Source organism: Lactuca serriola, chromosome 4, assembly GCF_051521515.1.
Source record: "Lactuca serriola cultivar US96UC23 chromosome 4, Lser_US96UC23_V15, whole genome shotgun sequence".
NCBI classification, from domain to species: Eukaryota; Viridiplantae; Streptophyta; class Magnoliopsida; order Asterales; family Asteraceae; genus Lactuca; species Lactuca serriola.
In genome coordinates, this window is record NC_136411.1 from 376,305,284 (window position 1) to 376,449,462 (window position 144,179).

General features: G+C 36.0%; 3 protein-coding genes and 2 long non-coding RNA genes across 12 annotated transcripts; all 5 read right to left on the reverse strand.

Annotated features, from left to right (window-relative positions):
• Positions 1–10,978: 10,978 nt before the first annotated feature.
• Positions 10,979–11,939, reverse strand: LOC145097741 (zinc finger protein CONSTANS-LIKE 2-like). The gene has a single exon (XM_079035384.1). It carries the CDS (start codon positions 11,888–11,890, stop codon positions 11,069–11,071), a length of 822 nt encoding a protein of 273 aa, XP_078891510.1. The 5' UTR covers positions 11,891–11,939; the 3' UTR covers positions 10,979–11,068.
• Positions 11,940–30,551: 18,612 nt separating this feature from the next.
• On the reverse strand, positions 30,552–31,007 carry LOC145099792 (uncharacterized). Its single transcript, XM_079037298.1, has one exon. The coding sequence runs from the start codon at positions 31,005–31,007 to the stop codon at positions 30,552–30,554; it is 456 nt and encodes a 151-aa protein (XP_078893424.1).
• Positions 31,008–36,326: 5,319 nt separating this feature from the next.
• On the reverse strand, positions 36,327–45,440 carry LOC145097742 (uncharacterized). Of its 6 annotated transcripts, XR_013704481.1 has the most exons (6): positions 45,273–45,440; positions 44,573–44,735; positions 41,438–41,611; positions 41,172–41,289; positions 36,713–36,805; positions 36,327–36,512 (listed from the first exon to the last, which is right to left on the reverse strand). It is a non-coding gene; the product is annotated as an uncharacterized LOC145097742 (long non-coding RNA). The 6 variants fall into 6 exon arrangements; XR_013704478.1 differs by lacking the exons at positions 36,327–36,512; positions 36,713–36,805 and adding an exon at positions 39,225–39,358; XR_013704479.1 differs by lacking the exons at positions 36,327–36,512; positions 36,713–36,805 and adding an exon at positions 39,365–40,286.
• A 4,974-nt stretch (positions 45,441–50,414) lies between these two features.
• LOC145097744 (uncharacterized) lies at positions 50,415–55,586 on the reverse strand. Of its 3 annotated transcripts, none has more exons than XR_013704485.1 (6): positions 55,191–55,586; positions 53,543–53,766; positions 51,770–51,807; positions 51,209–51,362; positions 50,884–51,111; positions 50,415–50,740 (listed from the first exon to the last, which is right to left on the reverse strand). It is a non-coding gene; the product is annotated as an uncharacterized LOC145097744 (long non-coding RNA). The 3 variants fall into 3 exon arrangements; XR_013704484.1 differs by adding an exon at positions 54,237–54,336 and having other exon boundaries at positions 50,415–51,111; XR_013704483.1 differs by having other exon boundaries at positions 50,415–51,111.
• A 31,018-nt stretch (positions 55,587–86,604) lies between these two features.
• Positions 86,605–91,993, reverse strand: LOC145097745 (protein CLAVATA3 INSENSITIVE RECEPTOR KINASE 5-like). The gene is made up of 11 exons (XM_079035385.1): positions 91,631–91,993; positions 91,394–91,526; positions 91,193–91,264; positions 90,956–91,099; positions 90,799–90,870; positions 90,580–90,639; positions 90,373–90,470; positions 90,120–90,266; positions 88,942–89,283; positions 87,979–88,358; positions 86,605–87,077 (listed from the first exon to the last, which is right to left on the reverse strand). Exons 1-11 carry the CDS (start codon positions 91,731–91,733, stop codon positions 86,754–86,756), a joined length of 1,875 nt encoding a protein of 624 aa, XP_078891511.1. The 5' UTR covers positions 91,734–91,993; the 3' UTR covers positions 86,605–86,753.
• Between the last annotated feature and the right edge of the window lie 52,186 nt (positions 91,994–144,179).

Consider the following 144,179-nt stretch of genomic DNA (forward strand, 5'->3'; position numbering starts at 1 on the left):
GGGCGGCACCCCAGAACGGCCGTACCGGGTAGTCAGGCACCCCAGAATAGCCTGGCAGTAAGTATGTTATGTGTTTGTATGGTATGTGGTACGATGGGGGAACTCACTAAGCTTTGTGCTTACAGTTTTCAGTTTTGGTTTCAGGTACCTCCTCAGCTAGGGGAAAGGAGCCGGCGCGGTAGCAGCATGTCACACACACACACTCCGGTTTCCGTATTTACGAGATTTCCTGGGATTTATACTCTGATATTATGATGATTGTATGATTTGATTCTTATACATGGCTTACGTTCTGTTATGGTTTGACCAATCAATGTTTTTAACAATTAATGTTTCTCTAAAGTAATGTTTTTAAAATGAAATTTTTGGACGTGAAATTTGGGTCGTTACAAGTTGGTATCAGAGCCCTGGTTTGAGGGATTCGGACATGTCTTCGGGAGTGTCTGAACTCAAATCGAGGGATTAAAAGATTTTCTAAAAGAAGATGTTTTCTAAAATTTAGAAAAGAGTTTTGAGAAAGAACGAAGTGTGTGATGTGCGCGACCGGCCGAGCTCAAGTAAGTATTCCCCAAAGTACCCATACGAGTTTATGTTATGTTTATCAGCTTTTGTAGAACAACATGCTAGAATAGGACTAAGGATCTAGGAGTGATGCCTTATGTGCCTACTTTATGTGTTCTAGTTGTATGAGAACTTGCATGCTAGTTGTTGAGTAAACAGTAAGTAGGATAGCCTGCTTAGGTTATGCCTGGTAGTATGAGCTTAGCACTTTATGCTAGCTCAATTCCTGAGAGTAGATAGAGTTAATTGAGATTGTTACCCTTATCTGAATGCTGCTTGCTTCGTGCTACGTGGGACTCTGAATAATGGGAGTTAGCCATTAGGCGAATGCGTCACATCACATATGATCAGGGTTGAATAATCTTAGAGTGTCGGATTTGATCCTACTGCGCAGCTCTTGTTTGAGTCCACCGTTGTAGGGACGAGTCGGGTACTCGAAGGATTATCTGAGTCTCGTCACATGTGATGGTATTCGGGTAATGGCTAATTGGCATTACAAGGAGGCCTGCAGCAGCTGAGGACTGGTTAGAGTGGAATTAAAGATTTCCCTAGGGCAAGCCTAGGATGAGTATAGCAGTGATCAGCAGTAGTGAAAGGGATCTGGTGGAGTCGAGGCATTCCTTGAAGAAGGTACGGATAGATGTGGAAGGTAGTATGGGCCCGTACTACTGAAAGCAGAGGATCCGTACCCAAACCAAGGAAGGCCAAGATAAGACCAGGGAACTTGTAAGTAGTTGTGATCCCTCAGGGAGTATCAGTATCACTAATGATGGTTGTGATGTATTGCAGAATGGTGGTACTTCGATCGAGGCCGGTAGATGGCGGTTCAGGAGAGGGGTCAGGTTCAGGATCAGGTTCCGAGCCGATTGATGAGGGACTGTGCGAGTTCATCACGTCATAGATTACCAGAGGCATCCTTGAGTCGACCCCCATTATCTTTGGGTCGATCAAGGAAGGGATCATGGAGTTGATGGAGGATCGCCTTCGGGTATTCAGGAGTGATATGACATCTAGCCAGCCAGGATCTCGCACACTGTCCTTCAAGGACTTCAGGGGCAGTGGTGCGCCGGACTTCCATGGGGTGAAAGACCCCATTGCTGCCAGGCGATGGATTGCAGACATCGAGTCTGCCCAGTTGACTAGCTTCTGCCCCGAGGGGTCGAAGGTGAGGTACGCAGCAGGATGTTTATGGGACTGAGCCCGGGATTGGTGGGAGTCAGTGGGTGATTCGTTGGGAGCCTCAGCTATCGAGGCAATGACCTGGTCAGACTTTGTGACCAGGTTCAGGGCAGAGTTTGCGCCGGCTGTCGAGCTTCAGCAGCTGGCCAGGGAGTTTCTTGACATGAGACAGACGACGGAGACTGTGGCGGAAATCACCGCCAAGTTTCGGGAGAGGGCTTTGTTGGTGCCCCAGTATGCCGGTGACGAGGACATGAGGAGGACTCGTTACCATGATATGCTACGAGCTGACATCCGGGAGCATGTTATCTTTTCGGCTTGCCCTACCTTGGACTCTATGATTGCCAGGGCGAGGGAGAGGGAGATAGATTTGGAGCACATCCGGAAACGGAAATTGGAGGAGGGACAGGTAGGAGGGGCTTCGAGGAAAAAGCCCAAGGGAACAGATGGTAGGCCGAAAGGCCAGTTAGGACCGAGCCGCTGCAGGAAACGCGGTAGGCCGCACGAGGGGGCGTGCAGGATAGGATCATCAGGCTGCTACAAGTGCGGCAAGTCTGGGCACATCAGCAGGGATTGCACTGCTCTGGCAGCAGTTATTTAGACATCAGAGTTGCTGTGTTTTCACTGCAACCAGAGGGGCCACAAGAAGGCCAATTGCCCCCAGTTGATAGTTTCAGCGTCGGTGAAGGCGCCAGCTCCAGCGACCCTGCAGATCACGGATGGCCGGCAGGGCAAGTCAGAGGCTCCAGTGGTGAGGAGCCGAGCATTTCAGATGACTACCGACGAGGCACGTGCCGTACCCGATGTGGTGACGGGATCGTTCCATGTGAACGGCCTCCCACTTCAGGTGTTATTGGATTCGGGTGCATCCCGATCATTCGTTTCCCTTGCGCTTAGCAAGGAGTTTCATGAGCCATCAGGCGAGTTAGGTTGCTCTTTGGAGGTGGAGATTGCTGATTATCGATCGGTGCGGGCATCGATGGTATTTCGAGACTGCGTGCTGCGTTTGTTCGAGGAGCGCTACTTGGTAGATTTGGTTCCCATACCGTTGCATGGGAACAAGGTGATTATAGGCATGGATTGGCTGAGCCCTAATGGGGCTGTGATAGATTGCGTGCAGCAGCTAGTACGTGTCAGGACCCCAAGTGGGGGAGAGTTAGTGATTCATGGTGAGAGGCCCCAGTATGGACCCGCTGTATGTTCAGCAGCGAGGGCTAGGCGCTACCTTCAGCAGGGATGCGCAGGATATGTCGCGTATGTGATGGATACCCGGGAGGCGGGTAAGGCGACAGTGAGCAAGGTTCCGGTGGTCCGAGACTTTGCAGATGTTTTCCCAGAGGAGCTTCCTGGGATACCTCCGCAGCGATAGGTGGAGTTCAGGATTCACCTTGTTCCTGGTGCGGCTCCGATAGCCAAGGCACCGTATCGGTTGGCTCCTCCCGAGATGCAGGAGTTGTCTACGCAGCTGTAGGAGCTGCTAGACAAGGGATTTATTCGTCCGAGCAGTTCGCCCTGGGGAGCCCTGATTCTGTTTGTGAAGAAGAAGGACGGGTCGCATCGAATGTGTATAGATTATCGGGAGCTGAACAAGGTAACGGTGAAGAACCGTTACCCGCTTCCGAGGATTGATGACCTCTTTGACCAGCTTCAGGGAGCATCTTGGTTCTCCAAGATTGATTTGCGTTCGGGTTATCATCAGATGAGGGTCAGGGAGGAGGATATGCAGAAGACCGCGTTTCGGACACGCTATGGCCATTATGAGTTCGTGGTGATGCCGTTTGGGCTCACCAATGCTCCTGCCGCGTTCATGGACCTCATGAACCGCGTATGCAGACCGATGCTGGATCGGTCTGTGATAGTCTTTATCGATGATATCTTGGTTTATTCCAAGACTCGGGAGGAACAAGAGGAGCATCTGAGAGAGGTGTTGGAGACCCTGAGGAGGGAGAGCTTGTATGCCAAGTTCTCCAAGTGTGAGTTTTGGTTGCGTGAGGTGCAATTTCTTGGACACCTCGTCAACCAGAACGGGATTTTGGTCGATCCGGCCAAGGTCGAGGCCGTAATGAGATGGGAGGCCCCGAAGTCTCCATCTGAGATTCGGAGTTTCCTAGGATTGGCAAGCTACTATCGGAGATTTATCCAGGATTTCTCCAAGATAGCCGTACCCCTGACGCGGCTGACAAAGAAAGTCGTGGTCTTTCGGTGGGGACCCGAGCAGCAGGCTGCATTTGAGACGCTGAGACAGAGATTGTGTGAGGCGCCGATCTTAGCCCTGCCTGAGGGCGTAGAGGATTTTGTGGTTTATTGTGATGCGTCCATTTCTAGGTTGGGCGCAGTACTGATGCAGAGGGGGCATGTCATTGCCTACGCTTCGAGGCAGCTCAAGTCTCATGAGGCGAACTACCCGACGCACGATTTGGAGTTGGGGGCGGTGGTCTTTGCCCTCAAGATTTGGCGGCATTACCTCTACGGGGTTCGATGTACCATCTACACGGACCACAAGAGTTTGAGATACCTCATGGATCAGCCGAATCTGAACATGAGGCAGCGTCGATGGTTGGACGTGGTGAAGGACTATGATTGTGAGATCCTTTACCACCCGGGGAAGGCCAATGTGGTGGCCGATGCGCTTAGCCGCAAGGCAGCGCCGATCAGGGACGTTTGCATGAGGATGACCGTGGTGACTCCCCTGTTGGAGCAGATTCGGGAGGCTCAACAAGAGGCTATCAAGGAGGAGCATCGGAAGAGCGAGCGTGTGGTAGGTCAGGTTTCCTCCTTTGACTATGATAGCCGAGGATTATTGACTTTGCACCGTAGGGTATGGGTGCCGTATCACGGGGGTGTGCGCCAGACCTTGATGGAGGAGGCGCACAAGTCCCGATTCTCTATTCATCCCGAGGCGACGAAGATGTATAGGGATCTTCGTCTGGATTACCGGTGGCCCTGCATGAAGCGGGATGTGGCATGGTATGTCGAGCGGTGTTTGACCTGCAGGAAGGTCAAGGCCGAACATCAGAGGCCGCATGGCAAGATGCAGCCGTTGGATATTCCATTGTGGAAATGGGAAGATATCACGATGGATTTTATCACGAAGCTTCCCAGGACCACACGTGGAGTGGATTCGATTTGGGTCATCGTGGATAGATTGACCAAGAGTGCTCACTTCATTCCGATTCAGGAGAGCATATCGGCCGAGAAATTGGCCGACATCTAATTGTGGCACGGCATGGGGTGCCAGTATCGGTGATCTCGGACAGGGATGTGCGTTTTACTTCCAGGTTTTTGAAGAGATTCCATGACGAGTTGGGCACTCGTCTGCATTTTAGCACTGCCTTTCACCCGCAGACGGATGGTCAGAGCGAGCGGACCATCCAGACTCTGGAAGATATGCTGTGGGCGTGCGTGCTAGACTTCGGTGGTAGCTGGGATACCTACCTTCCCCTGGTCGAGTTCTCCTACAACAACAGCTATCACGCGAGTATCGACCGCCCTCCCTTCGAGATGGTGTACGGACGGAGGTGCAGGACCCCTATATGCTGGGGTGAAGTTGGCCAGAGGGTCATGGGGAGCACCGAAGTGGTGCTCAAGACGACCGAGAGGATCCAACAGGTCCGGAGCAGGCTTCAGACTGCTCAGAGTCGGCAGAAAAGTTACGCCGACAAGCGTCGATCCGACTTGGAGTTTCGAGTCGGGGATATGGTTCTCTTGAAGGTGTCGCCTTGGAAAGGCGTCATCCGATTCAGGAAGCGGGGCAAGTTGGGCCCGAGGTTCATCGGACCGTTCAGGGTTGTAGCCCGGGTGGGCAAGGTGGCGTATAGGTTGGATCTGCCAGCCGAGCTCAGCCAGATCCACAGCACTTTCCATGTCTCTCAGCTGCGAAAGTGCTTAGTGGACGATTCAGCGGTAGTGCCGTTGGAGGATATTCAGGTTGATGACAGCCTGAATTACATCGAGCGCCCAGTCGCAATCCTCGACAGGAAGTCGAAGGATTTAAGGAACAAGAGGGTGGAGCTAGTGAAGGTGCAATGGCAGCACCGCAAGGGTTCGGAGTGGACTTGGGAGCTGGTGGACGAGATGATGGAGCACTATCCCGAGCTGTTTCAGGATCGAGCAGCGGACTTCGAGGACGAAGTCTAAAATAAGTGGGGGAGATTTGTAGCACCTTATTCCTGGTATGTATTCGTGGTTATTAAATCTCTTTATTTTGCATATTTAGCCTGGGACTCGGCGAGTTGAGGGACCGACTCGCCGAGTAGAAGCGGGACTAGACGTGGGATTTACTCGATCTACTCGGCGAGTAGGTCCGATGGACTCGGCGAGTAGACCCTCTTTGGACTTAAACCCTAACCCGGGTGTTTGCACCCTATTTAATCGATCTAACCCAGCCTCCACTTCCCTTAGCACTCCCAAAGACCTGTAGAACGAAACCCTAGCCTCCTTTGTGTCCTTGTGGGTGATTGTAAGCATTTGAAGGTGTGTTGGGGCTTGGGAGAAGAAGTAGAAGATTGAAGAGTGCAAGAAGCGAAGGAGATCCGGAATCTACTCTGTGAAAGGCCTCCATTCAGGTAGGAAAGACCCTAACTTGATCTTTAGCTCGTAGTCCCCTTTTTCTCCCTAAGAAAAGAGGTTTTAAGCCCTAAAAACCTAAATCTCTATGTGTTTATGGCTAATGTTCTGCAAGAATTTCGGATGTGGACCTTTTGGACTTCATAGTAGTATAAAGTCTCTGTGGTTGAGGTAGTGGAAGTCCCCAATGAGCATAGGACCTCTTGTATAGCTTGGAAGTGCATGTTTGAGCTCATAGGGCCATGCATGCACGTAAAGTTTACAACTTTACGTGGTAAATGAACCCTAGGACCATGGATCTGGGGTCTGGAAGTGTTGCATGTTCTAGATCTGGCCTATTCAGGAAGTGGGTCGAAGGACTCGACGAGTCCCAAGGTGGAACTCGACGAGTTCTATGAAGATGGTCGTCGACTCGGCGAGTCCTATGAAGATTGCCTGGAACTCGCCGAGTAGTTCTTCAAACTCGACGAGTAATATGAACATCCACAGAACACGAGGGGTTTAAGCGTCAAAGGCTCAACCCTTCGTACCAGTGCACGGAATTAACCGTATAACGTAGTCCCGAAACCCCCAAACCCTCGAATGGGGTGTTTTGGTGTGGATTGGAAGCAAGCAGAGGACCTGCTCGAGGAACTCAGCGAGTTGCTCGCAGGACTCGGCGAGTTGGTACTCGAGTCGGCCCCAAAGTCCCGGATAGCGAGTCAGGGGTGACTCAGTGAGTGAAAGAGGGGCCTGGTGAGTAGGACCGAATCAGTGAGAGATGGACTCGGCGAGTTGCTCTATGGACTCAGCGAGTCCAGTCAACTGGAAGTTGACTTTGACCTGGTCTTTGACTTGGTGAGGGGTAAAAGGGTCATTTTACTCTAAGAACATCTAGTGTGTTTGACTGGTCGTTTTGTGGGAATTACAGTCGAGGGACGTTAGCAGCAGCCGCACTAGACAGCCAGTTCCCACACAGACCAGCAGCCTATTCGAGGTGAGTTACCTTCCAGTAGCGGTGGGTCTACAGCCACAATGCCGGCCCACCAGTAGGAGTTGTATGATAGATGATTGTCTTTGTGATATCATCTAGGTTTGCTACTACCTGATATGTTGTATGCTGGCATGATATGTATATGTGATAGTTGTATAGTTCGGTTGTTAGGACCGAAGAGTAGGTCGGACACCCCAGATACGTCTGACAGTATGTGATGATACGTTTGCATGCTAGCTTGTTATGTTATATGAGATAAAGGTAGTAAGAGGGGACTAGTCCCCGAGGATCGGTTGTTAGGACCGATGGGTAGTCAGCACCCCAGAATGGCTTGACATGGGTAGTCAGTACCCCAGAATGGCTTGACACGGGTAGTCAGCACCCCAGAATGGCTTGACACGGGTAGGGCGGCACCCCAGAACGGCCGTACCGGGTAGTCAGGCACCCCAGAATAGCCTGGCAGTAAGTATGTTATGTGTTTGTATGGTATGTGGTACGATGGGGGAACTCACTAAGCTTTGTGCTTACAGTTTTCAGTTTTGGTTTCAGGTACCTCCTCAGCTAGGGGAAAGGAGCCGGCGCGGTAGCAGCATGTCACACACACACTCTCCGGTTTCCGCATTTACGAGATTTCCTGGGATTTATACTCTGATATTATGATGATTGTATGATTTGATTCTTAGACATGGCTTACGTTTTGTTATGGTTTGACCAATCAATGTTTTTAACAATTAATGTTTCTCTAAAGTAATGTTTTTAAAATGAAATTTTTGGACGTGAAATTTGGGTCGTTACAATTGAACTCCCCATTCTATTAAATCCTAATCATTTTTCCACAATGGAGATTTTGAGTTTAATGAGATTAAACTCTCCATTAAATTCTCATTGGAGATAGCCTAGTATCGTTCATAAAGTCGTGTGCACATATGGAATCCATTACTCGTTTAATGGTTTAACACTATAATGCTTATTAATATATTTACATACAAATATTCACAAACACGTATACGTACACATATACCACAACTCATTCATGTATATAAGTATACATATACAAATATAAACTCATCACAAGTTGGTGAAAAGTATAAACATTACAATGTTAAACCATAAAACGAGTACTTGATCACGAAGGTGCACACGACTTTATGAAGGATATTAATAGCTATAAGTTGGTGAAAATATAGATAATCATGTATAATAGAGGTGTGAGTAAAACGAAGTGAAAAAAAACGACGCTTGGTGCCCGAAAAATCGAAAATAAGAAAAATCCGTAGTTAATTAGCTATAGTTTTTTTTTTTTTTTTTTTTTAATTTTTCAAGCGCTAAACGTCGTTTTTTTTTTTTTTTTTTGCTTCTCTTTTTTCACACTTTTATTGTACATGATTATATATATATTCACCAACTTATAGTTATTAATATCGTTCATAAAGTCATGTGCACCTTCAGGATCGCTTACACATTTAATGTTTTAATATTGTAATACTTATTAATATTTGCGATTTTTGATACGCGTACATGTAGACACATACACATATGTACTTACATACACAATCAAATACATACACATGTATACACATACACATACACATTCAAATACACACATATACATACATATACATACACACATACACATATACACATACATTTAGAGACGCACCTACATACACGTACATACACATACATACATAGATACATAAATACATACATACACATACAAATATACATATTTCCCTTTGTTATAATCATTTTTCATTATTTATAAATTAAACATAGATTATTTCACCTTATTGATGTGTTAAGCGTAGTTTTTTTTCGTTTTATCGTTTGTTTGTGTGTTAAACACATTTGTTACAATTATTATAGATTATTATGATGGTTATAAATATTATTATTAATAGTAGTATTAGTATGACTTTTAATTGTTCGTGTCTTAAATATATAAGAAAAATAATCCAAAAAAAATATTTTATAAGAGTCAAATCAATGGCGAAATCAGAAACTTTTGTAAGGGGTAGCACAAAAATAATCCTCGATAAAAGATAAAAAGATATATTTTTTTTAAATTATAATTTCTTTAATAACAAACTACGACAAAAGTCTTATCTTTCAAAATTGTGTTTCCTGTATTAAATGAAGATTACCAATATCAAAACTTGGTTGGATAGGTTATGGTTGATGTCTTTTTACTTCACTACTTTCAATCACTACTACCAACATCCAATGGTATTTAAAAAAAAATCCAATTAAACCCTACAAGCATTATTAAAGACTTAAAATCCACAATTAAAAATTTAAACCTAATATCACTAACAACATAACAACTAATTGGCTAATTAGGTTTTCAATTTAAACAACTAAAATGAATTAAAACATAAAGAATTAAAAATGAAAAATTAGATAATACTTGTTTCATGACGAGTCCGTAAATGAGCAAGCAGCCAAATGGGAGAAGAATCTTTATTGCCAACAAAAAGTTATCGTCAAGAGGCCGCATGTAGGAGACGATCAAACGAAACAGAAGAAATATCGTCAATTCTTTTCCTCTTGTATTTGCATTTAATGGGCTACGTTACCAACGGGCTTGAATGTAATACTTAACTTTTGAATGTAATTCACGAAGGAAGAAAGCTGCGGCCTTTCTTTTAATAATTGCATATTTGCATTTATGTATAAACAAATTTTCTTTAACATTTCTATGGATTAACTGAGGGGTAGCACGTGCTACCCCTACCAACTAGGTGATTCCGCCGGTGAGTCAAATAATGAAAAATAATAATAATGGGAGTAATAATAATAATAATGGTAATTATAAATCCGCTGGTATTTCGTAGCCATTTTCGTCCGTCGCTAGTTAGCTACAGAGCATTTGTAGCTATTCCATTACTATAATAGGGCGTCTCATTCTACAGCTAATCTGTAGCGATTCCGTAGGTAATTAGTTACGAAAATTTTTCGTTGCTATTTTCTATAGGAAAACCCCCTATTTTCTAGTACTGCACTACAAGATGTAGTTTAAAAGAATCGAACTCCTAACCTCACGCTCCACATGAGTATAAAACTCAGTGCATCAATCCAGCTAGGCTAGATATCACATGCTAGTATCCATTAGTTACTTCTCGCGTTTTACGTTTTAATTTTGACGTTTCGATTTTCACTGCCCCTTGATATACTTGTCATCGGGGACAATAGTTGTATAGTATGATTTGATTATATACAAGAAGCAAAAAAGCCAACTTCAAAGTTAAGATCATCTTAATTTAAATATTAATTTGGTAATTAAACTAATTTAATTACGAGTAATTCTTTAAATATTTCGTTAACATTTTTGGTTTTAAATGGGTAACCCGGATTCAATCTATCAATTTAATAGTTTGGGTTGGGAAAAACATAAATAGGTCATCCTCATAGCAACCATTAACCTAATATGTTGAGATGGTTAGAAATTTTGACCAATTTAATTAAATAGGTTGGGTTTGATTGAAAAGTCATGATGCTCTATAAAGGCTTAATTAAGAAATGCTAGGTTATTAATTGAGTAAAATGTGGATGATCTTGAATTGTGTTGATTTTTGCTCAAGATCTACCATAAGGCAGATTGCAAAGGCTAGAGTTTGATCTGTTTAAATGTCATCTCTCAAGTTCACCCTTACTTCATCCAAAAATAGTTATCTACAAGCTTGATACATAATAACCATATACCAAAATCAAAATTGGAAATAGCATGTTTCTATATAAATAAATAACCTTTATTTAGGATGCCATACAATATTTACATATAACCATTTTTCACATTGTAAATGACGGGACAATGCAGTGTCCACCTTCTGTCGCTAGATTCGTGGAGAAAATTTGCTCCACCTTAACACCGACATTAGTTCTTTTAGCAAAACGACCTTTGATCCTAGGCCTTATTTCAGCATATGCTTTCCTAGACTCGTACCTTATTCTTTTCTCAAATTTTCTTCTCTTTTTCTTCTCCATGTACCTGAGGACTCTCGCCTTTCTGTCTATGGGTGCCGGAATTTGGACACAAGTGTAGCCATAGCCACCGTTTGAGGCCTCGTATTCCATTGCTAATTCCAGCTTCGGATGCTGGAAACCGTGGAGGTGCTTCTTTGTCTCTCCAGACTGAACCGGCACTATACTATCACCATCACCACCTCCGTAGGTATACTGCCGGATATTATGATCATCACTGAATAGAGAGTCTTGACAAGAATTATACTCAACAAGCTCCAAGTAATCGTCTCCATTAAATAAACACCCGTTCATTTCACCGTTTTGGTTTTCATTTCCGAACTGCAGCCACGATGCTGCTTCGTTTTCTTCATCTTCATTATCTATGGCGTCCTTTGATTCTTGTGACAAAAACCCGCCATGATCAGCTCCTACGCCAGTTATAGACCTTGCGTCAGAAGTTTGATGCTCATCGATCAACCCTGAAATGGGTATAACCGGGACACGGTGGTGGCGTCCGGCAAGAGGATTTGCGGAATGAATAACTGCATCACATGTTGCACAGAGGTAAGCCAAATCCGCCCTGCAGAAAATTGTGGTAGGGCTGAAACGACATATGTCGCATAAAGTACTCGTGTCGTTCTTTAGCATATTTGTTGATTTTCTCTTGTGTTTGCTATGTTTTCAGTTTGGTGTTTGAGTTCCCTTTTGTTAGAACAGTAGCGCGCCACGAGGTGGGGTGAAGAATTCATGAGCTGACACGTGGAGATGAAGTTGTGGATGGCAGATTAGGTGTTGTGGTTGTGGGGTTCTAGGCCGTGGGTCAAGCTGTCTGCTGACTCAAATTGTTATACCATATATGACTGTAAGTGAGTTTGCAGCCATGTATCCCATATTAGATGGCCTGGTGTGGCACGTGATGAGTACATGGGATTTGAAAAGCTTGATAGTGTCATGTCATCCTTTGCACTAGTAGTTTTCGGTCCCCGGTTTACAACCACTCATTCGATGTATTGATCTATGAGTGGTTAGCCGTCTACTACCACAGAGAAAATAAATAAATAAAAAGTAGTATATTTAATACGGCAAATAACTTAAAATCACTTTTAAGTTTGGCCCAAAACCGTTTTAAGCATCCTATTTTTTTTTCTCTAAACAAGCCCATGCTTTCAAAAAAACTGTTGTCATTGATTTATTCAGTTACCATTGGTTACGATACTATTGAAAGATGATATTTGCAACACACATCTATCTCTCTCTCTCTCTCTCTCTCTCTCTCTCTCTCTCTCTCTCTCTCTCTCTCTCTCTCTCTCTCTCTCTCTCTCTCTCTCTCTCTCTATATATATATATATATATATATATATATATATATATATATATATATATATATATATAAATATATATGGTTTACAAGATGGTGAAGAAAATGAGGTAAGTTACGACTTATTGTCTAAAGTTTCTATATTTTTACGATATGGAAAAAACAAATTCAACGGTTACTATCACCTATTTTGTTGTATAATATAATTTTATTTGTTATGATTCTTATTGTTAGTTTTCGATTTTTATAATTAGGACGTTTGTCTTGTTACTAAAGTTCATTTTTCTGAAAAATCATTTATCGGATCGTCAATAAGACCAATAGAATATCGACTTCCACAATTATGTGAGGAGTCTTCGGAACATGATATCGTTAGTTGACTTCAAATTAGTTTAAAGTGGTTTCTGACATTATTTTGTAGTTTGCATTTTTTTTCCGGTTTTCAAATTTCATATCATACTCCTATGTTGTTTTTATATGTTATTTGAAAGTATAAACCGGATTAAGCATTTTATAAGAGTTTTTAGACATATTTATGGTTCAAGTATATTAAATTTATGAAATCACATAGTACATTTATGTTTTTTGTCCTTACAGGGAAACACATTATTGTTCGGGTACCATAAACCAAAGGGTCTTACTAAGTTTGTCTATATGAGTGGTTTTATGAACCAATAAGTTGACAATATTGAGTTTCAACTCTACATTGAATAATATTTGAGTTTTTGAGTTTTAAATTGATTGTGTTCTTTATTTTATGTTATGTATGCAACACAATTATAGATATTATTTTAGGACATGAAAGATAATTGGGTAGATTTATCATGTACATTGCTAATATAGGATCAAATGAAAGAAATGTGTTATAAAACAAAGTAAAATCAATGTATTGTTTATACATTTGTCAATCTGTCCACCGAACATGTTTGACACTAATTATTATATGTTCGTACCGGTTAATAGGGTGTTCATCAACTATAACTTTCGGGTTTCAAATAGTTCAGGTTAGGTAGTTTGGATTTTTTCAAAAAATTATTAACCGATAACCAAATTGTATTCAAATCGGGTATTCGGGTTTGGATAATTTGGGTACTAGGTGGGGTACGGGTTAGTTGGGTATTGCCCGAAAAAATTACTAACCATTTTTAGTAAAAAATATTCAGCATATTAGGGATCAATTATGTAACTATACTTTAATTGATTAACAAAAAAATGAGTAGTAATGCATTGAACAATTTAAAAACATGTTCCGCCAGGTCTAATATTTTAAATGAATACAAGTTTTTTTTAGCACCAAATTGATTGTAAAATGAATTACAAATACTTCAACTTTCTCTACTCTATCCTCGTTTGCGCAGACAATTTATCTTGCTTATGTAGAATTAGAAGTCCTCCTTCATGTTATTACGGTAGAAATAAAGAGCTATTGGGAAGAAGATATTTCATTCCTCTAAGGATCCGACTCCGTGTATACATACATAAAAATATAAGGAGAGCTAAATAAAGAATCAATCTTCTATTTACAGACAAGATAAATATAATAAAGAAGTTGTTACATCCCAAAAATCATAGAAATTTAATTTTTTCAAAAACAACTCATTAACAATAAAGTGTTTACAAAACCATTGTTTCTAAGTATAATCATAATCATAGTATCCCAAGATCAAATATCATAAAAATAAGAAGATGTACACGATCATGCATTCGCCTTGCCACGGTCATCTGAAGTACCTGATAACAATAAACTAAAATCGTAAGTCAAAACTTAGTGAGTTCCCCCAAAGTACCACCACACAACAAAACAATCAACAGCATGCAAATATAAGCCTTCAACTGAACTGGACCGCCTCACAGGGCCTACAACCTATCTAGACCGCTCTCTGGACCTTTGGCCTGACTGGACTGCCTCGCAGGGCCTACAACCTATCCGGACCGCCTTTCGTATCTTGGCCTTCGGTACAAAGCAGGACTGCCTCAACTTTTCCACATTATGTCGACATATACAACAAATAAACATAAACACATATCTAGCAAATACATGTAATCATACATATCTACAAATATGTCATATAACTAGCATAACATCATCCTATATACCATGATATATAACCTAGTAGGCCAACATTGGTACCTTCGACCCACAAGTATAGTGAGGAAAACTCACCTCTTACTGAAAAATATCTATGAACAGGACACAGCTCTGAATGTCAACTCAAACGATTACATATTCATCAAATAATAACCAATCTCAGTTATCACTCAAAATACCCAAATTACCCTTAGGCCAGAGTGAGAGGACGATCCAGACTCTCGAAGATATGTTGCGCGCTTGTGTATTGGATTTTGGCGGTAGTTGAGATATGTATCTTCCGTTGGTGGAACTTTCGTATAACAACAGTTATCACGCCAGTGTAGATTGACCTCCCTTTGAGATGCTCTACGGGAGGAAGTGTAGGACCCCAATCTGTTGGGGCGAGGTCAGTCAAAGAGTCATGAGGAGTACTGAGGTAGTTCTCAAGAAAACTGAGAGGATTCAGCAGGTCCGGAGCAGGCTCCAGACTGCTCAGAGTCAGCAGAAAAGCTCTTCCGACAAGCACTATTCAGACTTGGAGTTTCAGGTGGGCGACATGGCCCCAGGTACATCGGTCCATTCAGGGTTTTGGCTCGAGTGGGCCAGGTTGTTTATCATTTGGATCTTCCAGTAGAGCTCAGCCAGATCCACAACATTTTTCATGTCTCCCAGCTGCGGAAGTGCTTAGTGGATGACTCTGCAGTTGTTCCTTATGAGGATATATAGGTGGACGACTGCCTGAACTACATCGAGAGGCTGGTAGCCATTCTCGACATGAAGAAGAAAGAGCAGAGGAACAAGAGGGTAATTGTGACAACCGTCAAATTCAAGTCAAAGTCAAATTCAACAAGTCAAATTCAAACCGGTCAATCTTGTATAATACTTTTATGATTAAAAGTTATTCTATAAAAACATACATTTGTATGTCAAGAATTCGAGTGTCGGTAAATCTATGTGTTTATCAATGTGAAACCCTAAGAAGGGAGTAAAACGCATCAAAACATGACTATGAACCCTTTTGGGGACTTAAAATAATCATAAACAAAGTATAACGGGGTCTACGGACCTTGCATTGCAAGATTATTCAATGAAAATGGCTAAAAGTGAATCTCTCTCAAATCTCTCCCAATCTCTCCCAAATCTCTCTCAAAACCTCTCTCAACTTTTTATAGTCATCCGGGTCATCCCAACCCTTAACTTGGCCAAAAATCACTCAAAACGAGAAGTTATATTGAAAAATAGCCATTTAGGGCTGAAACCCTCTAAAGAACCGAACCCTCTTAGAGGGAACCTCCCATAGGAAGCGAAACTGTCAGAAGCGAAGCCCCCTGCGAACCGAACCTGACCTTCGGGCCCGAGCCTCCACCTTTGGTCCCTTCACCTGCCTTCGGTCCCTACTCCTCCCTTCTCTCGGTTCTCATCTCCTAAGGGTCGAACTTCACAGGTTCGCTTCCTTCTCCCGGTTTTCAACTGCTTTCGCCTCCTAAGCCCGTTTTTGACAGGATTTTTTCAACAAATTCATATTTTTACCAATTTAAACTCCCAGAACTCATATTTTATTTATTTCTCAAGTATTTATTAATTTAAAATCATTATTTTATATTAAGAGGATAATTACCCCACAAGTGGGTCAAGTGTGCCCACTTGCCTTCCATGTGTCACCCTCTCACTTGCCACCTTATCCACATCACACACATCACTTCAAACTCACAACTTGCTCCAGAAACTCCCCTATATAAAGGAATCCCTGCATATTTTCTTGATTCACTTGATCATTCCCATACTTTTACACCTTTCTTACCACACAAAGAAACTTATTTTCTCTCAAACTTCCAGCCACTTTTGGAAGTGTTCTTGGGCTATTACTTCACTTTTTGGTAAGTATTTCCTATAAACTCAAGTGTTATTCCATGTTTTCATAACATCCTTGAATCATCTACACACATTCTAACGGCAAAGAATCGTTCTTAGGATCATCCAAGCTTTTACATGTTCATCAAGTGTTCTTGACTTGATACTCCTCGTCTTGACCTTCCACTCTTCCAAGAATCACTAAAGGTGAGTTCATACCCCTACATTTTCAAGATTTCTTTAGTTTTCAGGGGGGGAATACAAGTTAAAACACCAAAACATATTTGAAACTTAACTTAACAGCTTACAACAGAAAAGTTGTGACCCGTTCACGAACTGTTTTACCCAACTTAAACTTAATATTTTTCAAAACTGTTTAATATGAAAATAGTTCAGGTTTATAACTTTAAAATTACAACTTGCACATCTCCTTACGATTTTCCAACAATTTTTGGTGATTTTTACAAAACTGCCTATCACTGGAGCACCGAAACCGAACCAGGTTGTAAAAATGAACATTTTCACACAGGTTTGAGACCACCAAAAATTATAAGAAAATTTGTGAACATAGTAGACTCTATTTCCAAACTCTCTGAGTTTACTGATTTATTTTTCGACGTACGATGATTTTTCGATAAATAATCTAAAACAGCGACAGTTAGGAGTTAAAATGTTAAAACAAGTTTAAGGGTTATTCACACCTTGTAACATGTTGAGCAAGGTGTGTAAGGTTTTATACTTAGCATTTTCAATGTAATTTTATTGAAATACAAAGTCATGCATAGCAAGGTTCCATTTAGTACATAAAACATTTTGATAAAACTATAATAGGTATAGTTTGGTCACCTTAAACGGTAATACTATCGATTTATAAAGCGAGTATTTTATTACAAACTACGTGAACATGTTAAGGGCTAAATTTGTGAGACATTCATCTTCGGGGTACTCTTTATTACTACATAAAAGTCCTGCAGTTATAGCCAGATTCTCTTATAGGGAGAGCTTGATAGCTGTATATAGATCTATATTGGGTTTGACAACCCGCACCTGAGCTGCTTGCAACAGCTAGACCGGCAAGTCTGGGGTGACAAGTGTCATAACATTACGACGCCTGAAGAGCGTCGAGTACGAGGTCTTAGAGTCATAGTATGGTTATAACAACTTACATGGGAAATTAACAAACACACCGTTCACGGGAATTTAATGATTTCACGAAAAGGATTTTTATTTTATTTAAATATAAAACCACATATAAGTATGATGATTTATTTACATATACTAAGTCTTGGTTCAGTTAAGACTACACTAAACCTTTTAGAAAATATTGGATTTTCTGGAAACAAACTTTAAGGAACAACATGCATTTTTCATTCATAAATTGCTTATGAACTCACCAGCTTTAATGTTGATACTCTTTCAAAAACAACTTGTATTCTCAGGAAATCAGTAATACAGGTAACCACAAGACTTTTGAAGGCAAGACGCTAATGCGTAGATTTCTTTTGAACTATTTTGACATCATATGTAATTTATTTGGAAACATGTATTTTGCAACGATGTAACCTTTTAAATTATATTTATGATGGTTATGTTTACTTTCTTCACTATGGTTATGATACTGAACATGACGTCCTCCGCCCCCGAACGTTTCCGCCATTCCGGTTTGGGGATATGACATATTGGTATCAGAGCTTTGTTTATAGTAAACTAAGTATATCGAACCACATAATATATAGAAACTATAAATACAACGGGACAAAATTCTCTGACGTAGCCTTTCAAAAATACTTTTAAAAGTAAAAAATCGTATTTTTATAAAAGTATTCGTACCATCACACTCACTAGTTCAATATCACAATAGCAATAACATAAAAGTGTAGAGACAAGTTGGACACCATGATCCAGCTTCGGAGTATGTAGTCAAATCTTGAATGAATATAGCCTGATCAACTATATTTAGCCAAGGTATGACCAACGTATGCCGAAGGAGGATCATGATGAGCAACAAGTCTTCAACTTACCAAAAATCTTGAGAATCAAACGTAAAAATACTATAGGAGTATTTTAACACAAATAATCACATCATAAAATTTCAATAACTAGTTTCTTATACTAAAATTTCTCGCCATATCCTTCTTATCCTTATTCTCGTACAGACGCGATGGCAGGATTTCACTTGCCGGGTGACCCCTACTTCCCCAATCAAGGGAATGTTGGTTGGATTGTGGAAGACCCGGAGGAAGATTCTGATGAGGAACCCATGGAGGATGAAGAACCCATGGAAGAGGAAGAATCAGTAGACGGTGAAGAAAAAGAAGAAGACTCAGATGGGACCGATTCGGAACCCGAAGTTTACAATCCACACCCTGCCCCTAATCCTCCACAACACTACTAGGGCCCGACGCCCCAATGGGTCGAAACTATACATCGATGGAGCCGAGAGCAAGGTCAATGATCTCCCTATGGCATGCAACGGGGTTTCTACGATCTCAGCAGAGGAGGGTCAGCCGACTGAGCCCTCGCTGTCATAGTTCACCATGTCACACGCCACGAAGAGCAAACAAGAGTTAACACACGACATCTCATGGAAGTTGGTGCCACCAGTCATGTAAACTCCGTTCGTATTCGCCTGTTGGATGATGACCACGATCGAACTCGAGACCGCACCGAGCTTCTTCGACGGGAGATGGCCGCAACCCGAGTTGAAGTACAAGAACTCCGAGAACACCGAGCTGCTTTAGAAGGACGTCTAACAGACATAGAATGCCACGCGGCTGAATCTAGAGCCGAAATGAGGAACTTCGTGTCTTCATTTCGTGATCAGCAGAGCTTCAACCACCGCAAGTAGTACTTGCACTACTCGCTTCAGCTTAATCTAGTTTTGCGGATAAATATTACTATTATTTTCTAGTATGTTATGTCCGATCCCGCGATTTAAGTGTTTACACTTCTGGGATCTGTTAGGCGGTCAATTTTTTTCGTACACTGATGTAACATAGACCCTTATAGGGTCAAATTTTCCCAATATTGTATACTAAGTTATATCAATGAAATTGACACGCTATTTTCTTTATCATATCAAGTTCATGATAAGGATTGTTTTCAGACTAAATTTACTGGTGTCCGATTTATGATTGTTTGATTTATAAGTCAAATTATATATAATTAAGACCATGTCGACCTAGAAATGGTGGTTCCACCTTGGATCCTGTTCCTTGTTTGCTTGTGGACCCAGGGCAGACCCATTAGATTCGAAAGTTTATTTAATCTTAATTATATGTAGATATTATACATCAAACGATTTATGGGTGGGCTCGGTATGGATTCTATCTCAGACATTTCATGTAAATCAAATCTATCAGCATTCATAAAGTCTATATTTTATTATCTATAGACCTCTAGTATGAATGGATTCATACAATAACTTTACAAGTCGAAATCATTATGTACATAAAGAACTAATAATGTTAGTTTAACTCTCGACTTTTGGGGCGCTATCAAAGACTTATTGTCTTTTCATTCTTGTTATGGCAGAAAATGCCACCTCATAGAAATCCTAGACGTGGTGGCGCCGCAGGAGCTCCACCACTGCCACCACCCCCTCAGTTCGACCCAGTAATGTTCCAGGCTACCGTAACAGCCACAGTAGCAGCCGCAATGTCCCAAATCAGCACCAATAATGCGGGTGGTGCGAGTAATGGTCCCACAAATTCTAACAACGGGGACAGTCACGGACGCTCGAGAGAGTGTACCTACAAAGACTTTACTAATGCCAAACCTAAAACTTTCAATGGGAGCAGAGGTGTCATAGCATTGCTTCAATGGTTCGAGAAGAACAAATCAGTCTTTGAAATATGTGCATGCCCTGAAGCAAACAAGGTCAAGTTTGCAGCATGCACATTCTCTGAAAGGGCACTCACCTGGTGGAATGGCCACGTCAAGACATTGACACTTCCAGTGGCTAACTCGATAACATAGGAAGACCTGAAAACCATGTTGATGAAGGAGTACTACCCAAGAGGCGAGATACAAAAGTTGGAAGAGGAACTTTGGGGTCTCAAGATGACAGGCTCTGACATCCTGTCTTATACCTCAAGATTTAATGATCTAGCCATACTGTGTCCAGGAATGGTTCCGTCAGAAAGCAAGAAGTTCGAAAGATACATTTGCTAACTATCTTCCCAACTTCAAGGAAGCGTATTGGCCTCAAAGGCAACTACCTTTGATAGTTCCAAGAACTAGCACATCAACTCATCGACCATAAAGCCAGTCATGGCACCGTGACAACCACCTCCGAGCAAGCTAAAGGAGGAAACAACAAAAGGAAGTTCTGGAACAAGAAGAGGGGTCAACCTGCTCAAGACCCTGCCAAGAAACAACAAGTGGTTGCTGTAAACGCCACCACAACTACTGCCAACCCAACTCCGATAAGGCAATACGCCGGGAACCTACCAAAGTGCAACAAATGCAACTTTCACCATAATGGCGCTTGCCGTGAATTGCATTGCACCAACTGTAACAAAAAGGGGCACACCGCTCGATTTTGTAAAGCTCCAGTCCAACAAAACGCATAGGCTGCCAATGCAGGAGCAAGTCAAACCTGTTATGGTTGTGGAGAGGCAGGACACTTCAAGCGGAACTGCCCAAAGGCAAGAAACCCCAACACTGGTGGAGTGGGCAGAGTTCTGGCAATAGGTCATGAAGAAGCAGTGGCAGACCCAGCTGTGGTCACCGGTACGTTTCCCCTCAACAATACATACGCATGCATTCTTTTCGATAGTGGCGCGGAGAAAAGCTTCATGAGCCATCAATTTAAATGCTTGCTTAAACAAAAACCACAAATACTAAAAGACACATTCACCGTAGAAATGGCTAATGGAAAAACAGAGAACACTAACGACATTTACATTGGGTGTACCCTCACCCTAAACAATCACTCTTTCCAAATCGACCTTATGTCGGTCACCATAAAAAGTTTTGATGTCATTATTGGCATGGATTGGTTATGCCCTCACCATGCCGAAATCATATGTCACGAAAAGGTCGTTCGCCTTAATCTGCCAAGTGTTGAAACTCTCGTCGTCTATGGCGACAAACCCAGTTCAAACTTTCAGATCATTTCGTGTGAAGGCCCAAAATTACCTCCACAAGGAGTACCATGCCTTCCTAGCCAACGTCGTGGATAGGAATCAAGAAGCTAAAAACATAAAGGACATTTCAGAGGTCTGCAATTTTCCTGACGTATTCCTGGAAGACCTTCTAGGAGTGCCCCCTGCTAGACAAGTCGAATTCCGAATCGACCTAATTCCTGGTACTACTCCTGTAGCCAAATCGCCATACCGTCTAGCCCCATCCGAGATGCAGGAACTGTCCAGCCAACTAAACGAACTACTGAGCAAAGGCTTCATTAGACCAAGCTTCTCGCCTTAGGGAGCACCGGTATTGTTCATTAAGAAGAAGGACGGATTGTTCCGTATATGCATTGACTACCGCGAATTAAACAAACTCACCATCAAAAACCGGTACCCTTTACCTCGAATCGATGACCTCTTTGACCAGCTACAAGGAGCGAGTTTCTTCTCGAAGATTGACCTTAGATCTGGATACCATCAACTACGAGTTCAAGAAGAGGATATTCCCAAGACAGCCTTCAGAACGCGCTATGGTCACTACGAGTTTGTAGTGATGCCCCTCGGCTTAACAAATGCACTCGCGATGTTTATGGACCTGATGAATAGGGTGTGTCAACCTTACTTAAACAAGTTCGTGATTGTTTTTATCGACGATATACTAGTCTACTCCCGAAGTGAGGAAGAACACAGCCAACATTTACGTCAAGTCCTGGAAACACTGAGGGCGGAGAAATTGTATGCAAAATTCTTGAAGTGCGAGTTCTGGATTCGAGAAGTGGATTTCCTCGGACATGTAGTCAGCAAGGAAGAAATACATGTGGACCCTTCAAAGATCAAGGCAATCGAAAGCTGGGCAGCACCAAGAACACCCATAGAAATCCGTCAATTTTTAGGACTCGCCGGTTACTATCGAAGGTTCATCCAAAACTTCTCCAAAATCGCAAAACCACTTACCACCTTGACTCAAAAAGGAGTCACCTTCGCCTGGGGGGATAAGCAAGAGGTTTCGTTCCAAACGCTGAAACGAGCCCTGTGTAGTGCTCCGATCTTGTCCCTACCGGAGGGAACAGAGGACTTTGTGGTTTATTGCGATGCATCAAACCAAGGTCTTGGATGTGTGTTGATGCAACGAGGAAAGCTCATTGCCTATGCCTCAAGACAGCTGAAGACGCATGAGGTAAACTATACGACGCATGATCTTGAACTAGGAGCGGTAGTTTTCGCCCTAAAAATCAGGAGGCATTACCTCTACGGCACCAAATGCACTATCTTCACCGATCATAAAAGTGTTCAACATATCCTCAACCAAAAAGAACTCAACATGAGACAAAGACGATGGGTAGAATTGCTAAACGATTACGAATGCGAGATTCGTTACCACCCAGGAAAAGCCAACATGGTGGCAGACACTTCAAGCAGAAAGGAATACTCTGGCCGCCGAGTAAAGGCATTAACCATGACCATCCATTCACACATATCCACATAAATCAAGGAGGCACAATAAGAAGCCTTGAAACAATAGAACGTGGCGAGCGAGGCATTGAGAGGAATGGACAAAAATCTTGAAATCAGGGATGACGGAGTTCGTTATCTCATGAAGCGGATCTGGACACCAAAATTTGGTGGATTCAGGGACGTTGTCATGAACGAAGCTCACAAAAATCGTTACCCAGTGCATCCCGGATCCGACAAGAAGTATTTAGACCTCAAGAAGTTATATTGGTGGCCGAACATGAAAGTCGAAATAGCTACTTTCGTGGGCAAGTGTCTGACTTGCGCAAAAGTTAAGGTAGATTGTCATAAGCCCTCGGGACTACTTCAACAGCCAGTGATACCCGAATGGAAATGGGAGCGCATTGCAATGGAATTCATTACCAAGTTACCTAAGAGAACTGGTGGACTTGACACCATTTGGGTAATCGTCGACAGATTAACCAAATCCGCTCACTTCCTGCCGATAAAGGAAACCAACAAAATGGAGAAACTTACGAGGATCTACATTAAAGAAGTTGTGCGACTTCACGGAGTACCGATATCCATTATCTCCGATAGAGATAGTCAGTTCACGTCATAATTCTGGCAGTCACTGCAGAAAGCTATGGGAACTAGGTTGGACATGAGTACCGCTTACCACCCACAGACCGGCGGGCAGAGTGAAAGGACCATTCAAACGTTAGAGGACATGCTAAGAGCTTGTGTGATGGACTTTGGTAAAGCATGGGATGCTCACCTACCCCTTATCGAATTGTCATACAATAATACTTATCACACTAGCATCAAAGTTGCTCCATTCGAAGCCCTCTATGGCCATAAGTGCAGATCACCCCTGTGCTGGGCTGAGGTGGGCGATACGCAACTAGCAAAAGGGCAAGTTCCTAATAGCACACTCACTGTCCCGGAGATCATAAGGGAAACAACAGAAAAGATCGTCCAAATTCGAGAACGGATGAAGGCTTCACAAGACCGAAAAAAAAGCTACGCCGATAGAAGACGGAAGCCTTTGGAGTTCCAAGTTGGAGATCGAGTACTACTGAAAGTCTCACCTTGGAAGGGATTAATATGTTTTGGAAAACGTGGGAAGTTAAATCCAAGGTCTATCGGGCCATTCGAAATCCTCGCCAGGATTGGCCCGGTGGCATACAAGCTTCGATTACCACAGGAACTCAGCAATGTGCACCCTACCTTTCATGTGTTGAACTTAAAGAAATGTTTTTCTGATGAGACCCTCGTCATTCCTTTGGAAGAAATTGAGATCAATGAGAACCTCCACTTCATAGAGGAACCTGTTGAAATCATGGATCGAGAGGTCAAATCAACAAAACAAAGCCACATCCCCATTGTAAGAGTTTGTTGGAACGCCAAGCGAGGACTCGAATTTACACGGGAACGTGAGGATCAAATGAAGCAAAAGTATCCACATCTATTCCCCAACCCTTAAGGTCCCTCTCAAAAATGCAAATTTCGGGACGAAATTCCTTCTAACGGGGGGATAATGTGACAACCATCAAATTCAAGTCAAAGTCAAAGTCAACAAGTCAAAGTCAGGTCGACAAGTCAAACCGGTCAATCTTGTATAATACTTTTATGATTAAAAGTTATTCTATAAAAACATACATTTGTATGTCAAGAATTCGAGTGTCTTGTTAAATCTATGTGTTTATCAATGTAAAACCCTAAGAAGGGAGTAAAACGCATCAAAACATGACTATGAACCCTTTTGGGGACTTAAAATAATCATAAACAAAGTATAACGGGGTCCACGGACCTTGCATTGCAATATTATTCAATGAAAATGGCTAAAAGTGAATCTCTCTCAAATCGCTCTCATATCTCTCCCAAATCTCTCTCAAAACCTCCCTCAACTTTTTATAGTCATCTGGGTCATCCCGACCCTTAACTTGGCCAAAAATCACTCAAAACGAGAAGTTATATTGAAAAATAGCCATTTAGGGCCGAAACCCTCTTAGAGGGAACCTCTCATAGGAAGCGAAACTGTCAGAAGCGAAGCATTCAGAAGCGAAGCCCCCTGCGAACCGAACCTGACCTTCGGGCCCGAGCCTCCACCTTCGGTCCCTTCACCTGCCTTCGGTCCCTACTCCTCCCTTCTCTCGATTCTCATCTCCTAAGGGCCGAAGCTCGCAGGTTCGCTTCCTTCTCCCAGTTTTCGACTACTTTCACCTCCTAAGCCCGTTTTTAATGTTTTTGATGGGATTTTTTCACCAAATTCATATTTTTACCATTTTAAACTCCCAGAACTTATATGTTATTTATTTCTCAAGGATTTATTAATTTAAAATCATTATTTTATATTAAGAGGATAATTACCCCATAAGTGGGTCAAGTGTGCCCACTTGCCTTCCATGTGTCACCCTCTCACTTGCCACCTTATCCACATCACACAAACCAATGCACACATCACTTCAAACTCACAATTTTCTCCAGCAACTCCCCTATATAAAGAAATCCCTGGAGGATTTCTTGATTCACTTGATCATTCCCACACTTTTACACCTTTCTTACCACACAAAGAAGCTTATTTTCTCTCAAACTTCCAGCCACTTTTAGAAGTGTTCTTGGGCTATTACTTCACTTTTTGGTAAGTATTTCGTTTAAACCCAATTGTTATTCCATGTTTTCATAACATCCTTGAATCATCTACACACATTCTAACGCCAAAGAATCATTCTTAGGATCATCCAAGATTTTACGTGTTCATCAAGTGCTCTTGACTTGATACTCCTCATCTTGACCTTCCACTCTTCCAAGAATCACTAAAGTTGAGTTCATACCCCTACATTTTCAATATTTCTTTAGTTTTCAGGGGGGGGGAATACAAGTTAAAACACCAAAACATATTTGAAACTTAACTTGGCAGCTTACAACAGAAAAGTTGTGACCTGTTCACGAACTATTTTACCCAACTTAAACTTAGTATTTTTCAAAACTGTCTAATATTCAAATAGTTCAGGTTTATAACTTTAAAATTACTACTTTCACATCTCCATACTATTTTCCTACAATTTTTGGTGATTTTTACAAAACTGTCTATCACTGCAGCAACGAAATCGGACCAGGTTGTGAAAATGAACATTTTCACACTGGTTTGAGACCACCAAAAATTATAAGAAAATTTGTGAACATAGTAGACTCTATTTCCAAACTCTCTGAGTTTACTGATTTAGTTTTCAACGTACGATGATTTTTCGATAAATAATATAAAACAGCGACAGTTAGGAGTTAAAATGTTAAAACAAGTTTAAGGGTTATTCACACCTTGTAACATGTTGAGCAAGGTGTGTAAGGTTTTATACTTAGCATTTTCAATGTAATTTTATTGAAATACAAAGTCATGCATAGCAAGGTTCCATTTAGTACATAAAACATTTTGATAAAACATTTCGCTTTATAAAGCGAGTATTTTATTACAAACTACGTGAACATGTTAAGGGCTAAATTTGTGAGACATTCATCTTCGGGGTACTCTTTATTACTACATAAAAGTCCTGCAGTTATAGCCAGATTCTCTTATAGGGAGAGCTTGATAGCTGTATATAGATCTATATTGGGTTTGACAACCCGCACCTGAGCTGCTTGCAACAGCTAGACCGGCAAGTCTGGGGTGACAAGTGTCATAACATTACGACGCCTGAAGAGCGTCGAGTACGAGGTCTTAGAGTCATAGTATGGTTATAACAACTTACATGGGAAATTAACAAACACACCGTTCACGGGAATTTAATGATTTCACGAAAAGGATTTTTATTTAAATATAAAACCACATATAAGTATGATGATTTATTTACATATACTAAGTCTTGGTTCATTTAAGACTACACTAAACCTTTTAGAAAATATTGGATTTTCTGGAAGCAAACTTATAACAAACTTTAAGGAACAACATGCATTTTTCATTCATAAATTGCTTATGAAATCACCAGCTTTAATGTTGATACTCTTTCTATAACAACTTGTATTCTCAGGAAATCAGTAATACAGGTAACCACAAGACTTTTGAAGGCAAGACGCTAAGGTGTAGATTTCTTTTGAACTATTTTGACTTCATATGTAATTTATTTGGAAACATGTATTTTGCAACTATGTAACCTTTTAAATTATATATATGATGGTTGTGTTTACTTTCTTCATTATGGTCATGATACTGAACACGATGTCCTCCGCCCCCGAATGTTTCCGTCGTTCCGGTTTGGGGGTGTGACAATAATCATCATCAACAAAATCATAGTCTCCCCTTGTGATCTCAGCTTTATTTTCTTTATCTTATTTATTTTGACTCCAATCCTAAACCTTATGTTCTTCAAACACCACATCTTTGCTTACAACTACTTTCAATGTTTGTAGGTTAATCAATCAATACACCTTCGATTCTTCGCTTATACCTGTCAAAATACAAGACTTTTGTCATCAAGTTTGATTCATTTTTCCTTAAGCACGTGAAAGTGGGCTATACATCCTGTAACACCCAAATTTTCGAATAATTTTTCACATTTATAAAACACCTTTTCATTCATAATTGTCATAAAACATCATTGTATCACATAATCAATTCATAACATCACATCCCAAGATCAAAATATGTAAAAAGCCCCTCGAGTGTGCACTGATCAAATCGGCGCCTTCCCGCGATCCTCACTGGTACCTGGAACACATAACACAACATTGTAAGCATAATTGCTTAGTGAGTTCCCCAAAATACCACACACAATACATATTAGCCACTCGAGGCTATAACTCTGTTTGACCCTCTGGCTAATGTGTCTCAATAGGCCCCCTAGTCCCATAACTTTGTGGGCCCTCTGGCCCTAACTTTGTGGACCTTCCGGTCCTAACTCTGAAAACTCTAGCACATACATTGCATAAATCACATAGAATCACATCATGCAAAAGCATACAAAATACTCTGTCACATAACTCTGATTACCACTCTAGGTAAAGTATAGTGAGAAGACTCACCTCGGGTAACTCGGTAAAATCTCAACTCTGAAAAAATCCGATCTAGCCTCCGCCTAATCATATGAAATAAACACTCTAAATCAATATATCCCTTAAGGCTAGGCTATTCCCTCTCTTAGTACTCTCAGAAGGGTAAAAGACCATTTTACCCCTCCCATGGCTCAAAGACTCTAAAGTTGACCAAACCCTAAAAGTCAACAAAAGTCAACCCTCCGGGTTATGCTGTGCGTACCAAACATGTACGTTGGGCGTACCCGGCGTCCTCACAGAAACGGGGTGCGCGACCCCTTACGTCGCGCGTATTGGGATTACGCCCCGCGTAAACCCCAGTTCCAGACTCTAAGCTCTTGAGGTCTTAAACAGTTAATACCCACATCCAACTTTTAGATCTGACCATTTCTAAGCCTCTTAATCCATAAAGTTGGTGACTTTAAGCCTTTGCATGGCTGGACAAGTCACTAACACCCATAACATTCCGTTTCCCAACTCTAGAAAGTTCATACTCAAGCATAACCTCATGACAAAGACCAAGATGGCAACTTTATGGATCTATAACACAAATATCACTGAAATGGGACAGATCTAGGTCCATGGAGTACATTACACTCATAAAGTCTCCACCTTTGGGACTTTTAACCCTAGAAATGGTCCATGAAATCATTTAACCAAATAAGGAGGAAAGTTTTGAACTTTATACCTCCAAATGCAGCTCCTTCCTCTGTAGATCTCAGATCCAAACATGCACTTCAAGCCTTATCCTCCACAAGCTCTTCTCCTTCTTCTTCACTAACACACCCAGACACTTTTAGCTCCAAAACACACACACACTCAAGCTAAGAACGATGGAAGGCTCTCTCTTAGGGTTTCACTCACTGATATGGAGGCTAGGAAATGAGCCTTAGCATCCTTTAAATAGTGCACAAACCAAACATTTAGGGTTTGCATCTGGACCCTTTACGCCCAGCGTAACCCTGGGTACGCCCAGCGTACCCAGGTGAGTCCGCATCCAAATTAAGTGCATGCGTACGCGCAGTGTACCCCGGTACGCCGAGCGTACTCATGTGCTACAAGAACTCACTCAAGGACTAGTCTTGACCATTTGATAAAAAGGAAGGGCTAAATGGCCTTACCTGAATTTCGGGATGTTACACATCCCTAAATACGAAGATGATGAATTGGTGTTTTGATTCTGCTCCAAGCTTCTTAAGGCGTTATGTCTTCGAGAGCCTTTGTAGGGCATCTATTCAAGACATAAAATCTTCACATCATTACTTCTCCATAGAATTTCTTTGGCATATACTTTGAGGATCTCATTGACACCACCATGTTGATAACAATTTGATTTTTCCACTCAACGACTCTGTTTTGTTGAGGAGAGAAGCTAGTTGTGATTTGTCTTCTAATCCCATGCTTCACACAAAACTTCTTGAAGTCATTAGACAAATATTCACCACCACGATCTGTGCGGAGAGCCTTAACTTTCTTTCCTGTCTTAGTTTCTACCTTATTTTTGTATTTTTTAAAGCTATCAAGGGCTTGATATTTCTATGATAACATATATACCTAACTTTTTCGGCTATAATAATCAATAAAGCTCAAAATAATACTTGTTACTGGTTTGTGATGCTGGTGTTATTGGCCCACAAATGTCAGAATGAACCAGCTCCAAAATCTGCTTTGCTCACCAATTGCTAGTCTTTGGAATGGCTGGTTTAGTCTTTTTTCCTATTATACAGTTTTCACACACAAATTTGTTGATAGAAAAACGGTGTAAATGACTCACCATAACCTTCTTTTAGAGTGTCTCCATACATGTACTGCTAAGATGACCCATTCGTTCTTGCCATAATTTAGCATTGTCCTCGTCACTAATATACATGCATCTATCTATTTTTTGATTTGTGACAACTTCTGTTCTTCACAAATTGGAAACATTCGATTTGTGCTCATCCAGCTTTGAAATATTATATGTTTCTCTTGGTGAAATACCTTGCACACATCCACCTAGAATAAAAAGGACAAACCCTTTGGTTGAAGTTGTCCTATGCTAAGAAGATTGTTCTTAAGGTCCAGAACATGATACGCATCATTGATAACGTAGGTTGCTCCATTTAGAAATAGTTTCACATTGCCTTTTTCAACCACCTTCATTCGAGAATTGTTTCCTGATTTGACAGAGCTTGTGAATTCTAGATCAAGGTTAATGAACCTGTCTCTATTGCCACACATGTGGTTAGAACAACCAGAATCTAGGAACCACATCATACCTTTGCTCTCTTCAGGTGTATATGCCATGAAAGTAGTATCCTCCATGTTTGTCTCAGACATAAGCATAACCTCCTCATTCTCTTCAAAGCCAACATAGTTTTCTTCCTTTGAGAGAGGACATTCATAAGGGTAATGTCCCAGTTTGTGGCCATTGTAGCCTTGTATCGTTTCCTTGTTGAAGGATAGTCTTCCCGTACCTCATCCTCTATCTCTGTTGTTACTACGCCCTCTTCCTCTTCCATGACTATTTGGATTGAAGCTAGATTCCACTCTTAATGCTTGATCTTCATCTTTCTCCACTTTCTTGAACTTTTGTTCATGAACCACCAATGTACTCTGCAGTTCTTCTATAGATATCTCCTCCACGTTCCTTGATTCTTCAATCAAGACCACCACATACATGAATTTGTTTGTTAGAGTTCTGAGAATTTTTTTAACAATTTTAACATTGCCTATTTGCTCTCCATTACTCCTTATCTGATTTGAAATTGTCAGCACTCTTCCAAAATATTCAAGAATCATTTCATTTTTCTTCATCTCCAGACCTTCAAAGTCCCTTCGAAGCTTTCGCAACATAGATCTCTTTACCTTTCCGTTGCCTGCGAACCTTTGTTTCATGGAATCCCGGACCGCCTTGGTCGTTTTTCTGTCCATAATTTGTTCAAACATTACTCGATCAATAGCTTGATATAAGTAATGTTTGACTTGTAAGTATGGTAATTCAATTGAATCGTATATTGATTTGTGATGAGTACATTGATTTAAATACAGGAAGATAGTAAACTGAAAAGAGATAAGATCTCCTATTCCTACTCTACGGGAGTTGCCTAATAGACTAAATCAAATACAACAATTTACACGTATGAAAATATACTTTGGCTATTATCCCCCGGCAAGCTCAAGAGTCGGATGAACTTGTAGCTTGGAACGAAGAAACACAATTCTGTCCTTGGCTAACGGTTTGGTAAACTAATCAGCAAGTTGATCTTTAGAGGAGACATGACAGATTTTTAGTTGTCCAGCTTCAACTTGTTCTCGTATAAAATGAAAATCCAATGCAATGTGTTTGGAGCGTGTGCTAATTATCGGGTTCTTGGTCATGAAGATTGCTCCTGCATTATCACAAAGAAGTAACGGAGGACCTGTAATTGGCACTTGAAGATCAGAGATTAGTTGTTTAAGCCACAACAGTTCAGCAGTTGTGTATGCTAACGATCTATATTCTGCCTCCGTGCTTGAGCGAGCAACAACTCGTTGTTTGCGCGAAGTCCAACTGATTAAGTTTGAACCATGAAAAATGACGAAACCATATTGAGATCGACTGTCATCGTGATCGGAATTCCAGCCGGAATCGGAGAAGGCATGTAGAGCTTTGGCATTTGTAGGTTTGAAATGTAAAAAGTGTGTAATTGTACCATTTAAATAGCATAGAATTCTTTTTACAGCTTGCCAATGACGTATTGTTGGATGATGCATGAATTGGCATACACGGTTAACCGAGTATGCGATGTCTGGTCTGGTTATAGTTGCATATTGAAGCGATCCAACAATTTGACGGTAGAGTTTTGGGTCATCGAATGGATCTCCTAATTTTGTGAGATGACTGTAAGGATCGGCTGGAGTGGTCATTGGTGAGGAGAGTGACATGTTGCTTTTAGTAATAATGTCTGAGATGTAGGACTGTTGTGATAGAGTGATACCCGTCTTTGACTTTTGAATTTTCAAGCCAAGAAAGAAATGTAAGTCGCCAAGATCTTTGAGCGAGAAAGCTTGATTTAAGTTTGACACAAACATCTGAAGTTCTTGATCATTTGTTCCTGTAATTATCAAGTCATCAACATATACTAGGACATATAGTTTTGACTTTGGTGTGATTTTGACAAATAGGGACGTATCAGATTGGCATGCACGAAAACCTGTTAATACGAGATAGGTTTTAAGTTTCGTAAACCAGGCTCTAGGTGCCTGCTTAAGACCATACAAAGCTTTATGTAAATGACAGACATGTGTAGGTCGTTGTGGGTCTTCAAATCCCTTAGGTTGTTTCATGTAAACTTCTTCGGACAAATCACCATTTAGGAACGCATTGTTGATGTCCAATTGTCGAATCTTCCATCCATGAGAAAGAGCAATAGACAAAACAAGACGAATAGTTGTCGGTTTAATTACTGGGTTGAAGGTATCGAAATAATCAACACCTGCTTCCTGACTGAATCCCTGAGCCACTAGTCGTTCCTTGTGTCTCTCAATGGTACCATCTGATCGCTTCTTGACCCTGTAAACCCACTTACAACCAATAATGTTAGAGTTAGTGGGACAATTAACAAGTAACCAAGTGTTATTTCTCATGAGCGCATCATACTCTACTTTCATCGCATCTTGCCAACATTTGTGCTTGACAGCTTGAGAAAAAAGACGAGGTTCAACAGTGGGTGAAGAGAGTTGAGTGTGAAACGATTTTGGTTTAAAGGAGTTTGTGCGAGCTCGAGTGACCATGGTATGTTGACTGATTTCAGATTGTCGAAATATGGTAGTTGGAGCTCGTGAGGAGACAGTGGGATTTTGAGATGGGGGAGATGGCGTAGGGTTAGATATTGGGGTGTTATTTATTTGAGAGTTAGATGGACTTTGAGAAGTGGGCGGCAGCAGATGGGTAGGTGGTGAGTTGTGTTGGACGGATGGTTTAGATGTAGTTGGGCTGAAGTTATTTGGGCTTGGTGGAGGCGTGATACGTGAGCTATTGATAGGGGATATTTTAGTAGCATTTTTGGATGGGGCTGATGGAATAATGGGAGGTGAGTATATGGTAGCGATGACATTGGGTGAGTTTGTAGGTGGAATGGATTGACTTTTATTGGTCTCGGTTTGTAAGGAGTGAAAAGGAAATATATCTTCATCAAAAACAACGTGACAAGATATATAAATTTTTGAAGTGGGTGGATGATAACAAATATAGCCTTTGTGAGAAGCACTATAAGCAAGAAAGACACATGACTTTGATCTAAAATCAATTATGTGTTGATTGTATGGACGTAAATAGGGGTAACAAAGACAACCGAAAGTTTTTAAAAACTCATAATCGGGAATGTTTTGATACAACTTTTGATATGGAGACTCATACAAAAGAACCGGGGTAATGGTACGATTGTGTAAGTAAGTTGCGGTTTTAAAGGCATGTTCCTAAAAAAATTTTGAGGAAGTGATGATTGCGCTAAAAGAGTGAGACCTTTTTCAACAATAATACGATTTCGTCTTTCGATGGCTCCATTTTGTTCTTGGGTGTAGGGACATGACACACGATGTTCAATACCATGAGTATTAAGAAATTTGGACACATTTCGGTATTCCCCTCCCCAATCACTTTGTACACTTTTTATGTCACACGAGAATTGAGTTTTGATCATTGTTTTAAACGTAAGAAATGTGGAATAAACGTGTGATTTGTGTGACAAAAAATAAATCCAAACAAACTTGGTGCAATCATCCAAAAATAACACAAAATATCTATGCCCATTCAATGAAAAAACTAGAGAAGGTCCCCAAACATCAGAATAAATTAATTCAAAAGGTTTGGAAGATGCAACATGAGAGGTTGGAAGATGCAACCTGTGACTCTTTCCTAATTGACAGGAATCACAAACATTAGGAAATTTATTTGTTGAACCAGGAAGATGAAATGTTGAAACTAATCTACGCAGAATGGACTCGTGAGGATGGGCAAGTCTCCTATGCCATCCATGCAAAGAAATACGACTTGAATGAAACGCTTTTGGCGAATGAACATTGTGATGTGGAACTCGATATAGACCTCCCTTTTTATCCCCGCGGAGTAGAGTTTGTCCCTGAAATGACTTAACATAACAATGTTTAGGCCAAAACTCCATAAAGACATCATTGTCTTCTGTTAATTTTGACACACTGAGAAGATTTTTAGTAAGTTCAGGCACAATAAGCACATTTGGTAATTTGAGATTAGGTAAAGTAGATGAACCAGTATGAGAAATAGACAGATGGTTACCGTTGCCCACTTGCAGCTTGTTAACATTGTCACCTACTATAGCATGTGACAATGGTAATATATGAATACATTTAATAAGTTAAATGGTCAAATGTATACAAAAAAGAAAGTTGTTTATATGTGAATAGTTTTTTTTTTTAATTTATACATTTTTATGATATTTTTTTTCTACGAATTTTCTAATACAATGTTTTAAATCTTTGTTTAAAACTTTTTTTTTACTTCTTTGTTTTTTCATATAATTTTTAATACACATTTCTTTAAACCAAATATTCTATAAATGTTTTAAAATTTTCTTACAAGTATTTAACTTTTTTTTTTTTTACATTTTCATACAATTGTTTTTATAACTTTCATACATATATTTTTAAACTTTCTTTTACAATATTTTTAAAGTGTTTCATAGATTTTGTATGATAGTTTAATATTTTTATAACATTTTAAAATATTTTTATTAAATACTAGTTTAGAACGTTGTATTAAAAAAAAATTATAATGACTTATCAGGATAATAACTTTTTGTTTGAAAAGAATTGATCAATATTTAAAAGTTTATAATGACTTATCAAGGTATTTATTAATTAAAAATTAAAGTTTAAAATTGATCAATATTTAATTAATATTTAGGAAATTATGAATATTTTAAAAATAACGTTTGAAAAAAAATAATAAAAACAAATATGAAAAATAAAATCGCTATTAAAAGTGAGGAAAATCATTTATCAGGGTAATTAACTTTTCGTTTTGTTCACATTTATGCAACTTTCTTTTTTTCGTACACATTTAACCATTTAACTTGTTATTTTGTTCACGTGTTAGCATTGTCACCTGCTATAGCCGGTGACATTGGCAATATGTGAACATATATAACAAGTTAAATGGTCAAATGTATACAAAAACAAAAAAAAATTACCTAAATTTGAACAAAACGATAAAGATGATTACTCTCGTAAGTCATTTTCCCAATTAAAAACTAGAAAAATTACCATCCAAAGAAATTATGTTAAAATGGTCTTGAAATGTAATAAAAAGATACTAAATAAAGGTGTCTAGAATCTTTCCAATCACTTTTATTAACTTATAAATACCTCCAACACAGATAAGGGCAGACAATCATTGCATACTCTATAAGGGACTAATATGAAACTTGCAAATTTTCTATTTTGTAATGCCTTGTAAAACATTATTACTTATTTCCTATAGAATTTGTTAGCATGGTTCATAAAATAAAATAAAATAAAAAAATAAAAAATAAAAAATAAAAAATAAAAAACCCTAAAATGTAAAGATCGGTGAGAAAACCACAACTAAAAAAACCGAAATGGAAAATAATAAAATATATTTTGTTTGAAATTTACATGTAAAGCAACTTATGATATAGGTTCATTTTATGCCTATGAATGGGTTGTCACTTATTCTAGACCATATTCATATATTTGTAACTCAACATATAAAAAAAGATTAGGATCCATTAATGTAATCTAATGAATGATTCAGTTGATAGACCCATTTAGGAATGGCTAGTTGTTTATGAATACTTAATTAAAACTTCATTTACTAAGAATAAAACAAAAGTACAATGCTATAACCAGATAGGCTTTTAAAGCTACGGTGACTTGATAAGAAAAAATAAAGTACATGGCCGTAATAGAAAGTACAAAATTCTAGAGAAGATGATGAAAATTTGTTAATTTTTCTTTACTTTCTCTTGAACTCAAGAACCCAAATAAGATAATAACTTTCTTTCTTACTTTTCTATCCTTTTGACTCAAGTGAACACAGTGTACTTCTTAATCACCCACAAATCCCTCTCATACCCAATTAATTGAATCCTTCAAAAAACTGCCTGCAATTCATCTCAAAATTTAAATACAAAAGTTGGAAACTAAAGTATGAAGCCACATCAAGTTAAGAATTGATCAATGTAGAATACCAATACTCAAACAAGTGCTAAAATAGGTGTTAACCCTTTATTCTGTTGAAGGTGGTCCGATAGATATAAATTAGAATTTTTTTTTTCGTAATTTTTGGGCCAGAAAATAAAATGGAAGTGGTGATTAAATCTTTGTTTAATAAACAAACCTGTAGAAAAATGATGTCCTAAGGAACAAGTAACCGAAGCAAGTTCCAACAGCAGAAACCTTAAGAGAAAAAAACAATTTTATTCATGAGATAAAATGATGTGTCCAAATTACACATGTAAATGGTGGGAAATGAAATTTGTGTCAAAGATGGTAATATACCAATTTACTTTCCTCACCACTAATAACATGTCATGTTTGATATAAACATATTTTGTTTGTTACACAGTTTCATATGATCATCATCTAAAATATGTTACCTTTCTTTTATTGAGAGCAAGATTCAAGGTGTCCTCAAGTTCTAGTTTTTTTGTTCACGTTGTGCTCTCTAGCTTTGTCGAAGCACTATCCACCTGTGTAATAGTTAAACAGGTAATTATGCATAAACCTCGACTACTACTTGTAACTTGCAAATTGCAAGCATATCATCTATTCTTCTTCATATCCATCATCTCTGTTGCGATTTCCATTTCCATTTTTCTCTTTTATCAAATGAAAGAAAGCTCATATTCTACTTTTAGGCAGGTATAACTGCAAATGCATATTGTTTAAAACCGTTGACATGTCAAGATCCTAATCAAATGTTTATAACTAAAATTAAGTTTAATTAATTTTAACAGACACCATCTTAAACTTACTTTTAGTGTTGCGTCATCTAGTGAGACTCTTCTTTCCAAATGTTAGTCAACAAAACATTCAATATGTTGTTTTAGAAATAACACTATGTCACTATGAAACCAAAATAACCCAAGAATATAATCGGGGTTCCTAAATAAAATTGAAGTAGCACTTCAACAATAAAATGTGATAAGTAGTGGAACGTAGATTACCAAAAGGTGGAGCGAAAGCGTTGCAGATCCATGAATTGAAACTAATAAAATTCGAGGGGGTTGTCAGTAAATACATGGACAAAGTAGATAGCTAGATGTACTTTAACATGCCGAGAAGTTGTGTGAGTTCAGCCCTGCCTTAATCTTGGTACAGGTCCATTTCAAATTAAGCGAGCCCTCACACTCGGAACCAACAAATCATGGCATGGATTATTCTACATCTCAGTCTGGTACATGAGTAGAGAGAGAAACACATGTGGTTAGGCAATCGTCTACAAGACTACAAAGAGAAAAATAAGAAGAGTGTTAGTGATTAGGGTTTAGGCCCAAGTCTTTAGAGTTTAGATTAAGTCTCTTATGTAACCATATTTATATGAGGTTTAACCTTAGTATTTATCAATAAAAACAATCTATTATCTTATATCGTATCAGAGTCTAGGTTAAAACTTTACTTCTGACCACAACATGTAGCCGCCACCCTCCACCTCTGACGACCTTCTCTAATAGTCGTCGGAGGTGCCGTTATTATGTTCCTTATTTTTCCGTTTATTCTCTTCGCCGCCTAAATAATAAAACAGTCGGATGGCACTAAACTAGAGCCCATTCACCAGCTTCTTCCACTATCTCGTCTACTTATGCCTCCTCACCTTCCGCCTCCTCCTCAGCTGGCCACTTCTTCAGATCTCTTTTCCGATTCAGCCCCTTTTGATGTTATGCATGCCTCTCTCCAATGGCACATTATTGGTGTTATAAAACGTATTGTTGTGTGTGATTTGACGAGTAAATTGAGCAAGAATATGAGTCGAATTTTATCCGTTCCTTTTACCCTAAGAGGGATAAAAGCGATATTTGTGGGTCCCTCGATAATTTAGTGATGACCACTGAAACGCTTGGTCAAGCCTGGACTAAATTGATGTGTTCAATTTAGTAGACTTATCCAAATAGGAGACTGTTGGGTTAGGTGTCTAAACCGATAACTATAATTGGTATGTACTTGACCCGATAATAGCATGATCCTTTTGGGTTACCTTCATCATAACAATTTGATATGATGAATAATAGAGAAAGAGGTTAATTATGATTTATTAATATATTATAAGAATAATATATTAATTGAGAAATCATATTATTTAATTAGTATTGATCAAGAATTAATTTGAAATTAATTTAGTGATCAAAAGAGAGATTAAATTAATGGGGACTGATTATGTAAATCAGTAATAGTTGTAGTTTGGGCTAATGAATCCTATTGGTATAGGATAGACGAAAATCTATGGTGAGTCTGTAGAATTTTCGTCCAAGGCTTCCATATAGGGATCCATATGTTGCTTACGGCCTAAGCAAGGGAATTAGGGTTTCCAATTTGATAACCCTAGGAGCCTCAACTATAAAAGGAACCGTCTTGCTCCCAAATTCGAGTCCTATGCTTTCTTAGAGAACCCTAGCCGAAATTTGGAGCCTCTTATCTCTCTCCCATATTCCTCAATTGCTACCTTAATTGCTACCTGGTGTTTGTGACTCATTAGAGGTGCAACAATTAAAACACTAAGCTCTTGAAGGTCAAGATATACTAGCTACAAGGAAAAGGTATTCTTCTAATCTTTATTATGTTTGAGAATTTCAATTATAACATGCTAGTTTTAGGGTTTATGCTTTGGATTAATTATTTGCAGGTATAATTTGAGAAAAACCTAGATCCAAATCATTAGGGTTGCATGTACACCATAGGAATGTTCTAATGGTCATCTTCAGAAGATTCTTAATGGTCATCTTCCACATCTTTTCCTTGATGAGTTTTGAGCATAATGATGTGGAAGATAACCATTAAGAATCTTCTGAGGAAGGTTGTCACACCCCCGAACCAGACAGCGAAACATCCGAGGGAGGGTGACTTCATTTTGTAATATCATAACAAGTGTATATAAATGAAACACAGACATCATCATCACCATACATAAAATATAACAACCAACATAGTTTACATCATTGTGTTTGTGCAAAAATATCAAGTATGGTGAGAACAAAAATACAGCAAATATCCACATTCCTTAGCTGCCAACCTGTTTTAACGAGCTCCTGAGATTACAAGTTATTTTGGAAAGCGTTAACATATAAAATGTTGGTGAGTTCATAAGCAAGTTTATATAAAAAGCTTTTTATTAGTTTGTAACTCCAGAAAATCCGATATTTTCTGTAAAAATAATTTACGAGTTTTGTTTCAAATCTCGTATTAAAGCATGTGTGTTCTTGTTGATAGTGTATAAAGAGAGATTCCCAGAAAATCATGTATTTTCTGTTAAATGAAAAAGTGTGGTCTTAACCTTAAGACCTGAGTGGTGAAAATTAATCGTAAAATAGTGATTGTATAGTTCGTACTTCGTATCATGAGTAGAGTATGTGTGTTTTGTAAATTTATTGTGTTGGTGTTCTCTATGTAAGTCGTTATAACCATACTAATATGACGAGAACGTCCGTCTTGACGTTCGTCAGACGTCGGTTTCTGAGAAGAAGACATTTGTCACCCTAGACTTGCAAGGTTTCAGCAAATTATCGTGAATTTTGTCTTTGCAAAAATTGGTTCATTCACAACCAATATTGATATTCTTTCAAAATTCAGTTTTGTATATCACTCCCTCTGTCCCAAAATTATAGTCCATCTTTCCTTTTTGGTTTGTCTTAAAATAATAGTCTAATTCTAAAAATAAATAGCATTTTTACCAAAATACTCCATTATTACTTGACCAACTAAGCATTTAATAAAACATTAAATGCAAAGTAAAGACAAAATTGTCATTTTATTATATAAAATTAATGGTAATTAATGTTTTCTTAATATGTGTTTTTTATCTGTGGACAATAATTTTGGGACGGATGGAGTATTAAACATGTAATGTTTAACAAAATATATTAATTTTGTTTAGAAAATACCGATGTATTACACGGTTTCACACTTAGTTATTAACAAAAGAAAGAGCTGGTGATGAAGAATGTCACCAGATACCGCCTGCATCCAAGCAAATTGTTAAATACATATTCAATTAATCTCTGTAATCAATCGTTAAGAAACTTTACTTAATAACTTTTAAGACAATCTTTTTTACATGATCGGATGATTAAACCAATCAAAACTAACTGAGCTAGAGCATGTTTATCTTAGCTCCCAAAATAACTACCATCCACTAATTGAATATTATGTGTTGATTTTATATTTTCATCAGCTTCAACCTTGTTTGTTTTTGTTTTAGTGATATAGGGAATGCACACAAATAGTTTAATAGATCCCTAAAGAGAAAATAGAGAAACGAAGTTAATTCAACACAGCATTTTTTTTCATACACACAAAAATGATATGCTTTTTTAGCATATCACTTAAATGTTAGTTATGCTAGGCAACTCGTATAAAGTTTAACCATAGCCTAGAATCTAGGAAAAGGCTGCAATATACAAACTTATTTATGAAAAAGAACCCATCGTTAGATTTTGCAAATCCAGCTTTGCAACAACAATGAATGGATAAACTACAATTATAAGAATCCTGATTTTAAATACAATAAAAGGCAGACTTCCATACGATATGATAGATAAATGTATTATCCCTCAGAATGCCTATTATCAGCCTGACATGTAGTTGTGAAATTGTGATTCCTCTACCTTATGCTTATAAGAGCACCACATTTGCAATAACATGTACATATTCAGATTACTAAATATTTCATCATGGGGATATGGAAATAATTATCATAATTAGGACAACAAAATTAAAACAGACATAAGAAATAAATATGTAGGGAAGTATTCATATGCTCTTAATATGCTAAACCGAAGCATATAAATTGCAGCAAAAAGATGCCAATAAAAGAAAACAAAGCACCTTGTCAACAAAAAATACCTTAACAACATCATCATTTGGATGTGTTTTTTGCCACATCAAATAACTGCCCACCAATGTAAGAGGCTGAATATTAAAAATGTGTAGTTTCATATTCCCCCAGAACCCATCACATAACCTGTAAATGTAAACAACACAAAAGAGAAAGCATATATAAATCCACAAGCAAATAAAATAAAGCTAACTGGAGAAGAAATGGCAGATTTAAGATAAAATTTAAAAAATAAAAAAAAACAAAAGCAAAATGGTCCAAAACATGACCCTACCTGACCATTTATTTGGATAGTTCCTCTCATCATATAATCTCCAGATGAATGTAATTGCATATACATGACATGGGTAAATGCAAAAGGTCGTTTTTAGTAAAATGTAACAATAAGATTATATATGAGAAGAATTGTACATTCATACCTCATAAAAAAACAATCAAGGAGAAGACCCTACCAATAAAATTGTTATTTATTACCTTTAGCCAAATCTTAAGCTATATGCAATAAATAACAACATACTTCCATTTTTATGGTTTATAAGTATATTATACTTAAAAATATAAAAAAGAGTAAATAATGTTTAATATAAAGACAGCATAAATAACAACAAAAACATATCATATTGTTTTTTTTCTTTCATTTTAAATGGTCCAAATTAAGGAAAACAAAAAAAGATACGGATGACTAAAACAATACAAAAAAGGTCAAAATGATCAAATTGACCACGATAGTCATTTTCATTAAAATCTTCTACTTTGTGTCTTCAATTTTCGTATCACTGTCCAAAATAACAACTTCAAGCTCAATTTCGATTCCAAGTTGTCTCAACTGCAAAATTTATCTTAATTGCTGAACGGACAGCGTTAGCATCCACTTCACATTGAAAAAACTTATTAATAACATTTTATATAAAAAAACTATACCTACAAAAATACATTTAAAAAACATATTGGCCAAAAGCAATGCCCTTTGTTTTATCTTTGATGGATTTTATCAAGGTTCTAAATAACATAAGGCGTGACTTGGCGGCAATGTCAAGCCTCAAGCTTTTCCGAGCCTTGGCGAGTCACGACGTTTGTAAGGCATGACTTAACGCGGCAATTTTCTATATAATTAATATTTTTATATGTATTTTCAACTATTATTCATTTTTATACACATATATTAGTTAAGGCGGCGTTTTGGCTAAGCTCGGCGGCATGTACAAGCCTTGGAGTCGTGGCGCGCCATGGCGGAGCCATGGCGAGCTTTTTAGAACCTTGGATTTTATGTTGTCTCATGACCCGTTATGAAAATGAGATCATTTGCAACTAAAAAAAATTATGATATAAACAAAACTTTTACATATTATTTATTAACAAAAATACTTACTTCCCCAGGTTGACAATAGCACCAGCAACAACTTTGTTATTATAATTGCATTTTCCGTCTTCTGACAGTGTAGGTCACCCCTACACTAGTAAGAGTTGAAGTTGTGTCCAAAATCTCATTTCTAAATAAATTAAACATTAGACAAATTTAAATACAAAAATATCAAAAAAATTAAAAAACAAATAAAAAACAGAATTTACTTTAGGCGATCCTAAATAGTTCAAAACTGTCTCTATCAAATAGCTTCGTAGAGATTTTTTTGCTGCAAACAAAAAGAATGTATACAGCTAGACGGTTAGACAACTTAGGAGGAAACTATAAGAAAGGTACAAGATGAACAATGAATCAACAAGCAACAACAGCACAGGAAAAGATGAGGGTCATGCAAAGAGATGCTAGAGACGAAAACAAAGATGCTAGAGATGTTGAATGAACTAACTCTGTATTGAATCTCATCTAGGGTTAGCAACATGGATGAAAGTTAGTCGATAAGATTCAATTTCAATACAGAGTTGGTCCAACTTCTTCAACATCTCTAGCATCTTTGTTTTCATCTCTAGCATCTTTTTGCATGACCCTCATCTCTTCCTATGCCCTTGCTACTTGTTGATTCCTTGTTCATCTTGCACTTTTCTCATAGCTTCATCCTAATTTGTCTAACCGTCTTGCTGTCATTTCTCATACATTCTTTTTATTTGTAGCAAAAAAAAATCACTGCAAAGCTATTTTATAGAGACAGTTTTGAACTATTTAGGATCATGCAAGTAATTCCATTTTTTTTTATTTTTTTTATTTATTTGATATTTTTGTATTTAAATTTGTCTAATATTTAATTTATGTAGAAATGAGATTTCAGACACAACTTCAACTCTTAGTGGTGACCTACACTATCAGAAAACGGAAAATACAATTATAATAAAAAAAGTTGGTGCTCGGGCTATTGTCAATGACGGGAAGTAAGTATTTTTGTTAATAAATAATATGTAAAGGTTTTGTTTATAATATATCATAATTTTTTTAGTTGCAAAGGATCTAATTTTCATAACGAGTCAAGGGACAGTAGAAAACCCATCAAAGATAAAACAAAGGATATTGATTTTGGCCAATATGTTTTTTAACGTTCTTTTATAGGTATATTTTTTTTTCTTTTATACAAAATGTTATTAATATATTTTTTCAACGCGATCTTATGGGTGGAAAAACTTGCAGATACCAGGGATTTAGGGATTTTGACTGTAAAGAGAATGTTAACCCTGACCGTTTAGCAATTAAGATAAATTCTACAGTTAACACAACTTGGAATCGACATTGAGCTTGAAATTGTGATTTTGGACGGTGATACGAAAACTGAAAACACAAAGTAGAATATTTTAGTGAAAATGACTATTTTCAATTTGATCATTTTGACCATTTTTGCATTGGTTTGATCAATTTGGTCATCAGTACCTTTTTTTTTTCTTTTTCTTAATTAGAACATTTAAAATGAAAAAAAAAAACAATATAATATATTTTGTTGTTATCTACGTTGTCTTTATATTAAACATTGTTTACAATTTTTAATATTTTTAATTATAATATGGTTACAAACCATAAAAATGAATTTATTTATAGCTCAAGATTTGGCTAAATGCAATAAATAACAATTTACTTTTATTTTTATTATGTGCAACTTGTTTTTCATCAACCAATACTTAACTAAATTTAATAGTAACTGACAGAAATATTCTTTGAAAGATGTAAATACGAAGCAAGAGATTAAAATACCAAAAAAACCACCCGAAATCCAAACTTGAGATGAAATAAAACTCATTTGCTTGCTAAAATGGTGATGTGCGTTTCATCTCTTTGTATTTTACCTTTTTTTTTTGGAAATCTATAAACTGGAAAACTCATCATTTTTAACAATATTAGAAACCTTGAGGTCTCTATAATTCTACAAGAACATGAGAACTATGACTGCAAAAGAGAATTTTACCATAAAGAGATAATAATAAAGTAATCAAGTAAATCCATGAATGCTTACTTAAGACAAAGGGTTACCAGATTTGAAGGTCAAATTCTTGGAGTTGTTTTATATCATTTGCAGTCACTTTAATGGACACTAATCTCAGAGATTTTAACTTCTTGAATGGCTTTAGATGCTGCAATCCTTCACTTGTTACTTGAGAAGTTGATCGTTTTAAAGACACCGATTGTGTTAGACCTGCAACAAAAACACAACAATTACACATCTACCCTTATCGATCTTAACATATTTTATAAATCCTCTTTTCATCTAATCTTGTCTGTTTTTTAAAACATAAATCGGTGAGCTGTTTGCGATTAAGATTCTCTTGTACTGCAGTTGATCCTGTAGACGAACTAATACCTAAAACAGAATACTTTGTTCCTTCCAACTTGAGAGAGAACAAGGTTAAACAAGATTATTACAACCATCTTTTGCTTTCTGTATCTCTATTTCTCTCTCAGTTGGGGAATGAAATCACACAAAATTAACAAAAATAATGTTGCAAAATAGAGATGGAACTGGAACCAGAAATATTCACAATGTTACAGCTCCACACGACCAATTACAAAATTCGGGACAAATTACTCTCATAACAGATAATATTCCTTAAATTATCCAAATATGAATTGAGATACATTATCCTTTCACACATAAATCTAATTTTCGACTTCCGAGATCAAATGTCAGAAATCATGTTATAGCTAGAAAAGAAAACGATCAACAAGAATGTACCAACAAAGGATAGACTTCACATATCAACTTGCGTTTAATACTTCACGTGTCGCCGGAGTATGCTGGGCATCGGCTTCCGGTGTGCGTGTCGCCGGTGTATGCTTTGTGCGTCGCTGGTAGGCACGCTTCTTGTTTAATAGAGAAAGCAAAGAAAACAGCGGACGGAATATTGGAATAAGACAAGAATTAGGGTTAAGATCATTTTGAAGCCTTTTTTATTAATTTTGACCATCTTTGACCATTGACTAATTTAGACTTTGGGAGACCGTCGTTGACCGCCACATCTGTTGTTGACCGAAATTGATCAATTTTCGTCAAAAACCCATAATCATAATCTGTTGGAGAATGTCAAATGATTAATACACGATTAATCCTGATTTCTATAACATTGGTTAAAATAGTCAAAATCGTTGTTTTTTAATGTATTTTTATGTATAACAAACTAAATAAATTAACTGGACGGATATATAGTATATTTAATTTCTAATATATTGGCATTCATAACTGGTTATTTGAAATTTAGGTTGTCCTGTTAATGGGAGAAAATCTATCTATCTATCCAATTAATTTGTATATATCAATAATATAATTATAACGTTTTAGCATCTATTGTTTAAAATCTGGAAAAGGGTCTCGTCTAAATTTATTCCCTTCAATTCTTTTCCACTCCACTCTACTCTACATAAGACAACAAATCATCTAAGCTTTCAATACAACCATTTTCAGTTTTCAATGGTTAAAAGCATCATCATTTAATTTTTTTTCTTTTTATTAACTAATACCCATGTCATGCTAAATCAGTAACTTTTATTTTTTATTTTTAAAGTAAAAGATAATAAAATAAAAAGTCATTCAATAGTTTTATATTACAATAGCTAAATGAGTGGTTGATGAAAGGTATAATGAAAACAAAAATGTTACCTTTGTTGATCTGCCCTCACTTCTGGAGCCTGTATCCTCCTGCTCAGTAAAAAACCCATATTAGCTTCAAACTCGTCTGATGGAATGTACAAATAAAGGAGAATGAGATAGCATACGGAAAATGACAAATATACCCTTTAAAAAGTTCGATTGCATAAGAAAGCATTTTGTTAACCTCATTCTCTATGTTTTGTTCCCCAAATGTCATCTTCAATTTGTAGAATGTCTTCATAACGCGAATAGCTCCTTCTCCGTGTTTTATTCTCCAAATTACTCCACATTTCTTGCAAACAGAGTGCTGACAACTGTGATTCATAATTGTTCCAAAAAAACATGATAAAAACATCATTTCTAGGCTTGATAACATAAGGAACAGAACAACAAACCTTTTTTTGCCTCATAAAACTGAATTACCATCCAATAGAGCATTAGGTAATGCATTTTGAGTGTTGCTTTTCTTCCTTTCGTTATTTCCCATCCATATGTTGCTTCCTAAATGTTGAGTGTTATTGTTAATGTTTTATTTTTCCAACTCCAGTTCATCCAATGAATGATCAGATAAAATCATTTTGTGGTTCTACGGATTTATAGTGATCCTATACCTGCATAAACAAATACCTGGTTTCAAATAAAAGTTTCACCATTTGTAAAAAAAAAAAAAAAAAAAAAAAAAAAAAAAAAAAAAAACCTTGAATACACTTGGAATTTACTGATGATTGTATTGGTTGGATAATTTGAAATGTTTGAACGCATCTGATATTCATGTGCCCGATTATGTAGTACAATGTTAATATTATTGCTTTAGAATCATTAAATTAGTGTTAACTGTTTAAAATATACTCATGTGACGCTATATCTGAGCTCCCTACTTACTTGTGTCGTTACAATGGAGCAGTTTTCTTGAATATGAAAGTGTATGATGCACTCAAAATACTCCAAATCCTCTTTTCGTATACCAAAATTTTAATATTAAAAAAATAGAAGACAATGTGTCCATATCTTGAGAGAATGAGAGGGAATTGCTTAAAATTCTTTTAACCAAACAAAACATAATCTAAATTTATAAATCAAAACATAACAACCATCGAACAAAATATAAAATTTTTGAAATTTCTAATCTAAAAAAAAAACCCACAATTTCCTCTCTATCTAAACTTTTATCATAATAGCCACAAAAATTGAGAAAACAAAATTAAAGAGTACAAACTAGGAAGCCCTAACCGCTCCTCAGGTCGCTGCCTTAGAGATGGAAGTCGGTCATCACCTAAAACCTGCACTCACAATCTCCCATGTGTCAGGTATAAGAGCCCACCTCTCAACAATCTCATCTTTAAGGCACGTATCTAGTTATATGTCCATTTGATGTTTAAACGTTGTTAGTTTTTAGGCCTATTCATTGTGTTGTCAAAGCTGCTAAAAGCTTTTAAATTTTGTCAGCTTTTGCTTCTTTTTTCTTCTGATATCGTTTAGACAAAATTACAAAAATGGTTCCTGTGGTATGCATTTTTTTAGGATTTTAGTCCAAACCCCGACTTTTTTGGCTTCATAGTCCTTTTGAGCTAGTTTCATTGCGTTTTTGGTCCATCTGAATAGTAAAATGACTATAATACCCTTGGGTTATTTATTTTTCATTTTTCTTTCATTTCTTTTTAAATCTAATACTAATATATTTATTTTAATAATTAATAAATTAAGAAGGGCCTCACTTTCTCTCTCTCTCTCTCTCTCTCTCTCTCTCTCTCTCTCTCTCTCTCTCTCTCTCTCTCTCTCTCTCTCTCTCTTTCTGCGTGTGTGTGTGTAAAGAAAAAAAAAACCCACCTCCAATCCATGTTCTTCTTCTCCAACCCATAGTGTTTCCATATTATTGGTAAAGGAGGAATCAATCAAGTGTATAGAGGTTGTCTCGTGTGTGTATGTATGAGCAGTTGTCGCCGATGGTGGCGGAGGCTGAGATGACTTTCGGTGTTAATGGAGATGTGGGTTTTCTTGAAGAAGAAAAAGAAGAAGAAGAAGAAGACCATGTGTGTGTGTGTGTGTGAGAGAGAGAGAGAGAGAGAGTCCCTTTCATTTTTTAATTATTAAAATGAATAAATAACTATTAAAACTTTAAAAAAATGAATTTAGAAATAGAAAATAAATACCCAAGGGTATTAAAGTCATTTCAGTTTACCAAGGGACCAAATTTGCAAAAAAAACTAGCTCAAAATGACCACCAAGCCAAAAAAAAAAGTCGAGGTTTGGACTAAAACCCTCCAAAAAAATACATACCACAGGGACCATTTTTGCAAGTTTGTCTTTATTTTATTACATTCCTCTAATTTCAAGAATTTAACAAAGTATAACATGTAAGGTAGCATGCTTTGACAAATTATATAATTGAAACAGTAGGTTACATGCATGCAAGAAACAACAATGTACTTTCATTTATTTGAAAATACAATGCTCTAATAAAAAACAAATTAAAATGATTGTTCTATGTTTATTTTTCAAAATTGATGGGTAGTATATGATGTCAACTCACTAACATTTTTTTTCTAAATATCCTATGATTTTTTATGCTCTTTCCCTCTTTATAGTGCAATATAATTTTTTTCTCATGTTGGGGGTGGCAAAGATGGATACACGGATGTTGATACTGATGAAATTCGCAAAGAATGGTCTTCTTTTGTGGCAACCTTTATTTTCCAGTGATATTTTTTACCAGCAAACAATATTTTCGGTAACTTAGAAATGTTTGTTAGTATTTAGCATAGGATTTCTACAATAATTTTGATAAATTATTATTACAATTACATAATGTTGATTTTGTTATAATTTGCTTTGGAAATAAAATTCATTCATTTTTGTATGTATTTGAACTAATGATGTCACCATTTTTGGCTATTGATATTTTTACAAAGTTACTACAAATTTACTATGAAATATTTGCAACAGAAGTGTATTATAGTAAGTTTTCTACGGAAGTAACCGTAGTAAATTTACTACGAAATATTTACTACGGAATTATGTCGTCATAAATTCAATATGGAATATTTGCTAATTTATTATCGGCAGTGGATTTTCTATGGAAATTAGTTTGTAGTTAACTTGCAACGAATTAACTACGGATCGGGTCGTAGTTCATTTCCTATAGACTTGCTATGGAAAAAATTGTAGTTAATTTGCTACAACATTGCTACAGGTATAGTTCATAGCTATTTTGCTACGGAATAAGTTTGTTGCAAATTCAGTTGCGAAGGTCCTACGGATTCCGTAACAAACCTTTACTAACAGAAAATTTTGCTATAGAATGGTTGCATAGCAAATTCCATCTCTAATTATGTTTAACTATAGAATTTTTCTATAGTTATTTTGGCTTTTTCTTGTGGTGTGGGGGAGAAATCTCTGAAATAGTATTGTCTATGCGATGTAGGTGATTATCGTTAGGAAAAGACCCTAGCGATGAATATATATATATATATATATATATATATATATATATATATATATATATATATGCTAGTCGTTTACCCGCGCTAAGCGACAGGTGTGAATAGGGGGGGGGGGGAGGGTTATGAGTTATCTTGTTTTCGATGAATTATTTCATTTTGACGGAAATATATTGTTATATAAGTGGCCTATGAGAATAGTTTACTTTTAGCTATTAGATTCCTTTCGGCAGGTGGTGGATGGTAAAAAATTTCGTTTAAGTGAATAGTATTCTTTTGGTAAATCTGGTTCTAAAGCATAAATAATTAAGTAGTCTAAACCACGGTTGCGAATTGTTTTTTTTTTTTTTGAAAATTAGTTTCAAGAGTGGATTATTACTACCGTGCAATAAATGTTTAGAAAACATTTACAAAACAATGAACCTTTCATTTTTAATGATATACAAGATGTATTATGTTACCATCTATCATATTTTAATTAAATCAACAATATTTTGCATTTATTACATTAACTATTAATTTTTTTTGCCATTAATGTTTTAGATTTATTCCATTATTTTAAAAGTAAACTTTTTTATAGCCTAAATAGTTAAAAGATTAAAAAAAACCTTTATTTTAGTGATTGAAGAATTACACCAAAATGCATGTAAATTCTATTTTCTTTTGTTCATTTTGATGATATACATCACTTAAGAAATTAAATGGTTGAAGTGGTAACAGCATGAGCAATCCTTAAATTACTATATAAATACGTTTTTTTAACAGGAAAGAGGTTCGACAAAATACAAAAAGATTTTAAAAAAAAATTATTTAAGAACTATTATTTTGTATAACAAGGAACACAACACCATTTAAAAGGACATATGTTTATCATGCTCTCCATCTGAGGCACAAATGTCTCAAATGGTGTCCAATTGAGAGAGGCAAAGCAACAAAAGAATGAAATTAACCAACCCTAACATCAACATCAGGGACCAAAAACATTAGGGGCAAAACCGTCCGGATATGGTATCCAATTAGGAAAGGCTTCCAACTATGTTTCAAATGCATATAACTTGTATCTTTCACCAATAAGCATGGTCCACTGTGAAGATCAACATCATTTTGATTGACACATACCTGAAAAGAGAAATAAACATTAATCCATGAAATAAAAATTAAAAAGAAAGAAACTAATAAATCATATGAACCAAATTCTTTATAAATGGTTTAGTAAATTTTAGTAAATGTTTCTACTCTTTTACTCTATAGCCCAAGGCTACCATAAGATTTGTGTGTGCAGTTCACTTTTGTATTTCCACCAAAAGCCTCATCGATGATAAGTTTCTAAAATATCCATGAAAAAAAAGTTAGAATATTAGAGCCTTCTTAAGCATAAGGCAATTCCCATGTCACCATCTTCCTCTAAACCTGATACTATTCCTGAATATGTCCTCCCACCTGTATTTAGGTGAGGACACAGAAGCCTTAACTCTCAACCAATCTCCAACCTGTCATTACATATAAGATAATTCGCTTATAAGTCATAATTTTTCAAGAAAATGAAATCCCCTTAACACACTATGAAAGATGTGTTTGTTGATTTACCTTAAAGTCCGCTAATTTTCCAAGTCAGAAGGATCATCTTGCCATTGTTTGGAATTTCAATTATCAGGAGACCATCATTTCCTATCTCAATAATTTTTCCAAACCTGTGATGTGTTTCACCATCCCAAGCATACCGAGGCTGTGCAACTAATCGCTTCACACATAGACATTAAACAACAACAAAAAAAACCAATAAAAATCAGACCTCAATTAAGTCATTTAAACAATAACAAAAAACATTAGCCCTAAACAAAAAGCATTTTTTACAACTGCATCAGACCTGACTTGCTACAAAAAAAATAATACATTTTTTGACATCGACATTAAGCATCAGACCTTAATATTCACAATAGACAAAAAAAGAACTTAAAAGTACACTTCCATTAGGGCTTAATGATGCGAAACATAAAATGTTTTGTCCATTTGCAGGTCAAAATCATCTCATCCAAATGAAAATCGAATCCTACAACCTTATGAGTTACTTTAAGACCAAGTCATTGTTTCTATCATCACCATAGGCTTTCAATCTCCTTTTACAATGTGATCACTACGTCTTCTTACCATGGAATGCATACTTGTGTTTGGCTGCTGAAGTGCTCCTGCCAAAAGACATAACGACCAACTTAAAAGGTAAATCATAAATTTAAAACTAAATAAAATATATAATTCCATATTCGTTTTGAAACCAAATAATATGGTTAAATAGATTCACTTTGAGACAATTGAGGACTTAAAACAAACAAACAGATACTGGGCAAACTCTAAAAATGTGTTTCTTTTACTGTCTCTTTGACAATTGTTTCACTAGCTCGTATTGCCCCATGCCTAAGCTCCAATTCAATTAAGCCTACTCAGTTGGACAAACTTATATTCATCAGTATTCACATTCACAAAAGAGTAAAAGAATATTCAAAAAAATAAAGAAAAAAAAAATTTAAGTATGTGCACCATACAGTTGTGCTTTTAATCACACATGCAAATCCATCGAAGCCAATAATCGACAACTTTCTTCCCAATAACCATTTTTCAACTTTCTTCCCGATAATCCTCCTACAATTAGTGAAAATATGTATTTGCATGGTAATTCACAAAAGTAAGTACGTAAGAACACTAACAAAGAAGAAAACTCAAAGAATTTGGTTTATTTAAAAACACACATGAGTGATGGTGGTTGTTTCAGGGCTAAATGTTCCAAAGAGTTTTAGTTTTGCCTATCAAGAAAACACACAAAACTAACACTATGAGTTCACTTCATTTGAGCAGTAGAAAAACTAAAAATAAGTTTACATAAAAAACGTTGGGGAGAATGAAGCATCGGCGTCCATGGTATGTTTCATTCCGAAGATGTGAGGGACGACAATTTGGTAGTGGCCCGAGAATAATGGTGGTTGTGGCTGATGTGCACAAAAGTATCTACTAATTTTAAATTTATAACATAACTAACTTAACTAACTAAAATGCACCTAGGCTGTGTACCTAGTCAAATTATAGAATAGTTTGGGTAAGTCGGGTGTCGATCACAAGGAATGGTTTTAACTAATTAATTTACCTACTATTAAGTTAACCTAATTTCTTAGCAAAGTATTGGTTGTATCTAATTTTGTAAGTTTAGATGAACTTAATTTCTTAACACAATTCAATCAATAAAAAAACACTTCTATTAGTTCGAATTCACTTTCCCTCAATGGTTTATAAATTAATTACAACTAATCTTGTTGGTTACCAATTAAAACATTATTAGTAATTCAATTCTAAATTTACTAATATCAATTAATTCATGTAGATCTATGTATGGTCACACATAATTTAACACATAATCAGTTGTTGAATAATATTGGAGCTTATGTAAGATTGGGTTAACAAATACAAATTATGGTCATAACATGAGTTCTCTAGCACAACCTAATTTATTAATTCAATTCCTTAACTAAGATGGGTTCGATCTTAGCTCTAATAACCTCAATGCGCATATTTTTGTCTAATCTTAATAACTTCCCAATCCTAAATACTCACATTCCTTATGAAACTTCACCCCTTTGTTTACATGATACTCATTTACACAGCCCTTCGAATCACAACACTTCCTTTCTACCTTGATTTCCTGTCCACCTCGATTTTTGTGATTATCGAGAGAACGAAGGAAATATGAAATGATCGATTACCTCTTTTTTCCGCACAAGGGTGTTTTGTAGGTATGGGCAATGGCAATTTTCCAATTGATTTAATCTATTGTCTTGGGCCATATACATAACTTAGTATTAAAATATGACTAAAGTTTGGGACCCAATAAAATTATGGGCCCTATTCGCAAATAAACCGTTAACAACCATATACCTCGTCGATCCTCACTTCACTTTGCAGGTGTTAGCGACGACGAGGAAGAGGACGCAAGGAACACAACTCCCTTGATTTTGACTCTTTTTTTTATTTCTCGCATCTCACGAACGCACCAGGGGTAAATACCATTTCAGTTCTCACTTATCAGCTTTCAGGCGCTCGATTTATTTCTTGACATGTGAATCTCCACCCTGATTTGATTTCTCTTGAGTTCTTTTAACCTGTCAATGTGAATGACCCATTAGTGGGATGAATCTGATTTTGTACTAAAATGCTTGTTTAATTTGATTTTGTACTGATATGAAAGTAATATTATGTATAATAAAGTTTTACTAATTGTTTTCTCATACCAATGAACCTAGAACCTAGAGAGACCAAAGGACCTAGATCAGGCCTTGACAAATGTTTCAAAAGTCATTTCTCATTTTGGATTTCACTTAACCAGGGAGTATAGCTTCTCGCTGTTGAGCACCCGCAGACTTGTAGAAAAGTAGATAGATACTGAAAGAAAGGTATGCATATTCTGACTTGTTTTGTGCTAACCAATTATTACCTTCTTATATCACTTTTGTTTGATTGAGATTAAAATGCTAAGAGTCGACTCCAGCCAAAGTTAACGTACTCAAGTGGATAAGGTAAGGATCAATTACTAAAACCAAATTATTATCTTAAAGAAGATTTTAATTTTTACCTTTAAATAATTATTTTCAGGGCCGGTCTAATGGTTTTTCATGCCCCGGGCAAAATGGCATAACAATGCCCTATTTTAATGGTGTTGATCTACTTCGAACCTTTAAGAGAAATATAAATTAGAAAGCTAACAATGTAACAAAACCTTTTATTTTAAGGCTCATATGTACACAAACTAACATATACAAACTTAGCTTAAAACACTGTCTTATCGCATTCTTGAAGCAACAATACAAGTTATTCTATCTCACACTTGCAAAAAATAACATTAAGTGCTAAAAATTGTCACCTTTCAGTCTCTCTTATGTCTTTGTACATCATAAATGACTTCAACTTTGAAACACTCTTTTATGAGGATGGTACAATAACAAATACAATCAACATAATCTTATATACAAACAAACATTTGGAAACATATACATCATTGCAAAAGCAACACAGAAACAGGGAACTCAAGACAATTAAACCAAAAGCAAACAGAAAACAACCGCATCCGTAGAAGATATCAGCCATAAGGAAGAACTAAAAACAATCAAATCATGTAAACAACATAAAGAAAACCCCCAACAATAGACATATCCAATATAGCAACTTGTGAACACAACAACAAAAGTTAACAAACTTTGAACCAATAAACTCTGAGTATTACCAGGAATAACCATTAACCAATTTGTAAACAACCCATAGATACCAGGAGCAACAACTAACTTGTAACTTCACCGTGTCAATGTATAAATCTAAATACCACCAAACTTAAAAACAAAGCATCATGACACCTCCAAGTGCAAAATACCCCAAGTGAAAATTCATTTTCAATAATTAACAACCAAAACAGAAGTGCTCTGAAAACTAAAAAGTGGTGTTCAAAACAAACCAAAAATTAGAAGTTAGATGCCTTGTAGAAATTACTAACAGGGCAACAATTCATAAAAATTAGTAATTAGAAATTATATACCTTAGAGAGATTGTGAATCAGATGCTAACTCGTCTTTCACTCCTCTAGAAAATTAAAAAACGCAAAGGATATCAGAGAAAGAGATGCTGAGATGAGAATTTTGATTTTGAACTATACGAAACTAATGATAAAATCATGAAAATAGAGCTAATGTTAAAAAAAAATAGATTGATGTCTGTAATGTCAATCGATGGGGGAGGGGGGAGGAGAAACGACATAATCATCAATTTGTTTCCAACAAAAGGATTTTTCTGATTTCTCTCCCCTAGGTCTCGACTCCTCGTCTTTTGTCATACGCCATTATCAGTGATATATCCCCATCGTAATTTTTTTGTTAGCCGCCTAACGTCTTTTCCTTTCCTGCTGCAAGAGACATTTGGGATCCAAGAAAATCAAATTTGGGCAGACTTTTTATATATATTTATTGATATTATTTGGCCTGAATTTATGCCCCTCAATATTGATGCCCTGGGCCATAGCCCAAGCCGCCCAGGTACCTGGGCCGGCCCTGATTATTTTGTTTGATGGGCAAAAGTTTGTTAACACTTAGATGTGAGAATGAATTGATTACTAAAACCAAAGTTGAACCAAATTTTTGGTTTTTTTACCATTAAACATGTGATGTTTAACAAAATATTTTAATTTTTTTTAGAAAACATCGGTATATTACACGGTCTCACACTTGGTTATTAACAAAAGAAAGAGCTGGTGATGAAGAATGTCACCAGATACCGCCAGTATCCAAGCAAATTGTTAAATACATATTCAATTAATCTATGTAATCAATCATTAAGAAACTTTATTTAATAACTTTTAAGACAATCTTTTTTACATGATCAGATGATTAAAACAATCAAAACTAACTGAGCTAGAGCATGTTTATCTTAGCTCCCAAAATAACTACCATCCATTAATTGAATATTATGTGTTGATTTTATATTTTCATCAACTTCAACCATTGTTTGTTTGTTTTTGTTTTAGTGATATAGGGAATGCACACAAATAGTTTAATAGATCCCTAAAGAGAAAATAGAGAAACGAAGTTGATTCAACACAACATTTTTTTGTCATACACACAAAAATGATATGCTTTTTTAGCATATCACTTAAATTGTACTTATGCTAGGCATCTGGTATAAAGTTTAACCATAGCCTAGAATCTAGGAAAAGGTTGCAATATACAAACTTATTTATGAAAAAGAACCCATCGTTGGATTTTGCAAACCAACTTTGCAACAACAATGAATGGATAGATAAATAACTACAATTATAAGAATCCTGATTTTAAGTACAATAAAACGCAGACTTCCATACGATATGATAGATCCCTCAGAATGTCTATTATCAGCCTGACATGTAGTTGTGAAATTGTGATTCCTCTACCTTATGCTTATAGGAAGCAGAAGGGAGCACCACATTTGCAATAACATGTACATATTAGATTACTAAATATTTCATCATGGGGATATGGAAATAATTATCATAATTATGACAACAAAATTAAAACAGACATAAGAATATATATATATATATATATATATATATATATATATATATATATATATATATATATATATATATATATATACTAGTTGTGAGTCCCGTGTATTACACAGGTTGATTAAAAAAGTTAAATATAAGATGTAGACATTAAGTATTTTCTAAAGTAAAATTTTGAAATAAATATAAACTAAATGATGAATAAGTAAGTAATTCAATTTATACTCATAAAAAATTGTTATCATGTTTTAAATAATCGTGTTGAATATGAAAGTGTAAAAATTAAGTATTTTTTAAAGTAAACTTTCAAAATAAATACAATAAATAGAATAAACCACAATGACCATTTACGTAATTTGTCTTAATTATTCTATAATAATAAAACTATTTAATATAAATTCACAAATGGAATTTATTAATATATTAATAGAAATAAGAATTCACAAATGGAAGGTTTAATATATACATTAATTGACATTAATTACTATAAGGTGGCATTTAATATGTGGAATTGAATTAAAAATGAAAAAAATTATAAAAATGACAAGTGGAAAAAAAATAATTTTAAAATTATAAGAAAATAACATGTGTCAAATTTAATAAGAAGTTGACATTTGGCAAAATTATCTTTATTTATTAGGGTATATATATATATATATATATATATATATATATATATATATATATATATATATAGTGGTGGACCTATGTAGGGCATTTGGGGTCCCGGGCCACTGCTCAATTTCCGGCACGCAGTGTAAATTTTTTTTTTTTTTTTTTTTGGTTTTTCTATTAGGTGCACCCGCTTGAAGTACGAGGGACACCCCTACTAAAACAGTCTACGTCCGCCACTGTGTGTGTGTATATATATATATATATATATATATATATATATATATATATATATATATATATGAAGGGAAGTATGTGTAGCGAAAACATTTCAAATCGATCGAAGATTATGGAGAGGCATGAGTAAAGCCCTTCGCAACCAATCGCGCTTTATAAGTATGCACTTTCTCATCCATGTCCGTCTTCTTCTTGAAGATCCACTTGCACCCGACTGTCTTACGACCCGGTACATTGTCAACCAAATTCCAAACTTGGTTGTCGTACATGGACTGAATCTCGCTGTCCATCGCCTCTTTCCATTTCGCAGACTCTGGGCCTACCATGGCTTCCTTATAACTGCTAGGTTCATCCAAATTTACTAGTGTACTATCACTAATAAATGTATCCCCTTTAGTAGTAATATGAAAACCATAAAATTGGGGTGGAACACTAGCCCTAGTGGAACGTCGAAGAGGTAAGGACTCGTCAACAGGTTCAACAGGAGTTTCCTCCTCAAGTTGAGTGTCAGTGTCAGAGGTTCCTTCATCGTTTTGATCTTGAATCTCTTCAAGTTCAATTTGCCTCCCACTGTCTTCTTGGCTTATCAATCCCCTTTCTCGGAAAACTCCTCTTCTAGCAACGAAGACAACATTGTCACTCGGTCTATAGAAAAGGTAGCCAAAAGACTTCTGCGGATAGCCGACGAAATAACACTTCTCACTACGAGGTTCTAGCTTGTCATGAGTCTCTTGTCTTACGAAAGCCTCGCAACCCCAAACCTTGATATGTGCCAACGAGGGAGCCTTCCCTGTCCACATCTCGTGAGGAGTCTTGGAAACATTCTTGGTGGGAACTAAGTTAAGTATATGGGCGGCAGTCTCTAAGGCATACCCCCCAGAAAGCTATTGGTAACGAAGTCCGACTCATCATAGAACGAACCATGTCCAACAAGGTCCGATTACGTCTCTCAGCCACACCATTCAATTGTGGCGTCCTCGGAGGCGTCAATTGCGAAACGAATCCGCATTCTTTTAGATAGTCGTGAAACTCAAGACTTAGGTACTCTCCTCCTCGGTCTGACCGAAGCATCTTGATTTTCCTGCCCAGCTGATTCTCCACTTCATTCTTAAATTCTTTGAACTTTTCAAAGGTTTCCGACTTTTGCCTGATTAAGTAGATATATCCATATCTGCTATAATCATTTGTAAAAGTCACGTAGAAGCGGCAAGCATCCCTTGTGGTGGATTTAAAGGGCCCACATACATCGGTGTGTATGAGATCCAATAAACCCTCACCCCTTTCACAAGTGCCAGTAAAGGGTGACTTGGTCATCTTCCCAAGTAAACAAGATTCACACGTGTCATTATCCCTAAGGTCGAATGACTCCAACACTCCATCCTTTTGGAGTTGGGCTATGCGTTTCTTGTTGACATGGCCAAGGCGACAATGCCACAAGCATGCTTTGTCTAAACTAGTAGACGAATCAATATTCAAAACATTATTTCCTAAATTATCAACAATCATCACAGATTCATAAATCCCATTACAAGGTAATGCATTGAAATAAAAGACATCATTCAAATAAACGTTAATAGAACCATTACTATTATCAAAAGAATATCTGAAACCTTGTCTAAACAACCCGTGAAATGAAATAATGTTTCTTGCCATATCTGGCGAATAACAGCAATTGTCAAAATCTATCCCTAACCCATTACTTAACACTAAAGAATAAACACCGACTTTGGTCACAGGCGACGATCTTCTGTTTCCCATAATCAGGTTCATCTTCCCATGTTCCATCTCCCTACTTTTTTTTAGGCCCTGCATATCAGAACAAATGTGGTAACCACACCCTGTATCAAGAACTCATGAAGTAGCAAATGATGAGTTATTAGATTTAATAGAATACATACCTGCAAAGGTGGGCTTAACCTTCCCATCTCTTATATCCTGCAGATATTGTGGGCAGCTTCGCTTCCAGTGGCCCTTTTGGTGGCAATAGAAGCACTCTGCTTCTTTGGGATCGGAAGAGGGCTTAGCAGGGCCAGCTTTGGTCCCACTTGAGGACGAACCATCTTGGGGTTTCCCCTTATGGTGGCTCTTACATGGAGCCTTCCTCTTTTTGCCCTTTCCTTGACCTATTGCCATCACAGGAGCGGCCACAGCAGGGGACGGTGCAACGGATTTGTCTTTGAGGTTGCTCTCAGCAGTCCTCAAGAGTCCTTGGAGCTTGCTCAAGGAGACCTCCTCTTTGTTCATGTGGTAGGTCATCATAAACTGATTGTAGCAGGAGGGCAAGGAGTGGAGGATTATGTCGATAGCCAAATCCTCATCAAACTTAACATTAAGTTTGAGAAGACGATCAACATATCTCTGCATTTTCTGCAAATGAGGGGTTAGGGATTCTCCACTCCCTATCTTAGCGGTGATCATGTTAGTAATAATCTCATAGCGCTCTTGCCTCGCGCTCTGGTGATACCTGTCCAGCAAATCCTGATGCATTTCATACGGATACATGTCCTCATAGGACTTTTGGAGTTCGAGGTTCATGGTGGCCAGCATGATGCAGTGAACTTTGGTGGCATCACGCTCATGGGCCTCAAAGGCGGCCAATTCATCAGGAGTAGCAACATCTGGGATGATCTTCTCAAGCTTTTCATCGAGGACATATTCTTTGTCCTCGTAGCGTGTGATCATGCGAATATACCTCATCCAATCGTTGAAGTTTGAACCATCAAATGTCACTTTCTGACACAAGTTCATCAACGAGAATGACCCAGAAGCGTTGTTGTTGTTGTTGTTTGCAGACATCTGAAAAAGGAAAGGAACAAAGTTTGATTAGAAATGAATCCCTAATTAAACACCCAAATGAGAAATTAGGGCTAGGATCCAACAACATTATTTACAACTTAGAAAGGATGTCTTACTCTAAAAGTAAATAATTTGAAGGTAAGTGAATGACGATTCACTAATTCTCACCATGAAAAACGAAAAAGGCAATTTAGGTTTTAAATGTATTGAAAACTCCTAGATATTTGAGATTCATTGAACTTTTCAATGGCATGTTTAAATCTCGATATGCATTTCAAATTTGCGACTGGGATACCGAGGATCGCAAACAAATTTTTGAATAACCATGCGAATCAACGTGGCGCACTCAATGTCTCTATCACCTAATCAATGTGCCGGTAAACCACACACGCTCTATTGATCTATGACAAACATCGAGTCACCCTTCGCTACGAATGTCATCCCCAAATTGATGTGCCGGTTAACCACACGCGCTCCATCAACGTTTGACAAGGATACGAAGTGTAATTCCATGGATCATCATCATTTTCACATTTTACCCTAAAGTAACTAGGAATGGGAATTTATAAAACATGTAGTTACTTTATATTTAACATTATACTTTTAATGAGGAGAGGGTTGCCCTATCGTACCCGTTCGGCTAACGACCCTCCACCAGTCAAGCAAGCGGTAGGTGTGAGTGTACACCCATTAAGCGCCATTTTATAGGCAGCAACCTTATACCCACCTTATAGACCGGCTTTGTGAATGAGGCCTACTAACGGTAAGACTAACATTTTAAGTTATACATACATATATATATATATATATATATATATATATATATATATATATATATATATATTACTTAAACTTGTAATAATATATAATAGTATAGGGTTGAATTTTAAACTTGTAAAATTCTAAGGGTTTGAAATTTAAATTACTCAAAATTAAACTTTTAATCATAAATTCAAATTTCAAAACTTGAGGGCAAGTATTGAACTTTTCAAAACACAAGGGATCAAATAACAAATAATTCAAATTAACCAATTAATTTCATAATTATCTATATTTGACCTAATCTTTTTTTAGTCATTAGATAATTACCAAATAACTTTAAATAATCCATATTTATCATATAAACAACCAATATTTAAAAGATTTGAAATTATCTATTGTTTTGGCAAGGATAATCACTTAATTAAGATAAAATTCGGATTTTAACTTCATAAAACAATTTAAGCATCAAATCCAAGTCAAAACAGCAGCTAAATCCCGAAATACCCTCTGCCTGACACACTGACTCGCCGAGTCAGACCTGGACTCACCGAGTAGGTGCCAACTCGCCGAGTCCAGATACTGACTCGCCGAGTTGAGTCGGGCAGAGGCCAAAAACTCGATTTTTAGCAAACAAAACAGTTAAGCATCAAATACAACTGAAACCAATCAAGGCTCTGATACCACTAATGGGTTTTATGCATAAGAAACATTCCTATGTGCTCATACAAACCCTAATGCTTGGATCTAGGTTTCTCTATTGAACATGCTTTGATTCCAAGACTTACAAACCCTAATCTAGTATACAAATAACAAAAATAACATATAGAATCAGATCTAGATGTTTACCTCTTCAATTGATGGCTTAGATCTTCTCTTTCTTCTTCTCTTGAGCTTAGAGTCACAAATGCAACTCCTCTAATGGTTCACAAACCCCACAAGCAAGAAGGCAATATGAGAGAGGGAGAGAGAGGCTAGAAATCGGCCTAGGGATCTCTTAGAATCAAGTGGTAGCCGAATTCAATGCCCTAGGGGTCATATTTATACTTACAGGTTGCTAGGGTTTCAGTCTAAACCCTAGTGGACAGCTTAGCCACTAAGCAACCCAAGGAACCTTCTGGAATAAGGCCTTGGACGAAAATATGATGGATACCCATCATAATTTCGTTCCCCCTTAAGCCCATTAGGTTTCCTTAACCCAAAACTCAACTATCATACATTTGACAGTTTATACCCCTTTATTCAATTAATCTCTTTTGATCACCAAATTAATTGCTAATTAATTTATGAAAAATACTAATTAAATATATATGATTTCTCCTTTAATATATTATTCTTATAATATATTAATAAATCACAATACTCTCTCTTTCTCCTTAAATTACCTTGTCAAGTTGCTTTGGAGAAGGCAACCCAAAAGGACCATGCACAACCGGGCCAAGTACATACCAAATATAGTTACGGGCTTAGACACTATTCCAACATATACTGCTAGTGCACTCTGTCTTTCCATTAGTTATTTCTATAGTGAACGGTTCTTTAAGTGCTCGTGATTTTTGCTTAAGTAAATGAGCAAATTTTTGGTTCACGAAACTCCTCTCCGCTCCACTATCAAATAGAATGCATGCATAAGAGTTATCGAGGACAACTGTACCAGTGACCACTGTGGGGTCGGCAACCGCTTCCTCATGGCCTATGGCCAAAACTCTTGCCACTCCATCGGCAAACCCTGCCTTCGGGCAGTTTCTTTTGAAGTGGCCTACCTCGCCACATCCGTAGCAAGTTTGGCCCGGGGGCTTGGTTGATTGGCTTCGCCGGAGCTTTACAGAAAAGGGCAGTGTGCCCCTTCCCGTTGCAGTTCAAACACTGCATTTCTCGGCAGGCACCAACGTGATGGAAGTTGCATTTGTTGCACTTGGGCAAACTTCCAGCGTACCGCTTTACCAGAGCAGCAGCGCCAGGTGCTATCGCAGCATGAGTTGCCACGATCTGCTGCTTCTTGGCAGCCTTCGCCTTCTTTTTGTCCTCCCAGAACTTCCGCTTGGGGTTAGCGGTTTTTGAAGGTTCTGAGATGGCCAGGGTTGTTGTTGCGGCCGAGGTACGAACCCCATGGTCTATGAGCCACTGTGCCAATCGTTTGGCACTATCAGATGTAGTGGGGTGTGATGCCGATACATTTCCCTGGTATGGTGGCATCAGCCCCCATATATACCTCTCGATTTTCTTTCCCTCTGTATGAATCATGTTGGGACAAAGGGCCACCAGTTTACAGAATCTGGCGAAGTAGGCGACTACATTGGAGCCCTTCATGGTTAGGCTCCACAGTTCTTCCTCTAGCTTCTGGATCTCGCCCCTCGGGCAGTACTCCTCAATCATGAGGCCTTTCAAAGTTTCCCAGCCCATAGAATTTGCCACTATGAGAGATAGTGACTTAACATGGCTATTCCACCATGTTAGGGCTTTTGTCTCAAAGATGCAAGCAGCAAACTTGACCTTGCTCTCCTCCGGACAGGAGCAGATTTCGAAAACCGATTCAGTTTTCTCGAACCATTGCGAGAGGGCAATGACTCCGCCAATCCCTTTGAAGGACAATGGCTTGCAGTTGGTGAAGTCCTTGTAGGAGCACTCTTTCAAGCGCACAGGGATTTCACCATGAGTAGATAGGACAGGGGTTCCTCCTCTAGTGGAACCGGATGAATGATATTGAGCCATGGATGTAGCCACAGCTGCAGCTACAACAACATTTAGGGTTGTCGTGTCGAACTGAGGAGTAGGTGGTTTAGGCGGTGGAGGAGGTGGTAGTGTTTCGTTACTAGGGGTACGCCTTGGATTTCTGCGAGGCGGCATCTTTGATCTATAAATTTACAAAGACAAAAACATTGATAAGAATTTAATGGAAGAATTGGTGAGAATGACTCATGGACTAACTCTTCATATCCCAACAGTACGATTGAATGTAGATCTAGAGCTAATAGATGATCACATTTGGATAATAATTCCCATGAGATTAGGTACCTGTCAATATTACTGGAATTACAGATGTAACTAGTTTGGGGAAAATGGCCTAGAAGTAGCCCTTACATCAACCAAAATGGGAAAATTTTGACAGAATTACAACCTAACCAAGACCTAACAGGCCTATGATTTACAAAGATAGGGAATTAGACCAGAGTTTTACATAACTAGGTTATACCCAAAAGAGAGAAGTTGATGAGAATCTATCGGTGACGAGAACTACTAGAGTGAGTTCTTCATCCCGACAGAAGACGTTCTATGTCCCTCACGCGCCTATCAGATCTTTCTTGCTGAGCTCGAAGTTCCCTGACTTCAGCTTGGGTTTCAATGAGTTCCCTCCGAAGAGCTGCATTGTGGATCAGAGTCCTTTCATGATCAAACTCTAGCTGGCGAATGTGGACTGTGTTAACACCATAGTTGGCGTCAATCTCCACGACTCGGCCGATAGCCGGTCGACCCTACTCTGTGTTCCGAGCAATCCTACGAACTATGATAGGTAGGACTCTGTCAGTGGAACCTCCCTCAGTGAGGTTGTAGAAGCTTCTGCCTCCATTGTAGGGAATGGGTTGACCTTGTTCCTGACTCCATCTATTCAAGTTCGTGGCCCACAGGGGTGTGGGTCCTTGAAATGTTGGACGAGGGTTTGGGTTTTGAACAGCTGGGGGTAGGTTGTTGACTTCTGGCTCTGAGTCAAAACCATCAGAAAAGCCTTCAGCTTCATGATCATCCAAAGGGATTGGGTAATCATCTTCTGGTTCTTCTTCCATCAATCCTGCATTGCCGTGGTTAGGGTAGTACGGGTCTCCGGGAAGGTGGAATCCAGCCATTTAATCTACGCGAGAAGAGAGGTATAAGAATCTAGTACATAAGTAGCTTGAAGTAACACAAAATACTCCTATAGTATTTTAAGTTTAGGTTCTATTGTTCTCATTGTGGTATTGTGGGTAAGTTTTTAGACTTGTTGCAACCTCACAACCACACTTAGGCACATGCTAGTCAACCCCCGGATAATATAGTTGATCAGGCTATATCTTCCCAGTTTTGACTATATATCTCTAAGTCTACTTGTGCTGCTCAACAATCGTAATACTTTTGTACTGTCTTAGTGACACTGATTTTAGTATGAATGCAGGTATGTATACTTAATTAAATATTTTAATATTTAAAGTATAAACTCTTGGTCAGAGTATTTTTATCCCATTGTATTTATAGTTAGTATATCTTTTATGGGTTGATATACTCAATTCACTATAAACAATGCTCTGATACCAATCTGTCACACCCTACAACTATGAACGGCGAAAATGTTCTGGGGCGGAGGACGTCATGTACAGTATCATAACAATGAATAGTAGTAAACAAGCAACAACATCATCCATTGCATTAATAATAAAATTTTATACAAGTGTGTCCTGTCAACTTATATAGACACCAAAAATACATATCAAAATAAAAGACGAGTCTTGAACGAACTCCATCTTCTCAAAACCTGGCACCTGTACCTGTCTACTGGTGACATGAGAATACAAGTTATTTTGAAAGCGAGCATCAGCTTTAAAGCTGGTGAGATCATAAGTATATTAGTGTCTTTATTTGTATGAAAGTATTTGTAAGATATCTTGTAAGATGTTTTGAACTCTCCAAGAAATCATTTATAAACATTTAAAAGGTCAATTTAAGGGGGTATGAACTCACCAGTAGTGAGTTGTATGGATGAACTGATGAAACAAGATTGCTAGGTGTCAAGTGAAGACTTGAGCACACACAAGGATCCTAGTTAACATATAATACCACATATATGTATCCAACTAGTCTTTAAACAACTAATTAACAAAGTTAAGTCACCCTAGGACATGCTAAACACCTTATATAAGTGTTATAAGTCCCAAAGATTGCATATAAGTGTTGTAGGACATTGCTATTGAGTTTAGGGTTCAAGGAAACCCCCTTAAATGAGTTTACGGTTTTGTGACCATCACTCATTGAGTTTACGGTCGTAAACTCATGAGTTTACGGTCATAAACTCATACTCCTATGACCATGTTTTGTTTTGAAGACCTACAAGTCCATTAGAAGCATTTCTAGTTGATGGTTAAGCCTTTGGAAGAGATTAGGGCACCATTTCCCTCCTTTGAGGAGTTTACGGCCCTAAGACCATTTCTTTTTGGGTTTACTACCGTAAACCCTTATGAAATATGGTATTTTGATGTTTTCAAGTCCTTAACATATCAATGAAGGGATCCATGATAGTTACCAAGGCATAGGAAGGGACTAGGGTCACTTTGGCCCCTATATTAGGGTTTACGGTCCAAGATATTCTTGGACCGTAAACACCTTTGATCTTGGTGTTTCTTTGTGTTTTCTTGATGTGAATAAGTGTATCAAGCCTTAAAATACTATAGGATAGAAGTACTTACAATATGGAAGCTTGAAAAGATCCAAAAATCCAAGAACACTAGTGTGTGTTCTTGGTGAAACTTGAAGATTCAACCTTTTGGAAAGATTTCATGGATAGAAGTGTGTTAAATCACTAGATTAAGTGATATACTAACTTAAAAGGGCTAGAAACACTTACTAGATGAAGATCTTGAAGAAATCTTTGGATGATACTTGAGAGAGTTTGAGATTTGGATCTTGAAAGTTGGAAAAATGGTAAAAATGACTAAGTGTCACTTTTATACCACTTCCCTTTAGGGTTTACGACCATAAACTCCTTTTTTAGGCCATAAACTCTAAATTTTTGATGTGTCGGGACTTTATTGTTGCACAATAAACCCTATGGCATCCTCTCTCCTGATATCTCCTAAGTTGTTAATCCTAAAATACTCAAACTTATTCCAAAAAGCTTGAACGTTTCCAGAAACTGTTCTGACTTCTATTAAATGGAAATGTTGTACAAAATAGAAATTTCGGGTTGTCACAGATGGAATCATGGAATCATATAAGAGCAATCTCCTGCCCTAGATCTGGATGCCTAGGAGCAATTATGGCAAGAATATTGATGTGCTTTTGCATTAAGGCTCTATGAACTGATACCATTACTATAAAAAAAATTATCTAAATGTATTACCACTTCTGTTAAAAGAATGTTGAAAGTTTTAGTATTCAGTTGAAAACTAATTGCCTGAATATAGCTCTTGAATAGAACAAAAGGATAAAGATTTTATAACAGAGATGTGAATTCAAGAATGAAGTAAAGGAGATCATACCAATGGAACTATGAGTGAAAATTTGGATAGCAGCAATTATGATGGGTTTTATACAAAAGAACATCCTATGTGCTCATGCAAACCCTAAAGCTTGGAGCTAGGTTTCTCTATTGTACATACAATTCATCCAAGACTTACAAACCCTAGATCTAGCATATTAATTTCGAAATTAACATGTAAGAACAGATCTAGATGTTTACCTCTTGTAGAATGGCTTAAATCTCTTCAATATTCTTTCCTTGGAGCTTAGAGTCACAAATGTCACTTCTCTAATGGCTTACAAACACCACAAGCAAGAGGATGACTAAAGAGAAAAAGGAGAAGCACCAAAACCGTCCTAGGGTTTTTCCAAAAGAGTTCCATGCCTTTTGGGGTGATAAGGATCTTTATATAGTGAGGCCATTAGGGTTATCAACTAGGAAACCCTAATTTGACTGCTTAGGCCCTAAGCAGCCCATGGACTCCCTTTAGAACAGCCCTTGGACGAATTCCTTATGGGCTTCCCATAGAATTCGTCCAACATATGTTCCAAGGTGATCCATAGGCCAATTGCAACTATCTTATAATTACAATTCCAGTCCCCTAAGTTTAATTAATGTCTTTTAGTCACAAAACGAACTCTTAATTAATTCTCGACTAATATTAATTAAACAATATGATTTCTCCTTTAATATATTATTCATATAATATATTAATAAATCATAATTAATCATCTTTCTCCATAAATCATCCTATCAAATTGCTTTGGTGAAGGCAAACCAAAAGGACCATGTACAACCGGGCCAAGTACATACCAAATATAGTTACGGGCTTAGACACTAATCCAACAAATTACTAGTTTTGACAATGTTAGCATAACCTGCTCAAGGAGATTAAAGAAAATAGGTGATATGTGCATATTTAGTGTGTATTTAGTATAGTTTTTTATTCATATATTAGCTAAATTATCGCATATTATGGACAAAAGGTACTTAAAAGTGTTAAATTATGGTTTTCAGTCCAAAGATGAAGCTCGGAAGTAAAAGGAACAAGAGAAGCGGTTAGAAGATTGAGAGTGGAATGAAGAAGGAAAACACTGAAAAAGAAGCTTCTACTCGTCGAGTCATATATCTACTCGACGAGTCCGGTCGAGGAATCAGAAGGATAATGACTCGGGATCCCAGATAGTTATCGCAATACGTAGAATGTGAGAGGGACTCGACGAGTCACCACTTGACTCGACGAGTCGAACCACTTATTTAAAGATAATTCCACAGATCGAGAGCAGGAAGTTCTGGGACGATTCAGAAGTGCTTAGCTGCGAATAAGAAGCCAGAAGAACCCTAGAAGTCGACCAAGGAAGCTAGAATCCAATTCCGGGAGTAATTAAGGCATAATTCCACCATTCTATTTGTTTCTTTTGTTTTGTCAACATGATTAAGCAACTTGAACTTATTTGTTTGCTGTTATTTACCTTAGTTATGAGCTAAATTCTTTAAACTTCTATTTAGGGATACGAAATTGGTAATATGGTTTGATTCTTGGTAGGATTAATTCTATGTTGGTTAATTTAGTTATTTTAGCTTGCTAAAGAACCTTGTGTATGAATGATAATTGATTTTCTGTTAATAGGGAGATAATTAATTAGCATGAACATCTATTAGTTATCAATCTCATGTGCTTAGTGAACACTTTTAGTCATATGTCTAGTGTAATGAACATGAAACTAGGATTAAGAAGAAAATCAAGTAAATTTATGTGCAAGCTTGTGAGATGACCATTAAACAAGAAGTTAATTAGAAGATAAATTAATTAGCTATTGCAAGTCTAACTTAACCCGAATATTATATCTAGTAAATTTAATTGAAATAGACAACTGGCCATTGTTTAAATTGATTTATTTGCTAAGGATTAATGAAGTGAATACGGAATTAATCAATTGAATCGGTAACTAGCAAGAGAATTAATCCATTGCACTTTTACCTTGAAATCAACCATAGGATCAATTAAGTTGAACTAAATAGAAGTACTTCTCCGTTATTGAATCTAGTCAAGTCTTTGTTTTCTAGTTTAAGTTAGTAATAATTAGTAAGTTTCTAGTCTTGTAAAACTAGAGAAAACCCCTACTTATTAGTTAAATTAGATAAATTAGGTTTTAGTATTTAATTTGCCGTTCCCTGTGTTCGATACCCTACTTGCTTGAACTATACCACAATTGATAGGTTCACTGCCTTTTGTGTGTTATTTGATAATTAAAAGTAGGTTTAAAACTAGTGGGTTTTACACACATCAATAGGTTAAGTTAAATTCATAGATTTGAAAAAAAAAAGTGAATGAAAAGGTAAAGGTAAATTATATTTGTACTAACACCCTTTGCTAAGGCAATAAGAACAAGATTTTTCCATAGTTCACTTTCTACTAGCACAAGTGCATATGGCTTCCAGTATTCAAGAAAAGCATTCACAACAGCAGGTGTATTAACTGGAGCAAACTGAATTAGGGTTCAATAATCATGAATGGAACTGAATTCATACAGAAAGTTAGCAAATGTAACATGTATCATGAGATATAAACATATATATATATATATATATATATATATATATATATATATATATATATATACCTGATATATGACATCACAAGGAAGCAAAGTCTTTAGTTGTCGTCATCAAAATAGTTAAGTACTCTTCATCTAATCCTCACTATCCATTATTTCAGCTAGTTTTTTTTCTTCCTAATTTTAAGTTTTTTGTTTACAGGGATGGAAAAGGAGAGACGTAGTCTGCATAGCCCTTGCTAATCAGTTTTGGGTATTCTGAAAAGCAAATCTAATTGCAAAAATCACTTCTCAAACACAGTGGTTGAGGGATTGAATGTATCAATGGTTGAAACCATGATGTAAGTTGAACATAAGTTAAATAGAAAAGATAAAATTAAGTACCTTTACAATGGATCTTGAAGAAGCCATTTTCATCTTCTTTTTCAACTAGGACTAAAGACGGTGGTTGTGGGAGTCGACGTACCAGATGTGGGTGAAGACCGAAGCTGGAAATCACCGATAGGAGACAAAGGAGTCGTTGATAATCAATTAATTAGACTGGGAAGACAACCTTCATCTCCGAGACCTTATGTTGACCTAATCATCATATCAGAACAAAATTTCACCCGTAGAGGTGCGAAAACATGTGATGAGCCAAAAATTAGAATGAACAAGATCATAAGGACAAACCCAAGGATTTGCCTTAGCGATGTTGTGTCTGTTCACCAATGTCTAGATGTCAAGTATGGAAAGCGCATCCATGTCCTTCCACTTGATGGCACCATTGAAGGTGTCACATGAGACTTGTTTGATGTCTTCCCTTAATAGCTGGTGTGTGATGAGTCGAATAGATTTCTTGTATGCCAAAACCCTAAATGGTTGTAAGATTGAAGAAGAAAGTCATAAGTGAGGGAAGTGTTTTTGAAACTCTGAAAATCACGATTATATGTAAGGGGGAAATAAAAGCCCTAGTTTTTGGTTGCCATTTTGTGATCTTCAGGAATGGACGTGCGTTTTTAAGAAAAAAAAATATAAAACGATGTTGTGGCTGGTATGTATTCTTTCATTTATTTATGATGAGTTGAGATAATGTGCTTATTTTATGATATGCGTAGGTACGTTTCTTGTGAATTATGTACCTGCTTTGGTGTTATTTGACTCGGGTGCGAGTCGATCATTTGTGTCGTTAGCGTTTAGTCAGCACATCAGTATTCGACGAGAGGCGTTGAGTCGACCTCTACGAGTTTCCATAGCTGACGAGCGAGTGGTGTATGCTACCGACGTGATTCGAGGATGTATACTTGAGATCTTCGGCGTTGAGTTTCTAATAGATTTGGTCCCGATTGCGATGGGGGACATCTGTGTTATAGTAGGCGTGGATTGGTTAAGCCGATTTGGGGCGATTATAGACTGCGAGCGGCAGATAGTGACGATACGGGACCCTAGTGGGGGAGTGCTGACGGTATATGGCGAGGTTACCCGATGTGGGTCAGCATTTTGTTCGGCTGCTAGAGCGAGACAGAGTTTACAGTAGGGCTGCAGCGGGTTTGTAGCTTATGTGATGGATAAACGAGTGGCTGCGGAGAGACCGAATTTGATTGATGATGTTCTGATAGTGCGTGAGTTCCTGAATGTTTTTCCCGAGAAGTTGTCGGGTGTGCCTCCCAAGAGGCAGGTGCAGTTCCGCATCGATTTGGTTCTGGGGGCAGCGCCTATTGCCAGGGTGCCTCCCGAGTAGCTCGCCGTGGGGAGCGCCAATCCTTTTTGTCAAGAAAAAGGATGGTTCACACTAGATTTGCATTGATTACCGGGAGTTGAACAAGTTGATGATCAAGAATCGTTATCCATTATCAAGGATCGATGATCTGTTAGATCAGTTGCAAGGAGCGTCTTGGTTCTCCAAGATAGATTTGAGGTCTGGATATCATCAGATGAGAGTGCGGAATGAAGATATCCAAAAGACGACATTTAGGACTCGTTATGGGCATTACGAGTTCGTGGTGTTGCCTTTTGGGCTCACCAATGCACCGGCAGCATTCATGGATCTTATGAACAGGGTGTGCAGGCCAATGTTGGATCGGTCGGTGATTGTGTTCATCGACGATATTCTGGTATATTCGAGATCTCGAGAGCAACATGAGGAGCATCTGAGAGAGATTCTCGTAGTATTGAGGTCGGAGAGGCTTTTCGCCAAATTCTCCAAGTGTGATTTCTAGTTACGATAGGTCCAGTTCTTGGGACACCTCGTTAACCAGAATGGGATATTGGTCGATTGGGTCAAGATTGAGGCATTTATGAGATGGGAGGTGCCGAAATCCCCCACCAAGATTAGAATTTTTCTGGGATTGGCCGACTACTATCGGAGATTTATCAGGGATTTCTCCAAGATTGTCGTTCCTCTCACCAGGTTGATTCGGAAGGGTGTGACTTTTAGTTGGGGTCCAGAGCAGCAGACCTCATTCGAGATGCTTCACCAGAGATTATGCGAAGCCCCGGTGTTAGCCCTCCCGGAAGGGATGGAAGATTTTGTGGTATATTGTGACGCATCGACATCGGGTTTGGGTGCGGTGCTTATGCAGAGAGGGCACGTGATAGCGTACGCATCAAGGCAGCTGAAGCCTCCCGAGGTGAGGTATCCCACCCACGATTTGGAGTTTGGGGTCGTGGTGTTCGTGTTGGATAAGGTGTCTAAATCCATAACTTATTTGGTACATACTTGACCCGGTCCGGCATGGTCCATTTGGGTTGCACTTCACCCAAACGATTTATGGATAATTTTATGAGAATTGTATACTTACGATTTGTTAATATATTATAAGTTATAATATATTAATATGAAGTCATGTTATTTAATTAGTTTTAGTCTTAAATTAATTATGAATTAATTTAGAGATTAAAAAGAAGACTGATTAAATTATGGGCTATTATATTTTATATAGTGTGGGCTAATACTCATTTGTTAATGGGCTAAGCTAATATGGAAGTCCATGGAGCTTTTAACCCATGGATCCTTGGAAAGGAAAAGACATGCGTTATTAGGGTTTCACCCTAACCATGCACACTATATAAAGAAGCATATGATGCAAGAAATAGGGCCTATGGGTAGACACTAGTAGTGTGAGACTTAGTGGTGGCCGATTCCACAAGAAAGTATACTACTCTCTCAAAGTTTTCCAAGTGTTTGTGGTGATTTGTGATTCCATTTGAGGCATTCACACTATTAGTGCTTGGCTCTCAAACTCCAAACAATCAACCATCATCAAAAGGTATGTATTTCTACTAGTACTTTTATGATTCATAATCCTTATGCTATGCTAGTTAGGAAGAAACCTTGGAAGTTATTATTTGCATGTATTTTAGAAGAAAACATAGATCCAAGGTTTATTAGGGTTGCATGCACACTTAGGAAGTGTTAGATTGCTCAAAGCCCAACAGTGGCATCAGAGCCTAGGCTTGTTTTCTTGAATACTTGATGCAAATTGCTGAAAAATGTCGAAAAACTGCATTCTGCACAGCAGACTCGCCGAGTCCATTCATGCTACTCTCCGAGTCCATGTGTATATTCAACCAACTCGCCGAGTCAGTTCATGCACTCGACGAGTTGGCAGGCCTGAGTGCAGATTTTCGAGTTTTGGTGTTGGAATTGGTCTAGAATCATTACCTTAAACTGTTTTGATCATATAAAACCTGTTTTTGATGTGGTAATGATGATGGTGGACCAATTTCAAAGTTATAATCAAAATTTCAAGTTTATATGTGTTCATATGATTCTTGAAATTGTTGATGTGGATGTTCATGTTCATATGAGTTTTGTTAGATCATAGGAATTATTTGCAAATTGTTTGTTAGTTAATTCTTGATCTTAATGTGTTTTAATGGAATTCTTAATTTTTCCTCAAGTTATGGAATTCCAAGAGTTTTTTATTTTAAATGTTTTTTAAGAAGTTGTAGGTTACATTTTGTTGAAGAGTTTTTCCCATAAATGCTTTTATGGACTTCATAACTTGTCCTCAAGTTATGGATTTCCAAGAGACTCTTCATTAAAAGTTTTAAACACTTAATTAAAACTCATAAGTTATGAATATCCAAAAGTTTATGAATTGTTCAAAACCTGCCCTCAAGTTTTGGAATTTGTAAAGTCTCATACAAACTTTAATTCCATACCCTAGAAGTTTTAAAAGTTAAAATTCTACCCTTATACTATTATAAGATTAATGGTTAATTATTATATGTATGTATAAGAACAAGTCATTTTACCGTTAGTAGGCCTCATTCACGAAGCCGGTCTATAAGGTGGGTATAAGGTTGTTGCCTATAAAATGACAACTTAATGGGTGTCCACTCTCACCCACCGCTTGCTTGACTGGTGGAGGGTCGTTAGCCGAACGGGTAAGACAAGGACTTATAAATTATCATTAAGTATGATGAATATTATAAAGTAACTAAATGTTTTATTTAATTCCCAATCTTAGTTACTTTAGGAAAAATGTGAATTTGGTGCTAGCCTATGGAATTCACACTTTGTACCTTACCAAGTCGTTGGTGGAGCGTGTGTGGTTAACTGGCACACTAACTTGGACTAGTAAGGATCACGAAGGGCGACTTAATGTTTGTCATAGATCAATGGAGCGTGTGTGGTTAACTGGCACATTGATTGGGTGATAATATTAAGGGTACCAAGTGAATTGGTATGGTTATTCACACCTTGTTTTGTGATCCTGGGCATCCCAGTCACAAAATTTGAGAGGGCACACTCGAGATTGAAACATGCCATTGAAAAGTTCAATGAATCTCAAAAGATCTAGGAATTTCAAATCCAATTAAAACCTAATAAATTATTTCGTTTTTTCATGGTGGAAATTGGTGAATCGTCATTCGCCTACCTTCAAATATTTTATAGCTTGGATTACGACATCCCTCTTCCAAATTATAAAATATTATGTTGGGTCCTAGCCTTAATATTTCATATTGGGTGTTATATTAAGGACTTTGAATCAACTAACTTGATTTTCTCCCATTATAGGTGTCTGGTTCAGACAACTATGATCTTCCCAAATCTCTTGAAGATGGTGTCCCTCAACATCATGCTTCACTTCCTCCACCTCCTCCAATTATTCTCCCTCACCCACAAGTTCTTGAAAAGTTTAAAGTTACTCAATCCCTATTGGCAAGCATAGTCTATGTGTGCTCACATCTTGGAGATAAAGTCACATATTGACAAGTCGGGAGAGTTGGGTGTCAAAGTCTCGTGAAAGTTGGATGTTCAATCACTTTCTTAGTAACATAGTGAGTCTTTTTGGGACTACTATGAGACAGACTATGACATGACCCTTAATGATGTTATCTATTTGCTTGGTGTTATGGAATCAACAATGATTTGGAACACCAGTAAAGCAAATTTAATTAAAAGAACAACTTCCCAAGTCCTAAATGGACATTGACAATGGTAGCATTGGATATCTAGAAAAAGATTTCTCTTCCCAATGGAAAGGGATCGGCCATAGTCAACTCGGTTGACCAAATGGTAAAGAGAAAGGTTAAGTCTGAGATAGTCTCATGTGCCATTACCAAAGGGTCCATGTGTTTTGTTGCCAAAGGAAGGGGCATTGGTTGCGAAGCTGCCCTATTCACCTGAAAGGTCATAAGGTTGATCAAGTCAAGAGGTTTGACTCTACTTCAGTTAAAGTCCACTGACTAACTCTATTAAGTTTCTATTTGGAGATTCTTATTACATAATGTGAATGGGTCACATGCTGATGTTTTAAGAATCAAAGAAAAGATAGGAAGCTTAAAGTAAGTATATGTTGATTCTGATTGCGAAGGTGGGTTTCGATCGCATGGTTCGGCAATCAGAATTTTGAGCTATTGCTTAAGAGTTATAATATATTGCTTATGAATAGATAACAACAAGGTTTTCATGTGGATTGTAAGGATAAGTTTTTCCGCAAAGTTTTAAAATAAACGAAAAAAAGGGTTTTAATTTTATTTATTTTGAAAATATCCTTACAATGGCATCTGTGGAAAATTGTTGCTTATATGTTTCCAGTAATAGCAATATTGGAAAGTGGATTTGATTCTTTCATTTGTGGTAGTGTCTGAATTTACCAAATGAAGAAAGTTTTTCATCACCCAAGTTTCAATTGGACAGAAACTTGGAATCATACAAGTTGTATTGTATGATGAATGAGAATTTTTATCTTTGAAAATTAAGAATAATTCTTTGATCACATGTATATGTGAGTCAGTTGAAGGACTAAGGAATTAGGTACACCGGGTGTGCGCTGGTCAAGGTCCGCCACAAAGATTGATTTGTCATGATTTACTAAAGATTAGTAAATGTGATTATACTTATAAGGTTAAGTATAATTTTGTAACATTGGAAAGGTTACAATGTATGACAAAACAAATGAGAAGAATCAAATTAGGCAGAAAGATAAAAGTTTCTCAAATCTGAAAGGATGGGAGAGTACTTTAGTATTGTATTTCATGATCATCTTAATGATTATGAAACCATATCACAAATTCATACACTAAGGACGTCTTAGTGCATTGTTATGGCTAAGAAGAGAGGTCATGAATTGTTGGATTGGTTAAGATCGAGAAGATGAGCCATACTTCGTTCCAAAAAAATTCTTAGAGTCATACTCCAAGATTGTAACTTTGAGTGACATAAAGGAAGATTTATTAACACTAGTCAAATGTAAGAGTAAAATGTTTTCTACTCTTGTACATTTGAGATTGGTAAGTTGTGATGTCTTGGATGAGACAAAGACCAACTAAGACCAATTGTGTGAAGTGTTAGTCTTGATAAGAATCCACACTATCCCTTGAATATTTGTTTTGTCAAAGAATGGTTCTTGACTGGGGAAACTTATATGTCAAGGGGACAGTGGAAGCCATAAAGATCTTGAAAGAGTTTCAAGATTTAATCAAGAGTAAAACCTGTAATTTATCACTAGCACACGACTTAAGGTTTGCAACCTATCGTGTTGACATAATTCTTATTTCTGTACCTACTTCAAATAAGTTGAATTTGCATGTGAGTTATCAGAGTTCAACTTGGAAGCATTGGTGGGCCTTGTGCTACCAAGGTGACAAGAAACTAAGATTGAACAAGTTTAATCCATGTAAGGCTGAATTTGTCACTAACCTTATCTTGTGATTATGGTTTTGACAAATTCACATGGATAGGAACTCATACAATATAAAATCTAAGTGTCATAAGGTTTCTCTCCGATTCATGAAAATGATGGTGAGGAAACGCTTTCACTAAGTAGATTTTACGTAGATATCAATTGTGTTATTTGCATTTTCAAAAGTCGTTAGTGGAGCGTGTGTGGTTAACCGACACACTAACATGGACTTGTGAGAAATGGAAAAGGTCTAAGAAATGAGACTATGATTACGGCATCCCTTTTCATAGTTCTTGAAATTGCTTAGACACACATGTGAGCTATCTAAGAAAGGGTGTATGAATCTAAATTTCAGAAGTCCAGCAGATTTCTGGAAATTTGTCAGAGCTAGTGGGAGCATAAGTGTTATGCTGATAATCATCATGTTAGTGGGAGCATGATTATTACGTTTAGTGTTGCAAGTTAGCAATGTTAATTATAGAAAACAAAGTTTCAATTCATGAAGTTGCAGGGGTTGAAAAAGTCGTTTTGCTATAATTAAGGGAGAGGAAATTATACTTCATTTCAATTCTAGAAGCTTAGATTGAGATTTTAATCATCTTTAGTCAAGGACATATATATGAATTTTATGTCTGAATGGTTCGACTTAAGGAAATTCTATATATATATTGCGTTCTCAAAATTCAATTATGACTACGGCATCCCTCTTCATAGTTAAATTTTGAAAACATGGCAAATAAAAAAAATTGTAGCAAAAGACTTGTCTAGTATCAAGTCTTTATGTCAAACATCATGAATCGTGTCCCATATGCTTCGGATATAGGATCGATTGCATGTGCTATAATATTCATCTTTTCTAAATTTTCCAAATGCTTAAGGCATTGAGAAGGGAAAAGTCTAGAACTGGACATGACTAAAGTGATTAAGCAATTGTCGAGGACAAATCTGAGGTTCGCCAAAGATTGGTTGCTCAGGGAAAGTTGGAAGTATGATGTAAGTTGTCAGAAAGGACCGTATTGACATGTTCTGAAAAGAAGTAACTCTTGTTTGGAAGTGATAGTCAAAATGGGACTATGGAAATGTCTCCATAGGTGGAAGTTATTCAATCTATGTAAGATTAGAAAACCTTAATGCAAGAAGGATGCTCAAAGCAATGTACTTTGAATATGAGACTTCCGTTCCATAGAAGTTGACCTTCTTTGGAATACTCTGTAATGACTGGTGACAAGGTTTTGGTGACTTTGTGAATAATCATTACAAGAGGAACATTGCGTAAAAGTTTAAAATCTAACAGATTTTTTGGTAAATGATAGGAATCGGGGATTCTCACATTTACAATAAGGATTTGGGATTGTGAAATGAGTATCATTGGAATCATGTTCAATTGATCTACATCACAATGTAAGGATCATAGACAAACATAGTGTGCATACTTGGAGTATGGCATACCTATTATTTAGAAAAACAAAGTGTACATGCTAGGAGCATGGGACGACTGTTGTTTTTATTCAAGTCTTAAGTTGATTGTTTGAAACATTATACAATGAATAATGTGTAATCAATATGGTGATAAATAAAAGGTGGTTCTATTTATATTCAAAAGGGTTCTGAGACCATATTGGATTCGATTATTATTGTGTTTCACTTTGCATGTTTTGACTTCCAAAATAGCTAGGTTATTCTTTCCGAATGACTAAGTTATTCAAACACTCCACAGTCGTTCATATGTTGGAAGTAGGTATGAATCAAGACTGTCATGAATCAAGTTTGTAGATGGCTAAATGGGTTTGGTCATAGCAATGGTTGCTACAACATTCATGAGTGCTCATAAGTTATGAGTATTGGAATAAACCCACGCTCACTTGTATCACTTCATGGAATTTATCTCGAGTGATCGTGAGACGGTAATATCATATAAATCTTCGAACCTAGAGATATGAGTTGTTACCTATGAGTTGGTTGTGCATTGTTTGCACGTAAACACATCAGTAACTTGATGTTATAAAACGTGCCTTTGTGTACAATTCAACAAGTAGTAGAACAAGCATATGAGTCGAAGTTTATCTGTTCCTTCTAGAAATAGAAGCGATATCTGGGCCCCTCGATGATTTTGTTGTGACCTATGTACCGGCCGGTCAGAACTAAATTGATGTGTTCGATCAAGTTCTTTGTCAGACAAATCGAAAATTGGGAAACAAACTGCTGGACAATAAGTATGACGTTGTTACATGTATTTGTCCGGCTGATATCATGAGAACAGAGGATTATATGATCACTTATCTAAAATGACGCTTCATAGTTCAACAGAGTTTTCGAGAGCTACGATTGCTAGTTGGTTCCTGAAGTAACATACACAAATATAGTTATTAGACTTATCCAAGTGGGAGTCTGTTGGATAAGGTGTCTAAGTCCATAACTTATTTGGTACATACTTGACCCGGTCCGACATGGGCCATTTGGGTTGCACTTCACCCAAACGATTTATGGATAATTTTATGAGAATTATATACTTACGATTTATTAATATATTATAAGTTATAATATATTAATATGAAGTCATGTTATTTAATTAGTTTTAGTCTTAAATTAATTATGAATTAATTTAGAGATTAAAAAGAAGACTGATTAAATTATGGGCTATTATATTTTATATAGTGTGGGCTAATACTCATTTGTTAATGGGCTAAGCTAATATGGAAGTCCATGGATGATCCATGGAGCTTTTAACCCATGGATCCTTGGAAAGGAAAAGACATGGGTTATTAGGGTTTCACCCTAACCATGCACACTATATAAAGAAGCATATGATGCAAGAAATAGGGCCTATGGGTAGACACTAGTAGTGTGAGACTTAGTGGTGGCCGATTCCACAAGAAAGTATACTACTCTCTCAAAGTTTTCCAAGTGTTTGTGGTGATTTGTGATTCCATTTGAGGCATTCACACTATTGGTGCTTGGCTCTCAAACTCCAAACAATCAACCATCATCAAAAGGTATGTATTTCTACTAGTACTTTTATGATTCATAATCCTTATGCTATGCTAGTTAGGAAGAAACCTTGGAAGTTATTATTTGCATGTATTTTAGAAGAAAACATAGATCCAAGGTTTATTAGGGTTGCATGCACACTTAGGAAGTGTTAGATTGCTCAAAGCCCAATAGTTCGCCCTCAAGATATGATGTCATTATTTGTATGGAGTTCGGTGTATCATATACACATGCCACAAGAGTTTGAAGTACTTGATGGATCAGCCCAACTTGAACATGCACCAGAGGAGATGGTTGGATGTGGTAAAGGATTATGACTGTGAGATCCTATACCACCCGGGCAAGGCTAATGTTGTAGCCGATGCTCTGAGCCGTAGGGCGGAGAGTGCCCCAATACAAGATATTTGTATGAGGATGACGGTGATGACTCCGGTGTTGGATACCATCCGAGAGGCTCAGGCAAAGGCTGTGAGACCGGAAAACCGCAAAAAAGAGTGAGTGATTAGGAAGGTATCAGAGTTTGTTACCGATAGTCGAGGGCTTATGACCTTTTAGGGTCGGATTTGGGTGCCGTTCACGGGTGGGGCACGTGCCATCCTGATGGTGGAGGCACACAGATCGAGGTTCTCGATCCATCCCAGGGCCACTAAGATGTATTTAGACCTGAAAGGAGATTATTGGTGGCCCTGCATGAAGAGGGATGGTGCATGGTTCGTTGAGAGGTGCTTGACCTGTCGCAGGGTTAAGGCCGAGCACAAGCGTCCACATGTCAAGTTGCAGCCACTTGAGGTTCCCAAGTGGAAGTGGGAACTAATTTCTATGGATTTCATCACCAAATTGCCAAGGACCGCGAGGAGTGTCGATGCAATTTGGGTGATCGTTGATCGGCTAACGAAGAGCGCTTATTTCCTTGCTATCAGTGAGAGCTCTTTTGCGGAGAGGCTAGGGGAGATATATGTGAAGGAGGTGGTATCTGTGACATCCCCAAAATCACGGCCAGAAAAGACCGATTTTGTTTATGCTTTATAAAAATCAGAGTACTTCATTTCATAAAAATGTTGCGGAATTTGTTCCCAGAAAAACATGGTAAATACGTTATTAAAACATTTTCGAAGAAACGTATTTATTTTATTTTAAAACGTTTGGGATGTCATCGCTAATACAGGAACATAAGCATAAACAGAACCTACAGTTATTCACACTAGTGGTCTACATCTCTTTAAATCTCTCAGTGTAATGTCACTTCATATCAACACCTGTGATATAAATAAACTGAGTGGGTCAGGTTGGGAAACCTGGTGAGTACATAGGGTTTTCAACCCACAATAATATAGTTATTATGTTTAAACAATCAAATAATCAACCCAATTACCCATCCCCATTATCTTCTTTTAGTCTTCCCTAAAGATATTATCTCAAGGGTCATCTCCTATATCATATTTACTTCTCATCTCCTTACATCGTATTTCCTTATATGATTGTTCCTACAAACTTTATCTAAGGATCATCGCCTACATTGCATAGACAATACTAATCCGGGGATTACTCCCTCAATATGTGTCTAGCAAGAGTTAGGGTATCATCACATGATTACGCAGCCACAACATCACCTGGACTTGTAAATCATGATAAGGGTTAGTCTATCATCGCATGAATACGTAGCCACAACATCGCCTGGACTCGTAATTCATAATAAGGGTTAGACTATCATCGCATGAATACGTAGTTACAACATCGCCTGAACTCGTAATTCATCACCTACAGGTTACTAGCCTGCTGGTGTTTCCACGGGGTTGTCTATAATAGTCCGTGGTCGCCATCTATACTCTGGTAGATGACTACATCTCCAAATTGTCGGACAAGGTTGTAGTATCCTACATCACCGATTCATAATCACCTATCTATCATCACCTTCTTATCATCACCTATCTCTCATTATTTTATTTCATCACTCACCAACTATTTCATCTATCCATGTTTTATCCCAACAAATTTGTAGATATAAAATAAATATACAGTTTAAATCATTTAAAACATGTATAAATCATTCATCCAGCATAGACAACAAGTATTCAAACAATATGCACACATAGCACGTAATTTATATTAAAATACTTCATATCTATGTGTAAGATGAAAGGGACTATGCACTCACTTGATTAGGTGGTGACTCAGCACTCGGACAGCGCTTCGATACTCTCAAAACGATATTCCTTCGATAAAACCTAGTATCGATACCACTAGGGTTTAGTTTAACGATAACCGCGACAAATTCATTAGTCCGAGTATTATTAAGTGTTAATAATACTCGATATAACTCATTTTAATAGCCCAAATAATTATTTTAAGGACCTAATAACATTCCTATAATTATATGAAAGCTATATTAAAAATTGCGTAAGCGTAGCACACTTACAGCGAATTTTATCGAAAACCGGGACTTAATTGGAGCAGCGTTTCGAAACCGAAAAACTCCTTTTTCTCGGGACTCCGGGAGCCTCGGGGCTTCCTTAGGGTGCTTGGGGTTTAACTAGGGCTTAGGGGAGGTTTATAGCACTTAGAGAGAGAAAGAAGTTAGAGAGAGAAGTGAAAAAGGTGTGAAAAATGAAGAAATCTCTGCCCCTTTTTATAGCCTTGCGAGGCCTCGGTACGCTGGGCGTACCTCGGACCTACGCGGGGCGTAACCATCGGATAAGGGCGCCACCTCGGACCAGCTGGCTTGCACTCCGGAAGAGATAAGGGCGAGGGTACGCGGGGCGTACTGGCTTCGGACGCGGGGCGTAAGCGAGGGCGACATGTTCTTCATCCGAAGTGAGATCTAATCAGCGATGGACGGCCCACAATGCGCCACGTCATCAATTCCTTATCAGTCTTCGCAAATTGCATTCTCGACTTTTAAAAATCATAACTTTCGCATACGAGCTCCGTTTTCGACGTTCTTTATATCCACGCGAAGGTGGGAACGTACTCTACAACTTTCGTTTAGACTTCGTTGGCTAATTTTGGCTCGATTTTAAATTTTATATTATTAAAAGGCCGGGACAGGATTGGTCCGTTAAATCCTCATAACTTCTTCATCCGACATCCGTTTTCGCCCATCTTTTTCTCGTTACGCTACTCTCAACGAGATCTTCGATTCTCTTTTAGGTTGTGTCGGCTAAAAACCGCTCGATCTAATATTCTAATTTCGGCCTGTACACTACTAACTCGAAACTTCGAAAAATCATAACTTCTTCATACGAAGTCAGATTTGGGCGTTCTTTTTATCGATGTTCTTAGTTTAACATATTCTACGACTTTTGTTTAGATCGCTAAGGCTAAATCTCGTTCTATCGTAAATTCACTATTTACGCTTCCCGGTGCCGTGCCGGTTCTGTCGTGAAACTTCGACGGGTCATAACTTCTTCGTTATAACTCGGATTTCGGCGTTTTTTATATGTACAGAAACCTTGTGACATATAATACAACTTGGTTAAGATTATTTATTCTAAATAATCTTTTGTCGAAAAGTCGTTTTCGACTCTTATTGCCTCTAATTGACTAGCCCGGATCTACGGGCATTACAGTATCGCGGCATGGAGTACCGATCTCGATTGTGTCATATCGAGATGTACGTTTCACTTCCAGATTCTGGAAGAAATTCCATGAGGAGTTGGGTACGAGGTTGCATTTCAGCACCGCATACCACCCACAGACAAACGGACAGAGTGAACGGACGATTCAGACGCTCAAGGACATGCTTCGAGCATGTGTGTTAGACTTCGGAGGAAGTTGGGACACTTACCTACCATTGGCTGAGTTTTCCTATAACAACAGCCACCATTCGAGCATTGGTATGCCTCCCTTCGAGTTGTTGTATGGGATGAGGTGTCGGACTCCCATCTGATGGGGAGAGGTAGGACAACGAGTGATGGGTAACACTGAGATAGTGCTTCAGACGAATGAGCATATACATCAGGTCAGGAAAAGATTGCTAACAACCCAAAGTCGCCAGAAGAGTTATGCATATAGGCGACGATCCGAGCTTGACTTTCAGGTTGGAGACTTCATTCTCCTGAAGGTGTCTCCTTGGAAAGGAGTGATCTGATTCAGGAAAAGGGGCAAGCTGGGGCCCCGGTACATTGGTCCTTTCAGGGTGACCGCGAGGGTGGGCAGGGTAGCGTATCGTTTAGAGCTACCTGTAGAGCTGGGCCAGATACATGATACCTTCCATGTGTCTTAGTTAAGGAAGTGTATAGCCGATGTATTTTTCCACATAGATATCTTGAGAACAGAGCTGGGCCAGATACAATAAGTATGACTATGTTCAATGTATTTTTCCACATAGATATCTTGAGAACAGAGGAATATATGATCCCTTATCTAAAGGACGCTTCACTGACTGGTTCAGAGTTCGACAACGACTTTTGAAAGCTTACGGTTGCTAATTTGATCCTGAAGTTGCATTGGCAATTATAGTTATTAGACTTATCCAAGTGGGAGACTGTTGGATTAGGTATCTAAGCCCATAACTATAATTGGGATGTACTTGACCCGATTGTAGCATGGTCCTTTTTGGTTGCCTTCATCAGTGTAATTTGATAGGATGGACTTTTGAGAATAAGTTTATTTGTGATTTATTAATATATTATAAGTATAATATATTAATTGAGAAATCATATTATTTAATTAGTGTTGATCAAGAATTAATTTGGAATTAATTTTGTGATCAAAAGAGACTAATTAAATATATGGGGATTGATTGTTTAAATCAATGATTCTTATAGTGTTGGCCAATGATCTATGGTTATTTAGGATAGGCTAAACCAATTAGATAATCCATGGATAGTCCATGGAGGTTTAACCCATGGAGCCTAAGGAATATGGAATGTCATGATGCATTAGGGTTTGCATATATGGATGTAACCTTAGCATTTGCAACACTATAAAAGGAACCCCTCATGGCCAAAATCGGTGGCCCCATCATTTTAAGAGAGTGATAATCGATTTTGAGCCAACTAACTTATTCTCTCAAGTCTCCTCTTGCATTTGGTGTTTGTGAACCATTAGAGGCATCACACTTGAGGTGCTAAAGTTTTTTGAAGGCTAAGAACTACAAGTCCTACTAAGAGGTAAGTTATCTAACTAGTTGTATTGTTCGATTGTCAAATTGTATGCTAGTTAGAATGTATGCTTTGGAAAATCAAATTGCATGTATAATTAGAGAAAACATAGATCCAAAGTATCTAGGGTTGCATGTGCACTTAGGAAGTGTTATAGTGTTTAAAACCCCAAAAAAAGGATATGTAAATCATTAGTGTAAATGAATGTAAGGTCTATTTATGCTTATGTTTATATATTGACAATGACATCTCAATGTTTTAATATAAATAAAATACATTTCTTCAGAAATGCTTTGATGATATATTTATCACGTTTTTCTGGGAACAAATTCCGCATTATTGTTCTTCAAAGGGATACTCTGATTTTTAAATAAGCATATATAAAATTTTAAAATGACTGTGCATTTGAGGATGTCACAGTTAATGAAACCAAACACACACCCACTCCTTTTTCTTTCTCCCGATATATTTTACGATCAACAGCTAACCCATCAATCAACTCCCGAAAAACCTACCCAAAACCACCACCACCGATCTGCATTTTGTCAACCACCTAAAACTACCGACGAGTTCTACACAGATAAAAGATGAGAGAAAGATGATCGATTCCAACTTGAAAAGTTATGGGGTGAGGTGAGGTTATAAGGTTGGTGGGTGGTGGCGACAGAAGAAGATGTCGCATCTATAAGCCACAGAAGAAGATTTTGATGCTCATGCTCCCCCATATAAGTAACCGACGATGTTGTTTTTCCGACAATGAGCTAGTGTAATCCTCCACGATGTTGAAGTGACAGGGTAATCCATTCTGTTGAAGATGATGTTGTAGAGAAGAAGGGAGATGTGAAAGATGCAGTGAGAAAGATACGATGGTGGTCCAGTAGGTATCTCAAGGTGGTGTTAGATGTTGGTCCGATAGCCAGATTTGATTTTTTGGGAATTAAGTTCGTCAAGAAGATGGAAAATGGGGTAAGGTAGATAAATGGGTGGGGTGGGTAGGGTTGAAAGATTTTATTTATTTAAAATTTATTAATAAATGTTAAAATAAAGGTTTAGATTTATTTTCTATTTTTTTATAAATACAAAATAAAGCATGAAGGGTAATATAGTCATTTTATGAAGGGTAAATGATGAATTGTGAAAATTTAAACTAATGAGGTATGAAGCATTCAAACTTAAGACAAATCAGGGATGGTTCGAGTTAATTTTTAAAAATACGGACTAAACATGTGTTTTGACATATGCACGATGGATGATTGGTATAATTTACCTAAAAATTTTTTAAAAAATTTATAACGATATACTAGTCTTTTTAATTCAATAGGGACCCAACGAGCAACATAAATACATTATAGAACCGTCCAAGTAAATAAAAGTAAAAAGTAAAACACATAAATTATCCAAACCATATAATTTACTCAAATTTTTAATTACACATTAATCAAATTTTGAGATAAGGTATATGTTTCCAATCGATTCATTTATGACCATAATTTACTTATTTTTGTTAAAATTTTAAGTTAAGGATTGAGTCAACTTTTAAAATTAAAAAAAAAATAGAAATTATATTATTTAATTCACGCTTTTCTCGACAAAACTTTGTACAAATAAACGACTTTAAGAACTAAAAAAATTAATTTAAAACTAAAACTTGATAATAAAAAAATAGATACACTTGATAATACATAACTAACTCATCTTGGGCCAGAGAGTTCTATGGCTTGTCCAAGTAACGAAGAGTCGTCTGTGAGGTCAGAATATCTTTCCGACGAAGACAGCTCCGGCGTTCTGAACTTTCCGGTGGACTCTATCCCCTGTGAAGCTTCCCATCTCTCTGCCAACCCATCGCCTTCCAGCATCCGTACAACTTCCGACATCTTTGGCCGGTGGCCGGGAAGATACTGTGTACACAACAAAGCCACTTTTACAAGCTCTTCCAACTCCATTCGATCGTAATTATTCTTTAAATCTTTGTCTACTAATATGTCTAGTTTCTTCTCTTGATGGATCTTTTTCACCTGAAAACAAGAAGTACAACTGTTACTGCGTGTAGTACAACTCATAATGCAAAAGGTACAAGTCACTAATGCATGGCATCTTTAACACAAACTTCTGTGTCAAATAACCGATGTACATTTGGTACAAGTCTGTAAAGCACTATTGATTGGGCCAGAAAAATAGAGTGAATGTGGTACAACTCTTGTATAAATCCATAATGCAATTTTGGACATTTCTTAGGACAAACTTTTGTGCAACGAGCTAAAAACAACTCTTAATGCATAAAGTACAACTCTTAATAGATAAGCTAAGAATCCATAAAATAATGTTGCTCTCCTTTAGACATTCAAAGACTAATTCAACAAGTGTCCACTATGTCTTGTTGGGAACTTTTCGGTATAACTAGCCAAGAATCAAAATCAACTTTTAGGGCAAATTCTACAACTCTTATTGCATAAGGTACAAGTTAGAAAAAACTTATATCTTTGGTCCAATAAATTAAATTGTGAATTTATTGTCATTTTGTGCAGAGAAAAAGGGCCCATAATCCCCTTTTGCATCAAAATACAAACGGTTGATGTGGGTAAAAAATAATTGTTTTATATGAAATGACACATAATTATTAACTATTTATTATATAAATTTTCGATTGTTTACCATTTGATATTAGTTTTTGTAACAATAATGTTTTGTTTAAAATCAAATAATTTGTTACTTATTTATAATATAAACTCAAAACAAAACTTACAAAATTAAATTTTAAACACCGAGTTTTCAACCAGAAAATGTCCAAAATATATTTTTGAATATTTTCTGGTTCCATGGTACCCCAAAAACGTCGTTAGAAAATCTACAAATATACATTGTGGGATTGTACAGTACAAATATACAATCCCGCAATGTATCAGATCAGGAGCTTACCCAATCAAGCATTGCTCCTTTTTGATTTGCGGCTTTCCCAAATTCTAGAGCCCGTTGACCCGTGATGAGTTCAAGCAGAAGGATCCCAAATCCAAAAACATCTGTCTTCTCAGACGATTGGCCCGTTGAAAGATACTCGGGAGCAATATGGCCCACGGTGCCTCGAACCGCAGTGGTGACATGAGAATCTTGATGGTCTAAAAGCTTTGCGAGTCCAAAATCACCAACAACCGCCTCACAACAGTCATCGAGTAATATATTTGCAGCCTTGACATCTCTATGAATGATTTTAGGGTCACATTGTTCATGAAGGTACAACAATCCCCTTCCTGCCCCTAATGCAATTTTCTTCCTAAGGCCCCAATCCAACACTGGTTTTGCTGTAAAGGTACAACACCATAAAGCATGAGTCTTGATTTTTGCCCTAATTTTCAAGATTTCATGAAAGTAACACAAGTGATGAAAAAAATGCAAAAAGACAAGATTACCCATGAATAAAAGTACATGTATCCATGCAAAATGAACATCAATCTTATTTTCCCCCTGGTTTTAACAGATGAAAATTGAAAAGACAGGACCTCTATGCATGCAAAATGTACACCAGTCTTGATTTTTGCCTTAGTTTTCAAGAATTCTTGAAATTAAACACTACTACTCGTTAAAACTGAAAAGACATGATTACCCATGAAGAAAAGGGCATGTATCTATAATCTATGCAAAATGTACACCATTCTACCGGTGATGAAATTTTGAAAAGACAAGATTACCCATGAAGAAAAATACATGCGTCCATGCAAAATGTGCATCAGTCTTGATTTTTGCTCTAATTTTCAAGATTTCTTGAAACTGAACAAAAACAATGAAATTTTGAAAAGACAGGATTACCCTTTACCCATAAGAAATAAGTACATATATTTATGCAGAGTGTACAATCATGTAATGCATGGAAGATTGTTTGTTTACCCTTGAGGCGAGAAGCGACACTGCCGTTGGACATATATGGGTAGACTAAGAGCTTTTCAGTCGGAGTCATACAGAATCCGTATAACCGGAGGAGATTCCGGTGAACTGCTAGGCTAATCATTTCGACTTCTGTTTGGAACTGCCGTTCTCCGCCGGCGGCTCCGCCATCTTTCAGCCGCTTGACAGCCACCGATGTTCCATCGTGGAGGATCCCTTTGTAGACATGCCCAAAACCCCCTTTTCCTAATATGTTCTTGTTGCTGAAGTTGTGTGTTGCGATTTGAAGTTCCCGGAGTTGAAATTTCCGCAAGTTTCCGAGTGAAACTTCTTCCGGATGTTTATCTGCATTGCCGATTTGATTAAAGAAAAATTACGATCTAGACGTTACCCTTGAAGTCAAAGTAAACAATTTTCAACTTTGAAATTGGAGCCAATTTTTTTGCCTTTTTGAGGAATTTTTCAGAATTACATCAAAGTCATACAACAATTACAAACATATGATCGTGGTTGTTGAATTCGATCACAAAAATCTCGTTGATCTTGATTTTGAAAAATGATTGGTTTAACCTTAAAAGTCAAAACCGATTACTACTGTTCCAGAAAAATGGAATAAAGTATTTAAATTTGAAGAATTTTTATAACTACATTAAACTTTATACAACAGTTTGCTATGTTTTGAATACAAAAGTAAAATTCATCACAAATTGTAGATCGATGTTTAAAATTATTAAAAACGTAAAAAGTTTGACATGAAAAGTCAAGCATCTTCATTTTCTTGTAATGAAACATGAATCAAAATAGTAACATTTAAGGAAAAATACAGAAAATCACTAGTATTTATATGATTTTATTGATATAGTCAATTAATTATTATGATTAAACTATTATCTTACCATTTTTCAAAGTCTATTTTTCGTGTTTACCCGATTTTGCTATCAAAACAAAAATTCCTAAATCATAAAGTTATTTTCCAGTTTTATACTATTTAGCTACTTAACTATTTTTATATCAGTTGTCCACACAACTGTGCGTTTTTTTTTTCAAAACCAGGTAACCAAAAACATTGGTTTTTTGAAATGTTAAAAATATGAATAAATGTAGAAAGTAAATAAGTGGTTAAATCACGTGATCGAAATATGTTGTGTTTCATCATAAATTTAATTTTGTAAATCACTAACCTTCTGCATCAAATGAGAGTTCACAATTACGAGTTTTCCTCCACCAAATCAACACAATTCCAAATAAGAGTGACAAGATGCATCCAACACTTGTACCAATAGCAATAGCGATTTTATGAGTTTTACGTTTTTCCAAGTTGTTTTCGGCTACAAATTAAAAAATAAATAAATAAAACACCATAAAAAAATTAGTAATACCCTTTAAATTGATATATAAAAAATATTCAATTTAATTATAAATTTATAATCGTACATTGTGTGTTGTTTAATGGCATAGAAATGGGCATAAGTGTCATTCCATAACATTGTTGGTCGGATCCTGTTTTGCACATCATTGGGTTCCCAATGATGCTACAATAAATAAACATCGATTTAGAAAGAAAGCAATGAAGATGTCTATTTAGGGTGTATAATAAAATTACTTATATACCCTTATGTTATAAATTATCTAGAGACTTACTTAAAGGTCTTGGAAGGAAATCTAGGAACAGGGCCACTCAAGTTATTGAAGGACAAGTCTCTGCAATGAATGAACATAATTACATAACACCAAAAAGACTCCTTATAAATTATTGTGAATGAACATAATTACATTATATATAGATACACAAATATGTATTTATATATTTATTTGAATTATAAATTATTGTAAAAAAAGATTGGGAAATTAAATCTTTACACAAATGCAAGTTGCGTCATGTTTGCTACCGATTCTGGGATTGACCCAGAAAGAGAATTGTTGTTTAGCCTCCTAAAAATATCAAAATTTGAAATTAATTCAAGAACAATGATAATATAAAAGGTATTAATATATTATATTATTTAAATAAGCTTACATGTATTGAAGGGTTGTTAAATGACCTAAAGAAGATGGGATTTCATCGGTGAAATGATTATCCGAAAGATCAAGTGTTTGAAGCTTCTTCAATTTACCAATTTCTTCCGGGATTGCCCCTGTGATGTTGTTATTTTGCAACAATCTACACAAAAAATCAACCATTTTTATTAAAGTATTAAACCATAAAATAAAAAAATGAAACCAAAAATTAATAATTAATACTTATATTACTTACACAATCTGAAGATTGGTTAAGTTGCCAATGCTTGGAGAAAGTGTGCCAGATAAATTTTGACTAGGTGTCCCTCTGAAAAACAATCGTATTATCAATAATGAAAAACAAGATAAATTTTTGAGATAATTTATATTTATGTTTATTATACTTTATATATATTATTATACACACACGAATACACATTTAGTGTGTGAAACTTACAAGCCGATGACTAAACTTTCGGAAGAACACGTGATCATAGTCCAGCTACATGGATCAACAGCATCAGCATCCCAATTTTCAAGAACATCATGAGGATCCAACAATGAAGCTTTGATACCCATTAAAGCTTGAACTGTAAAAAATCAAAAATCGCAATACCCAGATGAAAAAAACTCCATTTTTAACCATTTACGAACGAGATTTCATTGAAACGAAGTGGATTTATCGTTTATATACCTTCGAAGTTGACGCCTTTTGGCGAAAGTAAGGCGTATGAACAACCCCAAAACGATAGAAAGAGAAGAAAGAAGGAAGGTGTTTTTACTCGTTGTACTCTCATTTCAATCAAAGTTTGAATGAATCGATTGAATAGAAGATCGATGTTTGGACTTTGGAGGATTAATTGAGTGGGATTTGTGATTGTTGTGTGATTTTTGAGCTTTATGGTTTTGGGTTTTGAAATTTGATGATGATGATAAACAATTTCCACAAGAATCTGAAAGAACCAAGAAAAAGCAGACTGAGGCGTTTGGTGTTGTTTTTTTGTAGCATAAAGAGAATTGGCACGCCTGTCTTTGCCTCATGTCTCATGGGGCATGAATTAAGGGAAAAAGAAAAATATAAACAAGTTCAAATTTTACTATTTTAAGGGTTCTTTTTGTTTGATCAATTCATAAAAGCTATTTTTTAATATAAAGTTTTACATAATTTGGGTTTGTTATATTAGAATTGTAAATATCGTGTTGTTGTATGAATTAATAAAAAAAATTAAGAAAAAAACAAATTAGTTATATTTTTAGATATTTTATGTGGTTTAAACATTAGTAGTTTATTTTTTTCAATTAAACCTTTAGAATGTCTTTAATTTTTTTTCTAAATTAACCAATTTGATATATCTGTATGTTTAGCAAAATTATTTGGTAACACAAAGTTCAAATATATAATTTTTATTATTATGAAAATATTTGGAAAAAAATAGATATAATTTTTTGAAATATGTAAACGTACATATAAAATAAATCTAAAAAGCTAAAAACTATTGTTTGAAATAACTTTGTGATTCAAATATTTTTGTTTAAAAAAAGTTTAAGTTTTTATTTCCCAACGATGTTTTATTAACTCAATTTTTTTCTTAAAAGTTAGAACCTAAAAACTCGTTGTGAAATATAGTTATACTATTAAATTTCACCGGTAATTGTCCAAATTAACCGGTCAATAAGTCAATAATGTTAAACTTACAAAATATTAATTTTTTTATTGTTTTATTGAATACATAATAATATTCAAGTGGTAAACCATACTATTATCTAAAAGATAATGGTTTTTAGAATTTGCTATTGCTAAAATGATAATATGTTGATTTTTTTTTATTTTTTTTCGTAATTAACATGCATTAGTTTTATGAGAACAAAAGATTTTGGATGAAAATGACAAACTCTTCAAATTACAATCCTTTTGTTAATATTTCTGCAAGATAAATAGTTAATTGATGAACTACTCCACATGAAACAAAACGACAATAGGATAAAGATAAATTTATTTGATGATATCTCCAAGAGTAGTAATTTTTTTTGGGAAAACTAAAATAATCAAGAGGACAAATAACAAAATGTTAAATTTATGTGTTTTATGATCACTAGTCATGTTATAGTCTAGATATGTGTTCTTGTGTTTTTATAGTTTGTTGATGGATTCTTCATTTGTTTATAATATGTAGACAATGAGGAATCAAACATTCCCTGAGTTTGGCCATTCAATATACTCACAAAGACCATCTTTGTTTAAGGAAAAAATACATAGAATTTGAGAATCTCAAAGTAGCTTAACACCTTGAAGTTGCTAATTTTATTTTTACTTTATTTTTTATTTTTTTGAGGGGGTAAAGGTAGGGGTAGGGGGTAGGGGGTGGGGGTGTGCCTAGAGGTGGGTGGGGTGATGGTTAGATTTTGTGACATTTATTGATTTGATGATTCCATGATCCACTAGAGAAATATACTTTTAATATAAAGATTTTTTTTTCTTTCCATTCATACATTGAATATGACTTGATAAAATTATACATGTCAATTAATTATAGAAATAGAAAAAACGATTGTACATTTGTACTTGTTAACCATCCTTTGATATCATTGTCTAGTAATTCCATGATCCACTAACAAAATACATTTTCAAATATACTTTTATTTAAAACGAAAAATACTTTTTTCTTTAAATCCACACCTACATTCTAACATATTTAAGATTGACAAAATCAAAAAAAATGTAGTTCCCCGACTAGAATTTCATAGTGTACATTTCTAACATATTTAAGAATGGCATGATATAAAAAATCTAATTTTATATTAGAATTTTTAAAGAAGCTTATATTAATTATAAAAATGGAAGAAATATTGTTAAGCTTCTTTTAAAGCTTATAGGACTATAGGTTATATGAGGGATATTTTAGCGATTTGAACAAGTTCAACCACCCTTTTTACATGAATGATTTTTAAGAGATTTGACAAATAAAACATTTTATAACACTTCGAATACGTATCTCAAAATGATATCATCAAGAAAGGCTGCAACTTTGTTTAAACATTAATATATAATCACAAAAGTATGAAATCATCAAGAACATACTAACTTCGTAAAAAGTTTCACTCAGAAAATATATTCAAGTTGGTTATTATTTACAAAAATCGGTTCTAATTAAATGAAGTAAATGTCAACAAATTAGAACTATATTGCCTTCAATGAAACATATTTAAGTCTAATTAAATGAAGGGGGACAGAGTCTTGACAAAAAGAGGGGGAGTTACCTGTGGTAACTCCAAGAGACCACTCCCTTCTCAGTGGGTTGGGAGGGTTGAGAGTGATGGGTTGTTTTTGTGGTTTCACTAACCCCCTCTCTCTCTCTCTCTCCACATGATTTAAGGCTTTTACTTTAGTTGTTTTGTATTTGTTTAATTAGTGGGTTGAGTAGATTGAAAAAAATAGGATTTTCATGTATTGTGAGTTCGGAAAGATGGAAAAGAGAGAGAGGAGAAAAAAGAATCTAACGTGGAGCTGATATGACGGTGAATTGAATGGAAAGAAGAGGGTGTTTCGATAAATTAACTTTTAACTTATTAGGTTATTAGTGGTGAGAGAAAACAGTTTTTGCAAAGTGTTTGGATTAGAAATAAGCAATAATCTATAAACAAGAGGGAAATGCTTATTAAAATTAGTTTATTTAGTTTATTTCCACCGTAATAAGCTGATTTTTAGTTAGTGTTTTCTATCCAAACATTTAAACTTAGCTTATAGCAATATGGATAAACAATAAGCTATAAACTCCCTTTTTTTTCTTATCCAAACACCCTCAAAGGAAAGGGTCCTAGGTTACCAATGATCAAGATGAGAAAATCAAATCGTCTATAGTTGGACCCAATATTTTCCCATAATAATTTCATTAATCAAAGAAGAAATTGCATTGGGCTTAATTAAACCATGTACAAACATGGGCTACATACAATACAAAAGCAATACACAACAATATACATTAATATTTATATCTTTAGCAAAAGGGAATAAAAGATAAAAGGATTTTTAAACGAATGAATAGCTTAAGGATTTCTCATTTATGGAGTAGGTGGGATTGTGTAAAAAGACCAAATAGATTGATCCAAAATTATAGAGGGTTCAAAGTGCAAACTCTTTAAAGCATACACAGATATATAGACAAAATTGTCTGGGAAAAAGTAAGCTATGTAGTTTGTACCCTGGCGTTGTACGAGTTGTACAATTGCAGTGGTAGTGGATGTCATAAACACAGGGTTATGTCACAGACACACAGTCATGACCAAAATACTTGGTTTTACTGTTGTAACCCACTAGAACTTCAACTTTTCTTTTCTAGTCCCTCAGAATCTAATGAAAACACAATTTAGTCCCTTGAATTCTTTAATATATGGTTAAATGTACACATCAAAATACATTTTAGTCAAGCTTATTTTAAATAGTGTCTATGCAATATGCATGGATCATCTAGTGTGCATACGCCTACGATATTTTTATTTTTTATTTTAGTTTTTTCACATGAATGTCATTTACAAAAACGATCTTTATACTTTAAACAGAAACATTAGTATAAGTAAAAGATTTTGAATTTAAGTTCATATGACACAACATGAATTAACATATACATGCATTTAACTAGTAATATACCAAATCATGACATTGTGTATTTGTTTTAACATTAGCGAAGCTTTTCAATAATATAAATTTCAATACATGATGTACAAGTAATTAAAGCACACCATATATCATGAGGTTTAAGAATTTCTAATCAAGTTGAATAACTCAAAGGTCCCAAGAGACAATTGAGAAAGAATCTAACAAAAACAGAATGACATTGACCAAACATAAAGAAGGAAACAAGATGCCTTAATTTTGAAAAATGACAAAAATGTCCCAATGGCCTTAGCTTATAACAGCTGGGCAAAATTGTCCCTCCCTTATTGGAAAATCAAATAAAAATCCTTTCATAATTAAATTAAATTAAGATTGTTTGGGACCATTTTTCACCTAAACTTAGATACTGAATCCCAGGTAAGGTGCCTCTTGATTCATTTGTCCTCTCTTGTTAAACCAATGGGCAATTTTGTCTTTTCCACCAAAAACAAACACTTTGGTTAACATCATAGCTATATGAAATCCATACCTATGGCTAAAAATCGTCATGTCTAATTGTACATCCTACATAAAAAGTTGTACTTTGATGGAAACAAGCATATACATTTTAGCAAAAGCAACAATAACCAAATAATACGAGGAGAAAATAGGTTTTACAAATAAGATAATCTACTTATAAAGAATGTTGCTATATTTGGTAGAATTTTTAAACTCCTTATAAAATCATATTTTAATAGTGAAAAGAGAAATTAAATATCATTTTATATTTTCTTCCTACTATCCTCCTATCCACATTAAATGGTGATAAATGGATTAAAACATTATCAAATTCATTAAATATGTTATTAAATGTGACACATGCAAACATTTCATATGGTAAAAGGATAAATAGAAAATTTCATATGCTAAAAGGATAAATAGAAAATAAAATGTCGGAGGATATTTAATTTCTAGAGTGAAAAATCATTTGCTATCTTATTCTTTGTAATATTTGTAATTATAAATACTTATCGTATATTTCTCCAATAACAATGAAGACAATATAATAAGTTAATAATGTAAACATAAAAATCATTCAAATTAGGGGAAAGTTGAAATATAGGAGTCCAAGCGAGTTGATATCGATAAGGCCGGACGAAGTGGGAGCAGGAAACTGTCGCGGAGAGGTTCCCACCCGATGGAACACCGAACCGTCGGCGTGGGGAACGGTGGTGCGGGAATGGGTGAGAGAAACCTCTCCCGCGTTCTCTCTCCTGCTGTGATTCGATGATTTTTTTTTAATAAATTCAACCGTTATTCAACGGTAAAAAAAATAATAATTATTTTTTTTGGGCTGAAACGGCTAAATGGATTTAAACCCATTTTTTTTGTTTTTTTTAAACCTTTTTACACACCTATAAATACACAACTATTTACCATCAAACAAAATTCACACAACTCCTCTACTCTCTCCACTTTCTTCTAAAAAAAAATAAAATAAAATAAAATTCCGACAATCAAACCCCACCTTCCGATCGAAGGAAAAAAAAACCCCATGATTCGAGTATAAACATCCCTTCTCGAAACATTTTTGCTATCGATTCATCACCACAAGGAGTTTATCGCCCCCAACTCGATGCTCTCATTCAATCTTCACTATAATTTCAATACCAAAATGTTGGACAATATTACCCAATGCAAGTTCCAAATGTTTCACCGCAAATGTTTTCAAACTTTGTTGTGTTTCCGGATCAACACTCGCTAAATTAACCTCAACCTCAAACCCAAACTCAAACTCAAACCCAAACCCAAACCCACCAACAATGCCAACTTGTCGACGAGTTGGATGACCCGGAAGAAGAAGAGATGGTTCTCGAAACTCAACCCACACCACCCCCACAAAGACGTAAAGGAAAAAAACAAGCACGCGAGGGTGTCGCACAATCGGGAAGACAAAAGTTGACTGGATGGCTTCTATACGAAGAGCTAGTTTTGGTTAAATCTTGGGCTAACATTTCTGAAGATTCGATTCAAGGAAGCACACAACCGGGAGACCATTTTTGGTTTCGCATTTTAGAACGGTTTCGAGATGAGCTAGAAAAAGGTGACGACTACCGTACGGAACATCAACTAAATTTGAAGTTTCGAGAAATAACAAAGGGTGTTTTAAAAATAAACGGGTTGTACAACAACCAAAAACCCAACGGAAAAGCGGCCAAGGGGACGAACAAATACTTCAAGAAGCTTTGCAGTTTTACCTTGAAGAAGTCGGAAAACCATTCAAGTGGCACGATTGTTGGAAAATTTTTGTTCGAAGTCCTAGGTGGAAAAAGTACGAGCAAGATTTTATTTTTGGAGTCCAACAATCAAAGCGAACGAAAACGGGCTCTAGTGGTTACACAACCTCCTCCGATGCTCAGGTCGGTCTAGATTTAAATCAGGATGACGAACTTGAGCTAGAAGAAATTGTCCGCCCAATGGGTAGAGACAAAGCGAAGAGAAAGAGAAAAGGGACTTCTTCGGGTACATCCGATTTCAGCGGGGACATTGACGAAATGCGGAAAATAACATCGTCGTTTGATCAATATAATCTTAATTTTTCCGAACGTTTGACTTTCGACAAAGAAAAAGAAGAAACAAGGAAAAATGAGCGGTCGGAGAGACAAGAAATGGAGGATATGAAGTTTTTGATGGAAAATATCGATCATCTCTCGGGGCCGGTCTCGAGCTTGTGATGAATAAGAGGGAAAAAAATTTTGAAAAAATATTTTTCGTAGGTCGTTGTTGGTTTGTTTGATTTTTAGTTAGTTTTTTTATTTAATTTTCTAGTTTTTTAAATTTTAGGTTTAATGTAAGTTTTATTTTAATTTAATGAAATGCTTTTTATTTTTAATTAAATTTTATGTTTAGTATTAATTTAAAAATTATAAATCATAAAAAAAAATTAATTTCATTTAATAAAAAAAAGTGAGGGAATGGTTTCCCACCAATTCTTTGGGTTTTAGGTGAGGGAAAAAAAATGAGGGAAATGAGGGTTGGCCCACAAAAAGTGAGGGAAGCTTCCCTCCCATACCCTCCGGTCTAATTCCGGTTTGACTATTCATTTCTCAAATGATAACAATTTTATTGCAACCGATGTAATTTCGAGTATATTCGTTTTGCTAGAATTTTCTCTTTTCGGTTCATATTTTTGTAAGAAATAAATGAATCATTTATTCATGCATCAACAAAAAAGAGCATTTTTTTACCTTGCTTGTATATTATAGTAACTGATATTTTATTTCATTTTTATTTTTATGTTCCATCACAAATTACAATTGATATGGGTACAACTATTTCATCATATGGTACAATATTTGTATCCTAAGAGGTGGGATATCAATAGAAAGAGGTCAAAGTTGGTCATATGATCAAGTCAAGAAGTACGAGAGAAAGAAGAATCAAATCACAAAACAATGATAATATTAGGAAAAGTTGGTGAGGTTTGAAAGGATAAACTCATAAGCCTACCAAATCCACTCACCCTTCACCTGTTTTGGTACACAAATCACTTTACCAATCTTGAATAACTATTAACTAATAAGAAATCATTACACCACAACAAAAGTCTTTGGGATAGGATTCTACTTTTGTAGTTTATCTTAAAAACGAGTATTGTTTAACCAAAGCCATCACATGAGCGACAATCAGGTGAGGTCTTTGCTTTTTTCTTCTTTTGAAGAACATGCATTTAGTGTATCTTTAACCTAGCTAATTGCAAAATAATAATAATAATAATAATAATAATAATAATAATAATAATAAGAAGATATGTTGCCCATGCGGTATAATAATAATAATAACCAGATATGTTGCCCATGCTCCGCATGGGCCGTGTGCGTCTGATTTGAGTGTTGTTTTTGTTAAAAGATGCAGGTGGGATAATTCGACCCCTAATTTTTCACAGACGAAGACGAATAGATAGAGGCAGGAAAAAAACAAAAAAATAAATATGCGGACCAATATATAAAAAATATATCAAAAGAAGAAAATGAGAGCCGACAGAAAGTGCAACGGACAGGAAAAGACAATAAAAGTTAAATATGAGGACAAACCCGGACTTTGCCCCGGGCCGTCTTTTTGTGTTTTTTATAAAAAAATATAAAAGTTTAGATTGTAAGGACCAAAAATGTCAAAATGACTAAAAAATTAAAGGGTTGAAATTAGAAAGTTTTTAGAAAAGCGGCCAAAGTTGTCAATTCCTTAAAGTTTTGTGGCCACACGTTGAATGTTAAAAATGTTAAAAGGTTTCTAAAAAATATAAAAATTTTGATTGGAATGACAAAAGGTATCAAAATGACTAAAGAATAAGGGCAAAATTGATAAAAAATTAAAAAAAATTAAGAAAAAAAAAAAGAACATGCATATATATAAAGGAAGGACCATTTTTGTCAAATTCTTAGAAAAGTTACTGGAGCTAAGGTAGAAGAATTTTAATATATATATATATATATATATATATATATATATATATATATATAATAATAATAATAATAATAATCAAATTCGATCATATTCTCTTTCAAGATATCCACTTTAAAATAACAAACTTTTAATTTTTCTATTTTGGTTAACAAATATTTCTAGAGATAATGATTTGACAAGGTAACAAACTTTCAATTTTGTTCATATTTAGTTAGCGAATTTATTTTGGTGCTTGATTACCTTGAATTATTTGAAATTTTTACATTTTAACCGGTTATAAGGGTAAAATATTGTAACATCCCAATTTTTAAGACCAAAAATTTCATATTTAATTAAGTAGCTTATAATTTTTTTTTTCTGAAAAACATCATTGATATCATAACATTCCATAATTCAAATATCATAAAACATGTCGGGAATAATAATAGTGTCAAAGTACAACCCCAAGAACATCATAATGTGGAAGTCATGTGTGCGTGATACGCTGCTACCACGTCGGTTCCTTCCCCTTCACTGAAGAGGTACCTGAAACAAAACTGAAAACTGTAAGCACAAAGTTTAGTGAGTTCCCCCATTATACCACATACTGCCAGGCAATTCTGGGGTGCCCGACCTACCCATGTCAAGCATTTCTAGGGTGCTTGACCTACCCTGTCAGGCCATTCTGGGGTGCCCGACCTACCCTGTCTGGCAATTATGGGGCGCCGACCTACCCTTCATTTGATCTCAACCGGCTACGGGGACTATTTCACCCTACTACTACCACATAATAACATAGCATAAACATATTGTCAGACATATCTAGGGTGCTCGACCTACCCTTCGGTCCTTACGACCGTATCACGAGGACTATTCCCCTTACTATCTGCTATCACATAACATCATATCATGCTAGAACATAATCATATAGAGACAAACATATCAGATAATTATCATGAATACAATTATCTCTACTATAACTCTTACTAGTGGGCCGACCTTGGTACCTTAGACCCACTTCTACTGGAAGGTAACTCACCTCAATATCCTATAGTAACTGAACTGTCCTCGGCGTTGGAACCGACTCCCCTCAAACTCCTACACATAACAACCTTCCTTAATCACCATTTCATACTCATACCCCTTTCAAGGGTCAACTCAGGTCAAAGTCAAAGTCAAAGTCAACACCTTAGTCAAAGTCAACATCTGGTTGACTCAACTCGCCGGGTTCCATAATCCTTAGAACGCTAAAACTTCGACCCTACTTGTCGAGTCTTTCAAGAGTTCGTCGAGTTCTCCTTTAAACAAGGTCGGGACCTTCTACAACTGACTCGCCGAGTTCATCCTTGAACTCATCGAGTCCTTCATCATGCAAGATGGCACAACTAGTCCTGGACTTGCCGAGTTCTCCATGAACTCGTCGAGTTCGTCTTCATGCAGTTAGGACGTAGCCTTGAACTCGTCGAGTTCTGTTCTTCAACTCGTCGAGTTCCATTATCTTCCGGTCCATATTCACATCCCTCTTGTTGAGTCCTCTTCTAGAATTAACCAGTTCGATCAGAAGCCAACAAGTTTGGGGAACCACACCCCGACTCGCTGAGTCCCCCAAAGTCCATGTCCATATAGTCGATTTTAGTCCGGCTCAACGCATCCAGAACATAGATTTGACCTCCTAGGGTCCCTATTACATGTAAAGTTACAAACTTGACGTTCATGCATGGGGGTATTTGGCTTAAATGGCCCTAAAATGAGGTTATATGATTCATGAAACTCCCATGGCCATAAAGTTGGCACCTTTATGCCATGGGAATCCTCAATGGTTCCAAATCTGAAGTTCTACCCCTTTAGAACCACTAAACCCCGAAGTTGGTTCTACTAAAGCTTAGAAAAGGTAGAAATGAACCCCAACTAGAGATCTAAGAGATAGATGGTCAAGGTTGAAGCTTTTTACCTTGAATGAGCTGGTTATGAAGCAAAACCTCTGGATATACTTGCTTCTTCTGGAACCCCCAAGCTTCCATTTCTTTCTTCAAGCTTCAAACCGCCAAAAACACATAAAAATGGCTCAAGAACACTCCAAATGCTTTAGGGTTTCAAGCTAGGGCTTTTCTGGACTATGAGAGACGATGAAGACTGGATGGGGACAAGATAAGGCGTTTAAATAGGGTGCAAACCCTAAATATTAGGGTTTCATCCATACATACCTACTCGTCGAGTCAGGCTCCCGACTTGTCGAGTAGGTTACTTAAAACCCGCATCCAAAGTCTAGTCTACTCGACGAGTTGGTCCTCCAACTCGTTGAGTCCCAATGTAAAACATGCAATTATTTAAATTTAAAATATGTACCGGGAACCGGGTGTTACAATGATCAATTTCCTGTAATTCAGGGGTAAATCAAGCATGAAAAAAGTTCAATGATTAAATCCGAACAAAATTGAAACTTCCTTACCTTTTCAAGTCATTACCCATAATGAATTCTTTTACCTTGGTAAATCACACTGTTATGTTCTCCATTTCATGGCTTCTTAATAAATTTCATTATATTATTTTATATGGGTGTAGGGTTTAATTTTTAAGATTTAAAAAGTATATTTGCTTTCACTACAAGATTTAAGGTCATAACGGGCGACATATGTCGCTCTAAAGGTATCAAGAGTTACCGTAATTACCTTTTATTGGTGATATGTTGCAGCTAATATGTCATTGATAATGCTTCGTTGGAACTGATGGGTTTTGGTCATAAGAACATCCTATGTGCTCATACAAACCCTAATGCTTGGATCTAGGTTTCTCTATTGTACATGCAAGTTATCCAAGACTATAAACCCTAATTCTAGCATTCAAGTAATCATATTAACATGAGAATAGGTTTAAGATGTTACCTTGATTGTTATGTAGCAATAATAATCCCAAATCTCCTTGTATTGACTTTAGAAAGCTTAGAGTCACAAATGTCACTCCTCTAATGGTTCACAAACCCCATAAGCAAGAGGATGAAGAGGAGAGAGGATGGAGGCTGCCCAAAAACATGTGAAACCCTATAACAAAGCTTAGCCACGTTTTTGGTCCTTAAGGGATCTATATATAGGAGGCTATTAGGGTTATCTAATAAGGAAACCCTAATTTGGATGCTTAAGCCCTAAGCAACCCATGGATCCCTTTCCTTAAGGGCTTGGACGATTTCTCATGGGTTTCCCCATAGAATTCGTCCACTCCTTAATATAAGACAATCCATGGCCCAAATTGCAATTATCTTATAATTACAATTCCAGTCCCTTAAGTTTAATTAATCTCTTTTAGTCACAAAACTAATTACCAATTAATTATTGACTAATATTAATTAAACAATATGATTTCTCCTTTAATATATTATTCCCATAATATATTAATAAATCATATTTAATCCTTTCTCTCCATTATTCATCCTATCAAGTTGCTTTGGTGAAGGCAACCCAAAAGGACCATGCACCATCGGGTCAAGCACATACCAAAATAGTTATGGACTTAGACACTAATCCAACAGTCTCCCACTTGGATAAGTCTAATAACTATTATGCGTATGACTTCAGATCCTGATCTGCAATCATAGCTTTCCAAAGCCTGCTGTCAACTCTGATCCTATCAGATACGCGTGTCCTTAGATAAGGGATCATATATTCCTCCATTTTAGATATCATATGAGATATGATTTCAAATCATTCTCTTTGTACTATTTCTCGATTTCCGATTTATGACGACTGACTAATTGAACAAATCAAATTAGCCCTAGCCCGGCCGAGCATTTACGATTGTCATCACTAAACCATCGAGGGGCCCAAAGATATCGCTTTTATCCTACTTTGAATAAAAGGAACGGATAAACTTTGATTCAATGCTCGCTTGCACTCACTCACCGAACCACACACAACAATATGTTTTATAACACCAAGTTACTAGTGCGTTTACATATTATCAATGTGCAACCGATTTGCAAGATACAACTCACACATCTCGGTTTCAAGAATATAAGATGTTATCGTCTCACCAATCACTCGTGATACAATCCATGGAGTGATCTAAGTGAGCGTGGGTTTAATCCAATGCTCAAATCATATTCATAAGCACTCATGAACGTTGCAGCAAACATTTGCTTATGTCTAATACTCTTTTAGACAATCCACACACCAATTCACGACAGTCTTCATTCATATCTACTTCCAACATATGCACGACTGTGGCCCGTTTGAATAATTTGACTGTTCTTAACCAATTAAATTATTCAGGAAGTCAAAACATGCAAAGTGAAACACAAGAATAATACTAATCCCATATGGCCTCAAACCTTTGAGTATAAATAAAACTCCTTTTATTTATCATCATATCGATTACTCATTATTTGTCGTTTTGGGTAATCAACTTCTTACTTGAATTATTACACTTGTCCCATGCTCTTAGCATGCACACAATGTTTATCTATGGTTCTTACTTTGTGAAATAGATCAAATTGAACACATTTCCAATCATTCTCATTTCACAACTCCAAATCCTTTTTCATAAGTGTAAGAATATCAAATTCTTGTTACTTATAAAATATGCTAGATTCTAACATCCTATGTAATGATCCTTTCGTAATGTCACTGCACCAAAGTCACAAAGACTATTGCCAATGATATTACAAAGTCCTCTAACGGAGATTGTTACAAGACAATTCCTTAGATATGATGTCTCTCACTCAAAGTACATTCTTTGAACATCCTTTTGCATAAAAGTTTCTAATCTAGACATATATTTTCAATATTCAATTCCCAATATGGACACGCTTCCATATTTTCCATATGACAACTCATTCTTAATAGAATCTTATCTATTCGTAATGAAGTTGATATGGTCCATCCAATATGGAAACATTTCCATATTTTCCATATGACAACTCATTCTTAATAGAATCTTTTCTATTCATAATAATGTCGATATGGTCCATTCAATACCATGCTTCCAACTACTCACAAGCAACCAATCCTCGTCGAACTTTGGATTGTCCTTTGATAGTTGTTTAATTATTTTAGTCAAAACCGATTCTAGTCCCTTTTTCCTCTAAATGCGCTAGACATTTGGAAAATTTTAGAATGGTCAAACATTAGAGCATTTGCAATCGATCCTATACCCGAAGCGTATGGGACACGACGCATAATGTTTTATTTGCTATGTTCTCAAGATTCGAATTGTGAAGAGGAATGCCGTAATCATAATCGAAATTTTAAGAACACACTATGTTTCTTTGACTAAGTTATTAACATTTCACAACCTAAGCCTTTAGATTTGAAATGAAGCATAATATTCTCTCCCTTAATTATAGCAAAACCACTTTACAACCCTTACGACTTTGTAAGGTATAACTCTTGTTTTCTATAATTAATATTTCCAACTTGCAATACGTGCCTTAATAATCATACAATCATAACATTTATGCTCCCACTATCATGATGATTATTATAAAAACATAACACCTATGCTCCCACTAGCTTCGACATGTATTCATAAACATCTTAACTTTCAGAAAAACAATACCTATTGAATTTCTTAAGTCCATGTTTCTAATACTTAATGCTTTGATAATCTTTTATCAAGGCCTCTTAAACTTATACACCTTTGCCTTAGATAGTTCATATGTGTGTCTAAACAATTAAGACTAATTGCCAAACCTCACAATTCAAATCATGGAAAGGGATACCGTAACCATAATCGAATTCGAGAATGCAATTTTACAATCACTATCTTCTTAAAATCTTTCTTAGTGAAAGCATTTCCTCACAATCATTTTCATGAAGGAGGAAATCTTATGACACTTAGATTTTAATGGTGTATGTGTTCCTATCCATGTGAATTTGTTAAAACCAAAGTTTACGACAAATTCAAACTCATATGGACCGAACTTTCTTAATCTTGATTTCTTGCCTTATGGTAGCACAACTGCCCACCATGTCTTCCAAGTAGTTAAGCAACTCACCCTTTCCTATCAATGTACCTTTCATTGATTAAGGTGCCTTGCCTTTTATGCGTTCAAAATGAGAACTCATAGAACTCACATGCATAATTAACTCAATTGGAATGGCATAGAAACAAAATAATGTCAACACGATAGGTTGTAAACCTCAACTCTTGTGCTAGTGATGATCAATAAGGTTTATTTGATTTGTTCTTGAAACCTTTCAAGACCATTAAGACTCCCACTGACTCCTTGACATATAAGATTCTCTTGTCAAAACATTTCTTGACAAACAAATATTCAAGAGTTAGTGTAGCTTTTATCAAAACTCTTCATAAATTGGTCCTAGTTGGTCTTTGTCTTATCCAAGACATCACAACTTTACACATTTGATGAATGTTATAAACCTTCTTAATACTTTTCACTCATTGTCACAATCTTAACTTTAAGACTTGTTATTTGAACGAAGTATGATAGACTTCTTGATTTAACCATTTCTTCAATCCTTGATTCCTCTTCTTAAACATACAATTGTACTAAGTCTCACTTAGAGGATCAATTGAGATATGGTTCTTAATCATTAAGACCTATCATAAAGCATAAAAACCACTCTCCCTTCTTCTTAGAATGGAGAAACTTTTATCTTTCTGCCTATTTGATTCTTCTTATTCGTTTTGCTATTGATTTAAACCTTTTTAAACAATTCTGAATTACACTTAATCCTATAAGTATAATCATATTTACTAAGCCTTTAGTAAATCATGATGAATATCTTTGTTACTCTTATGGTGGACTTTGATCAATACACAACTTTGTGTACTAGATTTCCTAGTCCTTCACTTGACACTTCGTCAACGAATTAGTCTAATTTCCAAATATGAAATTTCTCATTCATCATGCAACCAAGTTGCGTGATTCCAAATTTCTGTCTAATTGAAACTTGGGCGATGAGAAACTCTCCCTATTTGGTAAATTCTTGACATTTCCATAAATAACATAACTAAGAATCATATCCATTCGTTGTAGAAATATGCAAACATCAATTTTCATAATGATTTCATTGCAAGGAAATAAACAAATAAATAAATAAGTCAAACCAAAATTTATTTTATTTATAAAAGCAGCGGAAAACATTTGTCCTTACAATGCAAAATCCATTGAAAACTATGTATGAAAATTTCTAACAATTCTATCATAACTATCTAAGCTCAAAATCTAATCTTCAAGTCCATGCGATCGAGATCCATCTCTTTGTGATTAGATTCATCTTGCTCTCTCACCAAGCTTCCTTTCTTTTCACCGATCCTGCAAAACATTCAAATGCAATCTTATCACATCATGTATTAAGAATCAATGAATAGGAACTTAATGGAGTTAGATAGTGGATTTTACCTAAAGTAGAGCCATACGTTCTGACTCTCCCATCTCTTAGATCTCTTAGGTAAATATGGCAACTTCGTCTCCAATGCCCCTTATCTTGGCAATAAAAGCAAATTGACTCTCTTGGAACAGGACATGGAACTACTTCAGACATTGTCTTTCTCTTATGATCAGACTTTTTGATCATAGCATGTCTTTCGTTGCCATTGTCTATATCCATAGAGGTCTTGAAGGCAGATTCACCAATCAACTTTGCTTTTTCTATTGCGCCAAACCATTACTGATTCAGCAGCAATAAGCATATAGGTGAGATCTATAAGGGTCACGTCGTGGTTCATCATATAGTACTCTCTTACGAACTCACTATACGAGTTAGGAAGTGACTGAAGAACCCAATCAACAACCATCTCCTCACCGACAACGGATCCCATCATTCTTAACCTATCAATGTGTGACTTCATCCCTAGGACATGTGCACACACCGACTTTCCTTCTTTATGTTTACTTGCCAAAAGGGCTTGAGTGATATTGAACCTTTCAACTTTTCGATCTTGTGGGTTAGGGAGAATAATTGGAGGAGGAGGAGGAGGAAGTGAAGCATGATTTCTTGTTCCTCGATCGAATCGTGGAATATCATCTTCATGTGGAATGCTTGTTCCACGGGATTTGGGAAGACCATAGTTGTCGAACTTTGACATCTACAAAACGGGAGAAACAAATTCAAGTTAGTTGATTGATTGAGTCCTTGGTAAATCACCCAAATGAAATTCCAAGGCTAGGACCCAACACAATATGCTACAACCTAGAAAAGGGATGTCGTAATCTAGTTGCAGAATATTTGAAGGTAAGTGAATGACGATTCACTAATTTCCACCATGAAAAACGAAAATAAATTTAAGTTTTAAATCTATGAAAACTCCTAGATCCTTTGAGATTCATTGAACATTTCAATGGCATGTTTAAATCTCGATATGCCCCTCTTGTTTGTGACTGGGATGCCGAGGATCACAAAGCGGGTGTGAATAACCATGCAAACTTACATGGTGCCCCACATGTTACAGTCACCTATTCAATGTGCCGGTAAACCACACACGCTCCACCGAACTATGACAAACATTGAGTCACCCTTTGCTACCTTTGCTTAGAACCATTTAGTGTGCCGGTAAACCAGACACGCTCCACTAACGTCTTTGCAAGGGCACAAAGTGTAATTTCATGGAATTGCATCAATTCACTTTTGCCTAAGTAACTAAGATTGGGAATTTGAAAAACATTTAGTTACTTTTGTACTTCATTATACTTATAATGGAAGGTTTCGTCCTATCCTACCCGTTCGGCTAACGACCCTCCACTAGTCAAGAGTGCGGTGGGTAAGAGTGGATACCCATTCAATCGCCATTTTATAGGCAATTTCCTTAAACACCCCTTATAGACCAGCTTCGTGAAGGAGGCCTACTAACGGTAAGACCGACTTTTACTCATACATACATATATATATATATATATATATATATATATATATATATATATATATATATATATATAATGTTAGACTTTTAATGTTATATATAGTATAGGGTGTATTTTACACTTTTAAAATATTAGGTGGTCAAATTTAATAATTATACCTTTAATTCAATTAAATTTTAAACCAAGAACTTTATGGATTTATTAAACCTCTTTTAATTATACACCTTAATTAATTAATAAAACCATAAGGGTGTGATTTGAACCTTTTCAAAACAATACTAGGGTTTTAGAATTTAACATTCCTAATTAAACTTTTAATCAACTTTTAAATTCCAAAACTTGAGGGCAAGTTTTGAAACCTTTTTCAAAACATTAGGGTTTCAACTATTTAAATTTCAAAACAACAAAACTTTTGAGGTCAAATTTAAACTATAAAACCTAAAGGGGAAAATGTGAAACTTTTCATCACACAGGGATCAAATAACAAATAATCTTAATTAACAATTAATCACATAATTATCCATATTTGATTTATTTAATGATTTCTTGCAAAACAATTTACCAATTTAATCAAAATAATTAATCAATTATCACATAAGGAAACAATTATCTTATTAATTGATAAATATCTTCTATTAGATCAAGAATATAGTCAAATATATCATAAAATCGGATAAATATTGATCTAATATGATAAGGAACCTATTCTTAAGCAAAAACAGCAAGAAATCCTGAGGTTTGCTCCATTTGACGAGTTGACTCCTCGAGTCAAGCATGGACTCGTCGAGTCAGCATGGACTCGGCGAGTTCAGCTGTGGACTCGGCGAGTCCAGCCTCCAGAAACCTAAATATCGAATTTTTCAAACATATAATGCATCAATACAATAGAAACCAGTCCAGTCTCTGATACCACTGATGGGTTTTGGTCATAAGAACATCCTATGTGCTCATACAAACCCTAATGCTTGGATCTAGGTTTCTCTATTGTACATGCAAGTTATCCAAGACTATAAACCCTAATTCTAGCATTCAAGTAATCATATTAACATGAGAATAGGTTTAAGATGTTACCTTGATTGTTATGTAGCAATAACAATCCCAAATCTCCTTGTATTAACTTTAGAAGGCTTAGAGTCACAAATGGCACTCCTCTAATGGTTCACAAACACCATAAGCAAGAGGATGAAGAGGAAAGAGGATGGAGGCTGCCTAAAAACGTGTGAAACCATAGAACAAAGCTTAGCCACGTTTTTGGTCCTTAAGGGATCTATATATAGGAGGCTATTAGGGTTATCTAATAAGGAAACCCTAATTTGGATGCTTAAGCCCTAAGCAACCCATGGATCCCTTTCCTTAAGGGCTTGGACGATTTCTCATGGGTTTCCCCATAGAATTCGTCCACTCCTTAATATAAGGCAATCCATGGCCCAAATTACAATTATCTTATAATTACAATTCCAGTCCCTTAAGTTTAATTAATCTCTTTTAGTCACAAAACTAATTACCAATTAATTATTGACTAATATTAATTAAACAATATGATTTCTCCTTTAATATATTATTCCCATAATATATTAATAAATCATATTTAATCCTTTCTCTCCATTATTCATCCTATCAAGTTGCTTTGGTGAAGGCAACCCAAAAGGACCATGCACCATCGGGTCAAGCACATACCAAAATAGTTATGGACTTAGACACTAATCCAACATGAATTCTCTCGTCCTTATATATCTTGATATTGCTTGAAACAAATGTTTTGTACATAATGCATGCAAGTCGTGTTGCATTCACAACATTTCATCGTAAATAGCGTAACAATTTGTAAAATATATAATGTACAACAATTATTGTAATATGTGGTTGCATAAAGGATATCTTATTATAACATATAAACTTGTAATTATAAATTGAAGCATAAACATGGAATGAATAAAAAAACTCTAGTTAAAAGTTTATCTCGTGGAGTAGGATTAAAGAGATGAAGGTTATGAGGTATGTATTCTATTCTGTAATACTCGTTATAAACAAAACACAAAACAAAACATGATGACTAAAATCAAAGTTATTAATATTAGTAAATGTTACCAATAGGCAAAATAAACCAACATATGATTATAAAAAGGGCAAATGTCATATTAGCCCATTAAACTTGTCATTTTTGGTTTAAAAGGTCACTCAATTGTTTTTTTTGTTACATAATGGTAATAAAGTCACGTATGACCGTTTTAAAATATCCTTTAACCCTTTACATTAGGTTAGCGGAGATGTGGACTTACACATAGGATACCACAGTCTAATTGGAGGATTACGTGTCATGAACAGTACAACCCTTGGGGAGCAAGGGTTCTTACCTGGCATGTGGTCCCCTTATATAAACTCGTATTCCCATTTTAGGTTAAACATCCTCAGTTTGTTACCTGTCACACCCCAAAACCAGAACGGCGGAAACGTTCGGGGGTGGAGGACGTCATGTATAGTATCATAAGACATACATCATAGTAATAAGAGTAATAAACAACCATTTCATTAGAAAGAAAGTTTTTACAAAGTATGTGGTTCACATAACATAGACTACAAAGTAAATAACAAAAAGACATGAAGCTATACTGCTCCATCTTCTGAATCCTAGTGCGCGTACCTGTCTACTGGTCTCCTGAGAATACAAGTTATTTTGAAAGAGTAGATCAACATTTAAGCTGGTGAGTTCATAAGATTTTAGTGATGTATGTAAGTTGTAATAAAGTTGTTAGTAAGTTGAAAGTTCTTTTAGAAAAGTTCTCCTGTTCCTCCAAAAAATCCTATATTTCCTGCTTTGATGAAAGATAAGTAAAAATGACTCTATAATCCTTTCTATGAATACTAAATGGATACAAGTTATATAAAACCCAGAGTAAACAAACAATCGGTGGTGTGTATCTGGCCTAAGCCCACAGCCAAACAAGGAATAGGAAATAAGGCGGAAGGCACACATCCTATTGTTTGTTAGATCCTCGTTGTATATAACCCTGGTGTATTCACTTGGTACTCACGGACTTAATTGTAATAGTTCCTTTATATTTGATGAAAAGATTCTTTAAGAAAGCCCTTATTTCTTTTAGTAAAAATGGTAACCACAGTGGTTCCTTCTATAATCACTTAGTTTATACTAGCTATATATAATCTAATATCGAATAGATAGTTAATTGTGTGAATCTGCCCTAAGCCCACAACCAAAAAAGGAATAGGAAATGAAGCGGAAAGCACACATCCAACTACCTATCGGGTATTAATTATATATAACCCTGATGTATAAATTAAGGTATTATAGAGTTAACCACCTAAGGTCCTTTAAGTTTATAATGGTTTAATAATATGGATTAAACCCTTTTATTAGAAAGTTTCTAGTTTTGTATATCAAATGTTAATTGAAAAGTATGTTTTGTACTAGAAAATGGTGCATTGAATTAGTGTCCTATGACCTAGCCCATACTTGGTACTCCTTATGATTACTGGGTGTATGTGGAATATATATAAAGCTAAGATCGAATAGATAGTAGATTGGGTGAATCTGCTCTAAGCCCACAACCAAACAAGGAACAGGAAGTGAAGCGGAATGCACACATCCTACTACATGTAGGATCCGATTAATATATATCCCTGATGTATACACTAAGGAATCACAAAGTTAGCATTATAGGCCCCCTTTCTCCTGAATGTACTAGACTCGACTGTTCTGTTTGTCGTTTGTAAAATGTAAGTTTTCCCTAGTTTATAACTATCTTAACTCGAAAATAGTTTGCATTAACTTTCAAGTGGAACTCTCACAATATGAAAGTAATGGGAAAATGTAAGTACAAAGTTGTCTTTTGAATTGACATCCTGATGTATCGTTTACCTTAAAACATGTTTGTTTTATTAAGGTCATAATGTGATGGATAGTACCCATACTATACGCTCTCCCTGCAAGAGATTCTGGGGACCAAACACGACTTCCGCAAACAAATTTATAGGCCGTGTAAATTCACATTAATTTTATATGATCATGTATACCTAATTTTACCATCACCTTTTGTTTAGAACAATGAGTTAGTGATTATTGGTATAGCTAGATCTTGTACTGCTCTCCTGCTATAGCATTTAGTATGTTCTTTTTTTTATAGTATCTTAGTATGTTCTTTCTATTATCGCGTATTGTATCTTCCTCCCTGTTTCTCTTTATAGTATGATCCTTATGTTATCATGTATTGTATCTACCTCCCTGATTCTCTTTATAGTATGATCTAGTATCTAGTATGAACTAAACCCCTAAACTATACCTATTATAATTTACTAGTATCTTTACTTGAACTGTTACTGAAAAGACTCATTTATTTACTAAGTTATGATTGTACTTTAAAAACGGAGTTTTATAAACTATAAAGTAACATAAATTAAAAAGAGTTTTTGAAATGTTTTGATCACTTATAAAAGACATAAGTAATCTTTTGAAATATGTTTATAACAAACATTTACACAATTATCATTGTTTTCAACTTGTATTCCCCTCTTAAAAGTATTTAAAACAGTTTAAAAGATTAATTATAAGGGTATGAACTCACCTTATGTGGGTGATTCAAACGAATATGCACGTAAGGATGAGAAGTTCCACGAATGAAGTCCCGAGACACAAACGGGTCCTAAATGACATATAATGGCATATATTGGCATGAATATAGTGTTTAGAAGCAACCATATGCAAGAAAACACCTTTAGGGACTAGGAAACACTTGGACCAAGTGTTAGAATCACATGTGATTCATCTAAGGGGAGTGTACGGCCACTATAGGGAGTGTGCGGCCATGGGTGTATGGCCCTGGATTTTACGGCCGTACACTCATGGTAATAAGTGCACAAAAGTTTGCTTGAATGATAGGGAAGCTTGTGGGACTATTGCTCATTAAGTGTAGAAGCTATATTTGCATTTTTGAGGCCCTTTAGGGGTGTTTTGAGGGGTGTACGGACACACATGGGTGTACGGCCGTACACTCCTTTGGATCTTGAGTTTTGGTCGTTTTTAAGGTGTTAATCAAGTGTTCCTAACATGTAATAAGCATAGGGAAAGAGTACTTACGATTTAGAGGCTCAAGAGGGTTCACAATCACTAAGAACAAGTGTATGTTCTTGGTGAAATGGATGAAGATTTGAAGATCTACCCAAAAGATGATTTGCAATGGATGAAATCAAAGGGTGTTTCTAGGTGAAGAAGGATAACATCAAATCAAAACGGAAGAAAGGCTTACATTCTTTAAGATCGGGTGAAAAACTTGATGATAGTTGAGAAAGAAATCGATGTTTCTTGACTTGGAAACTGAGGAAATGTCTTAGGAATGAAGGGATATCACTCTTATGGAGGGGGGAGTACGGCCAACATGGGTGTACGGCCGCACACTCATGTGTACGGCTGTACACTCCCTCTAATGGAGTGTTCAACTCGATTTCAACGCGAAGAACTTTAGCTGATACATCCCTAAACCCAATGCTTGAATATATTGAGCTTTGAACCTTTAAACAGACTCTAAACAGGATAAAAGGTAGCAGAAAAGAGTCTGATACACTGTTGAATTGAATGGTTGAACTTACAAGGCCACGATTTTCGGGTTGTCACATTACGCTTACAGAGCATCAGTTGTATATCCTTTATCTTCCTTCCCTATTTATAAATTCCATCCCTACCAACGATCATGGCTTCAACTGGTAGCTTTTCGTACGGAGGATTCTTGCGTCAGACTTAGACTTACCCACTGATAATGAGCTGTTAGCTATGTAGATGCAGGTCAAAATGGAAAACCTGAGAAACGACTTCACCATGGAGCTCGTCGAAATTAGGGAGCAGATGGCAGTGATGTAGAAGAGGTTCAAGTTCAGTGTGGATTTTGATTCTTTGAGTGGGTGCTACTTTGAGCTGGGTTTATCGGTCCTCGAAGTAGTGTGGGTTCATGGACCACCGAAATCATTTTGCGGATGTCTTATTAGGTACTAACGTTAGTTGGGTTTGTCTTGATTTCGGTGGTAATGGTGTTAGTGGGTTTAATATATGTAATGTTGGTTAGTTTATGTGTTTATGATGACTTATTTTGGGGGTTTTGTTGATTTCGTATGGTTAGTCATGTAACGGTGTTTTGGGGGTATCGATTAGCCGATTACCCTGATTATTGTTCACGAATCAATTAGTGTACCCAAAAAGCAGTTTTGATGCTAATGAAAATTTTTCATATTATATTTTGGGCCCTATATTTTCAATGTTTGTCAAAACAATTTTAATGCATTTCAAATAAGATGTTGACTTGTTGCAGCAATGGTGGATGCAATGTATTGAAGGTTTTGTGTTCATTTTAAAAGATAGTTCATGTTAAAATGCGAAAGTACAATGCTAATTTAGTTGAATTCTTAGGTGCGCAATTGACAACAGAAAAATTACAAAAGAAACATGGTAAAGAACTTAAAAACAAAGTACAATCGTATTTAAAAGTACAAGACTATTTTTAGACATTGTAATTGTCAACATTCAAAGCACACGGTTTTATTTCTTGGAATTGTGTTTGAAGCACACACATACACATATTAACATAACCACGACAACATAAAAACAAACACATCTAATCCAACTCCATTGGTGTGGTTGAAGTATCACCTTCTCCATTTTTGCCTTGCACCTTTTTTGCCAATTTTTTCTTTAGTATCCTCTCTTATTTTTTTCCTTAATTTGATTGTAAGTTTTTGTTCACCCTTCCCCTTTTTAACAACACTTGCACCCTCATCCTGTCCCTTGCCCTTGTTAACACCACTTCCACCTTCATCCTTTGCCTTCCTCTTTTTAACACCATTTCCTCCATCATCTTGTGTCTTCCTCTTCTCACTTCTACCTACATCTTGACCCGTCTTTCTTTTTACCTTTAGTTTTGGGGGTCTTCCAACTGCATCACATGTTGACTTGTTGTTCCCTACCTTCTTACAAACACCACATGCAATTCTTTTTCCTGCCTTTGACACTCTGTGTGATCCACTGACCTCTGTAATGTCCATCTTCCTCTTAATAGTGGGTCTCCATGGCATTTTGCTTTTAAGTGGTGGCAATGGTGGTATGTAGTCTGTTGGGGGGCCACATTGCACTCCTATTCATGCTTCCTATGTAGTACTTATGGGTGTTCATGTATATGGTTGCACGATACAAAGGATCCACAAAGGCCTCTAAATTCCTGTTTACATAACATATGGCTACCACTGAATGAACACAACCATATCCATTCAGTTGCCATACCCTACATGTACATGTTTTTTTTTTCTAAATCAACACTATATGAATCTCCTAAGTTTCTTGTCTCAAAGGTATTCAATCCACTAGGAAGCACTTATCAATACCTAAAACATACACACAGATGGTATGGAAAACATCATTAATATATAATAGTGTCACAAATTGAACAAACCTTAGGTGGATCTTCAGTTCATTTATAGCAAGTCTTATGTTTGGACATACATCAAATCGTTCCCATACAATACATTTTAATCTCAAACTACACATCCTATGCATCGCATAACGTCTTATATCCCCCATCATATTGATGATGGGGGCTGATGGGGGCTTCTTCCTTGCATCTAAGAGTATATTGGTGAAGCTCTCAGATAAGTCATTCTCAACAACATCACTTCCCTTTCCTTCCTGAAAGAATGCTCTGGAAATTGACTTTGGATTCCTTCCCATAAGATGCACATATGCAGTAGGGATTAACATTTGAACCTTTTTCATTGTAGCATTGAAAAGTGGCTCAGTTGATGCCTTACTTGACTTCAAAAATAGCTTCTCATAATGAGCATCAAGATATTTCTTCTTGAAGTTGGACAAAACATGCCTGACACATTGCCTATGTTCTATGTCTGGGAATAACTCCTTCACAACCTCAATTAACCCATGTATTAACATCAGTGTTGCAGAAATCGGCATTGGTGGTCGATTAATCGTTTGGCGGCCTTGAACCGATTATGATTAGGGTGATTTGCGGAAATTGGTAAAAATCGGTCGAACTCAGGCTTGGCGGTCCTCGGCGGGAAATATTTAAAAAATTCAAATTTTTTTAATTTTCAAATATTACACCAAAAATTTTAATTTTCAAGTTTTAACATTTCAAATTTAAAATATTATACCAAAATTTTTAAATTTAAAAATTTAAAATTTTCAAATACTTATTTGTTTAGGATATACTAATTTTTGTTAAATAATTTTATTAATAATTAAGGGTCTCCGATTAATCATCGCCTAGTCCGATTAATCCCTTATCACCAGTCGACCGTCAAGCTACCGCCGAACGATTTTTACAACTTTGATTAACATCATATGGACAGTTAGAACATGATCATATATAGTAATGCATAATTCACACAACCTTACCTTATGTTGATCTGACATCAATGTCTTACCAAACCCGGATTCAAGATGCAGGTCTTCTTTCAGATTTTCTAGAAACCATTTCCAGTTGTCCATATTTTCCACAGCTACCACAACCCAATCTATTGGTTATATATGATTGTTTCCATCCCTCCCAACAGCACATAACAGATGACCGCTACACATTCCTTTTAAAAAACAACCATCCAAGTTTATAATCCCTCTACATCCACTTCTCCAACCCTGCTTCAATGTATAAAAACATATATATATAGGACCACAAATTTGCATAATTTTCTATTATGGTACCTTCAACAAGAGAAACTGCATGTTGTTTTGCTCTTCTACATTGTCTCATACTAACATCAATGCCAAATTTATTTTTTACTTCATCTTTTAGCATTCTCACATTCAGTTTCTCATTTTCAAGAACTTCCCTTGTGAAATGACTACCAATCCATCTGTAATTAACTATTGACCTTAACTTAAAATCCTGGAACAATTATGCTCATTAATAAGGGACTTGATTTGGAATGACTTCTCATCACGAATCCATGAAACACATAGCCTAAATGTGCATTCACCATCACAACACTTAACCAATAATCTTTTACTGTCATTTTTTTCATAATACAATTGAAACCCATTGGCTACAACATAATTATAAAGCATGAATTTCAATTGCTTAGGATTGGTAAAGCTCATACCTAGAATTGGCAACTGCTTCTTCCAAGATATGTCTTCATTGAACCTTGGTTGACCTTTCACATCTAGGACATTGTCATCTTCATCATCTTTTGGGCTTTCAACTTCTGTTACATCCTTATTTGTATTTTCTTGACTGGTTTCATCATACGTTACTCCTTCTATGTTGCTATTCTATGGACTCATGAACTCAGTTAGAATTAGGTCAACACCATTTTCCATTTCCATTGATATGTTTGACATGACAGAACAATTGTCTTCAATGTCATTTTCTTTACTTACTACATCACATAATGCCTGCAGATGAGTACCAAAATGGTCCATGTACACATGCAGTTGGACTCCACACCTATACGCAGTGTCTATAAACTATTGATATTCAAGATCATTAGAAATCAATGTTAAACCTTTTGGGATTTCTAAATCCACCTGACAATAGTAAACTTTCTAACACTTCTCTTGTGTGAATCGTTCAAGAAAACCAATAAAGTCCTTGTGAGTCATACCAGCAAAATCGATATCGTCAAATATATGATGAATACCATATGAGTAGCAAAAAGGTTGTTGATGAACAACCTTGGAAATGAACTTTGATTGAGATGAATACAATCATCGACAAGAATTTTGGTGGAAAGTGGGAACAATGGTTTTTCTTGAAAGAGTTCAATAGGAGTGGAAAAGGAAATACCGAAAACCAGTTTATTTAAAAGATTTCAATCTAAAGGTAAACACTCGTGGCCATTACATTTAACGACATAACACCATCATTTTGTGTCGTGGCACCAAGTATACCTCTTATACCGGTAACAGGTAACAGGTAACAAAAGGACATTTTAAATGGTCATAAGTGACTTTATTACCATTATGTAGCAATAAAATAATTGAGTGACCTTTTAAACCAAAAACAAGAAGTTTAATGGGTTAATATGACATTTGCCCTTACAAAAAGGATAATGATATGAAAGAGTAACAAACTTTCAATTTTGTTTACAATTAGTCATTGAATTTTTTTTCGTGCTTGATTTCCCTCTGAATTATTTGAAATTGCTCATATTTTATCCTTATAACCGGTTCTGAATTATTTGAAAATTTTCACATGTTACCCTTATGATCGGTTACAACTAGTCATAAGGGTAACCTTATGATCGGTTACACCTATTCATAAGGGTAACATGTGAACAACTTCAAATAATTTAGGGGTAAATCATGTAACGACCCAATTTTCACGCCCAAAAATTTCATTTAAATTAAGTAGTTTGTAAAACATTTGTAGTAAAACGTCATCCGATCATATCATTTCATAAAACATATCTCGTGTCTGAAAACCCATAACATGAAAATAATAATAATGTCAGAGTACAATCCTATAACTTCTCATAATGCGGAAAACCAAAGTGTGTGTGTATGATGTGCCGCTACCGCGTCAGCTCCTTCCCCTTCGCTGAAGAGGTACCTGAAACTAAAACTGAAAACTTTAAGCACGAAGCTTAGTGAGTTCCCCCATCGTACCACATACCATACAATCATATCACATACATACTGCCAGACATTTCTGGGGTGCCCGACCTACCCGGTACGGCTATTATGGGGTGCCGACCTACCCATGCGGCCATTCTGGGGTGCCGTCCTACCCGTGTCAAGCCATTTTGGGGCGCTGACCTACCCATGTCGAGTCGTTCTGGGGTGCTGACTACCCTTCGGTCCTAACAACCGAACCTCGAGGACTATTTCACCCCCTACTACTACTATCACATATATCATAGCATAATCTATTGTCAGACATATCTGGGGTGTCCGACCTACCCTTCGGTCCTAACAACCGAATCTCGAGGACTCTTCCCCCTCCTACTACCTCTATCTCATGTAACATATCATGCTAGCAGCTAAACATGTCATAAAATACTATTAGGCATATCTGGGGTGCCTAACCTACCCTTCGGTCCTAACAGCCGAACTCTATCACTATCACATACCATATCACGCTAGCATATAACATATCAGGTAGTAACAACACAGATGAATATCACAAAGACAAACATCTAGCATACGATCCCTACTGGTGGGCCGACATTGTGGCCGTAGACCCACCGCTACTGGAAGGTAACTTACCTCGTAGTAGTTGCTGAACTGTGTGGGAATCCTCTGACTGCTGCTGCTGCTGCTCCGGAAATCCTCCGGCTAAAATTCCCACAAAACACTTAGTCAGAAACTGACATCTACTCTTAGGGTAAAATGACCATTTTACCCCCTGACCAAGTCAAAGTCAAAGTCAACTTCTAGTTGACCTGACTCACCGAGTTGGCTCGCCAACTCGCCGAGTCCCTATCCTTCCAATAGACCTCATACTCGTCGAGTTAGGCGATGACTCGACGAGTTTTCCTTCTAAATGAACATCGACTGAATCCTCATCCGACTCACCGAGTTGTATGAACAACTCGTCGAGTTCATCATCAATTGATACTCAGGTCCTGCTCTTGACTCGCCGAGTTGTATGAAAAACTCGTCGAGTCAATCTTCATCCTTAAGAAGATTGCCTTGGACTCGCCGAGTCTGTTCATGCACTCGCCGAGTCCCATGAATTTCCAGAACAATGGCTTAGTCCAGAACGTTGGGTCACCCCTTGGGACCCCCTTAAAACCTTTCCACACTCAACTGGGTCCTTATGACCCTCAACTAATATGGGACAGAACCTTGGATTCGTCGAGTCCAAGAACGGACTCGCCGAGTTGGTCACAACCACTCACTGAATCTTCGCTTTCTGATGTACAATACTTGATCAAAATGTAGATCTAAGCTTCTACAATCGATCTAGCATGTAAAGTTACAACCTTTACGTGCTTGCATGGGAGTTTAAGCTCAAAAGGTCCTAAAACAAGCTCTCACAATGCATGGGGCCTTCTTTGAGTGCAAAAGTCACTCCTTTCTGCCTTTTAACCCCTCAAAGGACCTAGATCTGAAACATCAACCTCAAACCATGCTTGCAATCATGGTTGGTGACCAAAATGGCTTAGAAAAGCCCTAAAACTCCACAAAATGGGATCTATCAAAAGAGCAAGCAAGGTATAAACTTTATACCTTCGGAAGTCAGCAAATGACGCTCAAAACCGAATCCTTCTAGCCTCCTCTTGATCCTTCAAGCTTTTCCTTCCTTCCTTGGATCACAAGAGCACCAAAATCACTCCAAAAGCCTTAGATTACTTCAATAACGGCTAGGGTTTGCTATGGGGGGTCTTCTGGGAGCAAATGAGACTAAGGAGGCCGAGTTAAGGTGTTTAAATAGGGTGCAAACCCTCGGATTAGGGTTTTTTGCCCAAACAGGGTCTACTCGCCGAGTCCGGAACTCGACTCGCCGAGTCCACAACTTAAACTCCGCGCCTCATCCCGCTTCTACTCGGCGAGTTGGTCCTTCAACTCGCCGAGTCCAAGGCCAAATGCAAAATTATTAAAAGATTTAATAAAAAGAACACGTACCAAGAACCAGGTGCTACAAATCAAGCATGAAAAAAAATCAGTGACTAAATATGAACAAAATTGAAAGTTCTTTATCCCAATATTTTTAACCTATAAAAAATGTGGAGTTGACTTGGGAATGGCTTTCTCCTATAGCAATCACTGATCAAAATAAGGGGGAGGGGTAGTTGTGTATATTAAACAACGATAAAATAATACAAAGTTTGTTTTATTACAGAAAAAAAAGTTTGTTGCCTCAATTTGAAAGTATTGAAGTTTATTCCTTTTTTCTGATAAAAACGCTTTATCTCAAGCCTCACAATGTTGACTCCTGATAACCCTAATCAATACAAAACAAACATCTTCATATATTATGTGAGAGGTAAATCAGAAACTCGTTTGCTGGAAACAAGGAACTGACTATTTAGTAAGGAGCTTCCCTAGATAATGGAAACTACAACTAGGAGAAAACACACATACTATCATCACCACTTCTTGAACCTGATTCGGTTGTTTTATCCTAAACCCTACATATTTACCAAGGAACCAACATAGCTACATTCTGAAGGTTGAACAAAAAAGTTGGTAACAATAAACAAGAAAATGATTGAAGTTTATTATCAGACCGGTCCATCGATTTTGAAGATCTATGCGAAAAATAAAAAAAAGCCCTTAAAATTTCAAATTATACGAAAGATACGACGGATTAGCAATAGATTGCATTGGAGCAACAACATATTAACGATGAATTTGCCACATATTTACTATGGATTAATGAATGATTAGCAACGCACTAGCGTTAGTTTAGTGATGGGTTATAAAAAAAATTAAAATTATGGGACCTTCACGACACGAGTCATGTGTTATCACACACACAACACCTCCTTCAGACCGACCATGTTTATTATTTTTTTATACAAGTGACCCTCTATTAAGTTGATACCGATAATTTCGATTCAACTATTTCTTAATTTGTATTTTTAAAAAGAGTTTTAAACTATTTATTAACATTGTCACTATTTTACCATAACATATGAAAAATTATATTCAATTATAAAGTACTAATCATGCTTTTATCGTTGATAGTTTTGTTACAAAAATAGACAAAAAATGCAATTTGCTTTTGAAAAATGAGGCCTTTGATGTAAAAGCAATAAAGTGGTCCAACAAAGATATTGTCTGTCCAACTTTTGATTGGTGCGACGTTTTATCTTGTTGGTTAAATCGATAACAATCTATCATATTCTAATATGTCAATAAATATGAGGTTGAATGCTTATATATCTAAATATGCTAGTTTTATAATTTTATTATGTTTTACTATAAATCATATTATAAATTTTGTTAGAAATTACAAAAGCTTGAAGCTATGTTTAAACATATGAGTAATTTATTTAACAATTATAGTTAAACTAGACGATATTACGTGCCTTGTGCTGCTATAATTAAAATATTGATAAATATATATTATTAAAACAAATATATTCTTTGTCGTTAACTTTAAATTAATAATTCTTATATTAATTTATTATAAAAGTATTTGTAATAAATGATAAACATTATCAAACTTAAGTATTCAATTTAGGTCATCTCCGATGATACTTTAATGGGGGAGTTGAATGTGAAGTTTAATCTCATTTAATTCAAAATTCCCAATGTGGGTGAATGACATGACACTCAATGAAACGATGAGTTCAATCCTCATTGAACTCTGCATTCCTTGCCTATTCATTTAGTCCAACAATTGAAATATCTATTCGCATTCCTTTCCATTTCTCTCTCCTCTCACACATACATAAATGATTTGGCAATCCATTAAATTATATAAAGTTTAATAGAGTATAGAGTTTAATAGATAAAATTATATAATGAGTGGAATGTACATGTGTCAATCCATTGAACTTATCTGAGTTCAATGCATTGGAGATGGCCTTAGACATATTTTATGATTATTTCAAGACAAAACTTCAAAAATGGTCCCTGTGGTTTTCGAAAATATCAAGTTTATTCAAAAAACCTCACAGATGGTCCCTGTGGTTTCAAAACTTTTAACAAATGGTCCTTCCGCCTAAGTCCGTCAGATTTCTACCGTTAAGTGAGGGGCATTTTCTTCATTTCAATACACAGGGACCATTTATGAGGTTTTCTCTATTTTTTAAAAATAATAATAATAATAATAATAATAATAATAATAATAATAATTTAATTAAAGGACCCCACCCCCCTCTCTCTCTCTCTCTCTCTTTCTCTCTCTCTCTCTCTCTCTCTCTCTCTCTCTCTCTCTCTCTCTTTCCACCGTATACCCAGTCAAACGATAAGCTCTTGGTCAAAAGACGTTGTCTGACCTTGATTTTCGATTGCCGTGAGGTCGACCACACAGGAACCTAGTTTCTCTTTGGCTCCTAATTTTAGCCTATCTATTATCTAATTCTATATCTGTAGACCAGTGGCCTGCTCTTCCCTAGTTCACGAACACACACACTTTCATCTTGACTGTGTGCAATTCATCAATGGCGATACATGTGGTAGACACTGAATACCTCAAACAGATTGATAAAGCTCGTCGAGAGCTTCGCGCTTTTATCTCCAACAAGAATTGCGCACCAATTATGCTTCAATTAGCGTATAAATACGACTCTTCTTCAACCTCATTTCATGGTTTTTGAAGATGCCCTAAGCATTGTAGCACACGGGGTGGCCTTCTCGATTGAGTCCATTCATGTAGGTGATGACGCCTTCAAGTTCTTTAAACCCTAAATCTTCATCAACAATGGAGTCGGTTCCAAAGTCTTTCTGCCATGAAAGACACTTGAGGAGCATGTTGAACGTCTATTAGACCTTGAATTCTATTGTTTTGAGGAATTTCACAAGGACGACACGTACACTTTTCTGATTCCGATGTCATAGTGAGAGGGATTCCCCCCATGGATTCTTGGAAATTGGAGGTGGAATAGAGCATGTCTTTTGGGGTCTATGAGTGCTTTCTTTTATGCGTGTTTGAGATTCTGGTGGTGGTAGGTGTCTTCTTTGAATGAAGGAGGGCGGAGGGGGGAGGCGCCAGACTTCATTAGCGATGCAATTAAGCTTTCCTTCATCTTCTTTACGGAATTTGTTTCTTGCTCTATTGAAGAGAAACCCAGATCATAGGTCATCAAGATTTGATAAACCAAACCCTAGAGATGGAAACTTGTTGGAACTTGGGTGATTTAAGAAACTACCAAAATGAAAACATAAAAATTTTTTGGGTTCTTGAGAGATACGTTGATGAAAGGAATCGAAAGAATCAAAGAATCTAAAGATTTTGGGGGTTCCAAATTAGGTTTCGATTTATCTGTGTTTTTTTGGTGTTCCAGATTAGGTTTTAATTTTTTTTTAGTTCCAGAGATGGTTTTCAGATTTATGAGTTTGTTTCTTTTGTGAGTATGTGTGTTTGTGGGTTTTATAAGAACCGTACAAATTTGGAGTGTGTATGTATATGTTCTTGGTGTTATGGAGAGAGAGAGAGAGAGAGAGAGAGACCCTTGCATATTAAATATTAAATATTAAATATTTATTTATTTTTTAAAAAAAAGTAATTAAAAACCTCATTAATGGTCCCTATGTAGTGAAATGACAAAAATGCCCCTGACTTAACGGCTAAATGGTAACGGAGTTAGCTGGGAGGACCAAATGTTAAAAGTTTTGAAACCACAGGGACGATCCGTGAGGTTTTTTGAACTTAGCGACTAAACTTGATATTTTCGAAAACCACAGGGACCATTTTTGAAGTTTTGTCTTATTTTAATGAGATATATATATATATATATATATATATATATATATATATATATATATATATATATATATATATATATACAATCAAGATCAAATAAGAAGGAAAATTTTGGTAGGACGCTAAGAAGTTTTTTTTTCTACATATTTTCTTAGCGAAGAAACAAAATGAATCAACACATGATTCATTTGTAAGATGATTCACAAAAAAAATTCTCAGAAAAACATGTTGATGATTCATTTATACAATGATTTTGTTGTTATTCACTAAAATTGTCATAAAAATGAATATTTTCTTGATTTACTTAAAAATGAATCATGAAGATGTTTTTTTTTTGAAATTTTTTTCTTGTGAATCATCTAGTGATTTATTTATTTTGTTCGTCAAAAAAATATGTACAAAAGAAACTTCTTACCTTCCTACAAAAAAGAAAATCTTACCGGATCATATATATATATATATATATATATATATATATATATATATATATATATATATATATATATATATATATATATATATATATATAGTCTGTGAATTTAGAATTACTGTAACGCCCCGATTCTCAGGTATTTTTAATATGAGTTTTTGGATTATACCCTACTCGACGAGTTGGTTTACCTACTTGTCGAGTAGCAGCGAGAAGGATCACGAGTTAAGTGACCTACTCGACGAGTCCATATGGGGCTCGGCGAGTAGGAGCTGGCAAGTGAAACCCTAATTCCCGGGGTTTGCACCCCTATTTAAAGGGACCTTAGCCTCCCTTGGACCTCCTTACAGTTCCAAAGAACCCTTGAGAGCCTTATTTGTTTGTATGTGCCTTGTGTGTGTGTTTGAAGCTTGAAAGAGAGTCCTTGGAGGGAGAAGACTTGGAGGAGAAGGAGATTGAAGCAATTGGAGTGTGGGAATCAACACTCTTCTCAGATATCAACTTCAAAAGGTACCCAAACCGTCATTCTCCTTATAGATCTCCTTTATTGGGTGAGTTTTAGGGTATTCATGGAATATCAAGTTGGTATGATGAGCTATGGGTTAGATCTGAAGTTGTAACTTCAGATCTCGACTCTCTTTGGATTCTAGAAGCATAAAGTTGCAGCTTTAGTCGTGATTGAGGTCCCCTTTGTGCATAAAGACCCATCAATAGCTTAGATTTGCCATTTTGAGACTTTAAAGCCATGCATGCACGTAAAGTTTGCAACTTTACGCGATAAGCATGCCCTAGAAGCTTGGATCTGTGATTTGGAGCCGCTGCATGGCTCAAAATGGATCTGTATGGAAAGAGGACTGAATGGACTCGGCGAGTTGCAAGGTCGACTCGGCGAGTCGCATGAAGATGGCCATTGAACTCGACGAGTTAGTTGAACAACTCGGCGAGTCTGATGAAGATTGTCATGAGACTCTAAGAGTTGAAAAATAACTCGGCGAGTCGGATGAGTTTTAATCAAGAATATGTTTGCGAGTATATCCGTCGAAGTCGCAGGGAGGGAACTCGACGGGTGGCCTTAAGGTCTGATCGGGATTCGAAGGAACTCGACGAGTCACCTCGATGACTCAGCGAGTTGGATTGTGCTTCAAGGGACTCGGCGAGTTGGATTGTGCTTCAAGGGACTCGACGAGTAGCTGAGTGTACTCGGCGAGTTGAGGTCAAGATGGACTGTTGACTTTGACTGAGGATTTTGACCTTGATCAGGGGTTGACTATTGGGTTATGGAGTACCTTATAAGGTTAAAGACTTATGCGTATATTGAACTATGGTTATAGGTGGTGGGGCCTGTGTTGAGTAATCCGAGAGTTGGAGTTTACCTTCCGAGTCGACATCTGCGAGGTGAGTTATCCTCACTATATCGATAGGGTCTACGACACCAAGGCCGACCCTTTAGTTGTTATTGTTATGGTATGCTACATGTGGTTATGATATGTTAGATCGGTATCCAGATAGACAGTATGTTGTCATGCTCTTATGATCCGTTAGGATTGATATGCTAGTGACCTGGTTAGGTCGGTGTTTTGGTTATGAGAGATTACTATCATCAATGATCTGTGAGATGGTCATACCTGATATTTGTACATGTACGGGTTGATGTGCTTATTGATCTGATTAGATCGACATCCTGGTAATTAGGACAATATTATGTTAGTGACCTAGTTTAGGTCAGTGTCCTGGTATATAGGATGATGCTATGTTAGTGACCGATTAGGTCAGTATCCTGGTTAGGATGTTGCTATGCCTTATGATCTGCTAGATCGATTGGTTTGTCTATGGACTGTTATGTGATTACCTATTATATGTGAACATGGTTATTGGCTTGTGGTTAGGTTGAGGCGGTCCTGCTTTGTGCTGAAGGCCAATATACCCTATGAGCGGTCCTAGAAAACTATAGGCCCACGTGGCGGACCAGTTATGCCGAAGGCTCGGGATAGATTCAGACAAACTGTAGGCCCGACAGGGCAGTCCAGTCAGGCCGATGGCCCAGTATGCATGTTGATTGATTGATTGTTACTGTTTTGGTATTGTCAGTGTGGTGTTGGTATTTTGGGGGTAGCTCACTAAGCCCTCGGGCTTACAGTTTTCAGTTTACTGTTTCAAGTACTTCAGGAAATCGTGGAAAGGCAAAGGCGTGAATGTATCGCTCCTCATCCTTATGTTATGATTTGGGGACACTCTGATGGAAAATGATTTGAAAACATTTTGTAAACAATGCTATATGGCTTTTATTTATGATTGAAAAAGTTTAAATTTGGTGTGAATTTTATGGATGTTACAGTTACGATGTTGGTTTAATGTTTAACATTTTATTTATACATTTGTTATTTTTAATGAATTTTAAAATTATCTTTTGATACATGTTTTATATTTAATATTTTATTTAAATTTTTAATATTTTTAATTTATTTTAAACTATCTATTTTGAGGAAAAAATTATTATTATAAAAGTAAATTTTAATCAATTCTTTTTTGTTAATTTGACACTTTTATTTAGATCTTATATTTAAACTTTCTAACTATTTAGAAAAAATAGGTTTTGAATATACTATAAAAATTATATTTTGAATTTAACATCCTATTTATATTAACAAACTAACTATATTAGAGTGAGAATAAAGAATTAATATTAAAATTACAATAATTTTGGATTTAATGTATTAATTTAAAAAGAAGTTGAAAATTTGGGGGTTTCAAATGAATGTGGCTGAAGAACAAATGTCTATATTATAAGTATACTAGGCGAATGCCCGCGCGTTGCACAGAAACACCTAAATTAATATAATATATTGATTATTTTGAATTATATGATAATATATACATCTATTATAACTGCATAATCTCAATCGTTTGAATGACTTCTATCGGCGAGTTATACATGAATAAAATTAAATATAATATATCGTTTAATGTTATTTATAGTTGTTGTTATCATTAATTAATTTTTTAAAATTTATTTGCTTAATGTTTTAATTTCTATCATTATAATTATTTAAATCATCAAACATTGTTTTTTGATTTTAAAGTTAACAATATAATCATTTATAGAGAGTTATTTTTAACTAATGTTCTTGTAATTTATTTTAAGATACTTATTTGAAAACTTTTAACGATTATAAAAATATTTTTAGGAAATAATTTAGTTAAATTGAGATTACAATTTAGTTTTTGCATTTATCACTACAATTTATAATTTTTAACTATTTAGAAAATATTTCTTGGTTTTTTAAGTGGAATTGAAATTTATATTTAAGTTGACATTGTAATGTTATATTTAAATTAAAATTTTAAGTATTTTGTCTAAACTGTTCAAAAATTATAGCTTTAAACTGATAATGGTTTACATACAACAACATATTAAATCTAATAAATTAAGTATAATATGTTAAAAGTTAAAGACATAACTATATAAGTAGAACTGTAGAAGTAAAGATATTATTTTAAAATTGAAATTTAGTACATTGATTACACTTTAGGTTTGATATTTATTTAACCTTATTAACCGACTTGTAATCATTATTAGAAAGACACTGCAATTAATCACTTTTATCTATTTACAAAGTATTCTTTGGGTTGTTTAAGTTAAACAAAAATTTATATTTATGTTGACCATGTAATGTTATATTCAAATTAATAATTTGAATATTTTATACAAATTGTTCCAAAATTATGTCTTTAAAATGATAATGATTTACATCCAACAATATATTAGAACTAATAAATTAAGTATAATATGTTAAAAGTTAACAAAACATAACTTTATAAGTAGAAGAAAAGATATTATTTTAATATTGAAATTTAGTTTATATATGATTACACTTTAGGTTTGATATTTATTTAACCTTATTAACCAACTTATAATTATTATTAGAAAAAATTGAAAAATCATGGGGGTTTCAAATGAATGTGGAGAAAAGAAAAATACATGAGAGTTTTAAATTAATGTGGTGAAAGGAAAAATGTTTCCTTTATAATATAGAATGACTAGGCGAATACTCGCACGTTACGCAGAATGCAATAATATATTTGAAATCTTTACAAATACATGTTTTTTTAAAATATATCAATGACGTTGTTGTTAGCTCTTATATAACAAATCTTATAACAAGTTGGTATAAACATTGTTTGCTTGAATTATATGATAATGTAGACATCTTTTAAAATATTATAATCTCAATTGTCTCAATGACATTTACATGTGGTTTACTCATGATATTTACAGTTGTTATTATGATTAATACATTAAAAAAGTTTATTTGTTTAAGATTTTAATTTCTATCATTGTAATTATTTAAAACGTCAGACATTATTTTTGCTTTTAAAGGTAACAATATAATTTTTGTATATAATATCACTTTTACATATTGTTGTTGTAAGTTTTTAAAATAACGTATTTTGAAACTCTTAATTATTTTAATTTGGTTTCAGAAATTTAACTTTTTTAAAATTTAATTGATGAATATTGGTAGTTTATTTTATGGTAATTATTTAAAACAACAAACATTGTTTTTTGTTTTTAAAGATATCATTATAATTTTTATATAATTTTACTTTTAACTGATCTTATTATAAGTTATTTTAAGCTACTTATTTGTAATTTTTTTAATGATTATAAAAAATAGCTTCATTTTTTTTTGTTAATTTAGGATTAAAATTTTAGTTTACCATTATAATTATAACTTTTAACTATTTATAAAATAGTCTCTTAATTTTTTTCAAGTTTAATTGAAATTTTGATTTAAGTTAATCATTTAATATTATATTGAAATTAATAATTTAACTATTTTACATAAAATCATAAATTATACAAAAATTATGACTTTAAAATGACAATTGCTCAAATAGAACGATATATCTAAACTAATAAGTTAAGAATAATATGTTAAAAAGTTAAAGTCATAATTTTATAAATAGAAGCAAAATATTATATTTTTGTATTGTAGTTTAGTTATTTTAAGATTAAAATTTAGTCACTAATTTAAAATTATTAACCAATTTATAATAATTATTAGAAAGAAAGTGAAAAGTCATGGAGGTTTTAAATGCAAGTGGTGCAATGTAATATTTCGCGTATCGCACAGTTATAATTAAAATATTGATAAATATATGTTATTAAAATAAATATATTTTTATTAGTAACTTTAAATTAATAATTCTTACACTAATTTATTATAAAACATTCTAAGTATTTTAAATAAATGATAAGCATTATCAAACTTGGGTGTACGAAAGTACTTTCGTAATGGATTTATGAGTATAAAATAACAAATTTCATATTATTATATTTAAAATCGCATCATCTCAATAGCCGTTACCCATGAAAATAAAATCAAACTCAATTTAGATACACATATTTTATGTTATATTATTTCAATGAGTATATCTATATGTTGTGTGTGAATTTGGAATTACGATACAAATTTTATATTTAACATTTCATTTATACCTTTATTATTTTTAATTAATTTTAAAACTATCTTTTGATACATGTTTTATATTTAATAAAATATTTAAAATTTTAATATTTTTAATTTATTTTAAACTATCTATTTTGAGGAAAAAACTATTATAATAAAAAATAATTTTTCTTTGTTAATTTCACACTTTTATTTATATCTTATATTTAAACTTTCTAACTATTTAGCAAAAATAAGTTTTAAATATATTATAAAAATTATGTTTTGAATTTAACATCATATATATTTAGGATAAAAAACTAATTATATTACAGTGAGAATAAAGAATTAATATTGAAATTAAAATAACATTAGATTTAATGTATTAATTTAAAAAGAAGTTGAAAAGTTTGGGGTTTCAAATGAATGTGGTTGAAAAAAAATGTCTATTTTATAAGTATACTACGCGACTAGCCGCACGTTGACCGGAATACAACTATATAGTTGAAATATTTACAAATCTATGTTTTAAATATAACAATGACATTGTTGTTAACTTTAATATAATAATTATGTTGCTAATTTGATATAAAAGCATTGATTATTTTGAATTATATGAAAAAATAGACATTTATCATTACCATATAATTTCAGTCGTCTCAATGATATATATATATATATATATATATATATATATATATATATATATATATATATATATATATATATATGTTTTAATGTTATTTATAGTTGTTGTTGTGATTAATTATTATAAAAAAAATTAGTTGCTTAACATTTTAATTTCTATCATTATAATTATTTAAAACATCAAACCTTATTTTTGTTTGTAAAGGTAACAATATAAATTTTTATGTAATGTTACTCTTAAGTTTGTTGTTCTAAGTTATTTTTAAGCTATTTATTTGGAAACCCTTCATAATTATAAAAACAATTTTAGAATTATTTTTAGTGAATTTGAGATTACAATTTAGGTTTTGCATTTAACACGACAATTTAAAACTTTTTCGATATTTACAAAATAATCTTTAGATTTGCTATTAAGTTTAATTGAAATTTCGATTTAAGTTAACCCATTAACGTCATATTTAATTAACTTTATACAAATTATTAAACTTTATGACTTTAAAATGTCAATGGTTTACATACAAAAACATATGCAAACTAATAAGTTAACTATAATATTTTAAAAGTTAAAGACATAATTTTTTAGGTAGAAGTAAAAAAAATGATATTTTAATATTGAATTTTAGTTAATTTACGATTACAATCTAGGTTTTGCATTTATTTAACAATATTAACTAATTTATAATCATTATTATAAAGAAATTCAAAAGTCATGGACGGTTCAAATGCACGTGGTGAAAGGAAAAAATACACATTTTACAGTATAGTGTGTGTGTGTGTATATATATATATATATATATATATATATATATATATATATAGTGACAACCCGTTATTTTCATTATTGTAAAAGTCGAGCCAAAGTCAAACTTGAGTCAACTAAAGTCCAACTTATTATTTGGATTTTCTTATTAAGGTTGGTTTGATAACCTTTACTTGTTTAAAAACTTTTTATTTTAAGTATTGCTTAAATTAGAAGTGTAGTTCTAATCCAAGAAGTCTTGCATAAGCAGTAAGCCTTCAGACCGTAAACGGATGTCGAGCCGCAAACCCTCGTTACTTCTTCTTCTTCTTTCTTTTCTTCTCTTCGGACCGCAAACGAAGGGAGCCGCAAACCGAAGAGGGCCGTAAACTACTTGCAGCCGCAAACAGTCCGCAACCCTGGACTCCCCTCTCAGCCGCAAACCGAGGATATTATCTCCTCGGGAAAGGTTTACAACCGCAATCTCTTATGTATATATACATGTTTGACTAATTTTCCCTTCATTCTACACTTCTCAGCCGAAAACTCAATATTCTCTCTCAAGTATCATCAACCGAAAACCTCATCTCTCCTCAAGAACATGAGAAACTTCTTCCTTTCTTGAATTTCATGTGAAATTATCTTGAATTCATCTTAGAATCTTACAAGGATCATACCTTGATCTTGTAATCAACTTACAAACACTTCAAATCTCCATAATTTGGGCGAAAACCCTTGAATCTTCTTTGTTTCACCAATAACACGAAGAACACACACTTGAAGGTGGCGGAAAACCCAAGAACGTCAACCTCTTCTGGTCGTAAACTCCAATTAGTTTTCCATATTGCTTCTAACACTCTTATTTGTAAGTTAAACTTACAAATTAGTCCATTTCCTTATCATATTTGTAATTATATTCACTAAAAGTTTACATGTATACTACGTGAAATGCATTTTAGGACTTGTTTTGTCTCGGGATCTAACTGGTGGAAACAATCATCCTAAATCGAACCTTCGAACGAATCACCCACATAAGGTGAGTTCATATCCCCTACAATTTACCTTTTTAAATGCTTTTAGGGGGGGGGGGGGATACAAGTAGAACACAATATATATTGTGTTAACATTTACATGTGAAAACAAACAAACAAAGGATTTCTTATGCTTTTATAAGTTGTTAAAATCATTTCAAAAACTCTTTTAAACTATTTTAGATTGTTGTTTATTATGAAAATCATATTCATTTATATATTTATGTATAAGTATGCTTTAACGGACTTAGGACTATTGCTAAATACTTTGACTCATGTTACTTGTTTGGTTGTGGGCTTAAGGTAGGATCACTAGTCCGACGTCGGCTAAATCATAGTTATACTTGCTAAATATATACATGAATATTAAACCCTATTTTTAAAGTACATACTTAAGTCAGTTGCATACATTGGACAAATGAGTCTTTCTTCAAATCATTTACAGTACATCAAACCTACTAGTAAACTATAATAGGTATAATTTAGGGAATCAATTCATACTATTTTCTAGATTAGAGAAACATTACAACTACAAACAATTTACAAACATGATAGAACACAACAATTTTCATAACAAAATGGAAACAGACTTACAATTTATAACGAATATAGTTAAGGGACAAACAAAAACTATTTTCACAAGGTTAAGTTATAAACAAAAAGGATTCTCAGTGATTACTCGTAATGCGAACAAACAATTTGTAAGTCATTTTTGTGTACTTATCTCAGTATGGGCAAAAGTCCTGAGCTTATAACCAAAGTCACTTGTAGGGAGAGCGATGACAACTGTGTATAGATCTATGTTGGGACTGACAATCCCACATTTTGACTGTTAGCTATAGTCAGGTCAATAGACCTGGGATGACAAATGTTATTACTAGTTTTGACGCCTGAAAAACGTCGTTATCAGGAAGACAGGGTTAGTATGGTTATGAGAACTCACGGGGAGAAAATCCCAACCTATTTTACAAGTAATATATATATATATATATATATATATATATATATATATATATATAACTTCAATTGATTAGTAATCTTACAGTCGGTTTCAAAACAAACTTACTTCGGTGGTGTTATTTAAACAATACTAATACAAGTTATTATTTTCCATTATCTACACATAGAAATGTTCATACATGAACAAGCATTCTATTTTTCTAGTAAAGATAACCCACTTTTATGGAAAACATACATTATACAATTACAGAGAACAAACATACATTTACACTGTTACAGAGAACAAACATACATTTACACTGTTACAGAGAACAAAACATACAAACATTTGAGTCTTAGGGTTAAAGACTACTTTTCATTTATTATAGAAAATATAGGATTTTCTGGAGAACATATACTAACACTTTCATAGATCAAATACAAACATTTTCATGAAACAACTACAAACATTAAATACTAAATACTTATGAACTCACCAACTTAAATGTTGATACTCTCTTTCAAAATAACTTGTATTCTTAGGGAATCAGTAGACAGGTACGCTAGCACATGTTTCGAGAAGACGTACCATGTTCAAGACTCGTCTTTTATTTTGCTATACTTTTAGTGTCATACAACTATACAATGAACACATGTATTAACTATATTATTAATGCAATGGATGTTGTTGCTTGTCTTACTATTCTACATTTGTTGAGATACTAAGCATGACGTCCTCCGCCCCTGAATGTTTCCGTCGTTCTGGTTTGGGGGTGTGACATATATTTTTATAACATAGTTAATAGTTTAGTTGGTTTAATTTATTGTATTACAATAATTATTTAACATTTGTACCAATTTATTGGTAAATTTTTAGCTAAGGTTGGCGGAGGTAATTAGTAGCATGGTGAGTATGGAGCAGTTGGCTTTTATTAAAGACAAACGAATTTTAGACAGTCATTTTCTTCTTAACAAGATCGTTGCTTGAAGTAAGGCTTCTAAAAATCACTTTTTGATTTTCAAAGAGGATTTTGAAAAACCCTATTATTATATTCTTGGGAGTGTCCGATGGAGATTATGCAGATTATGGGTTTCGGATCGTTGTGGTGGGGTTGGATAATGTAGATGTTGTCTTCTGCTACAACTTCGAATCACGTGAATGGGTCCCCTTTTCGAGAATTTTAGATGCATAGAGGTTTGAGACAGGGAGACCCTCTTTCCTTTTCCTTTTGTTTTGGCAATGGATCGGAGGGTTTGCATGTTGTTTTGGTCAGGGAGCATCTGGCTAATGCTTACAATGGGATTTCAATTAGGGGCATTAACATGTCACATCTTCTTTATGTCGACGATGTAGTTTTGATGGCAGCTTTGGATCAGACGAATACTCTTCACATTGTTTGTATTCTTCGATATTTTTTTTGCTTTAGGTCCGAAAATCAATTTACTCGAGGGTAAGTTGTATAGTATGGGGGTTACTACAAAGCAAGTCTCTTCTCTTTCTCATCGTATGGGTTATGTCTCGGGTACCCTTCCTTTCATGTATCTGGGAGTGCCTGTTGGTCAGAATATGGCCAAAATTGAGGCTCGATCTTCCGTTATGGATAGGTTCCGGAGTAGATTAGCATATTAGAAGGCAAAATGTATTTCTTTTGGTGGTTGTCTTGCTCCGATCAAGTATGTTATGATCTTATCAGGTAGCTACTTGATGTCCATATTTCATGCCCCAATAATGTTTCTGAACTCTTTAGAGAGGATGAGAGCTTCTTTCTTTTGGGGGATAATTGGGATGATCTTCGTATACATTGGGTTAGGTGAGACAAGGTTCTTGCTTCGAGAGATGTTGGAGGATTGGGAGTTGGTACCTTATTTGCCTTTAATATGGCTTTACTTCTGCCAATCGGGAATAACCCAATTGGTAGAGGCATAGCCTCTTAGTTTGCAAGGATGAGGATGCCAAAGATCGATCATTGGTGCTAACAAGAATTAGAGTATTAACAGTAACACCTAACCGGTCAAGCTGCCTATAACAGCTCAAAAATCACAACAATTTAAACTTTTCAAAACAACCCATAATCATAAAATGTTTACAAAATCATTGTTTCCAAAATGTTTATCAATATCAGAGTATCCCAAAATCATAAGTCCATGAAATAAGAGGATGTGTATGGTCACACCTTCGCCTTCCCGCGATCATTAGAAGTACCTGAAACAATAAACTAAAACCGTAAGCCAAAGCTTAGTGAGTTCCCCCAAAGTACCACCACATAAAACATATCAACAAAAACATGCATAACCGATCCTTCAGCCTGACCGGACCACCCGTAGGGCCTATAGCCTATTTGGACCACTCCCGAGCCTTTGGCATGACTGGACCGCCTCTCAGGGCCTACAACCTATCCGGACTGCTCGTCGGGACTTCAGCTTGATTGGACTGACTCGCAGGGCCTACAGCCTTTCCGGACCAACCTAGGTATCTTGGCCTTCAACACAAAGCAGGACCGCCTCAACCCAACCAACCATAACATGTCGACATACACATAACAGATAAACATATAACCAAGCATCAAACAAACAGGCTGATTTATATATCACTACCGCATGCTAACATCCTATATACCAGAATATTAATCTATCAGATCTCTACAACATAATAACATACTATCATATAACAGGATATCCAATCCGTTGGGCGGACCGTGGTGCTTTCGACCCATATGTACAGTGAGGAAGACTCACCTCATAGCTTGATGAAAATTTGAATGATAAATACTCTGAATATCGGCTCTACAGGTCACCTATTCAACAGATAGAGACCAAGACTCAACTATTTCTCAAATACCCAAAATACCCCTAAGTCAAACTTGGTCAAAGTCAGCAAGTCAACGGAGTCAACACGGTCGAGTCAACTCAGCTTCGTACGTGGGGCATACTCCGAAGGTACGTAAAGCGTACTCAAGTCTTGACTGCAACCGAGATGGTTGACCACGTATGCGCTGTGTACTCCAAGTTACACAGGGCATACACCAGACTTCCCAAATCTTCAATAAGTGCTTAATGCCTTAAGCTCTCACCTCCAACTTTCAGATCCAAGGCTAAATTACCCTCAAGAGTCATAAAGCTTCCAACTTTATGACTTTTCATGTCCATTTAGTCCCCAATACCCCAAAGTAAAACATCTTAATGCATTAGACCTTCTAAAGAATGCATAGAGCAAAACTAACCATCAAGACCACATTTTTATTGTTGGATGTAATGACCGTCAATTGAGGTATTAATTATTAATGGGCTATTGTTGGGCCTAATGTGGATAAAAGGACTTTTGGTTTGGACTTAAACAAATGGGCTAAGGATCTGGGCCGCCCATAAGACGTACGCTAAGCATAACCTTGGTGTACGCGGGGCATAGAGGCATGCATTAGATGCAGGAGGCGCGTGCACGTACACTCAACATACCAGGAGTACGCACAGCGTATGTGAGCAGATGCCAAAAACCTAATTTTTAGGGTTTAAGACATATAAATACCCCATTATAGCCACCGTGGCCTCCTTACCAGCCCCTCACCCTCAGAAAACCCTAATTCGCCTCATAATCCATTGTTGTGTGTGTTTGACCTTTTTGAGCTCATTTTGGTGAAGAAAAGTTTGGAATAAGTAAAGAGATGTTGGAGGAGAAGAACTTGAGTATCTTGAGCTCAAGGATCTGGAACCATTTCATCTTTTGGCACTCAAAGGAGGTATTAAGCTTCTAACTTTCCTCTTAGAAGCTTAGATCTAAGATTTTGGAGCTTTGGACCTTTTTAGGACCAAAGGATGGACATTTATCATGCAACTTTATTTTTGAGCTTAGGGTTGCCACCCTTGGAGCTCAAAGCTTTCCTTTAGCAGTAAAGTTTCAATCTTTGGGGCTTTTATGAAACTATGCAAGAGATCTAGCCATTTCTATGGAGTTAGTTGCTATTATTCTATGTTTGGGCTCATTTGGTGGGTTGCAAGCCACCAAGTGATCGACTTTGTGGTTTAGGACGTTGAAAGGGACTTGGATCTGTAGTTATAACCTATAGAGTTGAGTATTAAGTGCTTAATGGAAAAAGTAGTTTAACAGGGTAGTACACTGTACATACCAGCTAGTACGCGTAACGTACAAGCCATGAATAGGTATGTGCTACGTATAGAGAAGTACGCCCCGCGTACTCAACAGTATTGGGCTTCTACCTTTTGGGCCTCGGTTTGGGCCAACAATTGGACTTATCAGCTATTGGGCCTTAGTGGGCCATCATAAGTCTGATTTTGGACTTTAGTCATGGTTGGGCTTAGGGCAAGCCTATTTGAGAAGTTGGGCCCAATTTAGAAAATTGGGCCATTAGTGGGCCTTTAATGGGCCATTAGTTGACTTAGAAATATTAAATGGATTTGGTCCTTGGTTATGGTCCAAATCATAGCAGGGGTAAAATGGTCATTTTACCCTTAGAAAGATTCTCAATTGTCTGACTAAGGATTGTTGTATAGAGTTAGCTGGGAGTTGTGGGAGCAGTTAGCAGAGATTCTCACACCCGAGTTCAACATTCCGTTTGAGAGGTGAGTCTTCCCATATAGGAACAGGTCTAAGGCACCAAGGTCGTCCCGTTTATGTGTGATTGTATATGTCGGGGTTAGCCCGATGAAGGTTTTATGTTTCGTACTTCGGTCTGATGTCGGGCCGGGCCCGATGCAGTTAGTATGCTTGATGTCTTCGTGATTCTTGCATGTGTATGATTATGTGTTCCGTACTTTGGTCCAATGTCGGGGCAAGCCTGAGGAATGTTAGCTTTCTTGTTATGCTTATGTCTATGTTTATGATTATGTTATGCTCATGATATGTATACTGGACTTCAATCTGATGTCGAGCAGGGCCTGATGCAGGTGCAAGGACCAAGTTATGTCGGGCGGGGCCCGATGCAGTGGGCTAGGCCTAGTATGTGATTATGTGTATAATACGTGGTAGCTTGGGGAGACCCGCTAAGCTTTGTGCTTACAGTTTTTAGTTTTGGTTTTAGGTACTTCCACTAGCAAAGGGAAGGACTCGGGATGATTGTATGGCACACAACACAGCTTCAGCCTGGGATTGTTTGAGACATTGATATTTTTATCATATGGTTTTGTCATAGTATTTGGTATGATGTTTTGAGATACATGATGCTGGTTTTCTTTATGATTATGTATGATTTGTGGTTTTATAATAAGTTTCAAAACGAAACTTTTGGCTTACATTTTTGGGATGTTTCATTGGATTAGGTGTCTAAGCCCATAACTATAAATGGGATGTACTTGACTCGATAGTAGCATGGCTCTTTTGGATTGCCTTCACACTGGTGACTAGACAAGTTGATTGTTGAGGAGAGAGGATGATTTATTATTAAGAATAATAAATTGGGGCATAAATATGATTTATTAATATATTATATGAATAATATATTAATTTGGAATCATATTATTAATTAGTATTTAATCAGAAATTAATTTTGGGATTAAAGGAACTGATTAAAAGTACAGGGGTTGTTTTGTAATTATTTGATAGTTGAGGCTTTGGGCCATTTGATCACCTTTATTAAGGCTATGCCGAAAATCCTAGAAGGATCTAGGATTTTTTGTCCAAGGGCCTAATGTAAGGAGGTCCATGGACTTGCTTAGGCCCTAAGCTAAGGGATTATGGTTTCCACCCTTAAACCCTAGCTAGCCTCAAGTATAAATAGACCCCCTAGACTCTAGATTTCGTCCACCCCTTGGAGAAACCCTAGAATATCCGTTTTTTGGAGCAAGCTACCCTTTCTCCTCTCTTTCATATTCATCCTCTCACTCAAGTGTGTTTGTGAGCCATTAGAGGTACTACATTTGTGGTACGTGTTCTTAAGAGCAAAGGAACTTCAATATTTAATTGTTATTACTATATAGAAACAAAGGTATGCATTCTATTATTTTACTTATAATTTTCGAAAATAGTAGATGCATGTTAGGTTTCTTTTGTGTTCATTTGTTGTATGTCTAATAGTGAAAACATAGATCCAAAATTAGGGTTGCATGCACACATAGGATTGTTTGTATAAAACCCAACGGTGGTATTAGAGCTTTTGGTTTTTGTTTTCAATTGGATTTGATACAAAAGTATCAACTTGAAAACAAAGGGTTTATGGTTAAAAAACCCTAGGGCTTGGATTTTCGAATTTAGGGTTCTAAAACCCTAGTTTTTGAATTTTTTTAGGGTTTCTTGAACCCTTTCCTTTGGCATCAAGATTTCGAAATTAGAGTTGTCTAACCCTAGGGTTTTCGATAATGCCTTATCTCCTAAGATAAGATTCCAAGATTTTAGGGATTATGTGACAATTGTCAAATTCTAGTCAAGTCAAAGTCAAATAAAGGCAACAATTCAAACCGGTCAACCCAACTAACCCTTGTGTACTAGGGCTTACGTTAGGTAATTACTATACAACTCGCTATTCTAATGAGAGATCATAAATTGAAAAGTTCGTACATCTAGATTTCCTTAACCTAAAACTATGGTAAGTAACGAACCAAACCAATAAAACAATGTTGCATACTCATTGGGAGTGTGCCAGATCCTTAAACATGGCTTAGTGGGGCTTACGAACCTTGCATTGCGAAGCCAAACACTCAAAAAGGTCACAAAAGAAATCTCTCCCAAATCTCTCTTTGTATGTGAAATCTCTCCCAAATCTCTCTTTATATGAGAAATCTCTCCAAGAATGTGAAATCTCTCCCAAATCTCTCTTTGTATGAGAAATCTCTCCAAGAATGTGAAATCTCTCCCAAATTTCTCTTTGTATGAGAAATCTCTCCAAGAATGTGAAATCTCTCCCAAATCTCTCCAAGAATGTGAAATCTCTCCCAAATCTCTCCCAAATCTCTCCAAGTATGTGAAATCTCTCCCAAATCTCTCTCAAAACCTCTTTTGAATTTATTTTGATCATTTGGGGCATCCCGACACTTGACTTGGTGAAAAACCACTCGATACGGGAAGAATCCTTAGAAATTAGCCTCTTAAGGCCGAAGCCTCTCTATAGGGGCCAAACCCCTCTTGGAACCGAGGCCACATAGATCGAGTCCGAGGTCCTTGACTAGCCGCAGCCAACGAGCCAAGGCAAGCTAGTCGCAGCCAACGAGCCAAGGCAAGCTAGCCGCAGCCACCGACCGCAGCAGCCTCGCCTTCGGTTCCCTGCTGATGAAGCCACCACGGTAGCTGCTTGGACCGCATCGGATCTCGCCTTCGGACCGCAGTCATGCGACCAAGCCACTTCGGATTTAGGTTGCTGATGACCGAGCCTTAGCACCTCCGGTCCTGAACTTCGGATTTCAGCACTTTCTATCCGGTTTTCAGCATTTTTAACGTTTGAAGCCCGTTTTTAATTATTTTAATGCGGAATTTTCTCCAAAAATCATATTTTAACATATAAGACCCTAAATATTCATAATTTAAACATATTTTTATGAAAATATTTATTTAAGAATAAAATCTATTAAGTGACATCTTAAGGTGGAGTGTGGATCTTGCTATAATATTTGACACAAACAACCACCCCATGCCCATTCCTTTGACCAGCTATTGTACTCCCCACCACTCCTAGTCACCTCATGGTACTTTCCTACTCTTTTCCCCAGCAAATCCATATCCAAAGAGTTGGGAAAATCTCCTCTCACTCTTCATTTCTCTCATTTCTCTCATTTCCACCCAAGGAACAAACACCTTTTCTCTCAAACTTTCTCCCTCAAATTCGAGATTCAAGGCTGATCATCAAGTTTTCTTACACTCTTGGTAAGTATAATTCATCCCCCTTGTGTTAATTACACTTCCCTTTACTCATATCATAGAATGCTTATACAAATTCCATCAATTTGGTGTTAGATTCTCATAAATCTCTAGGCATCTTCAAGTGTTCTTGAGTTGAACACTTCTCACCTCCAACACTCATCTACTGAAACCACTCAAGGTGAGTTCATACCCCCTATCTTTTCATGTTTTTCTTAAGTTTTAAGGGGGGGGGGGGGAATACAAGTTAAAACACCAAGAACACAACTAAATTCATTTAACAGCCTTCATCAGAAACATTCAACTCCATTCACGTACTGTTTTGGGAAACTTAAACATATTAGTTTTCAAAACTGTTTTAGTTGCAAGTAGTTCCAATTCTTAGCTTTAAAATGACTACTTGCACATCTTGACACGATTTTTCTACAATTTATGGTGATATTTACAAAACTGCCTATCATTCCAAGAGCAAATCCGGACCAGTCTGTGATTATGGAGTTTTTCACACAAGTTGGAGGTCATTAAAATTCATAATAAAAATTATGAACAAACTAGACTCATTTCCCAAACCCTCAGACTTTACGGATTATGATTTGGACCTTTGATGATTTTTCTATAAATTTTATAAGATCAGTAAAAGAAAATGTTAACAACAGAAAAATGATATCAATTTCATTTCACCTTGTAACATGTTGAGTAAGGTGTATATCTTTATGTGGATATATGTTTTTGCAAATAAATGACATTTTGACTTAGTATATAGTCATACATCAGAAAACAAATGGATTTTTACCTACAAAAGTATGGTAATTAATTAGTTGTTATATTGCATGTTGCTTCACTTTAGTAAAAGGCACATATACATATCGGTAAACAAAAGGGTTTTTACCTTCACAAATACAGTAGCTTACCATAATAACAAAGTTATAACTATCACATTTAAACGTTTTGATAAACTATAATAGGTATGGTTTATGTTTCCATTAACACAACAAACACATTTCGGAAGGTTTTATTCCCACAGAAAAAGGTTTTACACTCACGCACACCACACGTAAACTTGTTAACTTAAATTGTGAGACATTCTCTCCCCGTACGTCCGAGTACGAGATTCAAATTCCTGGTAGTTATAACCAGAGTCTCTTGTAGGGAGAACGTGATAGTTGTGTATAGATCTATATTGGGTTAGACACCCCACACCTGAGCTGCATGCAACAACTAGACCGACAGGTCTGTGGTGACAAGTGTCATTTCAGTTTCGCGACGCTTGAGAAACGTCGTGGCAGGTTCATTCAGTCATAGTATGGTTATAGCGACTCACATAGGAAGTTAGCTACTCATAAAGTTTACGGGGATTTTTATAATCAAAAGGGGTTTTATGTCAATTTAAAATCACTTTCTATCTCAATAAGTACGGATACTACTGTATACTTTCGGTCTTGGTATTTAAGGCTACACGTCATTCATTACGGGATTTTCCCTCAAATCAAAAAGGGTTTTATGCCGATTTAAAACCACGGTTGTATCATTAAGTATGGAAAATACTTGTTTATTCTTGGTCCTGGGATTTAGGACCACATAACTTTTAAAAGGAAAATATTGGATTTTTCTTGGTGACACACAACACATTACAAAGAACGGTTTCCAAACTCTTTGTCTCAAAAACTTATGAACTCACCAACTTAATTGTTGACCCTTTTTCAAAACTACTTGTATTCTCAGGAATTTAGTGAAACAGGAAATCAACAGCGTTTTGAGGATGGGACGATAAATCGTCAAACAGTTCATTTTGTCATCATAATGCAATTGATTTGAATCATGTAAACATATACTTTGATGTAAAATTTTCAATTATATTTATGATGGTTTTATTTACTTTGAGCACTATTATACTAGTTGTTGTGATACTATACATGAAGTCCTCCACCCCCAGACGTTTCCACCATCCTTGGTTTGGGGGTGTGACAGATTGGTATCAGAGCATTGTTTATAGTGAACTAAGTATATCGAACCACATAAGATATACAA

What these genes read in the sequence shown, in the direction of transcription:
- LOC145097741 (XM_079035384.1), bottom strand. Translation starts at nt 11,890, where the DNA reads ATGCTAAAGAACGACACGAGTACTTTATGCGACATATGTCGTTTCAGC.
- LOC145097745 (XM_079035385.1), bottom strand. Translation starts at nt 91,733, where the DNA reads ATGAGAGTACAACGAGTAAAAACACCTTCCTTCTTTCTTCTCTTTCTA. An exon ending in AAAAGGCGTCAACTTCGAAG is followed by an intron (nt 91,527 to 91,630) that starts GTATATAAACGA and finishes GATTTTTTACAG; the next exon opens with TTCAAGCTTTAATGGGTATC. An exon ending in ATGACGCAACTTGCATTTGT is followed by an intron (nt 90,640 to 90,798) that starts GTAAAGATTTAA and finishes CATTCATTGCAG; the next exon opens with AGACTTGTCCTTCAATAACT.
- LOC145099792 (XM_079037298.1), bottom strand. Translation starts at nt 31,007, where the DNA reads ATGGACAGAAAAACGACCAAGGCGGTCCGGGATTCCATGAAACAAAGG.